This window comes from Hordeum vulgare, chromosome 6H, assembly GCF_904849725.1.
Source record: "Hordeum vulgare subsp. vulgare chromosome 6H, MorexV3_pseudomolecules_assembly, whole genome shotgun sequence".
Classification (NCBI taxonomy): Eukaryota; Viridiplantae; Streptophyta; class Magnoliopsida; order Poales; family Poaceae; genus Hordeum; species Hordeum vulgare.
The window spans coordinates 556,252,393-556,396,571 of record NC_058523.1 but is presented as its reverse complement, the minus strand read 5'-3'; the positions used below and the strand labels follow the sequence as shown (position 1 = coordinate 556,396,571).

At 44.7% G+C, this 144,179-nt stretch overlaps 7 protein-coding genes and 5 pseudogenes across 9 annotated transcripts; 7 read left to right on the top strand and 5 right to left on the bottom strand.

Annotated features, from left to right (window-relative positions):
* Nucleotides 1–1,277: 1,277 nt before the first annotated feature.
* On the top strand, nt 1,278–9,139 carry LOC123405899 (annotated as a pseudogene).
* Nucleotides 9,140–21,595: 12,456 nt separating this feature from the next.
* Nucleotides 21,596–27,929, top strand: LOC123405898 (annotated as a pseudogene).
* On the top strand, nt 27,633–36,375 carry LOC123402939 (disease resistance protein RGA5-like). Of its 2 annotated transcripts, none has more exons than XM_045096910.1 (3): nt 27,633–27,771; nt 28,203–29,032; nt 33,017–34,182. In XM_045096910.1, exons 2-3 carry the CDS (start codon nt 28,221–28,223, stop codon nt 33,165–33,167), a joined length of 963 nt encoding a protein of 320 aa, XP_044952845.1. In that variant the 5' UTR covers nt 27,633–27,771; nt 28,203–28,220; the 3' UTR covers nt 33,168–34,182. The 2 variants fall into 2 exon arrangements, with proteins under 2 accessions (XP_044952845.1, XP_044952844.1); XM_045096909.1 differs by lacking the exon at nt 33,017–34,182 and adding an exon at nt 34,395–36,375 and having other exon boundaries at nt 27,672–27,771.
* Nucleotides 36,376–41,859: 5,484 nt separating this feature from the next.
* Nucleotides 41,860–45,976, top strand: LOC123402940 (subtilisin-like protease SBT3.9). Of its 2 annotated transcripts, XM_045096911.1 has the most exons (10): nt 41,860–41,970; nt 42,065–42,156; nt 42,264–42,361; nt 42,461–42,628; nt 42,783–43,396; nt 43,686–43,744; nt 43,839–44,072; nt 44,191–44,308; nt 44,453–44,624; nt 44,710–45,976. In XM_045096911.1, exons 1-10 carry the CDS (start codon nt 41,890–41,892, stop codon nt 45,276–45,278), a joined length of 2,205 nt encoding a protein of 734 aa, XP_044952846.1. In that variant the 5' UTR covers nt 41,860–41,889; the 3' UTR covers nt 45,279–45,976. The 2 variants fall into 2 exon arrangements, with proteins under 2 accessions (XP_044952846.1, XP_044952847.1); XM_045096912.1 differs by lacking the exon at nt 43,686–43,744 and having other exon boundaries at nt 41,890–41,970; nt 42,783–43,427; nt 43,799–44,072; nt 44,710–45,278.
* A 98-nt stretch (nt 45,977–46,074) lies between these two features.
* On the bottom strand, nt 46,075–52,546 carry LOC123402941 (oligoribonuclease-like). The gene is made up of 9 exons (XM_045096913.1): nt 52,266–52,546; nt 51,695–51,860; nt 50,551–50,661; nt 49,557–49,633; nt 49,004–49,085; nt 48,863–48,918; nt 47,737–47,823; nt 46,868–46,958; nt 46,075–46,594 (listed from the first exon to the last, which is right to left on the bottom strand). The coding sequence occupies exons 2-9, from the start codon at nt 51,816–51,818 to the stop codon at nt 46,473–46,475; spliced, it is 750 nt and encodes a 249-aa protein (XP_044952848.1). The 5' UTR covers nt 51,819–51,860; nt 52,266–52,546; the 3' UTR covers nt 46,075–46,472.
* A 3,419-nt stretch (nt 52,547–55,965) lies between these two features.
* Nucleotides 55,966–57,499, top strand: LOC123402938 (annotated as a pseudogene).
* A 936-nt stretch (nt 57,500–58,435) lies between these two features.
* LOC123405897 lies at nt 58,436–66,405 on the bottom strand (annotated as a pseudogene).
* Nucleotides 66,406–66,734: 329 nt separating this feature from the next.
* On the bottom strand, nt 66,735–72,197 carry LOC123405895 (putative disease resistance protein RGA1). The gene is made up of 5 exons (XM_045099416.1): nt 70,653–72,197; nt 70,292–70,354; nt 68,770–70,241; nt 68,426–68,477; nt 66,735–66,827 (listed from the first exon to the last, which is right to left on the bottom strand). Exons 1-5 carry the CDS (start codon nt 72,195–72,197, stop codon nt 66,735–66,737), a joined length of 3,225 nt encoding a protein of 1,074 aa, XP_044955351.1.
* An 11,485-nt stretch (nt 72,198–83,682) lies between these two features.
* Nucleotides 83,683–86,566, top strand: LOC123404451 (G-type lectin S-receptor-like serine/threonine-protein kinase SD2-5). The gene is made up of 2 exons (XM_045098383.1): nt 83,683–83,946; nt 84,022–86,566. The coding sequence occupies exons 1-2, from the start codon at nt 83,715–83,717 to the stop codon at nt 86,478–86,480; spliced, it is 2,691 nt and encodes an 896-aa protein (XP_044954318.1). The 5' UTR covers nt 83,683–83,714; the 3' UTR covers nt 86,481–86,566.
* Nucleotides 86,567–96,215: 9,649 nt separating this feature from the next.
* On the bottom strand, nt 96,216–103,806 carry LOC123405894 (annotated as a pseudogene).
* A 25,015-nt stretch (nt 103,807–128,821) lies between these two features.
* Nucleotides 128,822–130,775, bottom strand: LOC123405893 (mitochondrial metalloendopeptidase OMA1-like). Its single transcript, XM_045099415.1, has 3 exons — nt 130,017–130,775; nt 129,238–129,389; nt 128,822–129,065 (listed from the first exon to the last, which is right to left on the bottom strand). Exons 1-3 carry the CDS (start codon nt 130,773–130,775, stop codon nt 128,822–128,824), a joined length of 1,155 nt encoding a protein of 384 aa, XP_044955350.1.
* A 3,409-nt stretch (nt 130,776–134,184) lies between these two features.
* Nucleotides 134,185–136,083, top strand: LOC123403968 (cytochrome P450 89A2-like). Its single transcript, XM_045097870.1, has 2 exons — nt 134,185–135,279; nt 135,397–136,083. The coding sequence occupies exons 1-2, from the start codon at nt 134,224–134,226 to the stop codon at nt 135,895–135,897; spliced, it is 1,557 nt and encodes a 518-aa protein (XP_044953805.1). The 5' UTR covers nt 134,185–134,223; the 3' UTR covers nt 135,898–136,083.
* Nucleotides 136,084–144,179: the final 8,096 nt, after the last annotated feature.

Sequence of the window (144,179 nt, the reverse complement as noted above, 5' to 3'; positions counted from 1 at the left end):
TAACCCATCCAAAAGAACTAACCATCCAAGAGATGCTTATTTGGGTTAGAGTTAGGTGAACTCATAAAAAGTTACTTTTTCCTCTACCTCCACCATATCAAATCCTGGTTAAAGGAGTCAAACGATTGGAAAAATGCATTTATTGACAATCTAGCCTTGTCATCCAAACATCTATTTAGTTAGAGTTAGTTCAGGGTTAGTTTTAAAATCTAACTCTAAACTCTAACCGAGTTAAAGTATCCAAACAGGGACTTTATTTATCACGGAAGCATGTGTTGTGCTATTGTCGTGTACTAGTTTTCTCATTGATATGGACAGCACCGAAAGTAGTGAGTATAACAAAACTAAGCGCCACGCCTTTTCCGGTTAAGCATGTGGGCTGCGTCTTTCAGGTCACCGATTAGTGTACTAACTATAGAATATATAAAAGTGTTGGGCTTTCCAAGTCACATATTAGTGTGCTAACTATTGAAAATAAGAGCATGTCTCACGGGTAGGTAAAAACTACTCCCTCATACTTTTTTGAAGAATAGATGTATCTTGATTTATTTTAGTTCTAGATACATACATTTCTATTCATTTTTGTGTCAAGTAATTTCAGACGAAGGGAGTAGTTTTGTGCAAGTGCGCTGGTTTAACGCACTTCCTTTTTGAATCACAGAGCTTTCATAACTCAAATAGGGGTGTTACAATCGAGCTGCTAGCCTCCTGTTTACTAATCCAGGGGCAACGCCTCCTGTTACTAATAGCTCCAGCAGTATGGTAATAACAGTATGGTAAGGTTAACTAAACAAAAAGTTAACGAGGGTACCAACTAAACCCTACTCCCTCCGTTCCTAAATATAAATCCTTTCACTATGGACTACATACCAAGCAAAATGAATAAATCTATACTTTAAAATATGTCGATATACAACTGTATATAGTTTACAGTAAAAAAAATAAAAGGTCTTATATTTTAAAACGGAAGGAGTAGCTAGCTAGCATGAGTTGGCATCTCAATCTCATGTTGGCGTTTATTTTACTGAATGAGCATTGAGCAGACGAATCTTTTGTGGTGAACAACGTGGAGGGGGCGTGCGTTTGAAAAGATCTGGAGTAGCAGTGAGCATCTTAGCTTAGTTTACAATCTCGGGGTAAGAGAAAGTTGTCTTTAACTCTGCAAGTAGAGCAACTTGACCCAAAATTAACTGCTTAATTACAGCTGGCCGATGTAACTATGCTAGTTAGCTTTGCTATAAGGCCGTGAGAGTGCAGCATCACTCAGCTTACATTGTTTCCGCTTTCATACACACAAGCTTACCATTTGAAACCATGGAGGTGGCTCTGGTGAGTGCAGTGACGGGAGCCTTGAAACCCGTCCTGGCAAAGCTGGGCGCTTTGGCTGGCGACGAGTACAAGCGGTTCAAGGGTGTGCGTGGCGATATCGAGTCGCTCACCCGTGAACTTGCCGCAATGGAAGCTTTTCTTCTGAAGATGTCGGAAGAGGAGGACCCTGAAGTTCAGGATAAGGTGTGGATGAATGAGGTTCGGGAGCTCTCATATGATATGGAGGACTCTATTGACGACTTCATGAAAAGTGTTGACAACGGAGATACGAAGCCAGATGGATTTTTGGAGAAGTTGAAGAGCTCATTGGGGAAGTTGGGAAAGATGAAAGCTCGTCGCCGGATCGGCAACGAGATTGCAGATCTAAAGAAGCAGACCATCGAGGTGGCTGCGAGGAATGCAAGGTACAAGGCTCGTGAGGCCTTCTCCAAGGCCAAGAATACAACCGTTGACCCTAGAGCTCTTGCTATCTTTCAGCATGCCTCTGAGCTTGTTGGAATTGATGAACCCAAGGCTGAGGTAATTAAACTGTTGACTGAAGGTGTGTCAACACAAGAGCAAGTGAAACTGGTCTCTATTGTGGGAGCCGGTGGGTTGGGCAAAACAACTCTTGCAAATCAAGTGTATCAAGACCTCAAAGGAAAATTTGACTGTCAGGCCTTCTTATCTGTGTCAAGGAATCCAGACATGATGAATATCCTACGAACTATTCTTAGTGCAGTTAGTGGCCAACTTTATGCCAACACTGAAGCAGGGAGTATACAACAGCTCATCATCCAGATCTCTGATTTCCTGGCAGACAAAAGGTACAGTTTCTAATTTGACTTCTCACCCCCAAGTATATACTTAATAAATTTATTTAGATATTTCACATCGAAATCATCTTGCATTATTGTATAATAAATATTTATTTCCTTATAGGTTTATGTCCATTTTATTTGAGTTGGTACAAAAAGTAATGCTGGAGTACCTAAAAAAAGTAATAGTCAAATATTTGTAGTCAAGTGCATGTTGATGCCAAGTAAATAAAAAAAAGAGAGGACCAAAAACCACATACCATACGAACTTCGTTTGTGATTCATATCCTTCTGCTTACCTATTGTATTAAAAGATCATTAAGACATAGCTACTTCCATCATCCTGCATATGACATAGCCTTAGAGTAAGTATAATAGGCAGCTTATAATCCGCTTTCATATTTTACATCGAAATCATCTTGCATTATTGTATAATTAAAATTTATTTCCTTATAGTTTTATGTCCATTTTTTTGAATTGGTACAAAAAGGAATGTTTAAGTACCTAAAAAAAGTAATGGATTAATGGTCAAATATTTGTAGTCAAGTGCATGTTGATGCGGAGTGAAAAAATAGAGAGAGGACCAAAAACCACAAATCTTAAGATCTTCGTCTGTGATTCATGTCCTTCTGTTTACCTATGGTATTAAAAGATTATTAAGACATAGCTACTTCCATCATCATGCATATGACATAACCTTAGAGCAAGTATAATAGGGAGCTTATTATCCGCTTACATCACACTATTGTCTAATTCAAAGAGAGGGCTCTACCTCTACAAGCGCACCCAGGGTCCACGATGCAAGTGGGCGTTGAGTGTCAGAGTCGATGTGTTGGGTGGCGCCTCGGTCATGGGTGGAGGGGCGAACCAGAGAGCTAAGAACACATCCAACACCTACCGGGAGAGCAAGGGCCTAGCTTTCACGTGTGTGTCACACATTTGGGAACACGAGGAGGCCGGTTGTCGTTCCACTTTTCCTTGAAGACCGACTTCAGTCCAATGGGTCGATGACATCTGGGCAGATTGAAGACAGATCAAGTCCAGTTAGACTTGGTGCATGCCATTTCCTCCATCATCGCTCGCAATGCCGCATGTGCCTCGGCCTCTACAAAGGTCGTCGGTTCTCTTTCAGGCAGCAGGAGCAGCTGCTCTGTTCTGCTGGAGTTAGCCGCGTTGTGCTCGAGCACATCATCCACGCGGCGGTAGCGGTGAACGGCGTCGGGGTCGTCAGCGTCGTCGAACATGGTCCGGACGTAGGGCGGCGGGGTGGCGAATTGTACGTCCAACCATACTGCAGAAGTAGGTGGCGCACCACCCGCGGGCAAATCAGCTGCCCTCGCAACGAAGATGGGTTCCAGGTCAATGGTTTCGCATTGCGCCGTTGGTGCTGACTTTGCTGCCATGGCACCATCTTCCATCGAGCCACCCTATGTCGAGAAATCAACGGTAAAAGTACCGCCCGTGCCCGCTGTCTCGTGCCTCCAGTCCTAGCTTGGTTTCTCGTCGAACACACATTGCGAGACAGCGTGCACCCGGGGCTGCAGGTGTCCTTCACATGGTTGTGATGCCACTTGTCGCTTCTCAACACTATGAATCAGCTTTCAGGAGAGAGGAATTTTACGAAGCGTAAGACTTGTTGTTTTCTATTTACTTTCCCCCTTTTATTGCTTAACAGAGACACTTCATGCCGCAATCCCGGTGCTCCTCTCACGATCGAGCACGCAGTCCACAACTCCTATAAATTTTCCATGGATCCCACTGAACGTGTCTTGCGGGAAACAACTAACTAACCTAACGAAAGAAGTATTGGGTGCAACCGGTGGCAGACGGTCACACGGGTTATCTTCGACCGATTTGGATGGCGAGCTATTAATAGGCTAGGTGTATAGTCATCGTAGCCTATTGCTGGTTTCGTCGGCTGTGACAGTCTTTATTTACTTCCAGATTTGTGTTTATGCTCAGATTGTGAGCTCTTTTCAAACCTGTGACTCTACTCTTGGATTTTATTAATAATACGGATGCACGCATCGATTGATGCAGAAGCCGGGGGCTTTGTTCCTCCTTTTCAAAAAAATTGAAACTGAAAAAAGAGTTGTCGTGAAAACCAGAGCTAGCTTATTGGGCAACACGCCCAACATGCATGGATCTAGGGGGGCTCCCTGTTCTCGTCTACCCTGGGGCTTTTTCCTTAGGCCTCCTCCAGCAATGGCTTGTGAAGGATGTGCGTCAGAGAAGCTTTTTATAGGTTGGGTTGGGTTTTGGGGGGGGGGGGGCTCCGAAGCCACCAGATGGACCCCAGAAGCATCATAGGGTTCCCTGCAATGTTCATTGCAATTGCCTTTAACCATTTTATCGGCTCACTTCTTTTGCTAAGTCTGTTAGCGCAAACCATTTTTTGGAGTGGGTTATCTCATTCTCAGTTTTGGACGGGCCACGCCATGCACATTACCATATGTCTCTTCCACCCTTCTCCTTCAGTGCCCCGCTAGCTCAATCTTCAGAAGGCCTCGGCCGCTGTCCCGACCTCGTGTGATTGTGCGCGTCATCACAATGTAGTCACTCAAACATAAGAAAAATTAGTTTGGAGTTGAGTGGTCCGATAAATCTTTAGTGGGAATCTAAGGAACAAAACTATAGTTCTTGAGTAGAAATGAACCTTTCCATAAAATAGTATGTACTCTTTCTTGATTTTAAATCACAGGATATTTGGATCCACACCTAGCTAGACTCCTTATTTATTTACTTATTTATTTTCATGACCACCTGATCAACAACATATTGTTTTTGTCAACCTCTTGTTTGGTCACACTTTGCTCTTTTCCATGGTAATGACTCATGTTTAACCTGTGTGTATCGCCCAACTCTTCATAATCTGTCAAACTAATTAGCATATACCAATATAGGCACAAGATTGAGTCAACAACATATGCAAGTTTAACACTTGTGTCAACTTTCTTATTTAATTAGGGGTATACATACATATGGTCAGATCAGATCGCATCTGCCCCCCGCGCCGCTCCCTCCCCGGAGCGACACGGGCGGCGGCTCCAGCCCCACAGCCTCTCCCCTTCCGCCTCCTTCTCCCCCTCGCCGTCACCGGTGGCCTCCGGCAGGCATAGCCTGCGCGGAAGCCGGCGGCGACGGTGCGCTCTCTGGCTGCCACTCGTTCGTGGGATGGGGATACGGCGTGTGGTTGGCGGCTGACCGGCGCTTGGCTCTAGGGCGGCGTCCTAGCTCGCGGTGGAGGAGGTCTCCGACGTGTGGCGCATGATCTGGTCGCGGCGGTGGGCACGCCGCTGAGGGCGAGCGGTCATGGTTGTGGCGCCCGTGGGGACCCAATCTGGACCCTCTAACGTTGCGGCCGACGCGGACAGTGGTGCTGGGATGGAGGGAGGCTTGGCTCCCTGCTGCACATCCTGGAGGGGCCCTTGCTGCGTTCCTCCTGCTTGGTGCCGTGGTGGTGCCGGCTGGTGGTTCGGCTGATGGGTTGCGGATCTGGCAGCTCGTTCGGCGAGTTGGGATGGGGTGGTGACCCGCCCTCCCTGCTAAGGTCCTCTGTAGCTGAAGCGTGCGCCGACGGTGGTGGTCATCTCCTCCGTCGAAGGTGGTCGGTCTGAGGCTGGATGGTCAGATCTCGAGATCCGCCATCTAGTTTCGGCTATGAGTCGGGAAGACATAGTTGCCAGTGAAAACCGAGACGATGGCGGCGTTCTGTGTCGTTACCTTGATGAAGGCATCTCGTGTAACTATTGCTCGTGCTGCTCCGGGGGAAACCCTAGGATCTGGTCTTCTAGATCGGACGATGACGGTACTGCGGTGTCGTTTTCTTTCTTGTGAGCATCGTCCGTGGAGCAGAGCTGGAAGACAGAGGCAGGAGGTGGAGCGGCTTCATCTTGCACGGAGCTTTCGGTGGAGATGTCAAGTCATGCCTGACCGACAGGTGTTACGCTGTGTCATGCCTGGTCGGCAGGTACTACGCACAACAGATCTTCCAGAATCTTCGCGTTTGGACTGACGAGCGTGGGGCGGTGGCGTCATTGGGCGCCGTGGTGGCCTCGACGGATGGACGGACTGACAAGGATGATACAGATCTCTCTCCTGAAGATGGGTCAGCGGTCCGATGATCATGGCGGCGTCTAAAATGTGTGCATGTGGTGTACTCTTTAGGTCTGCTGCACCGGCTATGGGTTCCGATACATTATGTGGATGGATCGGTGACGGCTCCGGTTTTATATATGGGGAGTGAGAGCACTCCACATTATCGAGTTTTATATGTGTGAGTGGTGGTTTCGGATGGTTTAATGTATGTTCTTGTTAGATCTATGTTGAATAATTAATAAAGATGACCGTATGCATCGATTGATGCAGAGGCCGGGGGGTTTAACCTCCTTTTCCAATATATATATATATAGACACACACACACACATACACACACACACACATATAGTTGGTATGCTGCCACCATGAACATGTTTATTGTTTTATGTATTTGTCCATCTTATTTGACACTGTTTATATCATTACCACACTGATATCAACAATGTATCCTTGTGCAGGTATTTTGTTGTTCTTGATGATATATGGGACATCGATACATGGCATGCTCTTAAGCTTGCATTTCCTGTGACAAGTTCTGGCAGTATCATAATCACCACTACTCGTATAAATGATGTTGCTGAATCCTGTCGTTCAAGACCATTTAGTGGAGAGATGTATTGCATAAGTCCTCTTGGTATGGTGCACTCTAGGCAGTTATTTTACACAAGATTATTCAACTCCCAAGAAAATTGCCCATCATACCTTAAAGAAGTTTCTGAGCATATTTTGCAAAAATGTGCTGGGTTGCCTTTGGCAATAATTGCTATATCTGGTTTGCTGGATAATATTGAAAAAGCAGAGGGTTGTTGGAAACAAGTTGAAGATTCGATTGGTCGAGCACTTCAAAGAAATCATAGCATTGAAGGAATGATGAAGATACTGTCACTTAGTTACTTTGAATTGCCTGCTCATCTAAGATCTTGTCTGTTATGTTTCAGTATATTCCCTGAAGATTCTATTATTCAGAAGAAAGTTTTGATAAATAGGTGGATTGCTGAAAGATTAATTCATACAGAAGCCGGATATAGTAAAACATATGAGTTTGGTGAAAGGTGTTTTAATGAGCTCATTAATAGGAGTTTGATCCAACCTGGGGAGACAGATAAATTTGATAGGGTCAAGAGTTGTCGACTTCATGACACAATTCTTGATTTCATCATATCCAAATCCATCGAAGAAAACTTTGTTACTTTGGTAGGTGTTCCTAGTTTGACCGTTGGGACACAAAGCAAAGTTCGCCGGCTCTCCCTGCAAGCCAGCAAGCAAAAAGAATTGATAGTGCCAAGAGGCTTGGTGTTGTCTCATGTCCGATCACTTGATGTGTTCGGGGAAACAGTACAAATCCCTTCTATGGATAAGTTCAGGCATTTGCGTTTTCTGGACTTTGAAGGTTGCAGACAGCTGGAGAATCGTCATCTTGAAAATATAGAAAGATTGTTTCAGCTGAGATACCTGAGCCTCCAAAGAGTGACGAAAGTAAGCAAGCTCCCAGAACAAATCGGACGCCTATGGTGCTTAGAGATACTGAATTTAGACGGCACATCTGTTTGTGAGTTACCAGCATCTATTGTCAATCTCAAAAGATTGGTCCACCTATTAATCAATCTCAATGCTACACTTCCTGGTGGAATTTGCAAGCTGCAAGCACTGGAGAAATTGAATGCTGTCACTGTCTATAACCAGTCATTTAATTTCCTGCAAGAACTTGAGCAGCTGCAGAGTCTGAAGGCATTGGCCCTTGATTTTGAGGATTATAGTTCTGCTGACGGAGCGGACGCTGAAAATGAGTCCAAGAAAACTATTATTGTCGCTTCCCTTAAAAGCCTAGGAAACCTTCTCTCTCTAACTGTTTGGGATGGCCCCGAATTAGTAGGGGAATCTCTGTGCCCTATGCCACTTAGCCTCCGGAAGCTTGCGGTCTGGCGTTCAATTATTCCCCATGTTCCAAAGTGGGTGGGCTCCCTTGTTAACCTCCAAAAGTTACGCCTTGAATTGGTCCGAGCTGAGCAGAAAGATTTCTATATCCTTGGAGGCTTACCTGTTCTGCATTATCTGGCTCTGAATATTGAGGAAAGTGAAACTATAAATACTCCTTCAACGGAAGAGCCTAAAGTTACAAGGGTCATAGTCTGTGGTGAAGTTGGATTCCCGTGCTTGAGGATATTTAATTATGATAGCCAGTATGCTGTGATGAATCTGACGTTTGCGGCTGGAGCCATGCCCAAGGTAGATTACCTCAATATAGAATTTCACGCAGATGAAACTGAGACTCTCGGTACTAGCGGTGCTTTTGATCTCGGAATCGAAAATCTCCCCAGCCTCGTAAAAATCAGTTGTGACGTATGCGGGGGTAGCAGTAGAGTTGAGGCTGAAAAGGCCGCCATTCGGGAAGCAGCCAACGCACATCCCAACCGCCCTACTCTATCTTTCAGCTTATAATGCGTTGCCGGAATCGAGGTACAAACTTTTTCTCCCATGAAAGAGCATGTACTTTTAATGCACAAAATGTATATATCTCTCTCATTGCCTCACATGATCGTTCGTCTGTCTTTTTCAGCTCAGGGAACAATTCCAATTAGGCTGCAACTCCAAAGGTTCATCATCACTGCATTTCCGAGATCGAACAATTCATCATTCTCTGCGAGGATGGTTCTTTTTTTTTTTTTTTTTTTGGAAGGAGGAACTGTGAGCATGGATCTGCCTCCATGCTGGTACGTATTTAGTAGTCAAACATATATCTTTATTCTGGTTGCCCATCCTGTATACTCCCAGCATCCCTAGCTAGAGAATTGCTTTCTAGACCGTTCAGATAGAGATACTATATTAGCAAATACAGCATATGTGAGCAGGGGCGGAGCTGCATGGAGCTACACTGTTGCATGGGCAACAGGGTCAAGCAGCTTTTTACAGGTAGTTTAGCACTTGGATCATGCATGTGTATAAGTGCATCAGGCTAAACTAGCAAGGGTGCAACAGGGTAGATGCAGATGCAGCTCCGTCCCTGTATGTGAGGTGCCTGCAGTTTTCTTATCTAATGCGCTTCATCATTGGGATATGGTCCTTCTGTTTCGCGATAATGTGAGAAATTAAGATGACAGGCAAGTAACTGTGCAGTACAAGTGTACACACATTTGCTTGTTGTGAAATAATTGCATGCATTTCCTGAAAGATGGCCTAAACTCAACTAAACTGAACTTTACATAAGCAAATCCTCCTCTATGCATGTGTGTTTGGCCAATGTTTTGGTTCAGGGCCTTAACTGAACTTAACTGGAAACATGAGAAACAACTTTGTGTTCTTCTTCATCCAGATCGCATGAGAAACAACTTCGTGTTCTTCTTCATCCACAGCGCATGAGAAACCGGATCGATTTCAAACACGGAGTAGGCGAAAAAGATGTGGAGACGGGTCATGACGAGCAACAAACAGCAGGGAGGTAGAGAAGAGGCTGCTGTGGAGGAAAATTAGGTCCAAAGGGACCACACCGAACGAAAAAATGCTCGGCTGCACACATTGATAGATTACGACCTGGATAATGAGGTTGATGCATGTGCTCTTCCATGTCCGAAAGAGAAACAAAATGCGCTCTTGTTTTATTCGTTATTATGCACATCGGTCACAAGCAGCTTCGATCATGGATGCATTATATATATCCCTGTTTAGACATTTTCACGCTAATTGCCCCATTTAACAGCTTTAGTCCGGATTACCCTATTTTGTTTGTGACTCGTCCCTTATTAAGGACAAAACAGAGCACCTGCTGTGTTTGTCAAAAACAATAGCAGAAAAGAGCAAACATGGGATGATGAGAGGGTTGACATATGGACTCCATTGTTCAGACTAACTAAACACGACACATCTGACATGATACACGAACTGAGACTAATTAATGGATACAAGCCGTGCCATCGATATCTCGGACGCCCACCCGAGACTAATTAGTCCATCGAACTGAGACTAATTAATGGATATCTGAAATCAATTCAAAGGACACGGTGGCATCGTTGTCTTTTTCTGTCGCTCAACACACATACACACGTCAGGTGGAAGACAAAGTTCAGAGAGGTTGTTTTTGCGCTGCCAAACTTACACAGCTTTTCTGTCTATTCTTTCGCCTCTTATTCAGCTTACAACATCAAATCACGGAAGAGGAGGAGTGCTGCACTAGAAAAAAAAACCTAGCTAACTCCATTGGACCAGTGCGAAACAAGAGGGAAAAAATACAGGGCGCAAGAAAAGCGCAAACTGTGCGTGATATACCATCCTCAATTGCTCATCAACAATACCGTGCACATCTTCATTTTCAAGCATGTGGGATGGATCTTTATGTAATAGTGGGACACTGCTGCCGTTGTCCTGATGAATAGTTTCCTCGCCGGCGGCCACACAAAAGACACGTACACGCACGAACGAACTGCTCGGTCAGGGGAGAAAACAGAGCAGCGGTTCAGCATCAACAGAGGAGTGTTAGAATATAATATGAGTTTAAAGATAGAGATAAGGAATAGATATCAAATAGGTTTAAACCATGTATAACTTGTCATGTACTTCAAGTCTTTAGCGCCCCCATGTATTCTATATATATATTTATATCCCATATGAGGATCAGATCAATACAACAACAAAACATAATATTCAGCCATCCTGTATTTTTCATATTAATCTCCTCTCCCAGGGGCGTGGCACCCAATAAATCAAAGATCAGATTGGTTCCATAGTTTAGATATTGCATCGAATTTCATAATTTTTCAATTTTCGAAATTCTCTAGTTCCGCCAACAGATCCATCCTTTTAGCCACGAGACGGAGCACATGCAGCAAGCGATCCAGGAACTGCATGCATGGCCAGGAGCACACCATCGACCACGACTACATCATCATGATTGGCTACCTCAACATTGACATTAATGGATATGTCTACAACCACTCATCGGCAACAACTCCAGTCAACAGCGCTTGCGTCGTAACTAGCGTCCTCGCCACTCCCGCTATGATTGCGGGAGGGAATAGAGGAGAAGGCAGGAAGGCACCAGAAGGGGACGCAGTCACCGTCCTATGTGTCGCCCCATTAGAGACACAGTTGATGATGGCACAAGCCGCACAACGAAGAGAACGACGAAAGCACAAGACCGAAAGTCCTCTTCTGCCCGCGTGCTCACCTAAGCACGCGTGAACAGTAAAATCAAAAATAATATTAAAGCATTTCAAAAAAATCTGAATTTTTTGTGACAAACATTAACGTTTTTCTCACATGCACGCAAATTTTCATCACCATATGACTTTCGTGGAAAACGCAGCAAAAAAAACAAAATCGATGCTCCAAAACGCTGCAAAAAACTGACCTTTTGGAACATTGTTTTTGTTTTTTCTGCCACATTTTCTAAGAATGTCATCTAGTGATGAAACTTTGCACGCATGTAGGAAAAATATCAAAGTTTCTGACAAAAAAAATCAGATTTTTTTGAAATGTTTTTCAATTTTTTTCGATTTTATTGTTCACGCGTGCTCAGGTGAGCATGGAGGCAGGACAGCCGCGTCCGCACAAGACTTCAAATTCAGTCATAATCGCCCGATTCACTGCCGCTACAACTGAGGAGAGATGTTAGAATATAATATGAGTTTAAAGATATAAACAAAGAGTAGATATCGAATAGGTTTAAACCATATATAACTTGTCTTATACTCCAAGTCTATACCCTTCATGTATTCTATATATACCCGATCAATACGACTACAAAACATAATATTCAGCCATCTCATATTTTCCACAAGGAGTACACACAGGTTTTAGGCAACCGATGCTTTCTTTTTGCGCTGAAATGAGCATACAAATTCACCGAATGTTAGCTGCCATCTACACAGTGAACTGACATACAGCAAGCTGCAGCAGGTTCACACTTGTTCCATCGTGTACATTTACACAAGGGTGACATGGCATAATTCAACCATGCATCAACACATGAACACGATAACATATTAACACTTTTACACAATGACAAAATAAACTACTGACAGGGACTAGACATATTTTAAACCTTCTATCTCCGTGATATTAATATATTATTTTTGTCGAGAAAAGTATTTGAACCTTCTATTATCCGAAAAATACACATTTATTCCCAGCTTGATAGTGCAGCTACAACAGCCAGCCAGGCATGTCTACTTCGCATGTGCACACTCAAAGAAAGACCGCCCAAGGATGGAAGGAATCAATAGTAAATTAAGGTGCCGGCAAAGATACATCGATGATCATCATGAGATCAAAGCATTTGATGCACCATGTTCCTGCCTTCTGTGTTGTAGCACATCACCAGGTCGAACCAATCAAACTTCATTATCTCAGAATTCCTACAAATGTGGATTCCTTGGGAAAATTTCCTATACGATTCCAATGAATTGAATGAGCAATGTAGAGTAAACTCCTAAGGGTTCAAATCACCCACAAATCGTATCAAAATTCTTTGAATCAAAGAGGCCCTTAAAGGGCTTGTGGGTGACTCATAATTTGGTGTCATGTTGCAAATCTTGTGTTTCATTCTCGCACCAAGTATATTAGCATTGACTATTACTTAGTGAGAGAAAGGGTTGCTAAGAACCTTCTTGACATTTGGTTCATTCCTTCTAACGTCATGTTGCAAATGGCTTTACAATAGCCTTACCATAAGAATCTAAAAAGAGTTCAAGAGCAATCTCAAATTATCCAAGTTGTGACCAAGAGAGGTTATTTTAACAATCTCGGAATTCTTTTACTTGTAGATGTACACGATTGGTTACTGGTTAGAGATGAGACCAAATTGCATTCCAAGAAGGCCAAAGGTTTGTTGATAAAGATTGTAACAGACTCAAAGTCTCAAACTATGCAAGCTAGCCTAGGCTAATGCTCCATATTAATAAACAACCACATGACCTCTATGATGATGGGAACACTTCAACCAATCACCAAAATTTCAGTGCCGCTTGCAACTTGGACACGCACAACTGGTGCCTTGACGTATTACCTCTCACTGTGAGAGCGTATACATTCAGCACCAAACCATTGAGGGCGGCCTCACCATCATTCAACCTTTCCACCATCACCATTGCTATGGTAACACGTCCTGTCCCAGCCAAGGGCACCTCGGTGGCCAAAATTCGCCATGCTTGTTGAAGAAGCGGCACATGAAAAAGCTATCACGCCCGGAGATTGTACACGACAAAACTGAAGAAGAGCTCCTTGGACTGTTTTGGTCATTTTCCTTTCGGATAGAGCTACCTCCTAGAGTTGGGTGATATACCTTTGGAGCCTCCAGCGTTTCCCCAATTACCCGGAGACAAAAAATTCTAGGTTATGGACCATGCCCCTTTATGCCAAAAACACATGATGCGCACACACGCGTACACACGTGCATGTCATTATTTATGAAGTATACGATACGATCTTCTCTTCATCGTTAAACATAGTCAAATGTATTTTTGATAAAGGGAACAAATATTTAGGACTAGTTTCTGATGACAACACACGTCAAGCTTACAAAGAAGTTCCTCATAATTATAATCTTCATTTATGAAATATAAGATATGATATTTTAATCAATGTAGAAAATAGTCAAATATGTTTTGAAAAAGGGAACAAAATTTAAGACTAGCTTCTTTCGACAACACTTAGTCTTAAGTGAGAATTAGTATCTCCTAAACTATATAATATCTCGCATGTTGCGGCAGGGACACATGGGAATTTGTTGCAATATATCATTTTAATGATATTTGGTAGTCTTGAATTCGAATATGAGACTAAAGATCAGAACTACATATGATATGTTATATTAGACTAGTACAAATGCCCGTGCGTTGCACCGGGCAAAAGAATACTCTGCACCCTTATACTAAAAGAACACTACACAAAAGTGATTGATTCAATCTCTGAAACCTAGCTATCCAAATCTACCTAGTTGATCTTGTTTATTGATTCGATAACAAGTAGTTGTAGCCTAATTTTCATTCGGTTTCAATGGATTAATTCAAGCAGTATTTTCTGCTTAAAGTAAAGCTATACGATAAAGGTTCTGTTATTTCTCTTATAAATTAAAAATGAAGCATTACTGTACGTCTGAAGAAAATATTTACTTGCAGCTATAAAAGGTTTTGATGTTTTCGAAGTGAAAACTCTATTTTGTACATGTATTTGAAAACAAGGGGAACATAAGTTTCTTGTGAGAATTAGCAGACATTTGCTTGGCAACTTGAACAAAGCTCGGGCTTTGCATATTAAGCTGCACTAATAGTACTAAATATTATAAAACCTGATGCCGAAGAAAAAAGTGCCTAGGCACCAAATGAAAATGAGTTAGTAGATCATCCATGAGAACAGACCAAGTAGTTTCATGGAAGGCAATGCATTGGGTATTATTGACCTTTTAAAACTCTAGTACATACATCTTGGATGTCAAATCATTGTGTACGAACCATAATTTGCTTGCTCCTGACTTCAGAGAAGATAAAGGTGACATAAAACTGATTACCCTGCAATAATTAAAATCAAGACTCATAGGTCCCAACAAATTATGGTGCTAGAAGATAAAAATCCGAAGCAACTGAAATTAGAATGTAAGAACAGATCGTTAGTGTTCATGGATACCTCTTTTGGTCAGTCTAATATGCACACTAATTAAGAAGGGCTTCGTTTATTTCATAATAAAGCATCCTTGGTGAGCCTCGCCTTTTCACCGGTAGGTTGGTAGAGCACAGTTTGGCAGCCAGAGTATACCACCCAAGTCTGATAGTGGCTGATCACACTGTAATAAAAAACAGTAAGTTGGATTTTGACATTAGTAACAATCAAACATTATGTTGTCTAGAAGGGCGACCACCTGTACCTTTAGCCTGCAAACAAGCATCTTGCACTGTCACCTTGTGTTGTCTTGTTTCCAGTGGTGCATATCTACCCCCCTCGCGTCGCTCCCGTGGAGACCGAGGGGGAATCCTAGCGCCGCCACCCCCGCACCCACCTTCCTCCTATCCTCCTCGCCGCCGCCGGGCAAAGCCCAGCTGGCATCGGCAGTGACGGGACTTCTTCTCCCCACTACCGAACGGAACGGCGTGGGCGGTCTTCTCAGCGGGTGGCGGCGCGCTCGTGACAGGGCGGGACGGCGACGGCGGGCTCCCGTGCATGCTCCACGGTTGTTGTGGCCCTGGTGAGTACGTGGTGGCCCGAGCTGGGGCGTTGGCTCTAGCTGGCTCCGCTCCTGATCTTTGCGGTGGGGCAACTCATGGTGGTGGCGCTGGTTGTCGGTCTGGTCGCGTGATACGTCTCAAACGTATCTATAATTTTTGATGGTTTCACGCTGTTATCTTATTTTCTTTGGTTGTTTTATGTACCTCTTATATCTTTTTTGGGACTAACTTATTAATTCAGTGCCAAGTGCCAGTTCCTGTTTTTTCCGTGTTTTTGACTCTTTTCAGATCTGATTTTGGAACGGAGTCCAAACGGAAGAAAAACCCCGAAATGATTTTTTTCCGAACGGACGAAGATCAGGGGGCTTTTGGACCAAGCCAGGTGGGCTCCAGGGAGCCCACAAGCCCCCACTCCGCCACCAGGGGGGAGAGGCTGTGGGCAGGCTTGTGGCCTCCCTGGCCGCCCCCTGACCTAGGTCTTGCGCCTATATATTCCCAAATATTCCGCAAAAAATAAGGGGAGCCTCGAAAATACTTTTTCGCCGCCACAAGCTTCCGTTTCCGCGAGATCTCATCTGGAGACCCTTCCCGGCACCCTGCCGGAGGGGACTTTGGAGGTGGAGGGCTTCTTCATCATCATCATCGCCCCTCCAACGACTCGTGAGTAGTTCACTTCAGACCTACTGGTCCGTAGTTAGTAGCTAGATGGTTTCTTCTCTCTCTTGGATCTTCAATACAAAGTTCTCCATGATCTTCATGGAGATCTATCTGATGTAATCTTCTTTGGCGGTGTGTTTGTCGAGATCCGATGAATTGTGGACTTGTGATCAGATTATCTATGATATATATTTGAGTCTTTGTTGATTTCTTATATGCATGATTTGATATCCTTGTAAGTCTTGGAGGAGGGGGTCCGAAAACTAGCCTAAACTCGGTTTCCCCACACATATGGACTCTAAAAACAGCCTACATGGTAGTATTTCGAAATTACATGGGCCTGGCCCAAAAATAAAGTGACGCAACACCTATAATAGCCCATGGACGAAATTTATGAAGTGACATCTTGTATATTTCGTCCAAGGCTTCATGATTTCCTTATGGTGGCTTCAGAGTCCAAAAATCACCACTGAAAGCTCCTTTGTTCTTTCCCGCGGGCGCACCTTTTCCTCCATGCTTGATCCCGGTCCAATGGTCATCCTCCTTGTCCATGCTAGGTCCTTCATTCATAAGCAAAACAAAAGTATCTAATTTAGGCAGCATCATATGTTCATGAACATTAGAAAGACTTCCAAGAAATGAAAGTACCTGGTACATCAATTGGCGTGCGCGAGCTCTAGTAATTGGTCGAGTAGGTATAACAGTTGTAACAATGGTATCGATGTCCTCATCACAAAGAGGTTGAAACTGTTGATGGAGGCGATAGACAAGAAGCTGAGGCTCGAAGATAGTAGCACCATGATCGAAGAGAGAAAGGTCGCCCTCGAGGAATAGAAGACGAAGATAGCCGCCAATGCGGAGGAGGCCAAGATGTTGACCTTGAATGTGGACTCTTTGAATGGTGACGCAAGAATCATTGTGCAATTTGTCTGAAAGATCAATTGGCGGCAGCGGACGGCGGACGACGAGGACGCGGCGAAGGCAGACTCAGATGCAGAATGTGCCAACGCGACAGTGACTACACCACCTTGATAGGGGAATAGGCAGCTTGGATTGCTGGCCCGACGAGACAGAAATGCACGAATTACCGGACCGACTTTGTTTGGATTCAGGCACGTAAAAACTAAACATACTTGTCTTTTTTGGTTGTAGTCGGACACGCGATTCGATGCCGCTGTAATCCGACGCGTTAATTTAAATTTAAATTCAAATTTACATACAAATATATAAAAGATAACATTGGATGACGGTTTTTCCAATCCGCATCCGCGAACAGCTCCGAAGGTGGAAAGAAACTTACGAGTTAGCATGGAAATGCCCTTACCACGCGTCCAGGTCCCCGTCCACGGAGGTAAAAGTAAATAAACTACAGTGATTAGCCAGGGCCGGCTCTGTGATTTCAAAGGCCCGGTGCGGACTTCATCAATGGGCCCACAGAGAGAAGAATCATATTCGATACATGAACATATACAATTGCTACAAGTTCATAAAACTAATCCTTTTTTATTAAAACATATAAAAATAGCATGCTAACCTTCAGTAATCATGAGAAACAAGACTTATGTGCATTTTTTGGTGCAAAATCATTAATGAGAGTATCAAGATCAATATTATCCAGCATATTATTCTCAATGCAGCACATATACAAACCATTTTGTTTTTCTTGAGACACTGTTGACCTCGAATAATTTTTCACTAGCTTCAGTTTTGAAAAACTGCTTCCAGCTGATGCATAAATTAGGAATAGGTTGATCTGACAATTACCTTTTGAATGATGATCTTGTCGATATGATCCCCAAACTCGGCTCCTCGTTCGGTGCCGCCGTACGGTGCGTCGGTGCCGCCATGCGCCGTCTATCCGTGATCCCCAAACTCAGATCCTGATTCAGTGCTATGCGTCGGTGCCGTCGTGCGTTACCTGTCCGTGCTCCTTGTTTCCTTGTGCGTGTTCGCCGCTTCGTGATTTTTGATTTGATCGAGAAGAATCAGAAGAGGATTTAAGAAACGAAACGGAACTGACCTACCGTGCGGTATATGGGCGTGGCTGACAAGCCTGGTGGTCTCGTGTGTGGCTGCTTGCTGGGCCGGGCTGGATGTGAATTATTCTTGGATTTTTTTTACCTCTACCCCGTAATATGTATATACAACATATATACTATGGGTCCCTATTCAGGCCGGGCCCCGAGCCGTCGCACCTCTTGCACTGGGCCAAAGCCGGCCCTGTGATTAGCTCCACACGGGGTGAAAACAGAGGCTCTGCTAAGTTGGCCCCACGGCCGCTGCTGCTCTGCTCCATCCGGCATGGGTGCAGACCACCTGCACCTGGTCCATCCAAGCCGTGGTTACGCCTCCCTCTTCTGTCTCTCTCTCCTGCCAGACGAGACGAGACGAGTGGAGAGTCTTCGGTCTGCGGCATTGCTGTTGCGTCCCTATCCTCAGGCTTTAAAGCTCTTGTCGCGAGATTTATTATTGGTCTTCAAATTGGCTCAAGATGCATTCCAACAGCCCACCTTCTCTCTTAAATGAAAAGAAGACCAAAAGTAAAGTAAAAAATCGTTGAAAAGATAGCAGAATATTTTTAAGCTTAACACTAATTTCTGTCGTCTTTCTTTGAAACCATCACAGAAGATGTTGAAGAAAAAAATAACGAACTAACGTGATGCGCGAGCGTCAATACGCAATGTAGTTAGATGAGGCCTAAAAATTTTTTTTCTCTTTCTTCACCACACAAAATCCTAGATAAATGAGTCAGATGATTGAAAAAATTATATTTATTGACAATCTAACCCTTTCATCCAAACATCTCTTTGATTAGAGTTAGTTCAGGATTAGTCTACAGTTAGAATCTAACTATAACCTTTAATCGAGTTAGAATATCCAAACAGGGCCATTATCCGTATATCCGACATTTTGATCATTGAATAATATCCCTAGTTACAGTTGGAAAAAATGTGACATATGAAATTCTTGTGACGGACGAAACTGACCAAATCGTTGGGATAAGAAATGTTTCTACATTTATTACTCCATCTATACCTAAATTAGTACTATCTTCGTCCAAGTGCATAGGGCATACGCGTACTTCTTAATTATTAATTTAACTAGCTTTGCATGTTTGCATTTTTAATTAATGTTTACACATGAAAAATAAAATGCAGTACAAAACTGGGCACTATTTACATGAATTGTTCTAGCTTTGCAACCTCCTGCCGAGTTACAATGTCCTAATAATTTTTCATTTCTCAGATTGCCAAAATGTGTCTAGAAAATTTGGTTAGTGCCTATTTTATAAAATTGCAGCACATATTTTCACAAAGTGGATGTTCACTTCAATCAGGCATGGTAGCAATATTCACAGCCAATATGCTTTTTATAGTAAAAGCTCATGAAAAAACTCAGATAGGATTTTTTGGGTGACACTGGGCCCGTAACCCTAGCCGCCGCCTCCATCCACTGAGCCGCCGCCTCCTTCCGTAACCCTAGCCGCCGCCTCCCGTCGCCCCCCCCCTAACTCCCTCCCGTCACCCCCGTGGGCGGCCAGGGGGTAACCCTAGCCGCCGCCGTTGGTCCTCCCTCACTCCTCCTTCATCCTCGCCGCCGGGCGAAGCCTGGACGGGAGGGGCGACGGCGGGGATCCTCTCCCCTTCACGCGACATGGCTGGCACGGGACGGCCGTTTGTGAGGAGGTGCCGGACTAGCGCGCGGTGCGGCGGCGCTGCATGTGGATCCTAGTGACGACGTACGGAGCGCGTCGACTACTGGGGTTCGTTCTTGCGGCGCGGGTGTGGCGGCTGCGAGAGGGGCAAGAGATGGTGGTCGCGTGCGTCGTCGAGTTCGGGTCAGATACTTCTGGATCCGGCGCCCGGACGCCGTCGACGAGCGCAGGGTGGTGGTACTCGTCACTGTTCAGATTGGATCTTCATTGATCCAGATACCCGCGGTGTGCTTCTCTCCTGCGGTTTCCTGGTGTTGCTGGCGTGGCCGCAGATGAAGCTGGTGGAGGAGATTCAGATAAGGGGAAACCCATTGGTCGGCCCTGGCCGGCTACGCCGACGATGATGCTCAAGGGCGCCGTTTTTCTTCCTGGAGACGTCGGTCTAAGTCTGCTCCTCCACTTCCTACTTCACTGCCTCTCTGGTGAAACCCTAACTCCGGTGGGCGGCGGTGGCGTCCTTGACGTCGTGACCTTCCTGAAGGCGAGCCTTGAGGGCTGAGTGGTGGTGGGCACTATGTGGGTCCTAGACAGTTGCTGGTGGTGGGCACTGCTTCGGGGGAAACCCTAAGATTTGACTTTCCAGATCGGACGTTGGCGGTACTGCGGTGTCATTTCTCTCTTGGGAGCATCGTTTGTGGAGTAGCGCTGGATGAAAGAGGCAGGAGATGGAGCGACTTCGTCTGGCTCAAAGATTTGGTGGAACTATCAAGGCATGCCTGCCCGACAGGTGCTATGCTGAGTCATGCCTGGTTGGTAGGTGCTACGCATGACAGTTCTTCTAGAATCTTCGTGTCTGGACGAATGAGCGCAGGGCGGTGGCGCTGTTTGGCGTCGTGGCGGCGTCGATCATCTTGCACGGAGCTTTCGGTGGAGATGTCAAGTCATGCCTGGGCGACAGGTGCGACGATGTGTCATGCCTGGTCGGCAGGTGCTACGCACGACAGATCTTCTAGAATCTTCGCGTCTGGACTGACGAGCCGTGGTGGCGTCGACAGATGGACGGACTGGCAAGGATGATACAAATCTCTCTCCTGAAGATGGGTTAGCGGCCTGATGATGATGACGACATCTAAAACGTGTGCATGTTGTGTAGGCTTTAGGTCTGCTGCACCGGCTGTGGGTTTCGATACGTTATATGGATGTATCGGTGACGACACCGGTTTTAGATATGGGGAGTGAGAGCACACCACATTATCGAGTTTTGTAGGTGTGAGTGGTGGCTTCGGATGGTTTGATGTATGTTTTTGTTAGACCTATGTTGAATTATTAATAAAATGACCGCATGCATCGATTGATGCATAGGTCGGGGTTTGAACCTCCTTTTCCAAAAAAAAACTCGACCCACCACTGTATCCAGTTCAGAAATGCTAACACCTTTCAAAAAGAGATAAATACACTAACAATCATTAAAGTTAAGGCCGAAGCACAATACGGTCACTCGACTTCAGAATACGCTCAATACAGTCATTGAATACGAGTTGTGGTGCTTATACGGTCACTCCTCGTCGTATAGCTCCGTATTCTGTTGAGTTGACCGGTCAAACATCGTTGGAAATTTTCAAAAAGCCCCTCAAATTGTTCTGTCCGTCGCCGGCCACTCGGACTCCTGGCCACCCCGCGCTGCCACTGCCTCGCTGCCTCGTGCGCCTGGCGACCTCGCCGCCTCGTGGTCCCTCTACTCCGCCTGGCGACCTCGCCGCCGCACCCTCCAGCGACCTCGCTGCCTCGTGCGCTCCGCTGCCGCCAACCGCACCGCGCCAATGCCTGGAGCACCGTCCGCACGCAGCCCCACCTAGCCTCGTGGCGGCCGAGTGCCTCAAGCGCGCGGGCACGGCCTGGAGCGCGAGGGATGGCCACGCGGGGCAAGGCGGAGGGCGAGCTCGTACTGCCGCAGCGCGCCGGCGTAGTCGCGCGACTAGAACAGGCGGTTTTCCATCCTCCTTGAGCTCGTGCGCGCGGCGAAGGAGCACACCGGGGTCCACTGGGGTTGGGAACAGACGAGCCGGATTCATGGCTGCGGGGTGAGGCCGAAGGAGTCGAGGGAGTGGCGGGGGAAGTCGTCGTGGTTGTGGGCAGAGGAGGAGGAGGACGATGACATGGAGAAGCGGGAGGAGGCGAGGGAGAGGGACGCCTCGGAATCGGAGCTGTCGCGGAGGAGCGGCGCCACGGAGAGGTCCGATGCGCGACCTCCGTTCCGCTGGAGCTGGATCAACTTAAGGGACCTGGACACCGACGAGCTGGACGCCCTCGACGGGGTCGCCGGCACCGGCGAAGGGGACTGTGGAGGTGACGGCGACGGGCCCTTCTCCTGAAGCATGCCCTTCAGGCCGCGCCCTTGCTGCTGCTGCCCTGCGTCGTGGTGCCCGCCGTACTGCCCTTCCTTTCCTCCTCGCTTCGCTGCGCCGGCCACCGGTAGAGTGGAGTGGAGTGAATTGAGTTGGAGAGGAGATCGAGGCCACGGGTGCGATATATAGGAGGAAGAAGCGGTGACACGTAGGGAGGAGGCGGGGCACGTGGTGGGGGTGGAGGCTTGCACGGGTTACACCGGGCAAGAGGGCTGACACGGCGCGGCGCCTGAGGCAGCCGCTGTGTCGGGAGGATGGATGCGGTGCGTCGTGACATTGAGTTTGTGACAGCGTGCGTGCGAAAGAGAGAGCCAAGGGAGTTACACAGAAAGCAATTGAAAACACATGTAGCTGCAGTCGGGAATAATTTGAGGGGTTTTAAAAAAAAATTGCCAACGATGTTTGACTGGTCAACTCAACAGCTATACAGCAAGGAGTGACCGTATAATCACCACAACTCGTATTCAATGACAGTATTAAGCATATTCTGAAGTTGAATGATCATATTGTGCTTCGACCTTAACTTTAATGACTGCTAGTGTATTAATCTCTTTAAAAAAAACGTTAACACCAGGCCGCACTACGTAGCCGCCAAGCAGAGCGCCAGCCGTGGCCACGACCGTTCATCGGATGTGGTCCCTGCCCGGCTGCCCCCGATGGCCCGAGCCACTGAATCCAGATTCAAGAATTGCCTGGCGTCGGCACATTGCACGACCTAGCCATGTGACACTCTCATGCTCGCTTCGTCTAGCTAGTCTTCCTCGTCAGGCGCGGCCGCGCTCGCATCCGGCAGCCACGACTGCACACATTAGACGTCGGCGGGTGCCATGCTCCACGCCTCCAAGGCTCCATGGCGATGGGGCTCAACGATCTATTTGCTCCAATCAAATTGCTGGAGGCGACCATGGGTTGTGGAGTTTCTAGAAGGAGCGACTGCTTCCTAGCTAGGTTGGCGGGAGCACTGCAGGTGGTGGATCCATGTGATATGAGCCGTTCGATTCAATGGATTTGACGGCTACAAATGTACTTGTTCTACAGGCAGAGTGTGGATAGAGGTAGATTCAAATATTCGAAAAATCGTCTACTATAGTAGTAGAGATAATTATAGTTGAAAAGAATGATTTAGATACAGAGGGAGTAATATCTAAGGTATAGACAGATCGATACTTCATTAACCGCGCGAAAGACAGACCCATACCATGTTATCTTTGCTTCGACGGTTCCTTTAATCTTTTATTTTTAAATAGCTACAATTCATTAATTATTTTTTCTAGACATGCAAGTATGTGACATAGGAGTAAGTAAGTCATGCATGTAAGTCATAAATTACATTATTCTTTTATTACTCTATGCATACAAGCACCACATATTTAGTTCATGCATGTTACTCTTAAATTACTTTTTGCATTAAATTTTGTATTAACACTATATGTATTAGTCGTATGTACGATACACATGTAGTTTACATTTACATTTTTATTAAAAATAACATTCTTTTTACTTTATTTTTTCTTCTTTATACTTTTTATATTTCATTTTTATTTATAAGCTTACATTCGCTTTGCATAAGTTATAGATGTTTTTTAACAACTTTTATGACTCTTTTAACAAATTTTCTGCAGCGCGCCGGGGCATCATCTAGTTAGCTTTAGTAATACCTCCAGCAATTTAACATTCGCACTCGTGTCTGCGAGACGCCCCTTGCTTAACTACACAAGAAGCAACGGGGAAGCAAGGGAAAAGACGGGAGCAAACGAAATAACCACAGTTTTACTCATTGTATCACATGTGCTCGTTCCTGTTTTACGTTACCGTTCTCACTTTACTTTCTTCTTTCTTACCACAAGTCCAGGTCCACGGCCACAGGGACGAGGGTAACCTAAAACACTCCACAGATCGGCTCCACAAGGGGTGAAAACTGAGGCTTTGCCAAGTCGGTCGATGCACCTGGCCTATGGTCACTACCACAAGGTTGGCCGTGTTTTACCGCGTCGTTGGTGTTGTTGGATTCTTATATATTTTTTAGCATCCTCTGTTCGAAAAAATATAAATTGTATTAGTTTTTCGAAATGTATTAAGGTTGACTAAATTTCTGATAAATATATCAATATGCATAATTTCAACTTGACATCATTGGATTAGTCATGAAATGAATTTTCAAATTTAGCTATTTCGTATAGTGAATGTCGATATTTTTGTCTTTGAACTTGGTTAATTTTAAATATATTTGACTTTTAAAATAATAATACACCTTATATTTTGGAACTGAGGGAGTATTTCGTTTGGCGAGTGGGGGAGATGGTGGGGTGTGTTTTATTTTTCTTTATAACGCGGTGTCATGGTGGGTCTAGGCTAGTGTAATTAAGTGTTATCTGCTAATCAACTCATACTTATGAGTGGAAATTCTCTGCATAAATAGTTGCATGCACTATATTGATGTTATAGTGTTATCACATGTTGGCACTTTTCTTACTTGGTGGTGAGACGGTGCGCAAGATTGATACATTTTTATAGGTCGGTTGTTGATGATTTATTTCAAAAATCGTTGACCCGGTCAAAGTCCTGAATCAAGTTCAAAATTAAGACCTCAATTGAATGAAAGAACTCTAAAATTAGAAAGCATACAGAATTAAAATAATTTAATAAGAAAGTTCCTTGAGAAATTGTTGACCCGAGCAACATCGGGTGACCCAATTCCAAATTAAGGACCACAATTAACAGTCTCACCTACTATTACGGTGCATAATGCAATTAGGGAGCATAGTGAATTAAAAGATTTTAATAGGGAGATCCTTGTGAAATTATTGATCGAATCATAATTGGTTGGCCTAGTTCAAAATAGAAGACCTGATTGATTGTGTGGCCTTAAAATTTAAGTAGCAAACTGCAATTTGGGAGTAATGTGAATTAAAATAATTTCATAAGGGAGCTCCTTGAGAAATTGTTGACCCGATCAAAATTGGGTGACACGGTTTCAATTGAAGAACTCAATTGATTGTGAGGCCTTTAAAATTAGAAAGATTTTAATAGAGAGCTGATTGTGAAACTGTTGACCGAGTCAAAATCGGCCTAATTCCAAACTGAAGACCTTATTAATTGCGTGGCCTTAAAATTGAGTGCCATAATGAACTAAAATACTTTAATAAGGGAGCTCCTTGAAAAATCATTAACATGATCAAAATTGGGTGACCTAATTTTAATTGAAGACCTAAATTGATTGTGAGTCCTTTAAAACTAGGGAGCTTAGGGCATGGCCAATGCATAGCCTCAGGGAAATATCCCGTACGCCATGTAGGATCATATGTCAGGAAAAATAGGTTCGGATGAGGAAGCGGGATCATTTGCAGGAAGCGGATGATTGAAGAGAAAAAGTGTGGTTTGGTGTAAAAAGCTGAAAAATTATTTAAGCAAGGTACACTCTTCCTGCCAATGTTACGACGAAGAGTTATCGGTATCTTTCATGCTAAACAAATTAGCAGTGGTTCCAAAGCAGTAAAAGTAAATGTTTACTCCCCCTCCACCAACAAACACACTCCACGACTAGCCGATTCAACGAGTGTCGTCCATACCAACAACAATCCAGGGGAAGATTTGTTAGATTATTTGCGATTTATGATTTCGGGATTGGGAGTCCCTTTTTACCCCTTTCGTGCAAGGACGAGTGAATAAACACTCATCATGAGAATAACCCGCTTAGCATGGAAGATACTGACCACCCCTGTCGCTCCATGAGTTGCCCAGGCACACAAAAACAGATGACCATTTGAAATATTAGATGTGACACATGCAAATTTACTTGGAGCGACATGGTAATACCGCATATAGGTAGATACACTGGACTCGTCTGAAATAACTTTGTTTCAAGAGTTTTGATGCACAAGCAGTATTCCCTGCTTAGTACATGCGAAGGTGAACAAATAGGTTGAGAAGCGACCAGCTAAAGAGCGAAGACGGTCATGTACATGCTTATGATTAATTATCGTTGCATACTAGCATGAGTAGGATATAAACACCACGAACATAAATATCGTGGAGGTTATGTTGGTTTTGATTCAACTACATGCGTGAACATATGACAAGTCGAGCCACTCGAACATTCAGAGGAGGATACCATATCATCATACTACATCACAATCATTTTAATGCATGTTGACATCCAAGATAAATCATTATCCACTGCTAGCTACTTAAGCAGCATGAAAACTATAATCTCTAATTGTTATTGCAAACATGTTTTGTCATAATATGCTAAATCATGGATAATGGTCTAAATATATTTACAAAAACAAAACCAAGTTAATAGTAGTGCAAGAGTGTTGTGGACTAAGCTGAAATCTACAATATGTTATTTAAAAGGATAAGATTAATTAATATGGGCTCAGCAATGTATATGAGAGTCACTCAACATTTTTATCGAGATCTTCCCCTTGGGTAGAACCCAATAAAAGAAAAAGAAGTTTAGAAAAACACACTAAAATATTTTAGGAGTTTTAGTTTTTCTAGAAGAAAGCAAATTAAATAAGGAAAAACTAAAACGAGAAAAACTATTTACGTACACGAGAAAGCTTCCAACAAACAAAGAAGAAAAGAGAATTCTTTTTGAGTTTTCTTTTAATACTACAACTAAATTACGCTAGAAAGAGAAAAACAAAAAGAAGCAAAAAATATTTTTAAATTTTCTACAAATTTTTCAAGCACAAAAGAAGAAGACAAAAATAAATAAATTTAACGTTTTAGGAATTTTCTACAATAGGCCAAACATTGCTTTAAAGTTTATGTTATGTATGCCAAACAATGTATGAAGGGTAATCAAACAACCCAAAACCTTCCCGCACTGCCGTGGTTGGGCCATATGCACGGATTCAAACGTGCCCTGTATCACAATCACATGTGCTCGCTCCTATTTTACGTGTTTTAGAAGTTGTTTGGTTTGGGACTAATTTTATCAAAGGTTATCACAACTAAGATTAGACAAATTTGATTAACTTAGATTCAAACCATATTAGGGTCCCACATCACATACACATAAATAGTATGGCAAAATTTTCTTAGACTTGCCAACTTATAGCGCTCATTTTATAAAACTAACATCAGACAGGTTTGACAATATTTACTCCCTCATTTTGGGATGGAGGGAGTATGTGACAAAGTATGGCATTAGTAGATGTAAAACTAAACAGCCCCTTACTTTCTCAAAGTATGGCATTACTGGGTGTAAAACCAAACAACCCCTTACTTTCTTCTTTCTTATCAAACGGCCGCGGTAACGTAAAACACTCCACTGATGGGTGAAAATCGAGGCTCTGCCAAGTCGGTCGATGCACCTGGTTCACCTCCCTCTTCTGCAGCGGTGCTGTCCCGTCACCTTTAAAGCTGTCGTAATTCAATTATTATGTCCCTCGCATAATTAAATCGAGCTGGGCCAAGATGCCGGCTCATCATCTTGTAGTAGACGAGTATACAGTATTTATTCAATTATTGGCGTCCAAGTGACCCAGTATTAAATTGGCCCAAGATGCGCAGCTAGCCTTCTCTCTCAAATCATCGAAAGAGGAAGCAGACGACGTCGAGCTCACGCGCAGACCAGAGCCAACCTTGTCGGAATCCTTCCCGTTATTGGAATTGGAAGGTCCTCGTCCCACCACCTTCACAAATCACAAGGCGGCATCTCCATCTCCAGGTTAGTTCTTCAAGCCAGATCTTGCTAGCTAGCTTCAGTTGGCATCTCCTCTTTTCAAGGATGCGGCACCATGATTAAGCCTTCATTTTAGAGGTAGTTCCATTCTTTACCTCCTCTCCTCTTTTCGGGTGAAGACAGATTGTGGCGAGCAGATCTAGCTTCAAACGCAGGTCTAGCTACCAGATCTACCCGCCAGAAGGAATGTTGACCAACTTGGTAGCTAGCAACGAGCATCTTAGCTTACTTACCAATTTCCGGATAAGGAAAAACTTGTTTTTAGCTATGCATGTAGAGCGGCTGACACAAGATATATTTTTGTGGTTACTCTGTTTTGCTAAGCTGTAAGCCGAGAGAGAGTACCATCATTCGGTCTAGCTACTCTGTTTTCGCCTTCATATACCCAAAACCAACTGACAAAGCCTACGTCTCAGGTAGCACCACTCGCAACCATGGAGGCGGCTCTGGTGAGTGCAGCGACAGGAGCCTTGAAACCAGTCCTGGAGAAGCTCGGCGCTCTGGCAGGCGATGAGTACAAGCGGTTCAAGGGCGTGCGTGGCGACATCAGGTCGCTTACCCGTGAACTCACTGCCATGGAAGCGTTTCTTCTCAAGATGTCAGAGGATGAGGATCCTGATGTTCAGGATAAGGTGTGGATGAATGAGGTGCGGGAGCTCTCCTATGACATGGAGGACTCCATCGATGACTTCATGCAGAGTGTGGGCAGCGAAGATTCAAAGCCAGATGGCTTCTTGGAGAAGATGAAGAACTCGTTGGGGAAGATGAAGGCTCGCCGCCGGATCGGCAACGAGATCGGTGATCTGAAGAAGCAGATCATCGAGGTGGCTGAGAGGAATGCAAGGTACAAGTCCCGTGAGGCCTTCTCCAAGGCCAAGAATGCAACCGTTGACCCTAGAGCTCTTGCTATCTTTCACCAAGCCTCCGAGCTTGTCGGAATTGATGAACCCAAGGCTGAGGTAATTAAACTGTTGACTGAAGGTGTGTCAACACAAGAACATGTGAAACTGATCTCTATTGTGGGAGCCGGTGGGTTGGGCAAAACAACTCTTGCAAATCAAGTGTATCAAGACCTCAAAGGAAAATTTGAATGTCAGGCCTTCTTATCTGTGTCAAGGAATCCAGACATCATGAATATCCTACGAACTATTCTTAGTGCAGTTAGTGGCCAACTTTATGCCAACACTGAAGCAGGGAGTATACAACAGCTCATCATCCAGATCTCTGATTTCCTGGAACACAAAAGGTACAGTTTCTAATTTGACTTCTCACCCCCAAGTATATACTTAATAAATTTATTTAGATATTTCACATCGAAATCATCTTGCATTATTGTATAATTAAAATTTATTTCCTTATAGTTTTATGTCCATTTTTTTTGAGTTGGTAAAAAAGTAATGTTTAAGTACCTCAAAAAAGTAATGGACTAATGGTCAAATATTTGTAGTCAAGTGCATGTTGATGCCGAGTGAAAAAATAGAGAGAGGACTAAAAACCACAAATCTTAAGATCTTCGTCCGTGATTCATGTCCTTCTGTTTACCTATAGTATTAAAAGATCATTAAGACATAGCTACTTCCATCATCATGCATATGACATGACCTTAGAGCAAGTATAATAGGGAGCTTATAATCCGCTTACATCACACTATTGTCTAATTCAAAGAGAGGGCTCTACCTCTACAAGCGCTCCCAGGGTCCACGATGCAAGTGGGCGTTGAGTGTCAGAGTCGATGTGTTGGGTGGCGTCTCGGTCATGGGTGGAGGGACGAACCAGAGAGCTAAGAACACATCCAACACCCGCCGGCAGAGCAAGGGCCTAGCTTTCACGTGTGTGTCGCACATTCGGGAACACGAGGAGGCGGAGAAGGAGCATGTCAGTAGAGGAGAAGAGTGGGGGCGAGCGCCGCTTGGAGGGGGACAAGGATACGTTTGGATGCAACAATGAAGAGGTGGAAGGTGGCGATGGAGTGGGATGTCGCACGCGGGGTGACACCGTCAACGGGGAGGGCGAAGTAGGATCTACGGTAGAGCATCAAACAGTGAAGATGTCAGCGAACTAGTCACCAGTTCGAACGTACTATACGTCGATGTTGTCGTCGTTGACACGCTGCAACTGAAGTGGTACCGCAGCTCAATGTTCTTGCCCCTGTTGTGGCGCCGTCGACATGGCCGAGCAGTTATCCATTAGCCACCAGAGGCGGATGCCCTGGCACGCGGCTCCTGCTGCAGCGACGTACGTACCCTGCTTCGCATGAAGAAAGTATGACAATCTTCTGCTTGGCAGACTGCCATGACACATGGCTGCCTTCGAGGAAGAAGATGGTGTCGCTGGTGCTCTTGCGATCATGCATCGATGTCCCCGCCTAGGTCTGAGTCACTGTATCCGACGAGCTTTGTGCCATGCGCCTCTTGAGAGTAGCAGCATCCGAGCTGACGCATGCTTGCGATGTACCTCAAGAGCTGTTTCACGACAACCCAGTGCTCACTCGTTGGCGCCTCCATGAATCGGCTGACGTATCCGACGACGTAGGTGATTTTTCGGTGTGTGTGGGTCAAGTAGCAGAGGCTCCCCTCCACGCTTCTGAAGTGTGTGGTGTCCACAGGCTCGCCATCACGCTTCTAGGTGATCTTTAGGGGTGGTTGCATCGGTATGGCCATGAGGTTACAGTCGTCCATGCCAACTTTCTCCATGAGCTTGCCGACATAGAAAGACTATGCGATGACGATCTTCCCCGGCCGCTGATCCACCTCGATGCCGAGGTAGTAACTCAGCAGTCTCGGATCGCTCATCTTGAAGAGTGACATCATCTCCCGCTTGAACTCTATGATAAATGTCGTAGACGTATCCGTGACGATTAGGTCATCCACATACACGCTGGCAAGAAGGCGATCGTCCGCTCTGGTGTATGTATTGTACAAAACGTGCTCAGACGAGCACTTCTTGACACCGAGCCCGTTAAGGCTGTTGTCAAGTTTCGCATACCACGCCCGCGACGCTTGACGCGGTTAGTAGAGCGCCTAGTGCAGCCGGAGCACTTTGTTCTCCATGCTGGAAAGCTCGAAACCTGGAGGCTGCACCACATAAGCCTCCTCCTCAAGTTTGTCGTTGAGAAAGGCAGACTTGACATCAAGATGGTGCACCTCCGAGCCTTCCTACGTAGATACAACGAGTAGTACACGCACGGAGTCCAGGCGGGCCACCGATGCGAACACTTGTTCGAAGTCGATGTCGGCGTGCTGCACGAAGCCCTTCGTCAGGAGGTGAGTCTTGTGCTTGATCACCTCGCCTGTTGTCGTTCCACTTTTCCTTGAAGACCGACTTCAGTCCAATGGGTCGATGACATCTGGGCAGATTGAAGACAGATCAAGTCCAGTTAGACTTGGTGCATGCCATTTCCTCCATCATCGCTCGCCATGCCGCATGGGGCCCGACCTCTACAAAGGTCGCCAGTTCTCTTTCAGGCAGCAGGAGCAGCTGCTCTGTTCTGCTGGAGTTAGCCGCGTCGTGCTCGAGCACATAATCCATGTGGCGGTAGCGGTGAACGACGTCGGGGTCGTCAGCGTCGTCGAACATGGCCCGGTCGTAGGGCGGCGGGGTGGCGAATTGTATGTCCAGCCATACTGCAGAAGTAGGTGGCGCACCACCCGCGGGCGAATCAGCTGCCCTCGCAACGAAGATGGGTTCCAGGGCAGCGGTTTCGCATGGCGCCGTTGGTGCTGACTTTGCTGCCATGGCAACATCTTCCATCGAGCCACCCTATGTCGAGAAATCAACGGTAAAAGTATCGCCCGTGCCTGCTGTCTCGTGCCTCCGGTCCTAGCTCGGTTTCTCGTGGAACACACGTTGCGAGACCCGGGGCTGCAGGTGTCCTTCACATGGTTGTGATGCCACTTGTCGCTTCTCAACACTATGAATCAGCTTTTAGGAGAGAGGAATTTTACGAAGCGTAAGACTTGTTGTTTTTTATTTTCTTCCCCTTTTATTGCTTAACCGAAACAGTTCATGCCGCAATCCCGGTGCTCCTCCCAGGATCGAGCACGCAGTCCACGGCTCCTATAAATTCTCCATGGATCCCACTGAACGTGTCTTGTGGGAAACAACTAACTAACCTGACGAAAGAAGTATTGGTTGCAACCGGTGGCAGACGGTCGCACGGGTTATCTTCGACCGATTTGGATGGCGAGCTATTAATAGGCTAGGTGTATAGTCATCGTAGCCTATTGCTGGTTTCGTCGGCTGTGGCAGTCTTTATTTACTTCTAGATTTGTGTTTATGCTCAGATTGTGAGCTCTTTTCAAACCTATGACTCTACTCTTGGATTTTATTAATAATACAGCTGCACGCATCGATTGACGCAGAAGCCGGGGGCTTTGTTCCTCCTTTTCAAAAAAAAATTGAAACTAAGAAAAAAAGCTGTCGTGAAAACCAGAGCTAGCTTATTGTGCAACACGCCCAACATGCATGGATCTAGGGGGGCTCCCTGTTCTCGTCTACCCTGGGGCTCAGAGAAGCTTTTTATGGGTTGGATTGGGTGTGTGGGGGGGGGGGGCTCCGAAGCCACGAGATGGACCCCAGAAGCATCATAGGGTTCCCTCCAATGTTCATTGCAATTGCCTTAAACCATCTTATCGGCTCACTTCTTTTGCTAAGTCTTTTAGCGCAAACCATTTTTTGGAGTGGGTTATCTCATTCCCGGTTTTGGACGGGCCACGCCATGCACGTTACCATCTGTCTCTTCCACCCTTCTCCTTCAGTGCTCCGCTCAATCTTCAGAAGGCCTCGGCCGCTGTCCCGACCTCGTGTGATTGTGTGCGTCATCACAATGTAGTCGCTCAAACAGAAGAAAAATTAGTTTGGAGTTGATTGGTCCGATAAATCTTTAGTGGGAATATAAGGAACAAAACTATAGTTCTTGAGTAGAAATGAACCTTTCCATAAAATAGTATGTACTTTTTCTTGATTTTAAATCACGGGATATTTGGATCCACACCTAGCTAGACTCCTTATTTATTTTCATGACCACCTGATCAACAACATATTGTTTTTGTCAACCTCTTGTTTGGTCACACTTTGCACTTTTCCGTGGTAATGACTCATGTTTAACCTGTGTGTATCTCCCAACTCTCCATAATCTGTCAAACTAATTAGCATATACCAATATAGGCACAAGATTGAGTCAACAACATATGCAAGTTTAACACTTGTGTCAACTTTCTTATTTAATTAGGGGTATACATACATATGGTCAGATCAGATCGCATCTGCCCCCGCGTCGCTCCATCCCCGGAGCGACACGGGCGGCGGCTCCAGCCCCACAGCCTCTCCCCTTCCGCCTCCTTCTCTCCCTCGCCGTCGCCGGTGGCCTCCGAGAGGCATAGCCTGCACGGAGCCGCCGGCGGCGGGGCGCTCTCTCGCTGCCGCTCGTTCGTGGGATGGGGATACGGCGTGTGGTCGGCGGCTGACCGGCGCTTGGCTCTGGGGCGGCGTCCTGGCTCGCAGTGGAGGAGGTCTCCGACGTGTGGCGCATGATCTGGTCGCGGCGGTGGGAGCGCCGCTGAGGGCGAGCGGTCATGGTTGTGGCGCCCGTGGGGACCGAATCTGGACCCTCTAACGTTGCGGCCGGCGCGGACAGTGGTGCTGGGATGGAGGGAGGCTCGGCTCCCTGCTGCACATCCTGGAGGGGCCTTTGCTGCGTTCCTCCTGCTTGGTGCCGTGGTGGTGCCGGCTGGTGGTTCGGCTGACGGGTTGCGAATCTGGCAGCTCGTTCGGCGAGTTGGGATGGGGTGGCGGCCCGCCCTCCCTGCTAAGGTCCTCTCTGGCTGAAGCGTGCGGCCGGTGGTGGTGGTCATCTCCTCCGTCGAAGGTGGTCGGTCTGAGGCTGGATGGTCAGATCTTGAGATCCGTCATCTAGTTTCGGCTATGAGTCGGGAAGACATAGTTGCCAGTGAGGTGGAGCGGCTTCATCTTGCACGGAGCTTTTGGTGGAGATGTCAAGTCATGCCTGACCGACAGGTGCTACGCTATGTCATGCCTGGTCGGCAGGTGCTACGGACGACAGATCTTCCAGAACCTTCGCGTCTGGACTGACGAGCGTGGGGCGGTGGCGCCGTTGGGCGTCGTGGTGGCCTCGACGGATGGACGGACTGACAAGGATGATACAGATCTCTCTCCTGAAGATGGGTCAGCGGTTCGATGATGATGGCGGGGTCTAAAATGTGTGCATGTGGTGTACTCTTTAGGTCTACTGCACCGGTTGTGGGTTTCGATACATTATGTGGATGGATCGGTGACGGCTCCGATTTTATATATGGAGAGTGAGAGCACTCCACATTATCGAGTTTTGTAGGTGTGAGTGGTGGCTTCAGATGGTTTAATGTATGTTCTTGTTAGATCTATGTTGAATCATAATAAAGATGACCGTATGCATCGATTGATGCAGAGACCGGGGGTTTAACCTCCTTTATATATATATATATATATATATATATATATATAGTTGGTATGTTGCCACCAGGAACATGTTTATTGTTTTATGTATTTGTCTATCTTATTTGACACTGTTTATATCATTACCACACTGATATCAACAATGTATCCTTGTGCAGTTATTTTGTTGTTCTTGATGATATATGGGACATCGATACATGGCATGCTCTTAAGCTTGCATTTCCTGTGACAAGTTCTGGCAGTATCATAATCACCACTACTCGTATAAATGATGTTGCTGAATCCTGTCGTTCAAGACCATTTAGTGGAGAGATGTATTGCATAAGGCCTCTTGGTATGGTGCACTCTAGGCAGTTATTTTACACAAGATTATTCAACTCCGAAGAAAATTGCCCATCATACCTTAAAGAAGTTTCTGAGCATATTTTGCAAAAATGTGCTGGGTTGCCTTTGGCAATAATTGCTATATCTGGTTTGCTGGATAATATTGAAAAGGCAGAGGGTTCTTGGAAACAAGTTAAAGATTCGATTGGTCGAGCACTTCAAAGAAATCCTAGCATTGAAGGAATGATGAAGATACTGTCACTTAGTTACTTTGAATTGCCTGCTCATCTAAGATCTTGTCTGTTATGTTTCAGTATATTCCCTGAAGATTCTATTATTCAGAAGAAAGTTTTGATAAATAGGTGGATTGCTGAAAGATTAATTCATACAGAAGCCGGATATAGTAAAACATATGAGTTTGGAGAAAGGTGTTTTAATGAGCTCATCAATAAGAGTTTGATCCAACCTGGGGAGCCAGATAGATTTGATAGGGTCATGAGTTGTCGACTTCATGACACAATTCTTGATTTCATCATATCCAAATCCATCGAAGAAAACTTTGTTACTTTGGTAGGTGTTCCTAGTTTGATGGTTGGGACACAAAGCAAGGTTCGTCGGCTTTCCCTGCAAGCCGGCAAACAAGAAGAACTGATAGTGCCAAGAGGCTTGGTATTGTCGCATGTCCGATCACTTGATCTGTTCGGGACAGCAGTAAAAATCCCTTCTATGGATAAGTTCAGGCATTTGCGTTTTCTGGACTTTGACGGTTGCAGACAGCTGGAGAACCATCATCTTGAAAATGTTTGCAGATTGTTTCAGCTGAGATACCTGAGCCTCCAAGGAGTGGAGAAAGTAAGCAAGCTCCCAGAACAAATGGGACGCCTATGGTGCTTAGAGGTACTGAATTTAATAGGCACCTCTGTTTGTGAGTTACCAGCATCTATAGTCAATCTCAAGAGATTGGTGCACCTATTAATCAACACCAATGCTACACTTCCTGGTGGAATTTGCAAGCTGCAAGCACTGGAGAAATTGAATGCTGTCACTGTCTATAACCAGTCATTTAATTTCCTGCAAGAACTTGAGCAGCTGCAGAGTCTGAAGGCATTGGCCCTTGATTTTGAGGATTATAGTTCTGCTGACGGAGCGGACGCTGAAAATGAGTCCAAGAAAACTATTATTGTCGCTTCCCTTAAAAGCCTAGGAAACCTTCTCTCTCTAACTGTTTGGGATGGCCCCGAATTAGTAGGGGAATCTCTGTGCCCTATGCCACTTAGCCTCCGGAAGCTTGCGGTCTGGCGTTCAATTATTCCCCATGTTCCAAAGTGGGTGGGCTCCCTTGTTAACCTCCAAAAGTTACGCCTTGAATTGGTCCGAGCTGAGCAGAAAGATTTCTATATCCTTGGAGGCTTACCTGTTCTGCATTATCTGGCTCTGAATATTGAGGAAAGTGAAACTATAAATACTCCTTCAACGGAAGAGCCTAAAGTTACAAGGGTCATAGTCTGTGGTGAAGTTGGATTCCCGTGCTTGAGGATATTTAATTATGATAGCACGTTTGCTGTGATGAATCTGACGTTTGCGGCTGGAGCCATGCCCAAGGTAGATGACCTCTTGATAAAATTTGATGCAGAAAAAACTGAGTCTCTTGGTACTGGCGGTGCTTTTGATCTCGGAATCGAAAATCTCCCCAGCCTCGTAAAAATCAGATGTAGAGTATGGGGGGATGATAGCAGCAGAGTTGAGGCTGAAAAGGTCGCCATTCGGGAAGCAGCCAACGCACATCCCAACCGCCCTACTCTATACCTCCGCTGATAATACGTTGCCGGAATGGAGGTACAAACTTTTTCTCCCATGAAAGAGCATGTACTTCAATCCACAAGATGTATGTATCTCTCTCATTGCCTCACATGATCGTTCGTCTGTCTTTTTCAGCTCAGGGAACAATTCCAATTAGGCTGCAACTCCAAATGTTCATCATCACTGCATTTCCGAGATGGAACGATTCATCATTCTCTGCGAGGATGGATTTGCCTCCCTGCTGGTACGTATTAATTAGTCAAACATATCATGTATACTCCCATCATGCCTAGCCAGAGAAATGCTTTCTAGACCGTTCAGAAAGAGATACTATATTAGGAAATACAGCATATGTGGGGTATATCCTCCTTTTCTAAAAAAAAATATGTGGGGTGCCTGCAGTTTTCTAATCTAATGCGCTGCATCATTGGGTTATGTGCCTTCTGTTTCGTGATAATGTGAGAAATTAACTGTGCAGTACAACTGTACACACATTTGTTTGTTCGTGAATTAATTGCATGTGTTTCCTGAAAGATGGCCTAAACTGAACTAAAATGAACTGTGCATAAATAAATGTTCTGATTCTGGTTCAGGGCCTTAACTGAACTTAACTGAAACATATCGGGTTTCAGGGCCGAGCAGAAGATGTCGTCCATGCATGTTGTGGGAGAATACCAGGCAGAAGGCTTACCTTGACGTGAAGCTCTGAACACAAGAGCTCTCGACACAAGTTGCCAGTTCAGATTCAGAGGATCACGTCATGCTATGCTCATGCTCACCTCTTGCATGACAAAATCATGGTAAATCATGGAAGTTGTGCACACAGACATGAAAACAAGCATATGTAACTCCGGCCCATGCTAATCGACTTTATGTAATTACGTGCAAATTGCAGGAGAAACCGGCCAAGAAGATGCGGAATCGGGTCGCGACGATCCGCCACAAGGAGGCAGAGGAGGAGAGGGCTGCTGCCGTGCAGGCAAGGAGGAAACGATCAGGTGCCGGGAGATGATGGACCCCGTTTAGATATGCTCTTGCTTTATACGTTCTGATCATCTGTGATAAGCTTTGATCATGGATGTATTAATTATGAGATCCAGGAAAGTGAATTTTAATTTTGCCACCGTTTAGATATTTTTAAGCTAGTTAATCAATTCAACAGTTTTATTCCAGATTACCCCGTTTTGTTTGTTAACTCCTCCCTTTTTATAATGAGATGAGAAAACAGAGCACCTGTCAAAAATAACAGCTGATAAGAACAACCATGTGATGATTGGTGGGTGGACATGGACTCGATTATTCAGACTAACTAAACACGACACGTCTGACCCGATACACCAACTGACACCAATTAATGGACTCCCACATCTGAAGTCAAAATTGAAGGACACGGTAGCATCTGAAACACTAGAAAGAAACCTAGCTAACGCCATTGTACTAGACTACTAGTGCCTAAACAAACAAGAATGAAAAAAAAAACAGGCCGCAAGAGAAGTCCAAACTCTGTGTGATATACCATCCTCACCGGCGGCCAGACAAACTGCTTGATCAGGGCAGAAAACAGAGCGGCGTTTCAGCACGAAGAGAGGAACACATAGGTTTCAGGCAACCAATGTCAAAAATAAAATGTTTTCTTTTTGTCCTTTTCAAACTGAGTACCGGCCACACATGCACAACACCCATATTACATGGACAGGGCCAACTCGACTGTTGGTTACACAGCAAACTAACATACAAATTGACTGGATGCTAGCTGCCATCTACACAGTGGACTCGCATACAAATTCACTGAATCCTCGCAAAAGCAATGACGCCTACAACAAGTTGCAGCATGTGCATACTTGCTCCATCATGTGCATTTACACTAGGGTGACATGACGTAATTCAACCATGCATCAACCCATCAACGTGGTAACAAATTAACACTTTTACACAATAACAAGGTTAACTTCTGACAGAGGCTAGATATGTTTTAAGCTTCTATTATCCAAAAAATACACATTTGTTCTCAGCTTGGGCTACGAACTAAAATTCAGTTAAGGGATTAATACACAACCAAATCAGTGACAGTGCTGCTACAACAGCCAGCAAATAGTGTCTACTTTGCATGTGCACACCCGAAGAAAGACCGCCCAAGGACGAAAGAAATCAATAGAAAATTCAGATGCCAGCAAGGATACATCGATGATAGACCGAAGCATTTGATGCGCCAATGTTCCTGCCTCCTGTGTTGTAGCACACCACCGAACCGAACCAATTAAACTTCATTATCTAAGATTTTCTTCGAAATGTGCATTCCTTCGAAAAAATTCCTATATGGTTCAACCCAATCAATCAAATGACCAATGTAGAATGAATTCCTAAGAATTCAAATCCTTCACAAATACTTTAAAATATCTTTGAATCAAAGAGGCCCTTAAGGGGCTTGTGGGTGACTCATAATTTCGTGTGACAACATTGGTGCCACGTTGCATATCTTGTGTTTCATGCTCGCACCAAGTACATCGGCATTGACTATTACATTGTGAGAGAAAGGGTTGCTAAGAACCTTCTTGACATTTCGTTCATTCCTTCCAATGTCATGTTGCGGATGGCTTCACGATAGCCTTACCCTAAGAATCTAAAAAGAGTACCAGCGCAATCTCAATTTATCCAAGTTGTGACTGAGAGAGGTTATTTTAGCATGCTAGATTTTTTTTACTTGTAGATGTACGCGAGTGGTTATTGGTTAGAGATGAAACCAAATTGTGTTACGAGAATACCAAAGGTTTGTTTATCAAGATTGTAACAAACGACCTCTATGGAGGTTGGAACACTACAATCAATCACCAATGTTTACAGTTCCGCTCGCAACTTGGACACTGACAACTGGTGCCTTGTCTTATCACCTCTCACCGTGAGAGCGTTCAGTACCAAACCATTGAGCGTGGCCTCAACATCGTTCAACCTTACCACCATCATCATTGCTAAGATAACACGTCATGTCCTAGCAAAGGTCACCTCTGTGGCCAGAACTTCGTCATGCTTGTTGAAGCGGCAAAACTGAAGAAGGGCTCCTTGGATCATTTTGGTCATCTTTCCTTTCGGATAGAGCTACTTCCTAGAGTCGATGACATGCCTTTGGAGCCTCCAGCCTTTCCCTAATTTCCTCTGGACAAAAAAATGCTAGGTTACGGCGCATGCCACTTTACGCCAAAAACACATGGCATGCGCACACACACACTCACGTGCATGTCTTAAGTTATCAAGTACTCCCTTCGTTTTTATTTACTTCGCATAGCTTTGGTCAAAGTCAAACTTTATAAATTTTTAACAAAGTTTATAGACAAAAATATTAACATATAAACAACAAATCAGTACCATCAGATTCGTTATTCCATACACATCATATAGATTTGTTACGAAAATGTTTACATTGTTTACTATAAACTTGATCAAATTTTACAGAGTTTGACTCCAATCAACTCTAATATGCAGAGTAAATAAAACAGAGAGGGTATGAGATACGACCTTCCTGTCTCTGTTGAAAATATTCAAATATATTTCTGATAAAGGGTAGCTTCTGACAACAACACATCGTCAAGCTTACAAAGAAGTTTCTCATAATAAAAATCTTCATTTATGAAATATAAGATATGATCTTCTAGTCAATCTAGAAAATAGTCAAATATATTTTGAAAAAGGGAACAAAATTTAAGACTAGCTTGTGATGAAAACGCACATCAAGCTTACGAAGTTTGTACGCTGTGTCAATTGTTTATAACCAGTCTTATGTAGGAATTAGTATCTCCTGAACAAGATAATACCTTACACCTCGCGGCAGGAACTCTAGGGAATTGGTTGTAGTATATTACTTTTGCTAAAATTTTGTTGTCTTTGAATTCAAATATGAGACTAAGGATCAGAACTGCATATGATCGGTTGTATTAGATTATTATTTAGTTATAATATATTTCTTAAGTTGTAGTTCTCATGCATGTTGAGAGGAATAAAAGTAGTAGTAGGGTTGATAAAGTGGATGTGTGCATATATATAGTGGGAATTAGCACCCTCCTAGTTATACCATTGGATGTGATGGGAGCGATCTCCATCGGGTCGTGCCTCATCGGAAGAAGTTGCGATGACCGGTATAGCAGAGAGAAAAATAGGCAGAAAAAAAGGTTCACGTGATAAAACGCTTGCAAAGTTTTAAACAGGGTAAATCGTGGTAGAACTTTTGCTAAATGGGGTAAAACGAATGAAATCTCACTAAATGGGGTAATTTATGTCAAAACTATCAAAATACGGGGTAAAAACCGGAATCCACTCAAAAAAAAAAAGTAAATGTGGTAATCTTTTGTGACTGTTATGAAAGTGGTAGTTCAGTGGGGAACAAACTCCAAATATGATAGTTTTTTGTTAAATACTTGCTAAGGTAGATGTCATTTAGTTCTAGCCAAAGGTATGCCTAACTGTCACACACTTGAGGTAGTACTTGCTGATGCATATTGCCAAATTAATGGATTTTGTAGAGATAAGTTTGCAGCACAGTCATGTTTTTTTGTGTGTGCAACAGTGTTTTAGATAGCGGGCTATGCAAAATAGGGACGATCCTTCAAATCCGCAATAACACGTTATAGCCAACTATTAGCAGACTACTGTACATGAGTATCATTTTGTGGCACTCTGCTCAAAAAACAATAGCAAGGCTATAGCTGAGCTATCCACTATAGCTGGCTATTTACAACTATGGGCAACACACGATTTCTGAAGAAGAACAGTCTAAATGGATTACAGCCACTTAAATTGCCATTCTAGAATTTTAGAAGAATCACGTCATAAAATTCACATTACTGAAATGGATGTGAAATGACCGGCGGAATAGTAGGTCAAGATAAATCACAACCTCTGGGCGTGAAGAAAATTCCACTTGGAATGTAAAGCACCGGCCTTTTGTTATCATTCTTGCAAGTGTCCGTGTCTATACCTGTGTGTCCAGGAATCATGCATGTAGTTGCCAGGCTTGAAAATTCATCATCATGTCATGCTCATGCCATTGGTACACGTACGCTAAATGTTTCTATATATTTACATCGACAAGCTTGGAATAACACCACTCTTTGAAGTTTCTCAGTTATTACTTGTAGAGCATTCAACACGTAGGAAAGTTACCGGCAGAACAACCCCGAAAAATTTCACACCGCAAGAGAGTTTTTACTATTTGGAAAGTGTAATTATACATGCTGACATTTACCCCATGCCTGTCATTTTTTCAGGCTTCTTTTCTCTAGTCAGATCCAGATAAGTATTTTTTTTTCTTTTCCTAGTTGACAAATCAAAGCACAATAATGCGAAAGCTTATTTCAATGTCTGAACCTGACCTTTTACCGTTAATTTGTCCCGTGCAATCAAACAACACGTAAACAAGAGAATCCAAGGGTGCTGAATGGATCTTTCGCAACTATTCTTGCACCTCATGCGCTATAAATACATATATACATGCATGCCAAGAGCAGCACAGCAAACACACCAAATCGTACACGATCAAACATGCATTTGAAACCAGCCTTGTGTTCTGCTACGCTGCTTCTGGTGCTCCTGCTTCCCCTTTCTGCGAATGCGTCGAGCAAAGTAAGATTGACACATGAAACTTAATTAAACTTTGCTTGATGTTTTTTTTCTCTCTAGCATGTTCGTGAAACTTATTTGTATTTTGGAATTTCAGCTCTATGTTGTGTATATGGGGGAGAAGCAGCATGATGATCCATCCGTGGTTACCGCGTCACACCATGACGTACTGACCTCTGTTTTTGGAAGGTATTTTGCATGCAGTTCTTGTTGTAGCTTCATAATCTTGTATTATTTTCCTTAAATATAAACGACCTGGTCTTTGGTTCACGGGCGTCTCTTTCTGCAAAGTACAGCAAAAATGAAGCCCTGAAGTCTATAGTATACAGCTATAGGCACGGTTTTTCTGGATTTGCAGCTATGCTAACCGAATCGCAAGCTGAGGTCCTTGCAAGTACGTGATAGTTAACCAACCTAATCCAATTCTTCACACATGCTCTATTTACATGCATCATAATCGATGGAAACCAATTAACATGTCAAACAAATGCAGAATTCCCTCAAGTTCTATCAGTGAAGCCTAACACTTATCACAAAATACAAACAACCCGGAGCTGGGATTTCCTTGGCCTCAACTACTACCAACCACCCTATCGCTCATCCGGTATCCTGCAAAAAGCAAAGTACGGTGAAGATGTCATCATCGGTGTCATCGATTCAGGTATGTTATCGCATCGAAAGACAACTTCTATTTATATGTAGTCGCAACTTAATTAGCATATGGAGATCGATCAAATGGTCCATATACAAAAGTGACTTTGTACTCCTAACCTAAGAGTATGTACTTTCACCCATCATGTACCACATTGTTGTAGGCATATGGCCTGAATCGCGAAGCTTTGATGATAGTGGCTATGGTCGTGTGCCCGCCCGGTGGAAGGGCACATGTGAGACAGGTCCAGGATTCAATGCCACAAACTGCAACAGAAAGATAATCGGCACACGCTGGTACTCCAAAGGTATTGACCCCGAGAATCTCAAGGGGGAGTACATGTCCCCGAGAGATTTGAATGGCCATGGCACACACGTAGCTTCGACCATCGCCGGTAACCATGTGGGGAATGTGAGCTATGAAGGCCTCGGCTTCGGGGCGGCGCGCGGCGGGGCGCCACGCGCTAGGCTGGCCATCTACAAGGTAGCATGGGGCCTCCGTGTGGAAACCGGTGAGGCAGCTATCGTTAAGGCCATTGACGACGCAATACGTGATGGTGTAGACGTTCTGTCGCTCTCACTATCAGGTGGCGGCGAGTCATTCGCGTCACTGCATGCCGTCTTGGGAGGGATTCCCGTCGTGTTCGCAGGCGGAAACCAAGGCCCTGCGCCGCAGACAGTGGCAAATGTCGGGCCATGGGTCACAACGGTTGCCGCCAGCACCATTGATCGATCATTTCCGACTGTATTGTCTCTAGGAAACAAGGAAAAACTCGTGGTACGTACCCCGTATATGCATATAGTATGTAGTCTTCATAATGTTATTGTTTGTTTTGCTAAATCCTGGGCACTGATTTCCTCAGGTTTCAATCAATTTCTAAAAAGTACAACTTTAGTCTGTGAAAAGTGTAGCATGCAAAATGGGCAACATACACATTTCATAATCGACCTAGACTTCAAATACCAGTCTCTGTGACTTAGACGAACCCTAATAGCTAGCTACTGTGAAATTAACAGGTTTAACTTCTTCTTTCTTTTTTGCTGATCAACGTACTAAAAACACGCAGGGGCAATCACTTTACTCCGTAAACATTACCAGCGACTTCGAGGAGCTTACCTTCATCAGGTATACATTAAAACAAATCATAAGTATAATAAACTAATTAACAGATTGATTCAGCTCTGCTTAATTACCGAATGTTTGCTTTCATTTATTCAAGTGACGCTACAACCAATTTCACTGGGAAAATCGTCCTGGTGTACACGACGCCTCAGCCAGCATTTGCCGATGCCTTGAGCCTTATCCGGGACAGTGGCGCCAAGGGCATTGTCATCGCGCAGCACACTACAAACTTACTCGATGGCCTGGCCACATGTAATGACCTTAAGGTCCCTTGCGTGCTGGTGGACTTTGAAGTTGCACGTAGAATTGTCTCTTATTGTACCAACACAAGGTGAGGGTGACTCCTTTATTTTCATTCTACAGTGCCGCTTTGTTTGAAACAGAGTTGAATGTGTAGAGGCCTTGATTTCCTCGTCCAAAAGTTGATCGTCTGTTTCATGGCATGCCAGAAAGCCGGTGATGAAAGTGTCACCGGCTGTGACCTTCGTCGGAGACGAGGTGCCATCACCAAGGGTCGCTGCATTCTCGTCTAGAGGCCCAAGCGCCACATTCCCTGCGCTACTAAAGGTATCTCGCCTTCTTCTCGCGATCCTCTTTTCAAAAAGTCAGTAGAAGTTAAAATAGAAATAACAAGATACTGCACTCTTGGCTAGTTAACATTTCTATTATTTACTGCTTCAAAACTAACATACTGTATATATATTTGAACAGCCTGACGTAGCTGCGCCTGGAGCGAGCATCTTGGCCGCCAAGGGCGACTCCTATGTGTTTTTGTCTGGGACATCCATGGCTTGCCCTCATGTCTCGGCGATCACCGCGCTGCTGAAGGCGGTCCATCCCGATTGGTCCCCTGCCATGATCAAATCTGCCATCATCACCACATGTACAAATTGATACCTTTTCAATTGACCTTGTATTTATGAAAATATATAAGGCCGTTATATATGATAATCTCGGTTTTCTTTCAGCGTCCGTGACCGACCGTTTTGGTGCACCCATCGAAGCAGAGGCAACCCCACGAAAACTGGCTGACCCCTTCGACTTTGGTGGCGGCCACATAGACCCCGACAGGGCCGTCGACCCCGGCCTGGTTTATGACATAGATGCTAAAGAGTTCAGCAAGTTCTCGAACTGCACATATGTAAACACAAAGGAGATGTCATTCGATGATTGTGGGAAGTACATGGGACAATTATACCAGCTCAACCTCCCGTCCATTGCCCTGCCGGAACTCAAAGGCTCAATCACGGTTCAACGTTCCGTCACAAATGTCGGGCCAAAAGAAGCAACCTACCGGGCGGTGGTTGAGGCACCAACCGGGGTGGCAGTGTGCGTGGAGCCATCGGTGATCACATTTACCCAAGGTGGTGGTAGACACGCGACGTTCAAGGTGACCTTCACAGCAAAGAGGAGGGTACAAGGCGGGTACACGTTCGGCAGCTTGACATGGTTAGACGGCAATGCTCACTCGGTGAGAATTCCCATTGCAACTCGCATCGTGATCCAAGACATGATGGCAGTTGCGGACGTATCTTAAATTTTCAAGCATATGTGCATATGTGCTTGAATTTATGTTATTTCAATATAAATAAGATGTCTCAAGTGTTCGGTTTGTACTATTTTTTTTTTACCAAAAGTTGTAACGAGATACTGCAATTATCTTTTACAATATTTTACTACTTGTACACACAACAGTACACATGCGTGCATGTACGCCACTGGTTTGTGAGTTAAGCACATATCGACCTGTGAAAATTTGATTTAACTCAGAAAGGTATCGTGTCAAAAAACTGCAGATGTACGTATTGTCATTGATAACCCGTATTGTCACAACAGGGTTCTCCGGTTCAAAACTACACTAGATGCACATGACTTGGAGGTACAACCATGAACAAAAGTATCACAAAAGGGTTTTGATACGAAATCATCTTATCGAGCTCTACATATAATCATTGGGAACAACATGTTCATAGCAACATCTATTCTCCAACAATCATGATCTTAAACTAATGTCTATTAATTACATAATGTATCCCATACATCACATGTGCCTACAGCGGATACTCACAAGTGATTGTGGGATCATACATAATATTCAACAGAAATTCTCAGTCACAGCGGCAATGAAAATATTCTCTACTGTCTGAATATTACTTCAGCAAACCATATTTATGTTCATAAACTATTATTACCTCTGTCCTAATAAAATTGTCTTAGATTTCTCTAGATACCAATAATATCTAGCACTAAACATGACTAGATACATCTATATCTAGAGAAATTTAAGACAAATTTTTTGAAACAGAGGGAGTATTACTATGAAACATTAAGCATAGCTCCCAAACAAATATTCCCCAGGATTTGCGCTCACAATGTCCCTATGGCATATTTTTGGTGCTTCTCCAAACTTAGACACCCACTAGTAATTAACCAGTATATACCTCCCAACTTGTATCAAATTACAAGACAAGTGCTGCAATACTTCAATTTAGACGACACGATTCATTAATACAGTACAAGTGCTGCATATCAAACCGCACTTGCAAGTTTCAGCTTCAGGTGTGAGAGTGAGAGGAAAGAATATGTCATAGATGGCCTCAAACATAGGAGGAGCTATGAGCGAGGCGAGGACAAGTTGGCAAACTACCTTCCCAATCCTGCGCTACTCATTCGATGCTCAACTTGAGCCAACATGTTCATTACACTCCATCCATGTCGCCTTTGAAAATGGCTACTTTTTAGATTTCTGCGGTTTGAAGATGTTGGCCTTGTAGTATTTCAGCTCGGCGATGCTTTCTTTGATATCGTCCATCGCCCTGTGACTTTTCCCTTTCCTAGGAGTTTGCTTCCTTTCTGCGAACGATGATGACAAATACACAGGGTCAGACCTCCTCTGCTAGTTTACATCAGAAAATGTCTCAAGAGTTAAACTTGTCATGCTTGAGAATGTAAACATGTTAGCACAAGGCTAAGGACTCAGCAATGACCACGACAGCACTACAATTGCTTGCTCAGTGGGTATCATAGATGCGACTTTTTTTTCCGTATTTCCGTAGACTCTAAAAATGTACAACTAAACTGGTGCTTGAATATAACAGGAACATCAAGAATACAAGGTTAGTTTACCTTTAGGGTACCACCGGGTGCACAAAGCCATGATACTGCTCACATCAACAATCACGTGAGAGAAGATGGCTGCAAGCTGTGGCATATACTTCTGCTTAGGAAAAAATAGCAAATATATTATTTATTATCCACCAAAAGCTAAAGGAATACATCGTGTTTAAACTGGAAAAAAGATGTCCTTGTGAAGGAAAAATTAAACACATTGTAATATGTAACAAGGAATAAGCAAATTATTTTGCATGACGATAAACACATTGTAATATGTAACATGGATATCAGTGTAGCAAACTATTATCGAGCACTCTCCCAAATAAGGCAGTTTGATCTAATACTATATAATTCACAACTATATTTTTTTTCTATTGACTTAATGAGCTGATCTATAACAAGCCGAATAAATAATACAAGAAAATCAACTAAATTTATTTCATGAATTGAATTAGACCATTCTTGTGGCAATTTTGAATGAGCCTTTTTCACCCTGAGGGCAAGGAGCCTCCCCCGCATTTGGAAAACCCAAACCGAATTACTTGGATTTTCATGTTTTGAAATGAGAATATTGACCAAACAATCCTGAGATCGCCGACTTTTTTTACTTTACTCAAACAAAAAGCACAAGTTTGAATTAAAAAAAAACAGGATGGAAATTCTAGTTGACAAGAAATATAACTCAGTATCGACAGTTATTCTTTTTACTGAAACTGTTAATCCTGCTGAAGGGTAAAAATATTTTGTAACAGTGACCAGTCGTGCATTCATGGAAAACAAATGTCTTTCCTTAATCCTAGCTGCATGACTATTCCTGTCTGTGTGACAGTACATCAATCCTAGTTACAGCATATCAATCCTAAAAGACATTCTTTACTGACCTTTAGAAATAGTAAATCTACGTAAACTGAATTCCCAGCTATTGATGGAGTGCCTGAACCTACATGCTTCATGAGGAAGTCTAACACCTGCAAATAGGCAACTAGAAACTTCTATTAGAAACCTTTGGCCATTTTCTTTTAGCAAGCCATCAATATGTACTGTTTTACAGTGCATAAATGATTAAAAACTGTATGACATATCATTCTTAGATGTGCAAGGAACTGATGTATCAAGTGGTAAAGCAGAAGCCCTATTCAGAGAAACTTAAGAGCTTGAGATGTGAGAATTACAATAACATTCACGGATATACTGATATAGATCATGCTGTAACATGTACACTTGCAAAACTTGGTGTAGCTTGAACAGTACCAATCAGTTTGTTACTTTTCCTTTGCACAGGATGTATTTGGTCAAATTTTTGCAAGAAACCTTGCAAGCATACAAGTTATAGCATGATATCCATCTAAAACATATAAATTTTTTGCAAAATTTTGGAGTGGAAAAATGTATTTGAAATATAGGTGAAGTGGAGAGTTTTTGCGACATATGCAATATTTTTGCTAAAAGGGGAGGTTTGGGATAGCAGGATTTGTATGTTGGATATATGTATGTGACATCTCACAAGTAACAACTGCAGTGTTACAAAATTGAAAGGGACAACAAGTTCACAATTTGGGGGCATCCACCGGTAATTTCCTAAATAAGAAATAGAATGGCTATTGGCAATTCAACATTTTACAGAAAAATATTTAAAATCAAATGTAGCATACTAGCTTTAATCAAAAATATATTTTTTGTATATTAATAAATAAGAAAGAAAACAATCTATAATGATCAACTCAAATCATGTCAGAACTGTCGATTCTCATGATAATGCCATGGTGTAAGAAGGCAAGTATGTAATGAGTTAAAAGAGCACATGAAAATGAAGTTATGCAAACTGTAGAACTTTTGAATAGCAAATAGCACTCAAAAGGAGTTCTAAAGTAGCAAGAGGTTAAAGTGCAACAGATAGATAAATGATAAGGTTATGGAATCAGTTGCGAATACTGTAACTTCACTACCATGTTTGCAATCAAATTTTCAGAAAAATATGATGATAACCATAAAAATCAGACAACATACCTGTTTCTCCGCGTCACCCTCAGAAATCTCACTCTGTAGTACTCTCTCTGTCAATCCTAAATAAGTTCAGGGGTCATCAGATTTATATTGAGAGAACAACACCCAATAAGAAATGTTATTTGGAAAATAAAGATTATTTACCACTAGATGCATGATGGGTTTTACACCATTCATTCATATTATCTAAGCAAGCTTTGCTCTGACTTATAACCAAGTTAGGACCCTGCAAAATGACAACAATGTTGAAGTTCCCAATGAGATGATGACAGACAACTTATTCTACACTGAGATGCACTATTTCTGCATATTGACATGATAAGTAGAAATCCAGTGTGATTTTGACATTAAATATTTGAGCTATTACAAATATCATATTCTACATGGATCATCAGCATTCCATTTGCCATTAAATACTTCTTATACTCAGGTCTGTGCAAAGGGTGGGTTTGGACTTGTATTGTGAAACAGAGGGAGTACTGTCTAGATCGTCCAGATAAGATATTTTTTTTTCCAAACTACAGTTTATGTAGCACAGCTGCTAGGAACAGAATCAGTAAAAAATCAATATACAGAAAACCAGAGTAATTCAGGGTGTTCTTGAATATTCCTGTAAGCAGAACTAGTTACAAGAACACCATCATATTGTACACGATCTATGTAGAACGAACTAAAGGTATATGATTTCAACAGCCACCTCTATTTGTTTTGTAAGTTTACCATCGGTTACAATGCAAGCTATCTCCAATATCCGATCTTTCAAAATATCCAAACCTACACAATCCAGTATTGAGTGTGCCAATTAGTCATAATTTTATGCATAAGATAAAGGTAACAAAACAAGAATAGATTCCAAAACTAAATTTGATTTATCTATCCATTAAAAAATTATAAAAAATTGAATAAATTCACAGAAGTAGCAACTATAATCAGATCAGAGATCAAGGTATTTAGCAATCATCATCAAACTTCTAGGATAAGAAATGCCCTTCAATGTTTCAGACTAACTCAACAAGTTTGGGGCATTGGAGATAAATAATCCGTAGTTTGTAATTTTGTTCAGTTGAATCCCAGATTATCGTTTTTTGTTAACTAAAGTCATGTATCAGTAATTTAAAATATGTTTGTTTCACCATGAGCCATCTAGTTCGACCATTGACTACTGATTAAACCAGATGTCACTCCATTCTTAGCCACTAGAAGAAAGTAGAGAACCCTTCCCAAAATAAAAGAATGAGAAGCTAACTATCTATGCTAGCCAATGGATTGCATCCGAGTAAAGATAATCTACCAGAAGACAGTGATATATTCCAGAAGGCCTCCTGAACTATCTATGCTAGCCAATGGATTCAACAGATTGGACTATTCACTGTCCTGCTGAAGAACTTCCTACTGGGCTACTGGCTACCAGGCATTGTCCTTCATTAGCAGGTTACAGATAATTGGACTGTGATTCATAAGTGGCCATGTCACAAATTTACATCCCCGGCACTCTGAACTATTATTTCGTAGGTCCAAAATTTTAATAGTCACAAACATACCAAATTCTGTGCAGAAAATTAATTATTCTGAGGCAGAATAAAAAAACACAAATTGTTACGAATAAACAAGTAAATGAAGGTGCAACATCAAAAATAGATTCTCTTATGTATTAATAACATAAAACAAGTTATGGTAATTGAATAATTCACCAGTCATTTCCAAGTCTATCCACACTAAAGGCATCCTGTAACCACCAGATGATGATGCAAGAGCTCCTCCATTACAGCTTACTATTGTTGTGTCATTTTGCACACATTTATCTGCACAGTAAATACAGTTTACAACCCCATTAATGACTATACGGCGAGTAAGAAACAGAAATATTATAGAACATAAACATGTATATCCTTGTCTTCATCAAAGGGTTTTTCAAAAAGCCATATGTACCCTGAAGACGAAATCTAAAGAAAGGGGAAAACCATATCGGACAGATCAAAAATGTGATCAGTATGCTGGTGAATACGCTTAAGCAAAAATGTCACACTACAATCTAGTGAAAACTGTAGGGGTGGCCCAACAACAAACGGAGGTAAAATTGATACACTGCACTGAACAGTGGCGGTATGACCTCTTGCGGCAATGGCAACTCTCCCCGTGTCCCCAGTCATGACGGTAGTTACCTAATTTGTTCCAATTTGGTTTCAGAGCCAACCGCTGCTCCGGCCTCAATGAGCAGCAGGGAGCAGCTGGGCTTTTAATCATGCTATGACTTTACCCATGGCATCGGCATACCGAGGCACGACCCATTGGGTAGTGGCATAACCAGGTGTGGTCATGGCACACAGATTATCGTTCACATTTGCAAATGTTGCAGATGCACACTTAGATGAAATGACCAGGATGGATATTATATCACCGAACCACCCGACAAGCTTCTTTAGAAATGACTAAATGAGCAACAATCCAAAATGTGACATGACAGCCCAAGCAAACATGGATAAATAAATTATAAAACAAAAATATAATACATCTCATCTTTTCAGAATAAACACTCCATGAAATTAACAGAGAATGGCCATAAAACAGAACATCAATTGAGCCCAGGGAGGTAGTATCACATCATAAGGCGGTTATGTTCTTGGCAATAGTAGCTATGCATCAATCTGTTTCATATGAGTTAAAATAGGCCCAGTGAACCCAGGCAAACTACAAAGGAAGTAACTGCTTCAACTGAAATTGCAGGGATAATAATGAGTTATGCATTCAATTCTCCACGCAGAAAAAAAGAGAAGGAACAAAACTGAAGTAATCTAATACTTTGGAGCTACATCCTAGAAGAAACGAAGTACCAACCAGGTTTGCTCGCAGCAGTTTCTTGTACGCTGGTAGAAGATGTTTGGGTCAATTGGCTATCGTTCCCTCCATCATCTTCGGCATCCAGATTAAGAAGCGAGAACATGTTCTCCGGCTTACTCATTTCCCAGTTTCCTTGTGCCTGGTAAAATCCAGGCACCTGTTCCTGTATCAGCCAAACACCCAACTCCTCAATTAAAACGAGCCTTCGTATAGAAGAGAACAAAAAACAGAGAGACAGTAACATAATAAGTACCAATATTCGCTGTAATCCAACCTAGCAGAGCTAGCGTGCCCCGAACAAAAAGGCTAACAGGATTAATGGAAGAAAGTTGATCATCGGTTGCCCCCTAATCGATATTTATGGTGTTTGCTTACTTCTCCGGTTTAATCATTTGCCTCTTCTATCTAATTATAGTACCCGCAATCGCTTTAGTTGACAGCCGCTTACACTCTGTTTCTCTTGTACAGTGCCCATTAAGAGTCCATCGCTCTTACTGCTAGACCTAGTTCAACGACCAAAGCCAAAGCCAAACCGACCTCGATGTCTCCCCAAATCGAAGGAACGAACCTTGTGCGCGGGCGCTGATGGAGGTCCGCCGGAGGAGGAGGGCGAAGGTGCCGCGGGCCGCTGCGGCTGGGGCAGGAGGAGACGCCGGTGGAGGCTGCCCGGCGGGGCGGCGGACGGGCCGCGGGCTGCTGCAGCTGGGGCCGGAGGGGACGCCGGTGGGCGTCGAGCTCGGGCTACCTGGGCCGCGCCTGCGAAGCAGAGGCAGCGGCGGCGGCGGCGGCGGCGGCGAGGGTCGGAGAAGGGGATGGGAGCAAGAGGAGGTCGTCCGAGCAAAACTTTTCCCTTTTTGTTTTTGTTTTTGGAGTAAATAAAATAAAACACATTTTTTTTGTTACTCCTGCTTCCTCTTCACACGTTTTGAGGATTGGTCTCCAAAACTACATGTTTTCTTTTTAAAAACATCCACTCATTTAAAAATTTGCGTACATCAGAAAAATATGTCCCACTATTTAAAAGGAAATGTTATTCGGTCCGAATCCATATTGCTTGTTGCTCGGGCGGATGTATCTAGACATTTTTCAATGCTAAATATATACTATGTTTAAGAGACAAGTAATATGGAACGAAGGAAATAGTATAATTTAATAAATTCTTATTTTAAATATGTTTGCTTGGTTTGACGAGATGGTTAAATCAATCATTATTTGAAAATGTCTGTCGTGTACTAAATAATGTGTTCGTCAAGTATTCTAGAAAATATATACCGTGTCTTTGTAAAAATCTCATGTAAGAAAATAGAAAAATAAAAAATAAAAAATAAAAGGGAAATAAAAAACCAGAAGGAAAAGGAAAAAAAGGATGGAAAAGGTGAAAGAGAAAAGGGAAAGGGAGAACAAACTAAAGGAAAACAATGAAAAACCCAAAACGTTACTTTTGTTACAGATCTGCATCAGTTACTGGTTTTGCTAATATTTCGCTTTTTAAATCTCGTCGCCGCACTCCCCACTCTCCCACTCCACTTCCAATTCTGCATAATAGGATTGTCGAAACATATTGGTCTTCTGCAATAAGATCCACACTATCAATGTAACTGTTACAAACTTTGTAGATGATCTTACACACCGGACTGCTAAATTGGGGGTGCCACATCAAAAGGTCGACATCATGTCATGGTGCCAATACCTCTCCTTTCGCTTAAGCGCAGAGTTGTAAAGTGTTGCTTGCGGCCCCTAATGCATTCTGGTGGCGATCATATCTCCTCGATGATTCTTCAAAAAGAAAAGGGAAAAGGTTATCTTCCACTGGCCGATCCGCATTGATCCATCCGCCGCCCGCTCGTCCGTTGGATCTCGCCTCGATCACGAACCATTTCCTGAAACTGGCTCGTTGTTTCAGAAACTGGGCCGCCGTCCTCCAGATCTCCACCTCCTCCGCACAGCCAAATCTCCACCTCCTCCGCCGCCGGAGAGGTCGTCCACCAGATCTCCCCGATGGCGTTCCGCCGACTCCTCTCGGCCGCAGTGCGCCGCCGCTCCGCCGACTCCTCTCGGCCGTAGTGCGCCGCCGCTCCGCCGCGGCGGACGCCGGCAACCTCGTCGTGGACAGCATCCCGAAGTACCTCGCATGACCTACTTCGGGTACCCCACCGACCGCTCGGCCGCGACGCCGGTCGTCCATCCGGTCGCCGCCAGTCGCCCATGCTGCCCATGAACGTTCCAAATTTTTTTCGCAACTTGACTTTTGTTTGAAAATATTCCTGAAACATGACCTTTGTTGCAAAAAATTCCCCCGTAAAAGTACCTATGTTGTAGAAAGGCGAATAAAAAAAATCTGCAACAAGCAAATTGTTTCCGAAACTCGACCGTTGTTTCAGGAATTAAACGGGTTCAAAGTTTATTTCTTGCAACAAAGCGAAAGTTTATGCAACTCAGCCATCGTTTCAGGAATTATGGAGTGTCTGGCCAGAGCGGATCGGGCGGCTATGCGTAGATCGGACGGCCCTTCAAGTGGCGGATGTTTAGCCTAGTTCCGCTTCTGCCATCCATTACGTGCCCCCTTTTCAACTTTTTTTCTCCATTACGGTTTTCTCAGTTTCCTTTTGTTCTTAGGATGCATCCTTTGAATTTATAATTTATTTTCAAGCATTTAAACAATTGTAAAGAAATTTATTTAAAACAATTTATTCATGTATTTTTTAAAAGTGTTTTAAGCATTTTGAGATAAATGTTCATATAATTTTGTTAAATTAGTGGCATATTTTGTTTTTAAATAATTATTTTGTTTTCAAAATTATTTATTTTTTCCCCAAATGTTATTCTTTTTTTAGGGCTACCCAAATGTTACTCGGTCCGATCCATACTATTCCCCACTCTTTTGTAGCTTCGTTGGCCCTCGAGCAAATTCACCAAACCCACTCAGTTTCGGCCCGCTCGATTGCCTTCCTTCACACCATATTTGGCCAAACGGGCTGGCCCGGCACGGCACGACATGGTCCGTCCAGACATGAATATTAGTCGGGGTGCCTTGCCGGCCCACGTGCGGCGTCTTAAGGCCCAGGCATGGTATGGTTACTAAACAAGCGAATACGTTGGTCCGTTTAGCACGCTAGGATGCATATCTTCAGCATATTGGGCTCACTTTTAAACATATTAAGTTGTATTTTAAGTATATATATATATATATATATATATATATATTAAAAATACATAAAATAAAATAAGGAAAAAGCTTACCTTCAACCGGTTGATCGCGCTCCCTTCATTGATCGGACGGACCAGACCAACCCCACTTCTGCGTGAGCTGCGACCGTTTTTCTGAAACAAAGCAATTGTTTTAGGATCGTCTCCCGCAGCTGAGAGCCCACTTCGTGTTGCTCTCTCTTGCTGCTTGATCTAGGATGGCGACCGTTTTTTCTGAAACAGAGCAATTGTTTCAGGATCGTCTCCCGCAGCTGAGAGCCTGCTTCGCGTTGCTCTCTCTTGCTACTTGATCTAGGATGGCGATCGTTTTTCTGAAACAGAGCGATTGTTTCAGGATTGTCTCTCGCAGCTGAGAGCCCGCTTCGCGTTGCTCTCTCTTGCTGCTTGATCTGTTGCGGTGGCCGGCGTCGACTCCAATAGGTATACATGCTCATCCCTTGCCCCGTCCGCCCCCATCCCCCCACCGAGCGCAGCCGCCTGTAGATCGCCAGCGTGAGTGCAGTCATGTTGGATCTCCGCCGCCAAACGCTTCCCGACGAAGAGAAATTTCTGCAACATGGTCATTGTTTCCGAAATACGACCATTGTTTCAGGAATTGTTTCTGCAACGTGTTCGTTGTTTCAGTATTGTTTTTGCAACATGATCGTTATTTCTACAACACGGTCGTCGTTTCAAGAATTTATGAGTGAGGAGAAGACGAGCGGGACATGACAAGCGATCGATGACTGCCTGCATGTAGATTCAACGGACAGCGAAGTGGTAAATGTATAACGCACATCTATCAATAGACGCCTAACAGTCCTCATAAAATAAACAGACAGTATTATACCTGCCCACGTGCCCAGCCTCCAGCTTGAGGCACAGCTCAAAGTGTGTTCTGTGCTGGCCCGGTCCGTTTATGTCATACCATGTCTGACAATCCATGGCGTGCCGTGCCGTCGTGTTTGTGGGCCGGCCCGAAAAGCACGGCCCGTTTGGATAGGCCTGCTTCACACCACGCAGAACGCAGCCCCAAATCTCACCGCCGCACTCCCCACTCCTTCGCCAATTCCGGCCAAAATCCGGCTGTCCAGCCACCACCATGGCCGCCGGTGTCAGGCAGGTCTTAGACTGGTTCGCCGGAAGCGAGGCCATCCTCAGGGCCGAGCGCGCCGTCCTCTCCGCCAGCACCACCGCGGGCGGCGAGGACCGCATCAGCGCCCTCCACAACCACCTCCTCAGGGACATCGTGTCCCGGCTCCACGCCAGGGACGCCGCCCGCACCGCCGCGCTCGCCTCCCGCTGGCGCCACCTCTGGCGCTCCACGACGCTCGTCTTCCACGACGCCCTGTCCTGCCAGCCCGAGCACGCCGCCGCCGTGGCCCGCGCCCTCGCCGGCCACCCGGGCCCCTTCGCCACCGTCAGCATCAGATACTGCGACTTCCGGTGCCAAAGCCCCGAGCTTGCCGAGTGCCCGCGTCTCCTCGCCGCCAAGGGCGTCCGGGACCTCGTCCTGGTCAACGCGCCCGCCGACCTCGACCACCTCCCCGACGCGCCCGCCGAGGTCCTCAGCTGCGCCCCGCTCCGCCGCCTCTTCCTGGGCTACTTCAGGTTCCCGGACACCGGCGCCGGCCTGCCCGGCAGAGAGGAGGGATTGTTCCGGCGCCTCCGGGAGCTCATCTTGCTCAGCGTCGACATGCCCGACTACGACCACCTCGACCGCCTGCTCGCCCGCAGCCCCGTTCTCGACACCCTCGTCGTCGTCCAAAGCCAAATCTTCCACCACATTCACCTCCGCAGCCAGAGCCTCAAGTGCGCGCTCCTCTGGAGTTACTACGTGCATGAGGTCGCGTTGAAACTTGAAAGCCTGACACGAAGCCGAGCCCGAGCACCGTGGTTCCGAGTGTCAAGATACTGGCGTTGAAGGTGAACTTTTGGTGTCCGCAAGGAGGTCAAGATGCTGGCCAGCTTCCTCAGATGCTTCCCCAACATTGAAATGCTGCACATCGAGGTGACGACACTCACTCACATCCATCCATTCAGCCAGTCGTTGTCGATTTCTCCTTCATATCGTCCTTCATTTCTTAGTCAGGTGAATGATTTGACTACGTTGATCTTTGCAGTCTCTCCTAGCCGATGAACGCACTAGGAAGCACAATGCCAAGTTCTGGCGAGAGCTCCGTCCTATCGAATGTCTCAAGTCGCACGTCACCGAGTTGATCGTCCATGAATTCCGGGGGGACCGAAGCGAGATGGAGTTCCTCAAGTTTGTCGACAGGAGCGCGAACGAGATTTGGTGTTTGCTCGTCAGGACCACCGCAGTGAAATTCGCTTCGACGGATGAGTTCGATGAACTGATGACTAAAATGGAAGATTTTACGCACCGAGGGTGGGTCTGCGATCACTCCATAGTGGTGGTGGGTAGGTGTTAGTGTTCTGAGGTAACATGTACTTCTTGATGCCAGTGCTCTGAGGTAACATGTACAAGCTGGGCAGTAGTCCTGGTAGGAAACAGATTAATGCTTAGCTACTATTGCCAAGAACATGACTGCCTTATGGTGTGATAATATCTCCCTGGGCTCAACTGACGTTCTGTTTTATGGCCATTGACTGTTTCATTTCCTGGAGTGGTTATTCTGAAAAGATGATATGTATTGCGTTACCATTTTGCAATTTATCCATGCTTGCTTGGGTTCAGTGGCGGAGCATGAAACAAAATCAAGAACGGGCCAAGGGCAGGCCAATATCTGGGTCAATTTACGGGTTCAGGTAAACATTGACAAGATAATCTGAGATTACTTCCTTTGATGCTTCTTATTTCTTTCAACGAAATTCAGTAGTATATGTGATGACCTGAGATTATTACAACTGGAGCATGGACAGAAGTCTAAATAAATCTTCAGATACCGAGCCAGAAGTGACATCTCAGAAACATGAGAAGGTCCATTCATGCTTCTATCATCATGTTATGATTCTCGACCGACAGGAGACATGCGAAAAATAATACTCCCTCCGTTCTTAAATATAAGACCTTTTAGAGATTGTCTATAAACTACATACGGATGTACATAGACATATTTTAGAGTATAGATTCCCTCATTTTGCTCCGTATGTAGTCTCCTAGTGAAATCTTTAAAAGGTCTTATATTTTGGAACGGAGGGAGTAGTCATGAAAATAGAAACACAACAAACTCCGTGTTTTATAACATAATAATAAAAATGAAAACAAAAACTGGTAATATTACACTGCAGTAAACAGTAAACAATTCTAGGAAGCATAAAATTCAGTAGCACACTACACACCAGAGCATGCATCTCTCACCCACAAGCAGGCACGCATACAAATAGTTCGAGTCTGGAGAGTACAGATAATAATTAAAACACATACAGAGAAGAGTGAAATAATCCAGCTTCTTTCCAGTTGACGAAAGTAAATGATCACTTGCTTATGGAGTTGAGGCAGCAACAAACAGCTCCATCTTCTTCCTGTCCATGCATGGCATGGCTGGTGCTTAAACTCAGGATCGTTGGGGTGCTTTCGGAGTTCTCTTCTCACTGGGCCTGGGTTGCAGACTTGCAGTCACCATTCAGCTCGACATTCTTCAACTTGGAAAGGTAGAGGAATCGAGGAATGGTCTCCATTTTGGCGAAGGGCCAAACAATCCACTCAAGGTTGGGAACTGTCCCAGTTTCGAAGGTAATGTTAGCTATGACGCTGTCATCAACTACCAAGGACTTGAGGCTCTTGAACTCCTCTTCCTTGAATATGAGCCCGTTTCAGGCATATGAATTGCGCCGAAGCCTGAGGCAACACAGAGCTGCACGTTTGCCAAGGATGCACATATAGTCTTCTGCAACCCTCCTCCTCCCAACCCTAGCCGCCCCTCCCCCTCCCTTCCTCGCCGTCGCGTGAGGCAGCCGCCGGGCAAGCCCGGGGCGCCAAGGATCGTGGCTGCGGGGCCTTGGCTCCCCTGCCTCTGCGAGAGGAACCCCGGATCTAGAGCCGCGGCTCCATGGTCGAGGCACGACAAGCTAGCAGCCGTGTGGACAGTGGATCTAGCGTCCTGGCCGCGCGGGCGGTGGGATCCAGTGGTCGTCGACGGCCGGCGGCGGCTTCTGCGGTGGCCGGTGCACGTGATCTGGCGCATCCCCTCCTCCCCTGTTCGGCGTGCGGGCTAGCCTGGTCGGGTCGCGCTTCCTAGGGTCGCCGGTTCTGTACAGGAGGCGATGCTAGTGGTGGGGATCTAGTTCGGGCGAAATCCCTGGCCGGCCATGGCCGGCCGCATCGACGGCGACGCCTGAGGGCGCCGTTCCCCTCCTTGGAGGCATCGGTATGGACTGATCCCCTCACTTCCCCTCCCCCTAGGTCTCCCGGGCGAAAGCCCTAACTTTGTTGGGCGGCGGCGGCGCTCACGGTGTCATTCCCTTCTTAAAGGTGTCGCTTTGGGAACCTTGGGGCTGGGTGGCGCTTGTGGGTGGTGGGCGACGGCGATGGTGCGGCCCTATCCTAGCATGGATCTGCGTCCATTGTTTGAAGATGGACTCGCGTAGGTGGAGGTCGTCGTTTGGCGTCATGGTGGCGTCGATGGCGGAGGCACCTGTCAAGGCTGGCACGTCAATCTGCTGTGAAGATGAACCGGTGGAAGATGGTGGCGGCAATACATGTGAGTGCGTCAGACCGGTTTATGCCCCGGACCCGGTATGTGGCTCGGTCGGGGCCTCCGGCTTTAGATGTTAGGCTTAGTGAGAGGTCTGGGTATTTGGCCCAGATTGCACCCTTCATCATATGGACAGGAGTAACGGCAGATGTTGTCAACATGACAGATTCAGACATATTGTTGTATTATTTTGTAAGGTCCTCGGAAATAATCAATAAAATAATCGCATGCATCTTCCAAATACGGAGACCGAGGATCATCCTCCTTTTCTAAAAAAAATTATAGTCTTCTGCCAGGTAAGTCATGCTCATTGTTAGCATAGCAACTCCCCATTTTTCAAGTTTAGGAGCCCTCTGCTCCAAATTTCATTCAACATCAACAACTAAATCGGGAAAATCGTACATATTTTATGAAACCATGTGCGATGGCTCGAATCCATAGTCAATCCTACTTTCGATAGGACCGGTTGACAATTGAATCTAATTTTTTCTCATTATTTGATTATCCATAATAGTGCGTAAAGAAAGTCCGGAGGAAGAGTGGCCTTGAGTTTCTCGTCCCTTTGCCTTAGGATTTGTTAATTCTCTTTCTCGATGGGACGGGGAAGGGAATCCGATTGTCGGCTTTTTTTTTCCTCTATTGATGTTCTACGAACAAGAATCTTTTTTTTCCGAATTAAATGGAGAATCCAGGATCTTTTATGTTTTTTACCTTACTATGTCGCTAGATACAAAACAATAAAATAAATATTATATATACAAAAATACAGATTTTGATGAAATTCAACAATGTACTACTCCCTCCGTCTCATAATATAAGACGTTTTTGGACGCTACACTCAATAAAAATGAACAGCACATATATAGCTTTAGCGGTGAACCAAGATAGTACAAGGAAAATCGAATACCACACTACACACCAGAGCATGCAGCTCACACACAGACATGCAGGCACAAATAACAATCCAGGTCTGGAGAGTACAAATAATTAAGCAAACAAACAAATGCACCCAGGAAAGGTGCATGAATTACACAAGACAGATAGAATTCAGATACAATGAGGAGCGAGACTGAAAGATGGTCAGGCACTCCTACAGTCAGCTGCCTCTTTATTCAGGATGATAAATGAGTGGGGCAAACACCGGGCGAAACAAATTTCCAGTTGATGGAGAGTAGTCCATCAGTTGCTCACAGAGATGGAGGCAGCAACCGTAGCTCCATCTTCTTGGTGTCCACGGCCTGGCTTGTGCTTGAAATCAACACTGTCTGGCAGCTCTTCATATACTTGTTTCACTATATCTGGGTCGCAGTCACCATTGAGCTCGAGTTTCTTTAACTTGTCAAGCAAGCGTACTCCAGAAATAGACTCCATTTTGGCGAAGGACCACACAATCGTCTCGAGCCTTGGAGTTGCTGCTGTGTCGAAGGTAATGTTGCTGATGACGTCGTCGGTGACAACGAATGACTTGAGGCTCTTGAACTCTCCATCATTGAATGTGAGCCCGCTTCCGGCATAGGTATTGCGCCGAAGCCTGAGGCAACGCATAGCTGCAAGCTTGCCAAGGATGTGTATATATTCTTCCTCCAGGTAAGTCTCGCTCAATGTTAACTTGGTAAGTTGATCAAGCTCTGCAATCCACAAGAGGAGCCCACTTCTAATGCCACTAATGTTCAGGCTCTGAAGAAGTTTTGGAGGTGAAGCTAATGGAAGAGTATCCTCGGCTTTGGGTGCTTTGTTGATCTGGATTGACAAGGAGCGCAGGCAACCGTGTAATTTTTCAATCTGTTGGAATAGAACACCCAAGCCACCTTTCTCAGCGGAAAGAATCACACCCAGTTTCCTCAGCCGCAACAGATGACCAACATCAGTTAAATCATTAACATTGCCGGGAGCTTCAACATGGGATAGTGTCTCCAATTTTTCCATTCCTTTAATGCCTCTGGGAAGGCGCACGGCCATAATCAAATCCTGAGACCCATCGGAGCTGTTGCGGGAAGACCCTTTTGGGCCAGAAAGCAGATGCTTTAGCACTGGAAGCATGATTGATCTAGTGGTGAAGGCCCGTACCGCTGTCTGCCGGATGTCCAAGGTTTCCAGACACTGCAGCTTCTCGATCTGCTTGGGTAGTTTAGTGATATCTGTGTTCCTGAGGCTCAAATACTTCAGCAGTATTATTTTACAGATGCTCTTCAAATGTTGCTTCTTTAAGCCCCTGCAACCTTCTAGATCCAACATCTTCATAAGCTGCCACTGAGATGACTTTGCCAAGTATGGTAGAAATGCTACAATGCATTGCTATCAGCTGCTTCCACAGAACGGTCCGCACGAGATGGCTGCAATTGCACCCCAGTTCTGCTGTGAACGGGGAGGTGGCGAGCCAAATCGGGCGGTAGGTCCGTGTCCACAAAGTTTACATCTCTAGCAATCCTGTTGATGACTTCACGAACAATGCGATGCAATGTAAAGGTCTTGATCTTTCCCGTGTCACCGATCTCCACAGGTTGAATGAGAGCTCTTGAGAGGAGTGCATCGAAACAGGAATCAGCTTCATCTTCTGCACGATTCTCCCTTGACCTTATCAACCCTTCAGCTATCCATCTTCTACACACGGTTGTTCTCCTAATGGGGTCACTTTCTGGGAAGATGGTTAGGTACAACAAGCAGCTCCTGTACTTGGCAGGCAGGTCATTGTAGGAGATCTTCACCATTTGCTTTCCCACACTTTTGTTTGCGTGCCGACAACCCTTTAAGGTTTCATTGATGTGGTCTAACTGCGTTTTACCTCTTCCAGGGTTTGCATATACAAGTTGTTGGAACATCTTCATTGCAAAGACATCGGGGTGACATAATCGTAAAATACTACCTATATCATATTCACCACCGCAAGAAGAACTAACAAGCTCATTGGTATTACCGTAGAAAGCTAAAAATAGACTTTTTAGTCTGAGGATTTTACAAGTGGACTCTACTAAATCAGGATCCCATGTGGTAATGACTATAGCACTACCACGAGAGCCTTGAGCAGTAACATGTAACAGAGCAGACCTTATGTTATACCACTCTCGACTAGAAACTTCTGCAAGAATGATCAAGGATCGTTTACCTTTGAGGAACCCCTCAAGTTTATTGGTGAGTTGCATGGCCTCATCCTCCTTGTCATCACCCAGTGATGTTTCAGTACTTTTCTCTGCTTCCACCCTGAGCACGTCTTCTTGTTCAGCTGGATGGGGCGCCACTTGGTGTAGTATTTCCTGCAGTAATACGACCACAGAATCCAATTTGATCCTGTTGACCCAGGCTTTGCAACTAAATGAGCTGATTTCCTGCTCATATAGTTTCTTAGCCATAAGAATTGTGAAATCATCATCCCGGATGTACTCATATATATCACTGTATTCAATGTATTCGTATTCATCCCAGATCATCAGGAATATCCTCGGGCGTGATTCCCTGTTTGCCAACTCCTCAACAGCTCCTTCCTCACACTCACACAACACGGACTTGATGGTCTCATCCATGATTTTCTGTTCATAAGTCACTTTGTCATCCGACCACGAACATCTGACAAGAAGAGCGCGTCTCCGAGCATCTTCCTCCTCGGCTTCAGGTCCATCTGGGGCTTGTACATCCTCATTCATGAACATCTCACCTTCTTGGCCAGCAGCCGGTGGCACGGTGATACCGTACCTCAGCTGCTTGTGGCCCACATCATGCGCCTTGACCTTGAGCTCCCGGATCCGTGTTGCAATCTGGTGCCGCTCTGGGATGGTGCGCACATACCTTATGATGGACTATGTACACATGACCGAGACACTCTCCGGTCAATATTCAATAGCGGGACCTGAACGTTCATATTGGATCCTACATATTTTACGAATATCTTATCGATTGAACCTCTATGTCAAGAATTCACACAATCCCGTATATCATTCCCTTTGTCCTTCGGTATGTTACTTGTCTGAGATTCGATCGTCGGTATCGACATACCTATGTCAATCTCGTTACCGGCAAGTCCCTTTACTCGTTCCGTAATACAAGATCACGTGGCTAACTCTTTAGTCACTTTGCTTGCAAGGCTTGTTTGTGATGTTGTATTATCGAGTGGGCCCCGAGATACCTCTCCGTCACACGGAGTGACAAATCTCAGTCTTGATCCATGCTAATTCAATGAAAACCTTCGGAGATACCTGTAGAGCACCTTTATAGTCATCCAGTAACGTTGCGACGTTTGATACACGCAGGGCATTCCTCCGGTGTCAGTGAGTTACATGATCTCATGGTCATAGGAATGTATGACATGCAGAAAACAATAGCAACAAAATGACACGATCATATGCTACGTTTATAGTTCGGGTCTTGTCCATCACATCATTCTCCCAATGATGTGATCTCGTCGTCAAGTGACAACACTTGTCTATGGCTAGGAAACTTTAACCATCCTTGATCAACAAGCTAGTCAACTAAAGGCTCACTAGGGACATTGTTTTGTTTATATATACATGTATTTATGTTTACATTCAATACAATTATAGCATGGATAATAAACGATTATCTTAAAACCGGAAATATAATAATAACTTTTTAGTATTGCCTCTAGGGCATATTTCCAACAGTAATATGCCAAGTGTTTGAAAGAAGGAGTTCAATTTTTCATACTCCCCTCCCCAATCGGATTGGACAACAATGATCTTACTATCAAATTTGTGTTCAACGAGTGCTTGAAAATTGTGAAAGACTTGAAAAACATCAGATCTTTTCTTGAGGAGATAGATCCAAAAGTATTTGTATAGTCATCAATGAAGCTCACATAATAAGTATGTCTAGCAACAGAACTAGGGGCAGGACCCCAAACATCAGAAAAAATGAGCTGCAATGGTTTTGTAGACACACTAGTAGATATGGGATAGGGCAATTGATGACTTTTAACCTTTTGACAAGAATCACAAACTGTTTCAAGATTACGCTCACCAACATAGAGGAGCTTACTTTTCCTAAGCGCTTGTTCTACTAAATGAAAAGATGCATGTCCTAATTAATCGTGCCACCTAGCTGAAGATAGTTTGGTGACACCATAAGCTCTTTTATTGGATCTCCTAAGCCTGGGAATCAACGGGTAAAGCCCTCGAACACATCTACCTCGATAGAGAGTTTTCTTCGTGACCTGATCCTTGATACATGCAAAAAAATAATCTAAGATGGAATTTTAGATGATTTATAACTGAATGACCAACATGCTGAATCCTCATACCTGCTCCATTTGTGGTGTGGATATGTTCTTGTACTTGATACTTCTCCCTCATCATTACATTTTCCAACTCATTGGTGATGTGGTTGGTAGCACCACTGTCGACGTACCAGCTAGTGTCGACTCCATAGGATACTTCTGCTCTATTGGCTACTTTCTCATCTTGAGATGAGTCCTCGTCCTCCTCAAACCTGTACCAACAATCTTTGGCAGAGTGTGCCATCTTGCCGCAGATCTGGCAACAAATTGCAGCAGGACGTGAGTTGTTTTTGGAGCCGTTCCGACGACCCCTTTTATTGTTGGAGGAGGGTCGCCCGATGTTGTCATCGCCGCCGCGAGGGTTAGGGCTGTTCTTACCCTTGTGCCGTGATGAGCCACGGTACGTTGAGGAGCCGCCGCCACGACCACGAGCTGCGTTGGCGGAGGACTTGAAGGCGCCGTCGTTGCCCGAGCCGTGAAAGGGGACTACCCACCGATTAAAATTGCTCATCATGGCAAAAAGATCTTTGAGGGAGACCGGTGCGGTGTGCACGTCGAGAGCGGACACGAGCGGCCGGTACTCCATGTCCAGCCTAGCAAGGATGTAGGATACCAACTCATCATGCTTGATTGGTTTTTGCACGACGACGAGCTCATCACCAAGAGCACGCATGTGCGTGAAGTAAGCCGTCGTCGACTGTTGCCCCTTCTGTGCGTTCGCCAGGGTGATATGCACGTTGTTGATGTGGGCTATGGACTGCAATGAGAACATGTTTGCAAGTGCAGTACAGAGATCATGTGCATGGGCAATCGAAGTTACCTGCACGAGGACCTCTTTTGACAGGTTGTTAAGCAGATATCCGAGTACATGTTGGTCCTCCTTGTCCCAAACCTGATGGAGAGAGTTTCGCGACGCTTCTTCCTTCCCGTCTTTGTCCTTGGTGACGACCATCGGGGCGGGTTCCAGCACGGTTCCATCGGCATAGCCGAAGAACCCCGCACCTCGGAGCTGGGGCGTGATCTGGGCACGCCATAGCACGTAGTTGCTTCGGGTGAGCCTTTCCCTGATCTGACCACTAAGACCGTTCTAGAAGACGCTGGAGGAGGACATGTCGAAGCTCTTGGGTGGAGATTGAAAGATGGATGTAATGGAACATGCTAGGCTCTGTATACCATGTGGAAGATGGCGGTAAGCGTCATGCTCTGTTGGGAGCCGCGCCTTCGTGTTATATTTTTTTAGAAAAGGAGGAAGACCCCCGGGCTCTACATCTGAGCGATGCATGCATCCATTTTATTAATTATTCACAAAAGACCTTACAAAGTAATACATCAGTAAGACTGAAGCCACCTCTAGGCAACATATGTCGCTACTTCTATGCAGTTGATGAAGGGATGCTGATAGTTTGGGCCTAATACCAAACAGACCTCGCAACTAAACCTAACATCTAAGACCTCAGGCCCCAACCAAGCCACCTGTCAGGTATGGGGCACCCACCGGTCCGGCGCACACTGAGAGGTCACCGCCGCCAACTGCCACCAATCCATCTCCAGAACTATACTAACGCATCCACCTTGCCCGGTCTAGCTGCCGCCGACGCCACCACGACGCCAGACAGCGTCGCCCTCCTGCGCGAGTCCATCTTCGCACATCGGACGCCTAATCACCAGGGCGCCACACCATCGAGATCCGTCGCCTTCAATGTGCAGGATGAAGCATCACTCCACCGAAGAAAACATCCACTAGTCCCCCGAGCCCGCGTACACCTCCAAGAATGACGCCCCCAAGGGGGAGACGACACAAGCGCGCCGCCGAGCCTTCGTGTTATATAGCAGGGGCTTATCCCTGATATGCATACAGGTAGTTGAGAGGATTACAACTTGAGATGCAAGAAAGATCTAATGAGAGAATAGAGACGACAACTAGCTATGGCTACAAGATTTAAAGCCTTTTACGATGACAACATGCTCTCTATGTTCCACTTGCCACTGTCTGCTCAAGCTTACCAGGAGCTGCTTTCAGTTCAATCTTTGCTTCAAGATCTAGATATTGACCACCAGGCCTCTGACAGATGGGTATGGGGAAAGGATGCTAAGGCCTACACAGCCAAGAGATACTATACTCATATTCACAGCAGTATTACACCAAACCCTTTACTCAACTGGATCTGGAAGAGCTGTTGTACCATGAAGATTACGATGTTTTCCTGGATGCTCATCATGGACAGACTTAACACCCAAGACATGCTTGAACGGCGTCACTGGAATGTTTCAGACTCCAATCTCTGTGTTCTATGCCATGCTAGAGTCAAGGAAGACAGAGATCACTTATTCTTCAACTGTCTTTTCAGTACCAGGGTCTGGAATTACCTGCAGATCACATGGCAGGGTCCATCCATGTGGAGTGCTACTGTAGCTGCTAAGCGAGACTTCCATAACCCCTTTTTTGCTGAGGTGGTCTTCACTGCATGTTGGAACATCTGGACTGTCAGAAATGCCAAGGTCTTTAACCAGGAGCAGCCAAAGTTCAGAAAATGGAGATCTGGTTTCATCCATGACATTTCCCTGTTAGCTCATAGGATTAAGGCTAGTTTCAGGGATGATCTCTTTAAATGGGTTTCCTTTTTGCCTCCTTGAGGTTTGTAACCTTAGCTTCCCATCCCATTTGTACATTCTAATTTCTTCTTGTACATACTACTCTTATTTATGGGAATAAAAGAAAAAAGGTTGTGGGGGGTTTTCCCTACAGTAGCCGGTCAAAAAAAGCTATGGTTACAAGATTTCCTATAGCCAACAACCATCCGTGACCGGCCCAAGTTACCTCCTCGTGCCAACTAACTCTGATGGTTTAACACGAGGGTGTCCCCTCCTAACAGGCTATTCTTTTTGGGGGAGAGGATCCAAGTCCTCTCATAAGTCGTGTTGTTCTTTGATTGAGTCTGGTTGACGCGTGTGGGTATGAAACGCTGATGTTAGCGGACCCGGAATTGTGTAACAACTGTCGCCTTCCTTGATTTGAAGGTCCGACCGATTCTTGACGAGCAGTTCAGCAATGTCTTCTCTCTCGTAGAGAACGGGATAGTGGAGCGCCGTTTGCCCTTCGTTATCATCTACTACCGTATCGAAATATAAGATGTGCATCTTACACTAAAACGCGTCTAGATACGTGCAGTCCAAAAAACGCTAAAACATCTTATATTTCGATACGGAGGGAGTACATTTTATTTTCTACGGTTTACAGTTAACAAAAGAACTGATGTGAAGAAAGAAAAAAACAGCAATCCACATGGTGCAAGGTACAAGACTAGGTGAACTTGACTACACATCATCAAGGCAACAATAATGCACATTTAGTAAAGTGCAAGATGTCATTGATGTAAACAAACTTATGATTCATTTCCTTGATCATCATGGGCATCGAATGCTGCAAACTTCTTGGTGGAATATATCTGCACAAAGGGCTATGGGGAGTCTCTTTGTCCTCAGGTCTTCCCACGTCCAAGTAATGCAGCTATGGGCTACATGTCACCCTTTCCTTTGAAGAACAAGACATGTTCAGTAAATTAAATTTGACAACAAAAGGACTTGACAAGTGCAACGAAGCAGGAGTAAGGACTCATGCATCTACTAAAGGTTCGCAAGTTTTTTGTAAATGTATGTTACCTTTGCGCAATTAGACAATTCGTCACACGCCCAGTGCTTCCATGCCCACTGGCTTGAAGAACAAAACATAGAACATGGTCAGTACAACAAATATGGCAAAACAAAGGAGATTAAACTAGCGAGTATTTCCCTTGAACTGAACATTGGAACTAAAAAGAAGAAACATGACATACAATACAGTGCATGTAAGATTGTAGGTGTCACCAATAGGTTAGTACAACGTACTTTAACGATGATGATTTAAGTTGAACTATTACTGTCTTATTTTTACTACGTACTATGTAGGGAATTTCGAACAAAAGGGAGGTAAAAGCTGGACACGAAACAAGTATTTGCACAAATACCTTAAGAGGAATCTAGTATTGATCTGCTCTGCTTCTTGTAAGTTTGGACACTTCAATATCAGCACCTTTATTTTTGACACTGCCTTTGCACCACCAATTGAAACTAGGTCTGGAAAATCCGAAATCACCAATTCCTCAAGTGATGCAAGGTTACTGCACCAAATGTGACCTGGAATGGATGTTATACGGTTGCATCCACCCATGTTCAATGCGACGAGGGATGTGAGGTTCTGTAGGCAGCTGGGAACACATGGAGATATATCACCACATCTCGTTAAGCGGAGACTTTGGAGAGATGAAGGCAACACCAGCCCCCTTTGCCAGTTGAGGCTTGGACACACAGTGACCACCAGACGTTTTAGATCAGTAAAACTCACAAACCTTTCACCGGGCAGGGACAATAAATTGCGACAATATTTGACGTTAATTTCCTCAATGGCAGGTAGATAGTTTTGTGATAGGAGGTCATCGAGTGTTGACATGTCACCACATATAACTGATAGGACTCTAAGGGACGAGAATGCGCCAACGCTTCCTGCAATAGATGTAAGATGCCTACATAGAACGCACAACTGCCATAGAGATGGAAGACTCCACGTATCTAGTTGGATGGACGTGACAAAATCACATGACAAATCAAAGTAGGTAAGTGAGCAGCAGTCAATATTGGAAAAGAGACCAGATTCATGCAAACTGAGCTTCTTAAGGGACGATGATACCAATCTTTGGGAGCAGATGTTTGGACACTTGGCCACCTCCACTTCTTCGAGGAAATGCAAATCCCCAAACTTTTCAGTTGGTATTGATTTTAAGATCTTGCAATCTTTAATTCTTATTTTCTTGATGGCTGGTACATACTCTGGATGCAGAAAATGTTCGAGGCTTGATAACATGTAGCACCCATCAATGGTTAGGTCTGTCAGGGACATGAAAATACCAACTTCAGGTATCTTATTTAAGTTTATGCTTTGTGAGAGCATGTGAGATGATATGCTCTCAAATCCAACACAACCTACAAAAGTAAGTGATTTTAAGCTTGGCAACTTTTGTGGCTGAAACCAGCTTGGGAGCGAGACACCGATATAATTCTGGAGGAACAGAGACTTAAGACAGGTAGGAGGTTGCAGAACTTCAAGCAGTTCTCTCTCGTTGTTTATGGAAAAACTGGGGAAGCCTATATAATCATGCTCGCGCATATTCAGTTCCAACCCACCAAGATATTTCTTATTCTTTAGTTCTACTTCTGCTGCTTGATCCTTACTTAGCAAGCGAACATGAGTTATCCCCAAGGAGCCACGAAATTGATTCAGATTCTTCAACCTACTTCCTCTCCACCCATCAGGTGAACCACAAAGATACATACGATACCCATCATAAGATTTTACTTCACGTGATTCAAATTTCCATAAACTGGTCAGCTTACCAAAGTCACTGGGCAAGCTTTCTAGACTGCAGTTCTTGGCATATAAAATCTGCAGATGATAAAGCCAACAAAAGGTTGAAGGGATCCTCTTCAAAAGGCAAGCTCTGGAGATTTCAAAGTACCGAAGATGCTTCCAATTGCCAATACTATCTGGTAACTCATCTGTGGTGGCACAAGAAATCACGCGCATACGCGGAAGTTTGGTACACCATTGTCCCATTACAGAACATGCTTTTTTCCTTAAATCCTTCTTGCAAATAAGGGTGCGCAACTTTGTGTACTTGCATAACCCCAGCAAGCTGGAATGGTCAATGTCACTACTAGGGAGTACATACAGATGACGAACATTCTGGGGAACTTTATCAAAGTCACTCTTACTTCTTAAGATGCAACACTCGTGTTTTGAAACCATTTGTGCCATGTCATGTAACAAGTCATGGATAACATATCTACTGGCGGCTTTTTGAAAGAAGGACCGTGTTACAAGGTCTTCAAAATACTGACAACCAATGTCTTGAATAGGAACACTGCCTTGAGGATCCACAAAGCCTTCTGCTGCCCAAATTTCAGCTAAGCGTGCCTTCTCAAACTTGTAATCTTTGGGATACAGAGCACAAAATGCAAAGCATTTTTTCAAATAGAATGGTAAATACATGAAGCTCAATCGAAGGGCAGGCAAAATGTCAGTCTCCTCTTGTTTCAACTGCCACAGTTCACTCTCAAGTATAGAATTCCAGTGCGATGCTTGAAGGTCCATTCTTAACATGCGCCCCAAAGTTTTGGCAGCCAAAGGAGAACCCTTCAGTTTAGGAAGTATACTTCTACCAATGTGCTCTAACCCAGGATCAATGTTAGAATCATCAGATCCAAATGCGCACCATTTGAAGAAATTCCAAAAGACATCGTCTTTCAGTCCTTCAACTATAATGGGTTCCATTGTGTGCACCCCTTCAGTAACGTTTGGACATCTAGTGGTGACCAACATCATACTTCCCTCTTGGACACTTCTGAAAGGTGCACAAAATCTCTTCCAACACTGCCCATTTTCCTTCAGAGCATCATCCCACATGTCATCAAGGACAATCAATAACCTTTTGTTATTCACACGGTTAAAGAGGGAACGCTGAAGAGAATCCAAATTATCGATTGTTGTCTCTTTTCCGGTACAGGATTCAATCACCTCTTTTGTTAGCCTCTTCACATCAAAGTCATCGGAGACACAAATCCAAACTATGAGGTCAAAGTGAGATTTCACTCGTTGATGGCTGCAAATATGTTGGGCCAAAGTAGTCTTTCCAACACCACCAATTCCAACAATCGGCAAGACGTGGAGACTAAATATTCTTGATTCGTCACTTGCATGGTTGCTTGCTGATTTGCTCGTTGATGCTTTGGCTGAACTAGTTGCCCTCTTGCGTTTTGGAAATGTAGGTACATTGAGAAACCCCAATAGCTGCTTTAGTTCCTTGTCACGACCAAATATTTTCATTTCATTAGGAAAAGATGTGATCTCGGGCCTGACTAATTTGTCAAAGCATAGTGTAACTCCACGTGGCACTGTATTCTCTAGCTGACTTGAAAGATGATTCAACCTCAATTGGACATCATTAAGTCTGTTAAAGCTGCCTTCGATGACTGCATGAAAGAAATCAGTGAAAGGAGATTGGCTTGCATTTCCCTCCAGTTGCATCTTTTTCTCATACCAGCTGAACTCATCAACAAGGTCCTCAGCCTCAGCCACGGCATCCTTGAGATTAGGAAGGAGTTTGCCCACACCATGTTCGTGGCTTCTCCACTCTGCTCTATTAACGAGATCGTACATTGCAGGAAGAGTATCCCTGAGACCTTGTAGGCCACTCTCCAACTGCAACACGTGATCCTGGAGACTTTGCTCCTGTAATCCACTCCATCGGGAGTGCAGAGATGAAATAGCAGACTTGGCCCATTGAAAGAAAGTGACACATTCGTTGATAGCCCCAACGAGCCCAATGGCTGATACGCTCATGGTGGCTGGTATTTGGGCGTTCATTTCTGTCATGCAAGCAAGCAAAATTAGCATCATGGAACTAATTTTTGTAGTCAAATTCTTTAACAAGTCGACTGTTGATATGCCAGATACGTTTGCACCCAAAAAATCCCATCAAAACTAGTTTCAACAGATACTCCAAAAAGTTAAGAGAAACATCATGAAATGAAAATAAAGCTATGAAGTTATAGTAATATGTCTTAGCAATGATTAACAAAGATACTTGTACGTGAACCATACACTGGGATATTCAACTAAAATTTATGCACACATTTTATGAAATGATGAGACTCTGGAAGCAGTACATGAAGGACCAAATTGTCTTAACCACATCATCATAACATAATTTTCAAAGCTAAAATAGATTTCTGGAAGGAACGCATAAGAATAAATGAATCCGTAGAAGATATCAAGGGGCCGTGCTCACCTGAGCTGGATCCAAGCGTCCTGCTTGCCGCCGACGAGAGCAGCAGCAGGAGCGGAGGGGAGCCAAATAACAATCTCTTTGGAAAGATTCAAGCCTCACACTCACAGCTTCTGGGCGGAAGAACCAACCATATGGTAACGGCGGGCTCATAGGTTTGTCCGCCCGCGGAAAAAACGAGGTGAGGTTCTATGATATCATCATGGTACCTTGAGCTTACGATGCTAGCTGCTCTTTCAGTCTTTGTTGCATGGTCCGTCTCGCTCCTTATTGTTGCTGACGGATGTATCCAGGAAAACATGTTCAGCTTGTAAACTACCTACTACTCCCTCCGTTCTTAAATATAAGACCTCATAGAGATTTCATTATAGACTACATAAAGAGCAAAATGAGTGAATCCAGTGGCGGAGACAGCACCCGGCGGGGCTGCTGCCCGGGCTCCCATGGGGCATGTGAATGGAGCTCTAGTAGTGAAACATGGTTTACTTCATAGTTTTTTGGGCAAAATCTAATTAACTTGGCATCATGTATATCTTGCCCAGGCTATAAATTTGAGCTGGCTCCGCCACTGAGTGAATCTATACTTTAAAATATGTCTATATACATCCATATGTAGTCCATATTAGAATGACTATAAAGTCTTATATTTTGAAATAGAGGAGGTAGTATATATCGATCATTTAAACCTCCAACACTACACGGAACGATCTATCCATGTGCGCTGTGAATAATTAGTTATTGTGAAATTTAAATATTATTTTATAGTTTACGCATCCGTTTTTTTTAACGAGGCAAAAGATTTGCCTTCCCTATTAATTAAGAAAATAAATTATTCAGTTAACTAATAAAAAACCGGACAAAAACCAATACAACTCAAACGACACTCAACTGCGACTAGACATCATCCCACAAATGACGGAGAGAAGACGCCATGACTACTATGAGGAGGTGCTTGTGTTGAGGTAAAGGGTCCGTTTAAACCCATAGCCTCCATTCAGAGATCGGAGCACGAAGACTATGTGTCCTCGTGACTTCGCTAGCAACCATGATGGCCCTCAAAACGCGCACCCATCTGCCCTTCGTCGGCAGCGCGTTCACCATGCTCACCCCTCCCTCCTGTGGCTCACCATTCTGGATGCTTGTCGGTGAATCGTTGGAGTATACGACAAGGGGCTTCCCTCTCCGTGCTCTGATACCCCTATCTCGTCCATTGGCCCGTCGGAGATCCGCCTCTAGGACTTCGTGTCCCAGGCTCTCGCTCGCCCATCGCCTTTCCCCCATCACCGCTCATCGTTCGCACACGGGGCACATCCCCATTACCTGCTCCTGCCATGATCAACTAGGGTGGTTTTGCCAGCGCTGTGTTCAGATCTGGAGTGCCCAGAACCACGATGCTTTCCCTCCGCTTCCCTAACACTCCCATGCACGTCTTCCGCTGGTGACATCGCATGTCTCCCATCCCTTGTTGTCAGGAGTGTGTGTTGGCTCGATGGTGGTGCATATCTCCCATCGACGCTGGCGGTGCGTGCATTCTAGGGCAGAAACGTGTTGACCGTGGTCTGGACCGAGCCATGGCCCATCCTACGCTCATGGGCCCGTGTGGCAACCCTAGGCCCACACCAGAGATTGGTGGCCTGGTTGGCCCACCCTTTCACCCATCTTCTGGCCTACCACCTCTCCCGTGCAGATCCAACCTTCCGCACCGTTCGTCTCTCATCGGAGGACCCGCCCTGGTTTCACGCACTCCTGTCCCACTCCGCCCAATGGTATATAACTGGTAGTGGTTTCCTAAGAAAACCCTAATCCTCCCTTCTCTGACGTTGTTTCCCTTCCCATTCCACCTCCATGGATCGCAACCGCTCGACTGGCCACACCGTCAGTAGTGCAGAAAAGCCTAGCTATGGCGTGGCAATAATGGACTTCCTGACGTGGACACCCGACGCCATCAATATGGCGTTAGAACTTAATGGTGGCGTCGGAGATGACGCCGACAGTATTTTCAATACCTATGGCGTTGGACAAAGTTGCATGCCGACATTTTCATATTTAGCTAATTAAAAAAATACATAGCAGTGGAAACTTATTACATATCTGTAGCAGTATAAACATATATACTAATTTTCACCAAAATGTTAGTACTGATGAACTACCTTATTCGCAAACTAAACGTTTCAGCAATTCACAAATGATACTACCAACTTCACGAACTAAAAACATTTCACCAATTGACAAAGGAAACTACCAACTTCACAATGGATAGATCTGCCCCTCTCAACACCTTATCTGGACAAACTTCATCTCATGGACCTTATTCCTATGGATGTGCCCCTCCATGATGTAATGGGCTTTATCCGTCTTCAGTTGAGTCCTCTGGGACTTCAAGACTTGTATGTGTCATGGTAACGATTCCGACAATAGAAAGGGGGTAGGATAAAGGAGCATGATCTATCGAGATGCACATGGGTGACATGGTGGTTTTAGCGAGTTTCGGCCTCTCACAGTGGAGATAACAACACTACGTCTCGTGCTCCGGAGAGGCTTTGTTTTATCTGTCATGGACATGAGTTACATGGTATAGAGAGAGCCAGAGAGCCAGGGAAAGAATGAGCCCGCAGGGGGAGAAGAAGATGGCCCTTAGCTGTGTGGAGGGGGTGGCTTATATAGAGTGCGCCACCCCTTCACCTCTTATGTTACAAGATGGGGCATTGATGTCATAATGTCAGCCCACTACATAACCTCCTCTATGCTTCAACTGCCTTGCCGACTGTTGGTATTTGCATATCCGAGTGAGTCATACGGCCGAGTGGTGGACTGTCATCCGAGTGGATCCGTATCGAGTGGATTAGATGTTGTCGCGATCAAGCCAGGATTTCCCTTGTAGTCCTAATAATGAGGCGCCCTTTCCCTTTGGTAGGACATATAGGTCAGGCCTATGACCCTACCCTAGGGTTGTATCCCCGTCATTAGTCCCCGAATGGATCAGGGTCAGAGTGGTGAAGGTGTCGATGTAAATCTTGTAGCAGCAGACCGAACTTGAACGTGCTACAGGGCCTTACAGAATTGTTCGTCGATTGAAGTATCCATCATTCGCCCTAATCGATTCCGCTGAGTAGTACGTCCGAGTGAACTTGAGAATTGAAGTAGATCCTTACAGAATTGTGCGTCGATTGAAGTCTCCATCATCCGTCCTAATCGATTCCGCTCAGTAGTACGTCTGAGTGAACTTGAGAATTGAAGTAGATCCGAGTGACGAACAGGATCTTGAGACTCTGACTGATTGCTTGTAATGCCCCAAAGTGTAACTTGCCATATTTGGAACCTTCATGTGTGGGTCCATGATGTCATTGCCTTGTGAGTTATATGCATGTGTTATTTCATGTGATCATACCTTGTCTCCCCTTTGCATTCATGCATCCATATCATTCATGCCTTCATTGTGTTTGTTGTTGTTGTGGATCCTTGGATGTGGTATGTGCTGTTGATGTGCCATGTGATGATGAAGTGGTGTTTGAGAATTGGGTTGCAACTATGTTAGCTTTCAACTAGGTTTCAAAACCCCCCTTCTCTATTTTCTCATGCTCAAGTTTTACTTGCTCTAACCCTGGTTCAAAAATGTTTACATTTTAGAGTGTTTTGTGGTGGATGTGGTGCTAGGCCTAATGTGTTTTGAAACTATGTTTGAGAGGGGTGTTTATTCACAAAACAAATTATTTAATTCTGTTTTGTAAATATTTAAGTGCCCCAAAAATCCTCTTTGCATTTTATTTATTTGGGGCATAATTCCCTTATGCCCAGGGAGATGTTGTTTTATATTTAGGTTCATAGGTTTTCCCTAGGAGTTTATTTGTTTGCTGGCCTTGTTTTAAATAGAAAAACCCAGTGGGTTTTTCCTTTCTTACCTGGCGCCTCCGAGTGGGCCTCCTCCTCCTCGCAGGCCTAGTAACCTCCTCGCACGACATCCCTCTCCTGTTGACGCCGTCTTCCTCTTCCCCCTCCTTTCCGTCAGACTTTCAGAGAAAGCGAGACAGAGAGGTCGACGCCGTGGCTCACGGACGTCGAAGCGACCTCCCTCGCCCCCTATTTATTCCTTGGCGTCCGGGTTGTGTGCTAGGGTTCCTCCAAGTGTCGCCACCTCCTTTCCCTTCTTCCTCCTCCCTCTCCCTCGTTAACAAAAGGTAGGCGAGCTCCTCCTCCGCCATGGCCGATCCTTGATGAGCTCGTCACCATCGACAGCGCGTTCCTCCTTCCTCTCCAAGCAGTCCAGGAGCACGCGGGACCTCAGGGGAGCCCGTTCCCGTAGCTGATCGAAGACGAACGCCCCTGCTTCCACTACTTCGACGAGGACCCCTTTTGCTCCGACGACCACCTCCGCAACGGCTTCTTCTTCGACGTCTCCTTCTTCCCCTCCGACAGGCATGACCTCCTCGTCCAGTGGGTGAGCAGAAGCACTCCTCCCCCTTCCCCCTGTCGCAGATCGCGCGTAGAGCCGTAGCAGCGCCACTGTGTTTCTCTCTGTCGCCGGCGCCGCCGCGTGCTCGTGGAGCAGTAGTGGTAGTGCGTCTCACGCCGTGTTTAGTGGTGGATTGGAACCGTGAGAGTCCCCTCTTCCTTCCAGCAACGAGCCCGTGTCCAATTTGTAGAGGATCACCGGCGGTGTTCCTCCCCTGTTCCGGCCACCGTCGGGCTATAGCAGATCTAGAGGGGGTTGCTCAAAAGAGCAAAGCCCCTCTCTCTGTTAACAATCGAACGCGCAACACAGTGGTAGGTGGGGTTTTGCAGATCGACAGGTCGTGGGTTCGAAACCCAGTGGCACCCCTTTTGCTTATTTGTTTTCTGTGACACAGTAGCAACAGAGTGAAGCATATCTTGCTTCTTCTCCCCTATTTGTTGAGCCAAGAGGTGCAGCGCAGTGGTAGAGTTGTTTGTGCTGTGCACATGAGGGCATGTGTTCGAATCCCCTCTGTCCCCCTTATTATTTTTATTTCTTTTTGTGTTGCTTGTTGATGTTTCAATCTAGCTGCTTCATATCTTGCTTGAGCAGCAAGTTGAGGTGATCATACCTCATATCCAGTAGGTTTGCAAGTTTGTTTATTTTGCTAGTGTGTTGGTAGGTGTATGTCCATGTGTTGATGTAGATGTGAGTATGTATGTGGTGTGTGTGTATGTGTGCTTGTGCATTGTGCACTAGTGCATGTGCTGTCCCCCTTATTATTTTTATTTCTTTTTGTGTTGCTTGTTGATGTTTCAATCTAGCTGCTTCATATCTTGCTTGAGCAGCAAGTTGAGGTGATCATACCTCATATCGAGTAGGTTTGCAAGTTTGTTTATTTTGCTAGTGTGTTGGTAGGTGTATGTCCATGTGTTGATGTAGATGTGAGTATGTATGTGGTGTGTGTGTATGTGTGCTTGTGCATTGTGCACTAGTGCATGTGTAGGAGTAGTGTGTTATTGTGGTTGCAAGCACACCCATGTGTGTGTGTGTGTTTGTGTGGATGGCCTTGTGAGAGTGAACTCATAAGCATGTGAAGTTGTGTATGTGTTAGAAATAGCATGTGTAGGTGCTAGTGTGTGCATGCTTGTTTGTATGTGAGTGTGTATGGTGATCGGTTGTGGCACACATACATGAGGTCCATCCCTCATGTTCACCTTTGGAGTTGTGAGTGTGTGCAAGTGCATGTGTAGGTGATGAACTAGTGAGTATCACATATGATATGGCACTATTTATGACTATGTGATTCCATGTAGTTTTTCCTTTCAACTTTGTGCCTACATGTTGTATGCAAGTACCTAGGTATTATATATGTTTTTGGGGTAGAATCATCCCAGGAATCCATTGGTGAAATCAGATTTCCCTTTGGAACACTTTCTGGAAATGCCATTTTTCTGTTTTGATCTATGTTTAGAGCTTGGTGCCATGTGGTGTGATGAGCCTAAGAGGATGATTCCTTGATGTGGCAGTAGTGGCTGAAATCCTCTACAGCATGGTGGTTTTGTTTCATGCTTAAGAGTTTATATGTGCAAGTTGTGTCTTGTCAAAGTAGGCATGTGGCTGAAATTGACAGCTTGGTGAAAATCTATGATTTTCACTAAGTCTCAGAAACTGTTGTTATTTTCTTCCCTTGTAGTTGTGGTTGCAAAAGTTCATGTGTTGGGAATCAGCCCTTGCAATCAACTAAAGAGTTGGAGATTTTATGTTTGTCTAGCTCTCTGTTAATTTTCATGCACTTTCACTTCCTGTAGATATTGTTTTGGAGGCTGTCAAAATGCTTCAGAGCATAAACAGCTGGTGAGAATCTGAGATTTTCACTAAGTCCCTGAAATCTGTTATTTTTATGCAAGTTAGCACCTGTAGATCTTTCTGTGTGTAACTCCTTTGTATTATCTTCTTGCTCATGCTTGTAGAGCTTTTGAATAGCTTTTGCCACATATCTTGTTTGGCACATTTGGGTGGTTGTAGGTGCTTTGCATGTTGCTCTCAAACTGCTATGATGCTGTTTAGGACAGAATGCATAGTTTTGTTGTTTTAAAGCTTGTGAGTGCATAGTTGGTGGTGTGGTGAGTTTCTTTGCACCACCCCACCTATACTTGTTTGTTTGATCATGTGGCAACCTGGGAATACCAGAAGTGTGCCATTGGAGTGTGCTTGTGGTGGATTTGATCCGTAGAACTCCATATTTTGTTTCGTAGTTTTCGGTTGATCTATAGCTCCGTTCTCAACATTCTTTATATGTTTTTGCATCTTTTCTCGTGATGCACCTGTTCATGTCATCTTCATGCATGTCAAGATAGCTTAGAGTGAAGTTCTGTCCAGAAGTTTGTCTTTTCTTCTCATGCATATGCAAGTGACTAGATTAGAGATGCATGCTTCATTCTCATCTCATGCATCATGTGTTTGTTGCATCATGTTGTGTTGTTGTTCATTGGCTGTTGTTTTTATATTGGGTAGCACCGGGATCGGAGAGCGAGTACGTGGATTCGGGAGAGTACGTGCAGGACGAACAAGAGTAGTTCCAAGTTGAAGACATCACAGGCAAGATGATCGTGACCTTGATACCGTATCTAGCTTTGTTATGCATAGATTCACGTTTCCTTCGATTATGCTCGCTGCCTACCACCTGATATAATTGCCTCCTAATATTGCCATGAAACCCAAACACCTTCCCCTCCTAACTAATGTTGTTTGGCTAAGTAGGCATGCTCAGCTTCTAATGTTAGCGTTGCTAGTTGCAGGTGTCAGCTGTCTCATGTGATAACATGAGTTTTGATATCATTATGTTTTAAACTGCTATTTAATTAATGCACCTATATACTTGGTAAATGACGAAAGGCCTAGCCCTTTGCCGGGTGATTTGTTCCGTTATTGCCGCCTTAGTTTCCGGCTACAGGTGTTTGATTCCATAACTGATCGTTCCTAACACGTTCGGGGTTGTTATGGGGACCCCCTTGATAAATCGTGTAGTGCTAAGACTTGTCCAGCAGGACCCAACATTGGTTTTAATTTGCTAACCACCTAATAATAATTTGCATAGGGAATAGCTACCCCGAGGATTTAATCAACAACCCGGGCCAGTGCTCCTCATGAGTGTTGGTCCCACCTGAGCGATGTCCGGGCCCCCCTGGTCACCCAGAGGTTTAGCCATCTCGATGTCTAGCTCATCCGTCGTGTTCTGAGACTGAGATACCCGACTCTTATCGGGGTCGTCGACACGACGGGAGGTCCTGCTAGTCTTGTCTTACCTTAGCGATATATCTTGCGTATAGGAATCCCGGTGAAGCTTTGGTTCTCCCCAGAGTTGAGGTTTTCCTCTAAGGAATCGACGAGATCACGAGATTCGTGATAGAGGATTACTTTGCGGCCCGTGACCGTTTTTGATGGACTAGTTGGAGCACCCATGCAGGGTTTAATCTTCCGAAAAGCCGTGCCCACGGTTATGTGGCAACTTGGATTATTTGTTAACACCCGGTGATAGATAACATGAATTAACTCTAATAAAACTGACAACCGTGTGCGTAACCGTGAATGTCCCCTTCGAAGACCTCTCTTCGATCGGGAACACGGTGGGGTTATGTTTGACGTAGGTAGGCGTTCAGGATCACTTAGTGATCACCTAGTCTTCGACCGCTCGCGTAGACCACCACATTTATAACTTGTTGTACATAAGTTATCCACCATAAATGCTTAGGATGCTGCAACCTAAACACTGAACCTTCCTCACCTAATAACTTGACTAGTTTCGGTACCAAGGTCATAGATTGTTGAGTCCCCGTGGCTCACAGATTACTTCAACACCCCAACAGGTACAGGTACGCCCGACACAGGTGATCCAGATGGCACGCAGCTGGCGTGGCAATACGATGAGGAGAACGACCGCCTGTACGTGAACTATCCAGAAGACTGAGGCGTGGTCGTGATCGCAAGCATGCGGGATAGCATAGCCTTTTCTTATATTATGTAGTCCATAGCGGAACTACCTTGTTTGAATAAATGCATGGATGTAAACTCTGATATTATCTATGTGAGATGGCAAATGATTCCCTATTTGTCATTCTTTAATTATGCATGTGCTATGTTTATCTTGCTTGCGAAACGCATAGATGCGCTTCTTTCCATTTTGGGGCATCACCCCCTAAATAGGAAAGGAACGCATCTTAGTCGTTACATTGTTGGTAGTCGGTTGGAGTCTGTTGAATCTGTTGAACTTGAATGTTGTTGCTGGACCTGACCAAGCAGAATGTTTCTTTTTGTATTTCTCTTCCAGTGGGGGCACGCTCAGTGCACCCACTGGGTGTAGTCCCCGAGCCTCTGTCGGACTAGATGAGTCCGGCAGAGGGTTTAAGTCTTCAGTGCTCGTCATGTTGAATGTTTGTTGAATCTGCATTATATGATTTCTGGATCAAAGTTGTTGATGACGTGGCTGAACTTGTTGGAGAGGCCACGCAGCATGTTGGAGATGAGGCCGCGGTCAGTGACTGCCATGTTGCAGTCGCTGAGGGTGTCGGCCAGGGTTTGAAGACGGGTGAAATAGTCCATGATGGAGAGGTATTCCTGACGAAGGCTGTGGAATTCCTCGAGAGCAATGAGACCGCGTTGGTTGCGGTTGTCAAGAAAGAGGCTGGAGATGGCCGTCCAGAGGGTGAGGGCATTGAGTCGGTTCTGGGGAACCATACCTTGGAGCTCTGCGGAGATCGTGGCGTAGAGCCAACACACGATGCAGTGGTCGACCTGAGTCCAAGCGACATCGTGGTGGCATTTGTTGGCATCGACTGTGCCGTCGATGTGATTGTAGATGCCATATGACATGAACAAAGAATAGAGGAAAGAGCTCCAGAGGTTGAAGTTGGGGTGGGGAAGGAGTGAGAGTGACAGGGATCTGACCATGGATGTTAAGCGTGAGGATGGTGCTGAGAGGGATGGCGAGAAGGCTGGCCGGCGAGGCAGCAAACGGGTTGCTGTCGCTCGAGCCGGCAGAGGCCAGATCGGAGAAATCCATCGGAGCAGGCGGAAGCGAGAAAGGTGGATCGAAGATGGACTAGATATCTGATACCATGTAGAGTGAACAAACGAAGAATGGAGCAATCACACTGTATTCATTCACAAAGAGTTACATATATACAGTACAAGTCATATCGTGCGCACACCCACTAACTAACTAACCACGTCCCTATAAGCAAGCTGCATGCGGTCAGATAGGGGGGAGGAACGCATGCAGGTAGTTACAGAGGGACTAGATCACGTCAGAGTTGGTTCAGCTGCATGTGCGGGAGCATCGCTCCAACAAATATGTGCCACTAGTGTATGTGGAGTCCCTTTAGTCCCGATTCGTGACACAACCGGAACTAAAAATGTGTGTTGAGAGGGGGGGGGGGGAGGGGTGCTTTAATCCCAATTGCTTTGTCCCGGTTGCACAACCGAGGCTAAAGACCCTTACAAACCGGGGCTAAAACTCTGTTTTCTACTAGTGTGTACTTCAATGATACTTAAGACCCTGCACCCATTCTCCTTGGTTCGAGAGGGTGACCAATCACATTTGAGGGATTTAAAACTTTTTTAGAGGTCTGCTAGCTGGTGGTTATTTCCACAAATCAAAACAAAAAATCTCCTCAAATATGACTTTTGAGCGATCTGCGAGAGATGCTCTGAGCTATCTATCATTAGCCATCAGGCTTCGACCACGTACAACATATATAAGTTTATATACTTCACACTTTCCACAAGTTTTATTTTTCAGTTGAATATACTTTGCCCAGGCAAGGACAACTTGCTAGAGAAGTTTTTTTTTGGTGTTGCATTAACAGCTAGCGACTTTTTAAAAGAAAAAAAATTAAGAGCTACGATGCATTTCAAATTGGACGAAATCATTATTCTGATCTTCTTAACGATCTTTGTCACAAACTGAATTCAACATGAAAATATTTCACAACCAGGCCCTTTTGGCAACACCATAGCCCGTGGCGTTACAGTCCAACATATAAACGCCGAGCTAGATAGCGTTTCTATCATTGCCCACTGCCAGGCCAAGCATGCGCACGTGACAGGTCAGAAACACCGAACTAGATCCCGTTTCTAGAAACGCAGCTGACACTAGCGTTTCTCTATAGAGCAGCAACGCCAAATGCCTATGTTGTTTTGAAACGTCAAGGCCTTTGGCGTTGCTGCCCTACGTACATAGAAACGTCAGGGTCAGTGACGTTTTCAGAAACAGGATCAAGTTCGTCGTTTCTGGCCTGACACGTATGCTTGTTCGGCCTGGCACTGGATAAAGGCAAAAACACTATTTACCTCGGTGTTTCTATGTGACAGTAACGTCACGGCTTATGGCGTTTTTAAAATGATCAGGTCGTGAAATATTTTCATATCGAATTCATTTTGTGACAAAGATTACTGAAAAGGTCAAAAAATTGATTTCAGAACCAAGATATATTTGCTTTCAAACTTCAATCTAGCTGTGTGGCTGATGCGGTGATGACATATACTAACAGGCATGCTCCTCGATCTCAACCACTCTGAATAGTTTTGCCAAGTGCGGCACCCATCATGCGTCCAAGCCTAACCAGAATGAGCGGTAAACCAAATGACTAATCCACTGAGCTTGAAAAATAAAAATTATGACCAACCCCACCGAGACTTGTTGACAACGTACACTGCACGGTCGAGAGCAAATACGTTGGCGCCTTGGGACTGGTTACCCAGACCATCCTATCTCCGAAAATCTAATCCCAGAGCTACTCCAAGTCCTTCGGTGAGGCCGGCCATCTCTCTGGCGATCACGTCTTCCCCGTTGACGGGCGGCTCAATATCATCAGGTACGGCGGCGGTGCAATCTTTGTTACTCGCTACTGGGTTCTTCCTTGTGCTAACATTTTCTTAATTAATTACAGTTTCCGCCATGGATCCTGCAGTTCTCTTCTTCCTCGGGCTTGCAGCTAGAGCACCGTTGTTACTCCTGGCGGCACAGACCTTGGGGGGCTATTCCATGGCAAAACCATCAACAATTTGGATCAACAACGATGGTTTCTTTGAAAGTCACAACCGCTACAGCCGTGACATCGTCGCCATAGCACAATCACAAGCTCACTCTGGCATTGCATCTTATATTGCCGCAGGGTTCTTTTGTGTCTCCTCTTCCATGTTCCCGTGCGAGAAGTTCCTCTTTGCGGTATCCATTGCGGCACCCATCGACACCATCAGCAGCATTCATAGTTCGCAGATAGTCTGGTCGGCGAACCAGGCTTGCCCTGTCAGGGAGAATGCCACCCTTGAGTTTACATCGGGTGGAAATTTGGTCCTCCGTGATGCTGACGGTAGCCACGTCTGGTCAAGCAATAGCTCCGACCGATCTGTAGCTCGGATGGTGATAACCAAGTTTGGCAATCTGGTGTTGATTAATCACATGAATGCAATTGTGTGGCAATCATTTGATCATCCTACAGACACATTGCTCCTTGGGCAGTCGCTTGTCAAAGGTATGAGGCTCACAGCAAACACTTCTGCAACAAATACTATCTCGAGAGGGACTCAGTTATATATCACTGTACTCACAGATGGATTATATGCTTATGTTGGATCCACGCCACCACAACTCTACTTTTCATATAGTTATTTGTCTCTGGTTGACCACATGAAAGAAAATGATCCAGAGAAGGTTACGTTCATGAATGGAAACCTCAGCATGTCAAATATGAATGGTACTATTTCATTGCCAGCAGCAAAATCCACCCAGTACTTGAGATTAGATCCAGATGGACACATGAGGCTGTATGAGTATGAATTGTATGATGAAAAATGGAGTGTCGTGCATGATGTAATGCAAATCAATGATTGTGCTTACCCAACAGTCTGCGGGGAATATGGTATATGTACGAGGGGACAATGTGGTTGTCCTGTTGATAATAATTCAAGTTCAAGGTACTTTAAGCTGGTGGATGAATGGACGCCAAACCTCGGTTGTGCACCGATAACTGCAATATCTTGTCAAGAAATAGAAAACCATCAATTATTGACCATTCCCAACATTTCTTACTTCGATCAAAACCCCACAATTGTGAATGCAACAAGCATCGATGACTGTAAGCAAGCCTGCTTGAAGAACTGCTCATGCATGGCCGTTCTGTTCAGAGAAGGAGAATGTGTGTGGGTAACGAAGGTCTTCTCCTTGCAATCAGTACAACCTACAAATGCTCTTTACAACTCCTCGGCTTACCTCAAGGTGCAACTTAGCCCGTCCAGAGAAAACAAAATGAAGGCGCTGTTAAGTGCTACACTTGGTGCCATTACTGCTCTAATATTAATTTTCATTCTTGTCACTCTTTACCAACAAAGGAGGAGAAAGCATGAAGACAAAGACGAGGAATTTGATCTCAATCAATTATCTGGAATGCCGACGAGGTTTTCTCTTGAGACATTAAGGGAATGCACAGAAGGATTCAGTAAGAAGCTTGGAGAAGGTGGGTTTGGGTCAGTTTTCGAAGGGAAATTAGGTGAAATAAGAGTTGCAGTGAAACGTTTGGAAGGTGCTAGACAAGGAAAGAAAGAATTTTTGGCAGAGGTCGAGACTATTGGCACCATCGAACACATCAATATTGTCAGCCTGATTGGGTTTTGTGTTGAGAAGTCTGAGAGGCTTCTGGTTTACGAATATATGTCAAGAGGATCGCTTGATAAGTGGATTTTTAATTCCCATAACAATGCCCCTCTTGATTGGTCCACTCGGTGTAGGATAATTATGGATATTGCCAAGGGCCTATGCTATCTTCACGAGGCATGTAGGCAAAAAATTGCTCATTTGGACATCAAGCCACAAAATATTCTCCTCGATGAAAACTTTAATGCCAAAGTGGCTGATTTTGGACTATGTAAGTTAATAAATAGAGACCAAAGCAAGGTAGTGACTGTGATGAGAGGAACACCTGGATATCTAGCACCCGAATGGTTGACGTCGCGGATTACTGAAAAAGTTGATGTCTATAGCTTTGGAGTTGTTATCATGGAAATAGTAAGTGGAAGAAAAAATATTGACAACTCTCAACCTGAGGAGGATGTTCAGCTTATAAATCTATTGCGAGAAAAGGCTAAGAACGAGCAATTTATTGATTTGATTGACACACATAGTGGTGATATGATTTCATTCCAGGAGGAAGTGGTTCAAATGATGAAGCTCGCAATATGGTGCCTGCAACATGATAGCATTCAAAGGCCATCAATGTCAATCGTGGTTAAGGTATTGGAAGGTACTAATGGCATTGAAACTTTTGATGCAAATTCACTCTTGTTTGTTCAAGATAATCCATCAACATACTCAATTCCATCTCAAGCATCCATATTATCTGGCCCAAGGTGAAACAAGTGGATAACGAGGAGAAGAAATTCAAAGTATGCAGTTTTGCTTTTGTATCCTATCCTATTTGTACTATGGACTATGTTTGAAATGGCACCAAAAAGACTTTTGAGGCAATACATATAATTGATTGTTTGGTGAACTTGTACCTCATGGTCTTGTACCTTCAAAAATGACAAAATCGGCAACCTTAATGAACAATTACATGGCGGTTCATTCTTCAACAGGCTTGTTCGGCGTACGAGAACATCAAGCCTTACTCATGCAAGTTGCAACCCCTCCTAGACCTACCATATGATACTGTGGGGGTGGTATAGCATCTAATACCTCCGTCCCTAAATATAAGACATTTTGCAGATTCTGCTATGGACTACATACATAGCAAAATGAGTGAATTTACATTTCAAAATATGTCTATATACATTCGTATGTAATCCATAGTGGAATCTCTAGAAGGTCATATATTTAGGAACGCAAGGAGTAGTACATGAACAAAGCGGCATAAGTAATTACAATAGAATAATAGTGAACAATAATGAAATAAATGGTTAGTTTCATTTACTGAAAGTCATGTCAATTGTTCATCACAATTACAGATATCAAAGAGATGGTTTTCATTCATCGAGCAATAACTTGCATTTAACAAGGCCAAGGGGCAAGGGAAGAAACTCATTACTGATCAGTTACATTTAGAGGAAATATGAAGCCTCTATTGATTCTTTGCAAAAGTATCAAGTTGATATTCCACAATAGAGTTTCAGTAAATGAACTGGGAAGCAGAAGAAACTCTTCACTGAACATGTACATGAGTACATGATGGAATTGGAAAAGAGAAACTGAAGTTATGACCCCCTTCACGATGTACATAAATGTGCCATGCGTGAGCTATATATGCCGCGTAATGTTTGAATAAAGAACATTCACTTTTTATGATTGCAGAATTTATTCTTGGGCGCACCGTCCGGAGAGAGTTGACAGTTCGGCTAATGTCCGGAGAGAGTTGACAGTTCGGCTAATAAGATTAAACATTTCAGGATCAACATCCATTCGGTCCATCCTGCAAGTGGGCCATCATTCAACAAGTTAACGCGCTCCAGCTTCCTACTGGCAATAAGTAAGGTCTTGCTTTTCCATGATGACAACATATGGTGGTGCACTCAACAAGTGGGAGATATTTAATCATGACAATACACATAATCAATTTGGCCAATTGGCCAAAAAAAAAAAAAGCAACCCTAAAGCGAATTCTCTCGCGCGTCAATCAAACCATCCTTTACCCATGCGGTTGTCAACGTCAGGTCCACAATTGCTACATAAAATGTAATCACAAGCACTTGCCAAAATTGACGCATCTGACAATTTTTTCACTGTTAACAAAACCTCGCAGGTTCGTAGACAGCTTATCAAACCTGTCTTTGATGAAAATATCTAGTAGATATCACATTATGGTGACATGTCCACGGGAACTAACAAGACAAGTAAGGACAACTTGCTACTAGAAGCATATTTCTTGTTTCGCGATGCCTCTCTAACTAAATCTAGGCATCTCTCGGGCCAGGCCAGGTTTCGGGCCAGGCCGGGTTTCGGGCCGGGCTCTTAAAAGCCGATGCTGCAATGTGAAGCCCGAGCCCGGGAAAAGCCCAACAATGTTTTAGATTTTAAAGCCCGAGCCCGGCCCAGCTGAAAAGCCCGAAGCCCGGCTGCATATATATTCCAACAAACAGCAGCACATATACGCATGAAATCTTCACAAAATAGCACCATAAATTCTTCAAAGATAGCAAAAGACAAGTCTGTTACATCATTGCATAACAACAGCATAGGTAGTCCGTTACAAAATACATAATAGCAAGTCCATACTCCATATTCCATAACATAGTCCGACAAGTTCATTACATAACATCATATCAAATATGAAAGACACAACCTGATGACTATTTTGACAGATTTGACTCCATCTCTTCTTTGTTCCATCAAGCTATAACAACTCAATCATTTTACTGAAACAAAGCAAGAGAGAAATGGTATGAACTAACAAGATATAAACCGAAGGTGGAAATGATATAAGTGAATAACAAAGTAAGAAAGAAAGAATGAGCACAAACTAAATCTGAAGATAACTCCTCCACATGAGAACTTTAAGGTCCCCCTCCCGTAGTGCTCATTTCTACAAAGCAAACAACACTACAATCAATGATAGCATGAGTAACCGTGATGTCAAATATGCAACAAAGCACACAAGATTGTATCTTCATTATGAGACATCTTCCAACGATACCAATCTTGGAGACACATTAAAGCCTCAATGGTTTTAGGCTTAAGTGAAGCTCGGTTAGGTGTTATAACTTTCCGGCTCATGCTAAAGGCCTGCTCCGAAGCAACACTAGAAATGGGGACAGCAAGAACATCCTGAGCCATTGATGCAAGTTGAGGATATTGCATAGACGAGTTGCTCCAAAATTCCAAGACATCCAACTCGTCATTCAATTTTCTAGGTGTTTCTTCCAAGTAAAGATCCAATTGAGACCTCTCTACATTTGGTCGTTGAGATTGTATGTAATTCTCATAGTCATTGAACATATCAACACCATCTCCCCTATTTCCCCAGCTGTTTGTACCACCATCTGATGGTGTTTCACTAACAGCAACACCACTATATTCAACAAACAAATTCACCAATGTTTTCTTAAATTCACCAAGCAATTGTAGCCCCATCATACAGTGGATTCAGCTTTTTAAACCATATTATCCTTTCGTTCAGTCTCCAATAATCATCAACATAATGACAAGTAATACAAATATAACTAAACTTTGTCACCTCGGATTTCCAATTGTCCGTAGTGAAGCTAACTCTACCAAGGCTATTGGTGATGATTTCTCTCAATTCAGCCCTCTCCCTTTCAAACATTGCCAGGATATCCTTTCTAATTGTGTACCGACTAACAACCTTAAATTGAGGACAAGCTGCACCCATCATTTTTTTGAACCCTTGTTCTTCTATCACAGTAAATGCATGCGACCCCCCAACTAGAAGCATAGCGACCGTAGCCCTAATAGTTTCCATATCCAACTTTGTGTTCCTAACTGAATGTGAGCCATCCGCATTCTTTTCAGTTTTCAGAAAATAGCTGTTCACTTCATTTGTATTATGTGGATGCACATTTGCAGTATGCCTTAACAAATAGGATGTTCCATTTTTTGAATGAGCTCTAAGTATGTCATGAAAAATATTGCACTGAACCAATACTACATCCGGATCAGGTTGTTCAACCAAAGTAAAGTTATTCCATGCTTTTGACCTTAATTTTGGTGCAGGATCAACCTTTCATTCTGGTGGTGGTGGCGGTGGCGGTGGCGGCTGACTTGCTTCAGCTTCATCGACTAGCTCATTAGTTTTTGCATGGCGTCTGCGTCCAGCTGGAGCCTCTTGGTTCAACCTTGTACGCTTCCCGCGAGTGTGAGACAAGGGCGGACCTACATTGAGGTGAGTGGGGGCCAGGCCCCCACTCAAAATTTAAAATTCTAGTAATATTTGCTTGTGCTTTTTGAAAAATATGCTAAATTTCTTTGAATTTTGAACGAATATGCCCCCACTCGAATACTTTGCCCCCAGTCAAAATACTTTCTAGGTCCGCCACTAGTGTGAGATGCCGTAGTAGCAGCTGATGGGGCAGCCTGGCGACATGGAGGAGCAGCCACAACGATCTGGTCCGCCCTTGCACTTGTAGCAGTATTCTCCTCTTCAACGTTAGGATCATAATGTTGAGATGAGCTTGTAGAGTAGAAGCAAGATGGCACATTCGCCACACCTGATGATATTGAGCAGGAATCAATGTTGAAGATGTTATCACCAAACTAGATGACCGGCCAGACTCACCGAGGGACTTGGAGTTGTTCTCGGATTGGATTTTCAGTGGTAGGGTTGTCTGGCTAGCAAGTCCCAAAACGCCACACAGCCAGTAGATGTGCCCTTGACGCTTGTGCCTGTCCAGTTTCCATGCTAGTTGCTCGAGACCATGGAGTGTACGTCGTTAGCAAGTCTCAGTGGGTTGGTCATTTGGTTTATGTTCACTGTTGTTAGGCTTTGGAAGCATGATGGGTTCTGCATTTCGCAAAAGTATTCATATGACCAAACTGGAAAAGAAAACCTGTTATATGCCATCAGTCACAGATGCGTAAAGTTTGAAGGCATATATAAAGTTTGGTTAGTTAGAGTCTCTTATGTGCTTTAAAATAATAACGGTCAAGGCTTAAATAAATACGAAATAAAACAAGCGTTTAATTAGTCAAATACAAAATTTAAAATAATTAGGCTCATCTATGTGCACCAACAACTTATTATAAGCAAGATAAACAACTAATCGATAGCAAGATATATAACATGAAACAATATGACTATCACAGAATAAAGTGCAAAAGTAAAAGGTTCGGGTAAGAGATAACCAAGACACAAGGAGACGATGATTTATCCCGAAGTTCACACATTAGCGGATACTAATCTTCGTTTGAAACGGTGTGGAGGTACAATGCTTTCGAAAAAGCCACTAGGGCCACCGTAATCTCCTCGCGTCCTCGCACAATACAAGATATCATGATTCCACTAATGATGCCCACGATGCGTTATGGTGCCCACGATGTATCGCGCAAGCTATATTCCCCTGACATTGCATACATGGACTTGGTTTGACTACCTACAGGCACAGAAGGCCGCTTGAACACAAACAGCCAGGTCCCCTTGGAAACCAACCATGGGGCCAGGCCATTGGAGAACACGAAAGATACTGGTTTGCCCTACTTCATTCATCCGCAGACCGCAGTTGTTCAGCAATTCAGAGGTTTACACACACACACAAGAGATAAAAAGCAAAAAAGGACAAGTCAGTTGACATATCTGAACAAGCTGTGGGATCCTGGCTTGGTCTCCTTCCGTGCCCTGCCAAGCATCGCAGAGGCCTCGGACAGGCTTCCAGGCATCCGGGAGTAGGCAATCAACGCTTCCTCCTAGACTTCCGTGATGTTGGCTTGGCGCGGCGGCCGGGTGCTCCCTCTGCCGCGGCCATGCCTCGATCAATTCTGTCCAGGCCGCTCATGAGGACCTCATAGTACCATTCATCCTCACATGCACGACGCGCTTGGCCAAAGAGCTTATCATGTACTTCCTTCGTTCTAAAATTCTTATCTTAAATTTGTGTATATATGAATGTATCTAGTCACGTTTTAGTATTTTGATACATCTATTTCTAGACAAATCTAAGACAAAAAATTTAGGACGAAAGGAGTAGCACGGAGTGCATGCATTGCTGGCACGTGTCGACCTGTGGACTGTGGTTCGCCGCGGCAGTGCATCTGGCACTGCAGCGGCTTGGTTGTCCAGCGTGGCATGACGTGTAGCCTTGGTATCTCACTCACCCCAGGTGGATCATCACCTAAAAAAAATCGAAGTCTTAAGGTCTTGCAGTTTGTATGTACATATGGCAGCTAAAGTTGCAAGATCAGGATTCTGCAGTAGCAATGGATGGAAGATAACCGTTACCTTGACGGCATGGCAGCAGAGCATCCCTGTGTGCTCAAATTGCTTGCACACGCACATGAACGCCTCACCGTCTTCTCTAACATTGACCTCATATTCCACCCTAGACCATTTCTCCCTGGTTTCACTGCTGGGAAGTCGTGCTATGTGTTGGGTTTAGTCCCACATCAGTTGTGTTGGGTTTAGTCCCACCGTAATCCTTTGCCCTGCCAAGGACATGCCTTGCACCATCTGTGTGTGGTGGACGGCGGTACCTCCAACACGGCTTCCTGATTGCCTCACAGCGATCTACAGGATCGATTTTAAACAAAACAAGTTAGATGGCTGCGCTGCTGAAAAGTACTATTGGGTAGGGAAATGGGTGTACGAAAGTAATCTTACCGGTCAGTATAGTTCGGGGGTATTTTCCACCCATTAACTGGAAGAATTCACTCAACACCCCACTACAGGAAAAAACTTATAAGCCGAGTGCCCGAAACACTCGGCTTACGACGGATTACACTCGGCTTATATATAAGCCGGGTGTTTTCCCCGGCTTATAACACACGCCTTACTAAGGACCGGCTTATCCAATGTAAGCCGAGAGCAACAGTTAAACTACTCGGCTTACATATAAGCCGAGTGCACCCGCGTAACCCGAGTGCCAACGGACACACGATTTACACATAACGGCAACGTGGTTCTAACGCAAGCCCCGTGACGGTTCATATAAGCCGAGGGCCTACCGCCACACGGTTTACATATAAGTCGAGGGCCTACCGTCACACGGTTTATATATAAGCCGAGGGTCGAGACCGGGCGCACGGGTTACATATAAACCGAGCGTCAAATCTGACACACGGGTTATATATAGGCCGGGTGCTATTATCTGGGACACACGACTTATAGCCCCCAGCGCCTGGGACAAACGGCCTATAAGCCGGGTGCTGTTATCTGGGACACACGGCTTATAGCCCCCAGCGCCTGGGACAAACAGGCTATAAGCCGGGTGCTGTTATCTGGGACACACGGCTTATAGCCCCCAGCGTCTGGGACAAACAGGCTATAAGCCGGGTGCCAGAGCCTGAGGCACACGGCTTACAGACAGTACCAACAGCAATATATTACATATCCAATAGATCACAACAATATATTACATATCCAATAGATCAAAACAATATATTACATATCCAATAGAACACAACAACAATATAATTTCACAAAAACATGCGTACGCGTACATATGCAACAAGAACACAAATGCAATGGTCATGCATACATATCCAATATATTATAAGTTCACAACAATAACAATCCGATGATGAGTTCCAAGTCCACACACGCATACATATCCAATACAGTTCCACAAAAGCACACATACATATTCAAGGAGGGATCACAACAACATGCATACATATGCAAGAAGAGTTCACAAACGAAAGCATGAGGTCAACCTACAATATGCAATGAACTTCCACCACAACATGTATGCCCACCGTCGACGGTATCCGTGATCGATGCAAACCTATAAGTTCAATAGCACACGCATGAGTTTCCAAAATTAAACATGAACATATAAGTTTCAATAAACATGAACATATAAGTTTCAACTTGAAGATAAGGCACAAGAGTCAATAAACATGAACATATAAGTTTCAATTTGAGGTCAAACCTATAAGTTCAATAGCACACGCATGGGCTCTACTAGCAGCAATGCAAAGTTCTGAGTTGAGAGGCACAACCAACGACAAGACACAAGCATGAATAATGTACAAGCATAGACAAGTACCTCGAGTGATCATTGTGGCATGGAGGTCAAAGCATCTTCAGCCGCAGTGCGTGTCATTGGGCTTGCTTGCGTAGGTGTAGATCCAGCAACCACAAAGTCATTGAAGTGTTCTCCTGACTATGGATAGTTCAAGCATGATAGTAAGATGGTAAGAGGATTTAAGAATGATGGTAAGATGCATGGTTGAAAAGTTGAAGACTTACAAGGCTGAATGTAGGAAGAGGCGGAACAGGAGGAAGATCCAGCAAAGTTGAACACTGCATGTTATTACTGAACCGAGCAAACGTCTCCTGCAGGGCTGCCTGTTGTTTAGCCATGAATTCCTGCTGCTGAATTAGGGTTTGCTGCATTTTCATGGCTTGCTCTTGTTGAAGTAGGGCATTGGCCTGAGCTTCCTGTCGTAGCCTGCTTTCTTCCTCTAGGCGGACCTACAATATGCCAGCACAACAAGTTCACCATCGTTGCAATGCAAAGATAAAATCAGAAGGAAGATCAGTGAAGTAAAACATACATGGAACTGATGCAGCATGTCCATCCCAGGTTGTGGGCGACGCTCAATAGCAGGACCTGAGCTCGATGTGGTAGCACGAAGGTGGGCGAGTTTTGGAATGTTCTTCTTACGAATGGAACCGTCACCAACATATAACCGGCCACGCTTCTTGCCTTCTCCCGACTTGAGGGAAACCATAACGTCAATGTCTTGTGAGGCCGGATCAGAGTCGGGCCCGTTGCACTCCTTGAACTTCCCACTATATGCATTAATCCTAAAGCCAGCCCCTAGGTTGACCCACCCTCCTTCCGGTTTCTTTGACTTACGTGAGAGACATAATCCCGTGAAGGTATTGAGAAGCTCTTCACCCTCACCTCTCTCCCTATTCTGCAATAGAAGCAATAATATCCATAAGGGCACAAGTTGAGAAGTTCATAAGCCAAATGATATTATTACCTTCTTCTGCACGTAAGCATGGAGGTTGAGGTTGCCTTGAAGGTGTACCGGACCACCCATCAAGGCACGCCGCTCCGAAGCCGCTGTGTGTGTGGCCCTCCACTCCGGGTTTATCCACCTAGATATGATTTGCTGGTAGCAAGGAATCTTGTTGTTGCACCACGGAGGAACCGCCTGAAACATGTCAAATGAAACTAAGTTGTTTTAATCCAGGCAACTAAGTTGTTTTAATCCAGGCAATCACAGCTAAATGAAAACTACCTTCATGTACATGGAACGGGTGAGATGCACTCTACGGGCTAGCGCCTTTGGGAGAAGCATCTTGCGTTCATAGGCGAAATACTTCACCACGGAATTGACACGAGCATGGTAAGGCATGTCTTGGACAACCTTCTTGGCAATCTCCTCCACAATATCATTAGCTTCATCCTCCATACCCTCAACGCAAGTAAAGAAGTCCTACGAAAGTACATCAATTCGCATAAAACAGTTAACGATGCAATGATTTTGAATATTGCTAAAGAAATAACTATGAAAACTGACTAAGAATTTTACCCAATGCTCCCAAGACCAAGCTGGCTCCTCCTCACCGTCTCCTATGGAAACCAGGCCAGAGTAATGATGCCTGCAAAGACAGCCAATGATGGTGCTTGGCTGGCGTGGCAGGATTGTGGAAAACGAAGCCAGCCTACACATCATCGGGCTGTCCGTGGAAAACGCTGGACAATTCGAAAGAGTTACGGTTATAAATATGCAAAGAGTTGCATATTTATAAATAATGTAACTTTTTCGAACGGGAGACGCATAGGTAATGCGACTAGCTAGCTACATGATTTACATATATATAAATCCTTTGAGGCAAATTATTCTTACCCTCGAAGTGTGCTCGGCAATGGTTGTCCCTCCAGCAAAAAGCCTTGCCACGACCCTTCCAATGTCAAATTGATGTGTGTCCTACAATAAAGTGAAAACTAGAATCAAACATAATTCACATGCACAAACCAAAACACAACATATTCTACAGTTCCTTAATAAGTCGTTCTTCGTTTATTTGCCACCCGACATGTTTGATAATTATCCATGTTCCTCGTGTTATATCATCCATAGTTACTATTACTTCAAAATTAAACTAACCCAAGAAATTATTAGCAAGACCAAATTCCAAATGGCTTTCTTTGATGTAATTCTCAAACAAATCAGATTTTCTGTTGTTTTCTGTTGCACCACCTTTCAAACACCTTTCTCAAACTATAATGTAAGAATCTACAACCTTTCAAACATTTCAGGTTGTTTTCTATTGCACCACCAACAAACAAATGAATCTCTGATTTTAAATCACCTAAAACTTGACACCACTTCATAGCATATCTGCATATCCACCTTAGCTACATAGATACATGCACCACCTAAAATGAACCTTCCACCTCAAATAATGCTAGGAGGAGCACCTTGCTGCTGGAGGAAAATCTTCTAGCACCTTGCTGCTGGAGGAGCCTAGTTTGTGAGCACCTTGCTGCTGGAGGAGCCACGTCTATCTGCAAAAACAGAAACACCCAGTCAGAGAGATAAGAGAGAGAGATATAGGGGGAGAGAGAGACTTACCAGTGCAGGGGCCGGTGGAGGGGGCCGGTGGAGGGGCCGGTGGAGGGGCTGGAGGGGGCTGGTGGAGGGGCCGGTGGAGGGGCTGGTGGAGGGGGCTGGTGGAGGGGGCGGTGGAGGGGCCCGTGGAGGCGGCCGGTGGAGGGGGCGGTGGATGGGGCCGGTGAAGGGGCGGTGGAGGGGGCCGGCGATGGAGGGGGCCGGCGGTGGAGGGCCGGCACAGGGGCGGTGGAGGGCCGGGGCGATGGAGGGCCGGCGCGGGGGCGATGGAGGGCCGGCGGTGGAGGGCTGGTGGAGGGGGCGGTGGAGGGCCGGCGCAGGGGCGGTGGAGGGCCGGCGGTGGAGGGCTGGTGGAGGGGGCCGGCGCAGGGGCGGTGAAGGGGGCGGTGCGGTGGGGAGCAGTGGTGGGATCTGCTGCGCGAGGTGGAGGGGAGATTTGAAAAAAAACCCAGAAAGCACGGTCTATTTTGGAGAAAGCGCGCCTGATATTTGGCCAACTCCCGCGTTTTCTGTATATGGAGTAAGCCGAGTGCCCTATGACAAGTACACACGGCTTACACATGAAAATATGTTCATGTGTGTGCAAATTCGTGTTTAACTTTTATTTTGAATATCCGTGTTTAACTTCCATGACATTCATCTGGTATGGTATTTAATTACTTCAAATTCACATCATAGTTTTTTTATTGACATGACGAGGAAATACCTAGAGCAATACTGTAAGGTTTTTAGATTACTATTAAGGCATTACGTATAGTGCCAAATTTTATTTCTTTTACATACTTCAAGAAAATAAAAATGTTGGTTGCACTAAATCTAATCTTGAAACTTTGGCAGGAATAAAATCGGTTTCTTTATGGCTCTGAACCATATGATGTCCTGAGGGTATGCCTTGTGCAGTCGTGGGAGGGGCAGCCCCATTCCTCAGGATCAGGCACGACGTCATCACATGCCCCTTGTAGGGTGTCGTAAAAGTTTGGACGCGGTCTGGGCGGGGCTTACCCGAGGCCGCTTGTAAACTTCACCATCTACGAGGTATTCTCTTGGTATCGAGAGGGAACGTGCCACGTTTGTGAAGGAAGTGTTGGTCATGTTGCTCCGTTGGCATCGAAACTCCTCGTGCTCTCAGAGGAGGCCATCGAATGACACGTGTCAGGCCCGTGCATTTTTCTGACCCGACTACAATATTTGAGACATTTATTGCAATTCTAGGGTTTCAGTGTCGGAAATTGCAGATCTGCAAGGCGACACATGAAATCATGCCCAGAAGAAGCATGGAAAATCCTATGTGATGTATTTGTGACATGGGCATGCTTTGTGCAGGCGTGGGAGGGGCAGCCCCAGCCATCGGGGGTACGAAATCACTTGGGTGACATGCCTCACCAAACCGTTTGAAGCCTCGGAAAAGGGATCAGGCACGACGTCATCACATGCCCCTTGTAGGGTGTCGTAAAAGTTTGGACGCGGTCTGGGTGGGGCTTACCCGAGGCCGCTTGTAAAATGCACCATCTTCGAGGTATTCTCTTGGTATCGAGAGGGAACGTGTCACGTTTGTGAAGGAAGTGTTGGTCATGTTGCTCCGTTGGCATCGAAACTCCTCGTGCTCTCAGAGGAGGCCATCGAATGCCACGTGTCAGGCCCGTGCATTTTTCTGACCCGACTACAATATTTGAGACATTTATTGCAATTCTACGGTTTCAGTGTCGGAAATTGCAGATCTGCAAGGCGACACATGAAATCATGCCCAGAAGAAGCATGGAAAATCCTATGTGATGTATTTGTGAAATGGGCATGCCTTGTGCAGGCGTGGGAGGGGCAGCCCCAGCCATCGGGGGTACGAAATCACTTGGGTGACATGCCTCACCAAACCGTTTGAAGCCTCGGAAAAGGGTCGGATGCCAGGCATCATCACATGCCCCTTGTAGGGTGTCGTAAAAGTTTGGACACGGTCTGGGCGGGGCTTACCCGAGGCCGCTTGTAAACTGCACCATCTTCGAGGTATTCTCTTGGTATCGAGAGGGAACGTGTCACGTTTGTGAAGGAAGTGTTGGTCATGTTGCTCCGTTGGCATCGAAACTCCTCGTGCTCTCAGAGGAGGCCATCGAATGACACGTGTCAGGCCCGTGCATTTTTCTGACCCGACTACAATATTTGAGACATTTATTGCAAATCTAGGGTTTCAGTGTCGGAAATTGCAGATCTGCAAGGCGACACATGAAATCATGCCCAGAAGAAGCATGGAAAATCCTATGTGATGTATTTGTGAAATGGGCATGCCTTGTGCAGGCGTGGGAGGGGCAGCCCCAGCCATCGGGGGTACGAAATCACTTGAGTGACATGCCTCACCAAACCGTTTGAAGCCTCGGAAAAGGGTCGGATGCCAGGCATCATCACATGCCCCTTGTAGGGTGTCGTAAAAGTTTGGACGCGGTCTGGGCGGGGCTTACCCGAGGCCGCTTGTAAACTGCACCATCTTCGAGGTATTCTCTTGGTATCGAGAGGGAACGTGTCACGTTTGTGAAGGAAATGTTGGTCATGTTGCTCCGTTGGCATCGAAACTCCTCGTGCTCTCAGAGGAGGCCATCGAATGACACGTGTCAGGCCCGTGCATTTTTCTGACCCGACTACAATATTTGAGACATTTATTGCAATTCTAGGGTTTCAGTGTCGGAAATTGCAGATCTGCAAGGCGACACATGAAATCATGCCTAGAAGAAGCATGGAAAATCCTATGTGATGTATTTGTGAAATGGGCATGCCTTGTGCAGGCGTGGGAGGGGCAGCCCCAGCCATCGGGGGTACGAAATCACTTGGGTGACATGCCTCACCAAACCGTTTGAAGCCTCGGAAAAGGGTCGGATGCCAGGCATCATCACATGCCCCTTGTAGGGTGTCGTAAAAGTTTGGACGCGGTCTGGGCGGGGCTTACCCGAGGCCGCTTGTAAACTGCACCATCTTCGAGGTATTCTCTTGGTATCGAGAGGGAACGTGTCACGTTTGTGAAGGAAGTGTTGGTCATGTTGCTCCGTTGGCATCGAAACTCCTCGTGCTCTCAGAGGAGGCCATCGAATGACACGTGTCAGGCCCGTGCATTTTTCTGACCCGACTACAATATTTGAGACATTTATTACAATTCTACGATTTCAGTGTCGGAAATTGCAGATCTGCAAGGCGACACATGAAATCATGCCCAGAAGAAGCATGGAAAATCCTATGTGATGTATTTTTGAAATGGGCATGCCTTGTGCAGGCGTGGGAGGGGCAGCCCCAGCCATCGGGGGTACGAAATCACTTGGGTGACATGCCTCACCAAACCGTTTGAAGCCTCGGAAAAGGGTCGGATGCCAGGCATCATCACATGCCCCTTGTAGGGTGTCGTAAAAGTTTGGACGCGGTCTAGGTGGGGCTTACCCGAGGCCGCTTGTAAACTGCACCATCTTCGAGGTATTCTCTTGGTATCGAGAGGGAACGTGTCACGTTTGTGAAGGAAGTGTTGGTCATGTTGCTCCGTTGGCATCGAAACTCCTCGTGCTCTCAGAGGAGGCCATCGAATGACACGTGTCAGGCCCGTGCATTTTTCTGACCCGACTACAATATTTGAGACATTTATTGCAATTCTACGGTTTCAGTGTCGGAAATTGCAGATCTGCAAGGCGACACATGAAATCATGCCCAGAAGAAGCATGGAAAATCCTATGTGATGTATTTGTGACATGGGTATGCCTTGTGCAGGCGTGGGAGGGGCAACCCCAACCATCGGGGGTACGAAATCACTTGGGTGACATGCCTCATCAAACCGTTTGAAGCCTCGGAAAATGATACGATGCCAGAAATCCTTAGGATCAGGCACGACGTCATCACATGCCCCTTGTAGGGTGTCATAAAAGTTTGGGCACGTTCCGGGTGGGCTCACAACTATTTGAGACATTTAGTGCATTTCTAGGGTTTTGGTGATCTTTCTACCCCCCCTCACACGGTCTATAGCCGACATGAGAGACATTCCTGTGGTAAAATGAATAAATAAATAACATTCAGGGATTAAAGATAAATACACGGGAAATCACTTTAGAACTTTTTTAAATTTGAAAATCTATAAAAAATAAACCGAGTGCTTTCTTCATATAAATGTGTAAGCCGTGTTCACTTACCAAGCACACGGCGTATACTATGTGTAAACCGTGTGTTCTTGTCAAGCACACGGCTTATAGTGTTTCTAAGCCGTGTGTACTTGTCAAGCACACGGCTTATAGTTCAAGCCGTGACGGCGCCGTCAAACACCGTTGTTGTAGACACGTGGCACATACCTTTACCGGGTGACACGCTATAAACCGAGTGCTTTCTTCATATATACCGTGTGAAAACTGTAAGCCGAGAGCTTTTTCTGGACACTCGGCTTATATGATAGCATAAGCCGAGTGCGTTGTTTTTACCGGGTGTTTTTTCTTGTGTACACGGCTTATATTCAAATAAGCCGAGTACCCGAAAAAAAGAACACGATTTATAGCTTGCCACACGGTAAAACGGAATTTTCCTGTAGTGCCCATTTGAAGCTCTCTGTTTTCTTGTTTATCATCAGCACGCCACCAAGCACTATGGTCTCGAAGTTGTTGTTGACTCCAACAAAAAGACCGAACGGTGTTCCATACACGTCCGATCTGTAGGTTGTGTCAAAGATAATCACATCACCAAAGTATTGGTACTGAATCCTCTGGCCGCTGGTCCTAGAGTAGTGGCTGTTGGCGCCGCCTCCTTGCCGGCGCCGCTTCTTCTTCTACCTACACGCAACTCTTACTCCTCATGAATAAAGACACACACTGTCAAGGAACTCACACGCACACACACATGTACCAGGGAGGCACAAGGATTTGCCGAGGCACTCTTTCCTGACACCCAACGCAAAGGCTACATTATGTTTTTCCCACTAACTAACCGATGCATGCATTTGACTTGAGCTAAACACAAAATACTATTGTAGCTTGCATGCACACACATGAACACGTCCCTATGTGTCCACACTGCCGCAGCTACTGCTACATGCATTACTTACAAACAAATATGCAGATACATCATGACAAGAGTAGTGCTAACAGTGGCCTTATTACTCTGCAGTTACTATCAACCTGCAAACCAGTATAATCAAATGTTGGATCCTTTGCTTTGATCCTAGCAAAGGTTTCCATGGTCTTTCTGAGATCCTCGGACAGCAAATCCTTCGCTTCATTATCAGCAACGTGTGGCACATTGTTTTCCCATAGTTGGCGAATCAAGTCCCTTGTGTTCTTGTTGATACTACTGTGAGACTGCCAGGATGACCTCTGCGCACACATCTTAGAAAGTGGATGGTTATGCCCAACTTGATGTTGCACACACACCATCTACCGTGTCTGGATCTCAGCAAAAGAACCGATGCCGTGCATTCACATCGACGAAATGAGTTGATGTCGTCCTTACTTGGTTTCCCCTGTAGAACATAACATTTTCCAAGCATTGGTACTGGGTTGAGATCAACAACACAAAAAACATAAGTAGTACCTTAACTACAAGGGGAGGATGAGTGCCAGGGCCGGGCCGGCAAAATATGAGGCCCTATGCGAAACTAAAAAAAAGGAGGCCCTATCTTACTTAAAAAACGAACAATCAAGAAAATATAATGTATGTGATATAATGTCTTACATAACAATGTGATATATAATTAATCATACATGTTCAACTCCCGGTTTCATAACATTTGTTTGAACAACCTCATTCTTGTAGTATTCTTTGAAATGAAATCGTCAATGATATCCTCGTAATCAATCTTCCCCAACCACTCTCAAGTGCTATTTTGGTCAAATCATTGAGTCTTTGTTGTGTTGTAATAGTATGCATATGGGACTTCGATAGCTTTAATTTAGAAAAGTTTAGATTTATCGATGAAACTATCACAGAAATGGTTAACGGAACTTTGACTCAACGAACAAACCATTGGCATCAATATGAAATTTATAAGATTTTTAAAATCAATTATGTTCTCTTTCATTTCTTTTGCGCTTCTGAACGAGGCTGATATTTTCTCATGATTACTCAAATATTTTTTATTGAAACACAAGATACATAAGATGACTAAAATAAAATTGAAATTATATGTCAGCAGATGTTAATTTGAAATTTCGCGTCAATATCTGGCAATTGAACAAACAGTCTAACTCACCTAGTCGTGTGTTATGTCTGATTAAACAGGTATACTGTAATCTTTAATCAAGGAGCCAAGCATGCAGGAACCTATCTTTCCAATTATCCGTGCAAAAAGTTAATTAGGAAATAAAAAATAGAAGAATAGGAGTAAAATTAGAAGTACAAGCCAGCCATATTCCTCTCTTACTCTATGAGAACCCGAGATGACGAAAGGGATAATTGATGGATGGGAAGTTGCGAAATAATGGGGACTTCACTGTAACGTTCAGTTTCCAAGAGAATGTGAGAACCCATCCTATATGTAGAGTGATTTGGGTAGTAGTAGTCGGAAGGAAGGAACAAACATGTGCATCACATGAAATCAGCGGCTAGGAGGAGCAACGAAAGTGACGAGACCGCAATAGTGGAACCACTGTTTTTCTTTTTAAGGATTTAATGGAATCACAGTTAAAATGCAGGCTAGCAGCGCACCGGCCTGGGACGCTCGAGGCCTGCCTGAGCCTGGCTCACGCCACCGGAGTTAGTGGGCAGCGGCCCAGCTCCTTGCGCGGTCCAACCCTTATTTCAGAAAATATATATGCATAGGCATGCAAAAAATTCAAGGCCCCCAAATATATGGGCCCTGTGCGGGCTGCACATCCAGCACAACTATGGGCCCGGCCCTGATGAGCGCAATACCTCACACGCGCAAACAAATTGCTGTATGCATTTAGTTCCATGAGGATCCACACTACTCGGTCCATAGCTGACTCCGAACCCAGATTCCCAGGAATATATGTTGTAGAATTCATAGGCCTCGTCAAGAGAAACAAAGACAGTCCCCACGGTTGGACTGACAACAGCCTCAGTTTCCCTCTCCGCAAACCCTGCAATCGCCTTCTCCAGTGCCCTTACACGATACAGAGAAGCAGATCCATGTTCATCTCCCAGCCGCATCCTACAAAATTTAGTTTCAGAAACTATTCACATACAGAAAGATGGGCAGCAAGTTGATGAATGGGAGTACAATTTTTGCACCAGCCGGCACACAACAGAGCATCCATCTGAATATAACATTCACAAAGTAGTGAAGCATCCATATCCATATGTTTCTCGTATCTGAATTTCAATATCGGGACTACAATTAGCAAATGTAAAACTGTAGCATAGCAACACAACCAGGCTTGGAATGGATTAGGTCGCAATCATCCAGATGCAGCCAACCTCCACGGTCCCCAACAGGGACACACTCAGAAGAAGAAAACTGAACAGCAGAGGACCGCCAAGCGCCATGGGCGAGCGGGTGCGGCGCCTCCTTCTCCTTCTCCTTCATCTCGACCCTGTACAAACGAAACGAACCGCCTGCGGTTAACTACTTGGCGGGCCGCGCCGGAGCGCCGGAGTTGAACAAGGAAGTGGTAGGAGAATGGATATGTATACCGGCTGCTCCTTCCCCGGCGGCGTGACCTCCGCGGCCGTCTCTGTCGCCGGCGGCCGTTGGGATTTACGTTGCAGGAAGAAGAATATATATTTCTTTTTATGGCTTGAGTGAATCACACTTTGCACCACGTAGGCTCTCGATTTTCTTTGACCGTCACTTCATCCGTCCTATCTTTCCCTAATCTCTCCGTCCGTCGTGGTTGTTTTGTAGAAAACTCTTTGAAGTTTTCCGAAATCAACCCGTAGTCCGGATTTAAGTGAGAAACAATAAAGATCTTAAGTAATGATTATTAGGTTAAGACGTGTTGTATGGTTTGCTTCCGTTGCAACGCACGGACTCTTTTGTTATAATAATAAAGAAGCTACCGCTTCTGTCGTCCGTTGCGGACTTTGCCCCTAGACTTCGCAGGAATTACGCCCCTATGCCACCGGTGAGTGGAAAAAACGATTTGTTTTCCTCTTTTTTTGAAGTCAGGCGTTCGTCCATTCGCCATTTAAAATAATACCTGAACAAATCACAGTTCCACGCGCATCCCACTGGTCTGAGTCATGCTCTTTCATCCGGGATACCTGAGTTCGATCCCTGTTGCTGCCTTTCTTAAATTATTATTTTTGCTTTTTAATTTCAGTATCTCCTTTACCTCTTTTTTTTTCTGGATTGTATTACATTTCAGGTTTTGGTGTCTAAAAATTTCAGTACAAAACAAAATCTGACAGTATATGCCATTTAGAGGAGTATTGCTGTCAACATAAACTTTTTGTTTTGTCCCTCAAGTTTTCCTGTTTTCTTCTAGATTTGAATATGTTGTTGGTAGTTTGCATTCATAGATTTTTCGTAGCAACTGACAGAATATATTATTATCAAATCCATAACTATACCATAATAGTAAATTCCACCAAGAGCTCGGGCGAGCAGACTGTCACCGGGTCACATATCCTCATTTTTCTCCATCAAGTTTCATTGGATGAAAATGTAGACGTTGCAATATTTAGATTTATTGTGTGTGTCGACTCTAGATAATTCGCTGATTCAAGAAAAATATTTTTAAAATGTTCACATTTTAAGAATATATATTTGCAAATAGTCTAAAATGTTCATGAATGCAAAAAATATATTCCTGATTTTAGAAAATGTTCGCGAACTTGAATTTTTATCACAATTTCAAATATTTTTCAAAAATATGATTTCACAAAAATGAAAGTGATAATGTATTTCGGTGATGTAGCAAAATATGGTTATCGCCGTTGAAAATTATGATGTTTTTTCTTCCGTTGCAACGCACGGGCCATTCTGCTAGTACTATAAAAACGTTTTCCATACTACGTACTAGTATCATATAAAAAACTTATTATATATTATCATATTTTTAATTGACTAACACATACATGAACAAATTCACTGTTCTAACCCACATTCTATAAATAATTCATAAAATGAACTCGTCCCGAAAATATTTCATGATCTAACCCTTTTTGAAACGCCATAAGCCATGGCGTTGCTGTCCTATTATGCAACGCCAGTCAACTATGACGTTGCTGTCCTACAGTGAAACACCGGTCGTGTGTTGCGTTTATTCCTCCTTACAACACCAGTTTAATTTTGGGTTGCTGCCCCACAGTAAAAACGCCAATAGATCTGGCATTGTTGTCTGAGTTGGAGCAGTGGGCATGTGAGGTCGGGAACTCGGGATCACTGCCTTGTAACTGTGGCTGCACGGGGTCGCTGTATTTCACAGAGGCTAGACGGATGTGACAGGAGCTGTATCTATCTGTGTTTGCATATGAAAATATCTCCTCTCTCTCTCACTAGTCAATTACTCAACCTCTCTAGCATCCTGTCCACGACAAGCAGGACAGGTTCTTGTTGGAATGTGACAGTGCCCCCGCTGGTCATGCAGGACAGGTCCTTGTTTAAGTGTGACAACAGAGAAAAGAGGAGACATCCAGACATGCATGGCCCTGCGTGCCCTCCTTAAATGCTAACTAGCTCACACACACACTCGGGGGCAGGCAGGCTAGCTACGTACTACTACCTCCGTCTTGCGTGCCATTGGCCCTGTTTGGATCCATACGCTAGAGTTAGTTTGAGCTAGTTGGGGCTCAAATAGCACTAAAGTATTCAAACATGAGGATTAGATTGGAGCTAGTTGTATCTAACTCATCCAAAAAAACTCGTCCACCCAAGTGATGCTAATTGGAGCTAGTTTTTATGGGACCTGCTAAAAAGTCACTTTTCTCTCTCTATCCACTAGGTAATAGGTGTTAATTGGAGCTAGTTCTGAAGGGACCCACTAAAAAAATCACTTTCTTCTCTCCATCAAGTACAACTATTGTCAACCTAACCCTATCATCCAAACACCTTTTTGGCTAGAGTTAGTTTAGAGTTAGTCATGAGCTAGAAATTAACTCTAACCTCTAGCTAAGTTAGAGTATCCAAACAAGGCCATTAATGGCATTGCATTGCGCACTCTCTCAGGCGTGGGGCAGCCACATGTGGCTGTGATAGAGTACGTCATGGGGACATGTCGTCAGCCGGCCGGGGCAAAATTGACAAAAATGACCCCGGGGGAAAGAACTCAGAGAGTGACCCCTCGGGGAAAATATGTCACCCGGCTGACCCTTTTGTGTGGCGTCCGACACCTAGGCGCCACAGGTCACTGTGTGACGCCTAGACGTTCGGCGCCACACCCCCGATCACCTGGCAGAGAGGGCCCACCCCCCAGGCCGTGTGACGCCTAAGCCTCAGGCGTCACACATTGTAATGTGTGGCGCCGAACGCTTAGGCGCCACACATTGACTTAAACAGGCACGGGCCAGCCCCCCTCCCCACCTCCTCCTCATTCCCCTCCCCCAGCCCCCTCTCTCAGCCACGGGCCCCTCTTCAAATCCTTCTCCAAATCACCAAATCTGAAGGTTTGGACCGGACATTTGTTGTCCAATCACTCCCCTAAGGTAATCCCCACCTCTCCCCTCATTCTCATCCAAAGAGTGTTTTTTTTTGCAAATTTGAAGAAACCCTAGTTTTTCATGAAATGTGCGATGTATATGATATTGTTGTATTTGTTTGTATGTTATGATAAGGGGTATGATGGTGTTAGGATTAGGGTTGTTTGGATGTTTGCATTATGGTTGTTTTAGGGTTAGGCTAGGGTTAGGGATGTTTGGTTCTGTTAGTTTTATGATGGGTGTTAGGGTTATGGATGTTTGGAAGTTAGTAAGTAGATATTGTAGTTGTATGATTGCTTATAAAAAAAGTTCTATGTTTTGTTGTTTAGAGATGGGAAGAACATGTGTTTATGTTCATCACGTGGACAAGGATGCCTTTTTAAAAGGCAATATTGATACAGACCCAGATGAGCTTGACATGGTGTTCGATTTGTGTCCTAGCTATGGTGAATTGTTGGAACAAGTCCGAAAGGATTTGAATTGGATGGACCCTAGTGATGTAGTTGAGTTTGATGGTAGGCATAATGTGGGATTCGGAATGCACATTCGTTGGAAGACCATGCGTGTCAACTCCGAACAACGTTGGCTTGCATACAAGGATACGGTGGCCGAATCACTAGACAAGGCTCTAGAGTTATTTGCCATCAAAACAAATGTTCCTAACTTGTTGGATTTGAACCGGGTTGCCTCTTCGATTGTTGAAGCTATTCCTGCACCCATCAACGAAGAGGCCAACATTGAACCTCTTTCTTGTGTCGATGAGGCCAACGAAGAGGTCAACATTGAACATGAACCATTGGTAGAGGCTAATGATGAGCACGATGATGATGAGAATGATGGTAATGTTCTTCATGACAACAATCTTGGTGATTTGGACAAATATAATTTGCAAGAGACAATGGACCATTCTATTCCGTACTCACGTGGCTATGCCTCTGAGTCTGACGATGAGGGTCCCGATGAAGAAGTTGATGAGGAAGGGTTCACGGCAAAGGAGGCTAAAGCTTTCACGAAGGTATTAAAGCGTGATCACCGGACACCATTGTTCGAGGATCTTAGCCTTGCGAATGAAGCCGTGGTTGACGGAGCCGAAGGCATATTGTTTGGAGAGTTAGGCCACCTTCTCATCGGGACACACATGGGAAGAATATTATTTTGCCGGGGTCAAAGTTCGAAACATTCTTTGAACTGAAGATGTGGTTGGATGAATATTCTGTTACGCATTATAGGCCACACAAAGTTGTTCATTCAAACATGAAGCTGCGTTACACGGTTGCATGTGAGGATAGAGGGTGTCCTTGGATTGTCCGTGCAAGACCATGGAAAGGAGGGCCAGGATGGAACATTGTCAGTTGTATGCCTCACATGTGTCGAGGCAAGAGGGTCGATGGTGCCCTTTCGTCGCAAAGCCATAAACAACTCACCTCCGAGTTCATCGCTTATAGGCTTTCCAACTCCATCTCCTCTCTTCCTACAATGAGCATAAAAAGCGTACAAGACCTTGTGAAAGCCCTCTTTCACTACGAGGTGAAATATGGTAAGGCATGGAAAGCAAAGCAAGCCGCATTCAAGATGTTGTATGGTGATTGGGAGCAAGCATACAACCGCATACCTAGGTTGTTGGGAGATATTGCCCACGCTAACCGGGGCATGGTTCATGTGGTCGAGCCGTATGGGGAGAAAACAAGGATTCTCAATGGAAATAGGGTCCGCGTATTTGGCCGTGCATTTTGGGCATTTGAGCAATGTGTGAGGGCTTTTCAGCACTGTCGTCCTGTCATCTCCATCGATGGCACGTTTTTGACCGGACAATTCAAGGGCACTTTGTTGGTTGCAATAGCAAGTGATGCCAATAACCAGTTGATGCCTTTGGCTTTTGCTTTGGTTGAGGCAGAGAACAATGTTAACTGGGAATGGTTCTTGCATATTTTGAGAACCAAAGTATTACCGTTTGAGAGGAAAATATGTGTCATATCGGATCGCCATCAAGGCATACTTAACGCGGTTGACATTGTCATTCCCGGCCATGCTCCTTTGCATCATCGATGGTGCATGAGGCATTTATGTGCAAACTTCTACCGGGCATGTGGTAGCAAGGAGTTGGCGGATGATCTTCAAGATTGTTGTCAAGCATTTTCGGACAAACGATTTGCAAGATTGTACAACGCTTTGCTTGTAAGCAAAAAACTTGATGCAGGTGGGCTTGAGTTTCTCAACAGGCACATTGAACTTCGGGCCAAGTGGGCACGAGCTTATGACGAAGATGGCCAAAGATATGGTCAAATGACAAGTAACATGGCAGAATGCTTCAACCGGGTGCTGAAGGGTGTCTGTGCGTTGCCGATGACGGCAATAGTTCAATACACATTCGACAAGTTGAGAGCATACTTTCTAAAGTACTCGCAAGAAACAGATGATCAGATTGCAGGAGAGAACAAGAAAAAGTACAAGTACCAGTTTCCACCAAAGGTTGACAAATGGATGGTATTTCAATCACGGAAGGCTGACTCCCAAACGGCTACCCTGTACAACAGCGAGGATTGGACATACCAAGTGAATGAGCCCGGAGGAACGACAAACGATGGCCAGCAACACGGAAACAGGGCGTTCAAGGTATCTTTATCCTTGTGTGATTGCTCTTGAGGGAGGCCAAGGTTGCTTCATCTCGCATGCTCGCATTTGTACACGGCAGCTCGTAGTAGGAATGTGGACGTCAACCATCCACTAACCGTGAGGGAGTGCGAGTTCTCGATCATGACCACGAAGCATACATGGGCTCCTAGATTTGAACCATACTTTGACCAATCACAATGACCGGAGTATCATGGAGTACAACTATGGCCCGACCCAGAGTGGAAGGTTGTGAAACTGGGAAGACGAAAGACAAAGCGTTTTAGAGGAGACATGGATGGATGGGGCCATGGTGGTGGCAGAGAAATGGGGAACAACCAATTCCAAGAGCCTACTGAGAGATCACATTGTGGAGAGTGCGGTGTAACAGGGCACAACACAAGAAGGTGTACGAAGCGAAAGAAGAAGTCCAAAAACAATGATTCCAGGTCAAGCCAACCAAGTCCTAGCCAACCAAGTCCTAGCCAACCAAGTCCTAGCCAACCAAGTTCAAGCCAACAAGGGACGGGTCAAGGAAGCACGAGCCAACAAGGGACGGGTCAAGCAAGCACAACCCAACAAGTTCCTACTCAACATGTTCCTAGCCGACTTGGGCTTACTAGAGGACATGGTGCTAGAGGCAGTGGTGGTGCTAGAGGGAGGGGTGGTGCTAGAGGCAGGGGTGGGATAGGTCGTGGTGGTGCTAGAGGAAGGGGTGGGATAGGTGGTGGTGGTGCTAGAGGCAGTGGTGGGATATGTGGTGGACTTACTAGGATTGGTATGCGTGGATACCTACGAGGACCATTTCCGTATGTCACATATTTGACTTATCTTTATCATGTTGTTTTTCATGCTCCTTTGTGTGTTATTTTACTAACTATGAGCTTTGATGCATGTTTTGTAGGTATGGCCGCTTCTCAACCCAACAAGGCAAAAGCGGAGTGGGGGGAGGAGAAGGATGCAGCCAGTGAGGAGCAGCGGTTGATGGAGAGGGCTGCAAAGAAGTTGAGAGAAACAGAGTAACAGAGAACTTGGCTACTCTTTTGATGAGTAATGATCATCCTTATCTTAGTTTCACTTTGTTTCTCATTTCATCAAGACTATGTTTCTCATTTCATCAAGACTATGTTGATGAGGATATGTCTTGCACTTTGTTTCTCATTTCATCAAGACTATGTTTCTCATTTCATCTAGACTATGTTGATGAGTAATGTTCATCCTTATCTTAGTCTTCTCAAGTGCTTTGCCATGACTCACACACATTATTTTGGTTGAGCCTATCTTAAGATTACAAACAAAGTAAGATACAACGTGCTGATACAACTTGCTGAAATTAAGATACAACTTGGTGAAATTAAGATACAACTTGCTGATACAACTTCCTGAAATGAAGATACAACTTGCTGAAATTAAGATACAACTTGCTCATACAACTTCGTGAAATCTACTGAGTCCAACGTGGATATTTTCCTTTTCCATCATTGGCTTCTTCTGCTGCCTTGGCCGCACGAGCTCTTTCTCTCTTTCTCTCCCTCTCAGTTTCACGGGCTTGTTCCCGCTATCTGTAAACCTCCTCCAGCCGTAGTTTCTCTTCTTGGTTTTTCCTTATCATCTCATCAAGAAAAGCCATGTGCTCCACACAGTACTCTTCCCACTCTTTCTTCTGCGCTGCTTTCTCCTCTGCTTCAGCCTTCTCGCGGCGCTTTTCCAAGTCCCAGCTAACCCATGCACGGCGACCTCTTTCACGAATCTCGGTCACCGCCCAGTCCGGCATTTCCGTGTCAATCCAACGATAGTACATGCAGAGAGGAGGAGGAGACTACCGGATGGATCAGATTCAAGTAAACAATAATATCAAGTAAACAATAATCTGATGACTTGAGCATACCGGAGGCCTGATGTACGCCGAAATAGATTCGGGTGGATCAGATTCATAATTGGCGCACATGAAAAACTTCATGCCCAACCAATCTGAAAAATCCTCCACCTCCTTCACCTTGCAAAGATCACCGCACCAACATCGAACTGCTTCCACCCCCCGAGGCAAACTCGCACTCTTCATTTTCTTAGGCCTGATGCTTTGATCCGAGCAAGGCAAACTCATATTGACTAAAGCGGTGGTAGTGTTCTCAAGTGAAGCTGGATGACGGAGGAAGGCAGTCCAATGCCTCCTTTTATAGACCGGAAAGGAGACGTCGAAAATTTGTCGGGAACGAAGGAGGGAAAGGTGGCGGGAAAGGAGACGTGGAAATATTGGCGGGAACGGAGGAGGGAAAGGTGGCGGGAAAAAGACATGGAAATATTGGCGGGAACGGAGGAGGGAAAGGTGGCGGGAAAGGGTGTGCTCAAAATTTGGGTGGGATCGGAGGAGGGAAAGGTGGCGGGAAAGGGTGTGCTCAAAATTTGGGGGGAACGGAGGAGGGAAAGGTGGCGGGAAAGAGTGTGCTCAAAGGTTCCAGCAGGTTTTCACATGTGTGGCGCCTAAGGCTTAGGCGTTGCACATGTGTGGCGCCTAAGGCTTAGGCGCCACACATGTGAAAACCTGCTGGAAGCTGAATTTTGACAGCAATATAGCATTTTAACAACATATATTTTGACAGAAATTTAAAACATATGTGAAACACCAACAAATGCAAATGATTGTTCACAAGTGCAACACCAACACCAACAACACAAGTTCACAACTCCTAATGGTTCACAACACAAGTGCAACACCAAGTAAATGGTTCACAACTCCAAATGGTTCACAACAAAAGTAAAATGGTTCACAACACAAGTGCAACACCAACAAGTGCAAATGATTGAAAACTCCAAATGGCTCTGGTTCACATCTTGGCGCCTCGTCCCCTCTTAGAAACTAGCTTCTTTCTTCTCGAAACTACAAATTGCTCCGGGTCATCCGACTCATCGTCATCGTCATCCTCATCCTCATCGTCCATGCTTCTCATCCTTGACAAACGAGAGCCCCCGTCGACCGGGTTCTTTCCTTTCGCATAATCATCCGGTGAGTACCGCCTAAATTCCTTCCTAGGCTTCAACATGTAAGCGGAGCGTTGGAAAGCCTTCAACACCATCCCGTCCGCAACCTAATACATATGAAGGTTGAAAGTTCAAAGTTGAAGGTTGAAAGTTGAAGGTTGAAAGTGCACAATGTTTTATGGCTATGTCATACCACAGGAGTGTCAACATCATCCTCTACAGTATTTCTTTGGGTATTAGCTGCCGAGGTAATGTCACCATCGTCCATACGAGCGCCCGAAGAAGCTGAATCATCTAGAGTATTTCTTTGGGATGAACCGGATCTCGAAGGTGAAACATATTCAGGGTCACGACAACCTAAAATGTTGGATAGGCGCCGCAACTTCTTGCCTTGTTCCTGTTAGATTCAAATATAAATGACATATATAAGGTACCGCATGTTGCATTCGTGGACAAAATAATAATAATGACACAACACCTTTATGAAAAGACGAAGTGCAGATTCTCCCTTTTTTTCCTCCAGGTGTCTTCTCTAGAATATCTTCGGACTCATCAGCTTGTTTCTTGACCTCTTTGCGCTATGATCACAAGACAATGACATGCAAGTGAATAGGTGTACTAGCATTCATACTTAACATAGGTGAGCACACTTACCACAAAGTTCGGGACAGGGGCGAAGGAAGTTTGGTACCCTTCGCGAATTAACTTGTTGTAATCGCCTTGGGAAAGTGCATCATACTCAGTGGGTTCTTCCAATATGTCCTCCTCGTAAGCCGGCGGACAAATCTCGACACGAGTACTCTCCTGAAACCATCTTAGGTAGTTGTTGAACGCAAGCGGACAATGCTGGCGGTGCTGGGTTTGTTGCGCACTCGAAGCTGCCTGCACACTTTGCTCGAACATAATGACATAGTTCTTATGATGCTTATGCCAATCCTTGATCTTTCGCTGCCTCCTCCTATCCAACCTGCTTTTAACAAAACCCATCAGAAGCTCGCTCAACACTAAAAACAAAACTCATCAGTACTTCTTTATTGTGCATGATTTTGTTACCTGTGAAGTTGTGTGTCCGTGTCCACCCACTCCGGCGGGTGTGGCTGAAACAACCCAAATTGATGCATCACACGATGCGGGAGATGAAACTCAACCGCCCAATTGCATATAAGGGGACAACGCATTAGCCAAGGATGTTTTTCCTGCAGGCATAGTGGATTGAGTCAAACGTGTGTGCATCACCAAAGTTTGGCCCGGCACCATATGGCTGCCATTCCACCTACAACACAACATAAAAGGCACAATTCATTTTACTCACAACATAAAAGCTGGAAGTCAACTCTGAAACCATCTTACCTGCTTGGGGGTAAGCGAATACATCTCGTTGGTGTGTTGCTTGTACAATAGGTTCACTTCGCTTGCCACCTACGATACCAAGTCCCACTTGTAAGCCCATGTAGGAAGCCGTATAGGGTTGCCGTGGTCATCCCAGGTATTCCACTTTGAGCTTTTAGGGCGTCCAACAGGTAGGCGTTCCCAGCTCCATACTGAAAGTAGAGCATACAACCACCAACTCCACCGTCCTTTGTGGTCCTGCGACAACCATCGTCCAACTACAAGTAACAACAAACATGCATCAGTTTAGCAGAAAAAGATAACAGAGAGTACTTAATATTAACAATTTATTACCTGCCGATACAAGTAAGCCAGTGCGGCCGAGCCCCAACTGAACTTGTTGTCGAAAACAGTCAACACCTTCAGCCACATCCATGGAGCATTCTTGCCAGTGCCGTCAGCAAAGATAGTCCTAGGGATGACGTACCACATGTACACGCGAGCATACCTCTGGATCACCTCGTCATCTACGTCCTCAGGACAATGAGCAAAGTTCGCGGCAATCCAAGTGAAAGGAGCGCCGACCGGGACTCTATCTTTCTTCCCTCCATCTTCTACCTCCGGCTCCTGCGGCGACATACCAATAAGGGCCTCCATTTGTTGCCACCATCCCTCGAAATCAGTGCTCATACAAAGAGGCTTCCCCTCGATCGGAAGTGTGGTGATCATGGAAACATCTTCAAGAGTAACTGTCATCTCTCCGGTCCGGAGGTGAAAACTATGTGTCTCCGGCCTCCAACGATCAATAAGTGCTGTGACTGCCGCAGCGTTCAGATTCGGCGTTGACCGACTCACAAGGTGAATGAATGGAAGGAGTCCTGTCATCTCGATGTATGGGGTGTACCGCTCATCGTACTGCATTATAGACGATGCCCCATAAGACCGGATCTTCAAGGGCGTAAGCTCCTGCAAACAGATAGGAGTAAGTGATATCATTACATTTTCAAGTGCTTATTAAATACATGATTTTTTTTATCATATGATCTACTTACCATTTTCTTCTCCGACATGAAATAGGCCCGGTGTTCAACGTCATAAACATCATTCAGAAGCCACACCATCCTACAAATCACAAAAAAATACTCATATTCAAAAAATTACTCATCTACTAATCCACTCATCTACATATTATTCAAATCCTAAGAACTCATATGAATCTACTCATATCCTAACTACTCAAATCCTAAGAACTCATATGAATCTACTCATATCCTAACTACTCAAATCCTAAGAACTCATACGAATGTACTCATATCCTAACTACTAAAATCCTAAGAACTAATATCCTAACTACTCATATCAATCTAGTCATATACTAACTATTAATACTAACTACTAATATGAATCTACTCATATCCTAACCACTCAAATCCTAAGAACTCATATCCTAACTAGTCAAATCCTAAGAACTCATATCCTAACTACTCAAATCAATCTACTCAACAAAAACCTATTCCACTTGGATAGAAGGATGGGAAACGGAAGAGATTACCTAGTAGCCAACCTTGGGGGATCAATCCAAGGAAGAAATCACCAGATCTGAAGGAGATGGTGGAGGGGATTAGGGATTGGAAGAGAGCCAGCCGCCGCCGTTCATGTTTCTGTTTGAATGAGGGAGGGGAATGGGGAGGGGGTGGGGAGGAGGGCTGGCCCGTGGCTGTATAAGTCATTGTGTGGCGCCTAAGCGTTCGGCGCCACACATTACAATGTGTGACGCCTGAGGCTTAGGCGTCACACGACCTGGGGGGTGGGCCCTTTCTGCCAGGTGGTCGGGGGGGTGTGGCGCCGAACGGCTAGGCGTCACACAGTACAGTGTGGCGCCTAGGTGTCGGGTGCCACACAAAAGGGTCAGTCGGGTGACATATTTTTCCCGAGGGGTCACTCTGTGAGTTCTTTTCCCCCAGGGGTCATTTTTGTCAATTTTGCCGTCGGACGGGCTGTGCAGTGCTGCAGGTGCATACTATCGATGCTGCACCACGCACATACGTAGGTGTACGTTGCTTGCACGTTTTACCTTGGTGTGACTGATTGACCAGTTGGGCGAAGAGCTCGAGGTAAAAACGCCATGGTTCATGGCGTTTGTCGTCTGGGCAGCAATGCCAACGTCATTGGTGTTTCTATGTGGGCTACAACGCTGGCTAGTTCGGTGTTTGAATGTGGAGCAAAAACGCTATGGTGGACTGACGTTTCTACATGCAGCAGCAACGTCATGGATTCTGGCGTTTCTAAAAGGATCAGATCGTGAAATATTTTCAGATCGAATTCACTTTGTGATATACTTTACAAAAAAGTCAGAACAGTGGTTTTATCCCACATACATGATTTATAATTTTGACATATTAACTATCGTTCACAATAAATACTACTCCCTCTGTAAACTAATATAAGAGCATTTAGATTAGTAAAGTAGTGTTCTAAATGTTTTATATTAGTTTACAGAGAGAGTACTAAACTTCCGTGCGTCTAAAATACCTAATTTTATTATATAACTTAATTAAACATGTCATGCAAAATACACAGTTCAACTAAATTTGTACAGTCAAGTGAGCGTAGCTCAGATGGTTAGATTATTTGTGATGGAACCAGTGCTTTGAATTTATTTTTAATTGTTCGGCGATGCTTTTAGTCTTTTCAGCAATGCTCGTTCAGTGTGAGCTGTCTACGACGAGGCGTTTACCGTAACTTTGTTATTTTAAGATGTTATGTCGGCTCAATATCTTAAAATGTGCATGTGGATAGGGTGTGTGTGCGAACCTGCATTCATAGAATTCAATCTATATGCACTTATTTGAGCATATGCGATTGGACTATGTTAAAACGAACTAAATTTATAGTAAATGTGATTAAATTTCTGTACAGAGGGAGTACATACTAATGAGAACTACGAATTAATTGTTTCATTTAGGGGGCATTGCCTTTCTTTCCTTTTTTGTTTCATGAAAATCTTTTAGATATGAGTAAAAGGGACAGGAACAAAACCATAAACTTTAATAAAACAATTACCACTAATATGAACTGCAAATATTTACTATTTTGTGTGTCTACATCGTTGCGAAGAGTTATAATGTTTGTTGCGATGGAAAGAGAATTTGATTGAAGTTTACAAAATGCATCCTTGCGTATTTATTAGTTCATTTGAGGATACGAAGACCCTAGCAAGGTCCGATATGCTTTGGGAAAAGAAAAAGCTAGCAAAAAAGTTCATTGATTCTCAAAAGTTTGCTATGCACAAATTTCCACCTAGGATTTTCATTGCTGGGAATTCATTAGATTAGATCAATATAATTGAAAAAAATCACCAGTAAGCCCACTTTTTAGGTTTGCCCCAGGCCTCGGCCCTGTGACCGGTGACCAAGCTGCGTCGTAATGGAATATGAATCCTTTATATTTTAGTAGTAAAAAAGGAAATTCATCTGCAGATGTAATCCTTGTCAAAAGAGAAACTAATCCAATTTAGTTTGTAAGCACTAGTTGCTTCTAGCTCGTACTCTGAACATGGAAGTGCTAAAATAATCTTCATTCTATGGATTCTATGGATGTGTGTATTCAATTTTCATTCGCCAGGTTCTAAAAATAGACTACGACTTAGTTCCTAAGGCATATAATGTCCATATATTCATCGTTGATACAACATCACATCTTGCGTCCAGCGGCATCCGTATTAATTAGGCTATGAATCAGGATACGAGGTTATTGGATACTCGCCGGCAACGTGAGGCTATGGATTAGGAGACAAGGTTAATAGATACTCGTGCATGAAATTGAAATAAGGTGGTGTCTAATACTTCCTCCGTCCGAAATTACTAATTACAAAATGGATAGAAATGAATGTCTCTAGAACTAAATTATATCTAGATACAACCATTTTTTCGACAAGTATTTTCGGACGAAGGAGATATATGTGAATTAGTTCGTAAGATAATTGAATCAAGGATGTCAGTTGATCTCCCGTCGATCAGGCGGTGGTGACGGCAGCGACGGAGAATGCAAGTTGTGGTACAACACAGAGGTGGTGGTGACGGCAGCGACGGAGAATGCAAGTTGTGGTACAACACAGAGGTTGTGGAAAATTGCATTCGATTAGCTCCAGCCTCCAGATGATGTATATATGTGTCTATACTGTGACCAGTGTGTTTCATTCACTGAAAATTAACTACGTCTGGTAGATTTACGGTGAAATCAATGTACACTGATCTGATTAATTTTGAAACACTTTCGAGATCTTTACGTATTTGAAAGATCAAGGTGCTTTTCAGAATTAAGATTTTCATGTGGTTTATATACAAGGGGTTGTGTTAACTAAAGAAAACTTGATAAGACGATGATGGATAGACAATCCTAAGTGTTGCTATTATGATCAAAATGAAACAGTGAAACACCTCTTTCCTGATTGTCCTTTGGCTAAACTTTTATGACGCACTCTACATATAGCTTTTAACATTACTCAACGAGCAAGAAATAACACACTATTTGGCACGTGGCTCAACGGTGTGAATGTAACTATGGCGAATTACATTAGAATTAGAATAAGTGCACTATTTTGGGCTATATGGAACACGAGAAATGATCTGATTTTTAATGGCAAAAGTATTCACAATTTTTTTTGTAGATTATTTATAGAGCTACAACTTAGATCCATACGTGGTCATTACTTAGCCATGTGGACTCCAGGAAGCTTATGGGTACTAGGTGCAACTGGTGGGAGACGGTAGCATGGGCTATCTTCAACCAGTTTGGATGACGAGCTACTAATAGGCTAGGTGTATAGCTAATTTTTTTTAATATTGTATTTTTTATTCTTTTTGAAAAATAATGCACAGATTCAAAAAAATTCAAAAATAAGCCTGCCTCGGCTTAGGCGTGGCCGATAGGGACTAATCGGCCTAGCCAAGACCAATTAGTCCCAGTCGGCCTTGGCTAGGCCGACAGGCGTGTCAACCTGCCAATTGGTGGATGACAGGGACTAATTGGCCTTGGCTAGGCCAATTAGTTCCTGTCGTCCTAGCCAAGACCAATAAGTCCCTGCCAGGACTAATTGGTCTTGGCTAAGCCAATAGGTGCATTTCCCGCCCATATTCCCCCAATCGGCCACGCCATTTCGTTCCCTCCTCCGTTGCCGCCAATATTTCCACGTCTCCATTCCCGCCAAAATTTTCGCACCACCTTTCCCGCCAAATTTTGCCCGTTTCTATTCCCGCCACCTTTCCCGCCAACTTTTTACCCTCTTATTTCCCGTCAAATTTTTCCCGCCTCATTTCCCTCCTCGTTTTCCCGCCATCTTCCTGGTCATCTAAGTCTATAAAAGGAGGCATTGAACTGCCTTCCTCCATCATCCAACCTCACTTGAGAACACTAGCACTGCCTTCCTCCATCATCCAGTCAATATAAGTTTGCCTTGCTCGGATCAGAGCATCAGGCCTAAGAAAATGCAGAGAGCGAGTTTGCCTCGGGGTGTGGAAGCAGTTCGATGTTGGTGCGGTGATCTCTGCAAGATGAAGGAGGTGATGGATTTTTCAGATTGGTTGGGCATGAAGTTTTTCATGTGCGCCAATTATGAATCTGATCCGCCCGAATCTATTTCTGCGTACATCAGGCCTCCGGTATGCCCAAGTTATCCAGAGTAAATATGTTGTTGATATTATTGTTTACTTGATATTTATATATATATTTTATAGTCTCCTCCTCCTCTCTGCATGTACTATCGTTGGATTGACATGGAAATGTCGAACTGGGCGGTGACCAAGATTCGTGAAAGAGGTTGGCGTGCAAGGCTAGCTTGGACTTGGAAGAGCGCCGCGAGAAGGGTGAAGCAGAGGAGAAAGCAGCGCAGAAGAAAGAGTGGGAAGAGTACTGTGTGGAGCAGAGGGCTTTTATTGATGAGATGAAAAGTAAAAAACCAAGAAGAGAAACTTTGGTTGGAGGAGGTTTACAGACAGCGGGAACAGGCCCATGAAGCTGAGAGGGAGAGAAAGAGAGAAGGGTTCGTGCGGCCAAGGCAGCAGAAGAAGCCGGTGATGAGAAAGGAAAATATCCACGCTGGACTCAGTAGATTTATTTTAATTTCAGCAAGTTGTATCTTAATTTCAGCAAGTTGTGTCAGCACGTTGTATCTTAATTTCAGCAAATTGTATTTTAATTCGGGCAAGGTGTATCTTACTTTGTCTGTAATCTCAAGTTATTGATAGTATATGTGTTATTCACGAAGAACCAACTGAGCATATTTTCCTGCCATTTCCTATAAGTCTCTCTTTCCCGCCATATTTTCCTGCCTATAGCTTTCCCGCCATTTTGTTCCCGCCTTGCTTTCCCGCCATTTATTTCCCGCCTCGCTTTCCCGCCATTTATTTCCCGCCATTAGGTTTTCGCCTCGCTCTTCGGCACCTATAAAACCCTCTCCATAGCAAGGTTGGTAAGGAGTGTGCTCAGAATGTCTCATTATCCTTTCGATCGTAGTTTTCACACTGGTATGTCCGAGTGTCTTCTATGCTTGGCTAGCAATTTCAAGATAGACAATAGAATAGTTTCATGGGACGAACTCATCAGTAGTGACACGCTACTGAATGAGGTTGCTCATGCATTAGCTAGGAAGGGGTGGCCTGCAAGGACATATGAGGAGATTCGGAAGGAACTTCTACGATTGAATGAAAGATGGAAGAAGAAAGACGAGCACATACGCGGTGGAGGTGGAGTAAAACATCCTTTTTTATGGATCGACGATAGCGAGGGCAGCATCAACGAGTGCCAAGAGTACCGCTTCGTCGAAGGGCCAGAGCTCTGCATCATCGAAGGACGACGACGACTTTATGTAGTTTTTGTATGAACTCTGCATCTTAATGTATCTTATTTCATGTATCTTATTTTATGTATCTCCGAAATCTTACTTTGTTTGTAATCTCAAGTTATTGGTAGTATATGTGTTATCCACGATGAACCAACTGAGCATAGAAATAGATAGGAATATGTCTCTTAGATAAAATACACATAAGTCTCATAGATAAAATACACATAAGTCTCATACATAAAATACACATAAGTCTCTTACATAAAATACACATAAGTCTGAAGTGATACATATAAGGGCAAAGAGTCTGCTTCACTCACGACGTCTCGGTTGGCGCTCTGGGGGTGTGGGAGTGTACTCCATCCCCACCTATGGGGGGCCCTAATGTTACGAGGAGAAATCTCGGATCCACCCTCGTCATACTGTGTATCCTGTGTGGGCCACGGTGGAGGAGTCGAAAACATGTCCAACCACATGTTTTGCTGCGATGGTGGCTCTTCTGGTTCACTCCCTAACCCGGATCCGGACACTGACACATCATGATATGCAGGAGGGACCATACATGTTGGATGTGGATGAAACATGAAACCAGGAGTTGGATTGTGATGTTGCGGAGTTGGCTGAAACATGAAGCTGGATGACGAAGCGTGGTGCTGTGGCTGATGCCACGCCGAACTGCCAGGCTGGTCATGTGGGGGTGGATGTGGCGTCGGTTCCACTCCTTGTAGACGTGGACGCGGCTGATGTCGATGCACGGAGTGACGCGGCACCGGCGTAGGTTGCGGCTGGTCATGCACAACATCCGAAGTGTGCGTGCACGTGATAGCTTTATAGATATCTCTTTTCCTCTGCTCGAGCCTCTTGACCCATGGTTGAATCTGAGACCGAGGTACCATAAGAGGTGCAGATGACAATTGTCAATCAAAGTTCATCACGTTAGTATGAAGACTGTATGCCAACTCATCCTGAAATTGTCATTAAGAATAATAAGTACCGATGATGAAGCAAGTAACAACAACTTAAATGACGTAAAGAGAATAAATATTACCGCATACTGCCTGGAGCCATAAGTATCATACGTCGGGTACGTATCAGACGTATGCAGGCCCGGAATCTTATCTGTATTGGAGTGCTGAACAATGCGTAATCGTGTTCCTCTCATGTACCCCTCCAAATATGCATTGTATGCAGCGAGATCAAATGTTTGTTGTTCATGCCACCTACGTTCAGTGGCAGTTTCTCATTCTAAAACGTACTCTTCAAGCCTTTGTAGCCACTGAGCCCGTGTCCTATTTGTTCCCTTCCTTGTCATCCTGTAATTTATGATGATGTTTAACCATAGGCCATAGAGAAACAAAATGTAATATATAGTTAGTATAACATATATGTGGACTACTACTGAAAGCAGGTTCTCTGTGTTGGGCGGAGGAGTCAGCTGCCGAAGACCGAACTGTCTCATAATGCGCTGTTGCGCCATCTCCTCAACAAAGTCATCCAGTAACCCCGATCTCTCGTTCATAGCACAGAAATACCACCGGGATATCTAGAAATTCTGGCTGATTCCGTGTACGGTTGGCAAATAACTCCCGTGTACGTAGCAAACTGCTCATTTAGTGCAGTGTAGGCTTGCCTAGTCTGTTCACTAGCATGCCGTCTCTGCGCAAGACATAAGTTAGTTTCAACCATAGTGTAAACTAAGAAGGTGGATAACATTATACCAGGGGACATACCTTGCGACGCGTCCAACACAGGCCGAAAGTTGGCAAGTCGATGTCATCACCATCAAGCATGTTGCCCACATGATAACTGTGGTCCACATCTATGTTTGGTCGTCCAATAGAGAATCTCTCCCAGGACCACAGTTGTAAAAACAGCGGGCAACCAAGAATGGCCGACTTGGCCGTGGAAAGCTGACAACCGTTGCACATACCTCGGTATGTAGCAGCTAATACCGCAGATCCCCAACTCCTCGGTGTGATCTGTTCAGCCGACTCAGCAGTCGCGATTTCAAGTGCAATGGGGATGTAACGCGCACTCAAAGTAGTGACATGGTTCTCTGTGAACATGACCTTCCCGAGAAGCCACAGTAGGTACGCCTCCAGGCTACGAGTAATCTATATAGTACTCAAAGGGACTTGTGAATAACCTGAAAATCTCTCGATCTGCAATCATGTAAGGAGAAAGGGACTTGTGAATAACCTGGAAATATCATAACTTGAAGCATTTACTTTTGAAAGATATGCGAGGTAGGGACTAACCCTGAAATGTTGTAACCAGTCATACTTAGGTCCGTGCGCCTCTGACGCCAGTACTGGAGCCCCATCATATATATTGAAGAAACGTGCTGCCAAAGTTCGTTGCCAATCTGGCGGGTCCTCCAACAGTCCTATCGCATTTCCCGCCAACAGAAGTCCGAGCAACATTGAGACATCTTCCAGAGTAGGAGCCATCTCACCCCATCTGAAGTGGAACGTGTGGGTCTCAGGCCTCCATCGGTCCACTAAGCAAGTGAGCAAAGAAGAGTCAATGCTGAGGTGCCTCGACGTCTCAGTGGCCTCAACTAGACGTGCGAACGGTAAAAGCCCGGCCCATTTGAGTCTGCATATCCACCAATCATAAAATTTATGTTACTTACAATGCATATTTAATACAATGATTAAAGTTTAAGATAAAAACATTTACCTTTCAACCCACAGCGGATGTATACTCCAGTCCACCTTAGCAGTACGAGTGACTAGTGGTACGAGCTTCTGCTCAGTTAATAGCGAAGCACGATGCTTACTATCAACGTTCGGATTAAGAAGATGCATTCCCTCCATTGCTATACAATACAAAACGTAGTGCAACACATAGTATAAAATTAAAACATAGTGTTAATACAAACTAAAAACATAGTGGTAGTCCAAACTTAAAACATAGTGATAGTACAAACTTAAAACGTAGTGCTAGTCCAAACTTAAAACATAATGCTAGTGAAAACTTAAATGTAGTGCTATTACATAAATTTTAAACTCTTCCTCCTCCTCTTGCCCTCCCTCTTCCTCCTCTTCTTCCTCGGCTGCCTCGTCCACGCCTAGTGCCCCTTGCAGTGACGAAGGTGGGACAATCACGATCCCTATGCCCAAATTCATTACATAGAATGCATTGTACGGTGCGCCAGCCGGCCTGAGATTCATCCATGTCATTCCAGATGCGTTGACTCTGCCGCCTCCCTCTACTTGTACACATATGCGCAGGATGTGGAATGTATCGCCTTTGAGCAGGCTCGACAATGTTGAAGTTACCCATTGATCGGAAACCCATCAACTCACCTGTCCAGGTATTGAGGACAACCTCTTTCAGAAAATACGGTGACACAAAAGAGATTGCGTCAAGACCTATGAGCCCGCAAGCAGCAAGTACATGCGAGCAAGGTAGGTGAAGCAAATTTGGTTTGTTGCATGTGCATTCGCACGTTGGCCACAATTCATTTCAAATTTTCACCTCGTGTGTTCTCATCTCAGTTGCACATCCGAATTTGTTGTTAGCTAAGCGAACCTCGAACCTTCGCTCTAGATTTTCAATGGCGACAACACTGTGTGACCGGGCTTTCTTCATCTTTTCATCCATGTACTTCATAACCCTTTTCATGGTAACGTGTGTTCGGATTGTTTGTCATATGCTCCGCAGCAATTTGACGTCTTTCCCTGAAATACTTCACTGTGCTATAGAAAATGCCCTCAACGATCGCTATAAGTGGCAAAGCTCTGTTTCCTCTGAGGACAAAATTATATGTTTTAGCCAGGTTGGTAGTCATGACACCGTACTTGGCTCCATGTGTGTCATGCAACAGAGACCACCTCTCCAATGGCTCATGCTCTATCCACTGATCAAAGGTTTTAATCGTCCTCGCTAGCCTTCTCCTTCTACCAGGAGGGTCAAATTCTGGCAAGTCACAAAGCCCAACCGGCTCTTCCTCCACGGTAGCAGATCCAGTTGCTAATTGTGCAACTACTGCTTCAACATGTGCCCTGACAACAGCATCTCTTGCAGCTCCCCTGTCCCTAACATGTCTCTGTGTGCAAACATTTAGTCTGTTACGTATCAACTCATATTTCCATTGTTGGTTCTGCTTGCATAGTTTCTTGAATAGATTCATGAGGTTCTTATTTCTAAACTGCGAGAAGAAATTTGCCCCTAGATGGCGCATGCACCAACGACTCTGAATGTCCTGCCAAGGAGTTTGTTCACCGGGAGCAGGTTTTGACAATGTCTTGATCGCGCTGAGTATACCTGCATGCCTATCATGAAGGATGCACACATTCTGCTTATCTTGCACAACAACTATTTTCAACTGTCTGAAGAACCATGTCCAACTCTCGATGTTCTCACTCTCCACAAAAGCAAATGCAAGTGGGACGACTTGATTTTGCCCATCTTGACCTATGGCTGTGAGGATCTGACCATTGTACTTGCCAGTGAGAAATGTGCCATCAACACATATCACCGGTCGATAATGTCTGAAAGCTTCGATGCAGGCACCGAAAGAGAAGAACAACCGATGCAACACCCTAACCGTTGGGAACTCTGGCAGGTACAACTCTTGGATGTCAACATACGTGCCAGGATTCCGGTTCTGCAGTGTCTGCACGAGTCGAACAACAGAGTCATATGCATCAAAATATGAACCAAATCTGGTCTCTAGTGCCTTCTGCTTAGCCCTCCAAGCCTTGCCATATGATATGTTGTACTTTAACCTGACGAAGACTTTTTTCTGGATAGCCTTCACTTCCATCGCCTTGCACTCCACAATCTCGCTGTAAAGCAAGCGAGCAATCACAGTGGAAGTAAGGTTGGGATGATCTTGAGGGATGCATGGAATAACACAGTTATGACTAACTAGGTCACTTATGACCCAGCTTGTCTCGTACTTAGAGAGATATCCATGCACCCTTGCGGGACAACCCTGATTTCTGCAAACCATTGTCAACTTATCCGGACAAGAAACTTGAGCTACAAATACCCTTTGAGTGGACATTGCCCAATTAAGGATGGCATCCTTCAGAGCTTGTTTGTTCGGGTAGAGGGCACCTGTTGCAATGTTGTTCTGGTGATACTGCCAGGCAGAATCATGACCGTCGTTCACCAACATTGCAGATGAGAAATCCTGATTCCATCATGCAGGAATAGGCACTTCATGTGTGTGCTCTTCTCCATCTAATTCGGCGGATTCATCGGAAATATCACCCGCTATATCTTCTTCATGCATCTCATTTTGCATGTGCCCATATATCTCGTCGGCATCCGCCTCACCGCTGAGATAATCATCTGCATCTCCCCCTTCTGCCTGACTACTCTGGCCTGCTTCGTAAACATCATCCCCAGCATGGGACGCATGAATTGTCTGTGAATCATGCATCCCTACACTGCTCTCACCATATTCATAGCTACGTTCCACTTCAGGTTCAGTCACCGGCTTTAGCACGGGGAGCAGTAAGGCCACGGGATGACATCCCCTACGCTCGCAAGACTGTAACAAGCGCACCCACTGGTCGTCCCGCTCTATATGCTTCAAATACCAGAAAATATTAGCACTGGACCAGGTCCATAATGCATGAACACCGACGGTGTGTGTTTCAGTATTGAACCCTAAACATCGCGCAAGACATTCTGTCAACTGACTAACAGACCATGTTTTAGGGGAGGACACCTGCACCTTTGTGTACTGAAATTCACTAAGATTAGCTCCCATCTCATTTGTTTGAACGGTACCAGGACCATAGTGCAAACATAACGTCACTAAATCAGACATCTCTGCTGACCTAACATATTATTCAACAAGGAAAAAAATTAGAAGAACGACAAACCGAAATATATTTTCCAAATCTATCGGAGAACCTAAAAATAATTAAACTACTTCATTCACTAAACTAAATTTATACTAATTTACCGGACCACCTAAAACTAGTTAAACAACTAAATTTATACTAATCTACCGGACCACCTAAAACTAGTTAAACAACTAAATTTATACTAATCTACTCGAGCACCTAAAAGTTTATAAACTACTTAATACACTAATCTACACAAAAATTACCCTTGAAGCGTGCGCAGAAACGACGAACGACTCTTGACGAACACCGAGAATAATCACGAACGAGCAACCGCCACCACCACCTCCAACTCCACCAAAACAACCAACTTCACCCACACCACCACCACCACCACCACCACTACAACCTCCACCTCAACCTCCACCACCACCACCACTACAACCTCCACCTCAACCTCCACCACCACCACCAAAAATAGCTTCAAAACAAGCACCACAAACTACCCCATCGCGAGTGAGACGGATAGTTTGGATGCCCTCCTCCTTACACAATAAAAGTACGGTTCAAAACGTGGAAATGGAAGACTTTTTGTGGGGGGGGAGAAGGAAGGAGGAGAAAGAGAGAAAGGAGATAAGGTACAATGGGAGAAGGGAGAAGGAAGAAAGAGGAAGGAGGAAGAAGGAGAGGGGGAAGGGGCTGGCTCGGGCTGGCTCGTGGCCACTAATCGGCCACGGCTAGGCTGATAGCCTTATCGGCTTCGCCCAGGCCGACAGGTAGAGCCGACTGGGCAATCGCCGTGGCCTGGCCACTAGTCGGCCGCCACTAATCGGCCGGGCCTAGGCCAACTGCTTCCCGTCGGCCGCGCCAGAGCTCATAGCCTCCAATCGGCTTCGCCAGGGCTGAGGCAGGCTTATTTTTGAAAATTTTCGAATCTGTGCATTATTTTTCAAAAAGAATAAAAAAATGCAATATTAAAAAAATTAGCACATGTATAGGCATCATAGTCTATTTGTTTGTTTTCGCCGGATGTGGCAGTTATTTTCCACTTGTAAGCGGTTTTATCCAAGTTTTGATCTGTACTTCAGAACTTAAGATTATGTTTGCTTTTTTTCTTAATAAAATGGCTAAATGCATCGATTGATGCAGAGGTCGGCGGCTTGATCCTCCTTTTACAAAAAAGGGATAAAGCCTTACTGCTCATATAATTTCTGTGTTAAAAAACAATTGCTCATATAATTTTAAGGAAAACTCTTACCTCCTACTGGCCGGTCTGTGCAACTGTCCCGCCGGCTCGATGGCCGTTGATATTGTGTTGATCTAACGGGCGAGATTGTGTTGACGCCCGTTGGAGCCGCGGCCGTTTCCTGAAACATACGGTTTGTTTGAGGACAACATTCCTGCAGCTAGAAGCACTCATCCCCGCAGCAGCGTGTGCTCGCGGGGCCGGAAAGGCGACGACGAAACCCACCGTCGTGACGACGACGACATCTTCCAGGGTGGCAACGGCCGACAACAATCCAGCTCGCGGTGGAAAGCCCCCCGGCGGTGCTTGGAGTTGAGAAAGATGGTCGCGCCCGTTCTCCAAGCAGGGGTCCTCGGTGAGCTCAGATCCCATCATCTGGCGCGAGATGTGGTGTGCCATGGAGGTCCCCACGCCAGTGGTGGCTGATTTTGCGGTGGTTGTGGGCGGCGCCGCGCTGGCGCAGGTCTATTTGGATCGGAACAAAGCGCTGGTTTCTGCAACTCGATCGTTGTTTCAGGAATTAATGAGGGGGGAGGCGACCGAGCTGTGTACCAGGAGATCAATCATACAACTACGTGCGGGTAGATCGAACGACCATTGAGGTGGCAGACGTACCGCGCGGATCATCCGCTGGACGTGTAGGCAGTCCCCTAACCTCAATTGTTTTAAGATAATATAAATGTTTGGACAAAAAGAAAAGGGTCAATCATATCACAAGTGTGTGAACTTGTCTAAAAAAGTCACTTTGATGCTCATAGTGATATTTAATTGTTTCTTTAGAGAAAAAATTGAGAGGCTTTATCGTGAGAAAAGTAAAATTCCTATAGGGTTTTTGCAAAAAAAACCATGGCACAAGCCCTCGCCCAGATCATCTAGTCACTAACATTGGATCCCACGCCATGTTGGCGCGCCTCATCATTACTCTGTGTATATACAAACGTGATTAGCACTATAGATGAATGCACAAGCCAAGTTTTATCAACGGTTTAATTAATCTATGCCACAAGTTTTAGCATCAAATTAACTTTTCTCGCCAAGTTCACACACCTTTGATGTAATTGACTCAAAAGAAAAGCTTTACAAGTTTTTAAAAAGGGGTGTACGAAAGCAAATGCTTGCATTGATAAAAGATGAAAGTAATCATAAATCAATTTCTTCTTTTTCTGGCTCTTGCTTCTGTATATAACGCCATCGCTTTGTCCATGACCTTGGCATCCAATAAAAGCTGCGTTCTTTTCTTGCTGCAAGGATGAGTAGAGATGTACTCTTTCAACGATGATGAATTCCCACCGACCTTTCCTAGCTTCTCGTAGACGGCAGGGGCTATGCGTGGATCAAAACCAGCGGCAGCAAGCAGCAGGATTCCAATGTGATCCGCCTCTATCTCCATCCTACATAGCTGCATATATTAGGCAACATATGTATCGATCATGCATGTAGAACAACTTCTACTTACGAGGAAATAGTTGTAAATAGTCAGCATGAATGATATGAGATGAGAAATTAGTATATGCAGAAGAAGGTAGCTAGCTAGCTAGCAGAGGCAGGTTGGTATATACTTACTTTCGTGAGAAAGGCAGCCTGAGGAGGTATTCGGTGAGATTATCAATCAGCTTTGGCGCATCGATAAAGATCTGGAGGAAAACCGCGAGCATCAAAATCCACATGTTCTTGGTGAGCCCCTCTGCGGCGTGCCTTGCAACGGCGTGCGCAACCTAGAAACAAAATTAAACAAGAGGTGCAACAGGCAGCCCATTAAGTTAGAACAGAATCCGCCGTACGATATATATATATATATATATATATATATACTATATATATATATATATATATATATATATATATATATATATATATATATATATATATATATATATATACACACACACACACACACACATATAGAAAGTCTATTCATCATCCAGGATGCAGAATAAGTTATTCTTCATCCAAGATAATTTTACGGTTGTTTTATAAATAAATTACATTAAAATACAAATAGTTATATTTATATTGATTCATTACATATAGGGTCGCGTTATTCGTCACCCTGGATGAGGAATAGTTATTCATCACCCCCTCTATTTCCACATCAATACACCGTAATTTTACGTCTCGTAAATTTTAATATAATCTCATATGTAAAAATAGATCGTAAGAAAGTACATAGTCACCGTAAATATAAGACTTTTTAAAGATTCTATTACGAACTACATACGAATAAAGATTCATTCATTTTGCTACGTATCTAGTCTATAATAAAATATTTAAAAGGTCTTGTATTTAAGAAAGGAGGGAGTATAAGAAAAGATTAGAAAAACACCCAAAGTAAGGTAAGGTACCTCGTGCCCTAGCACCGTGGCGATCTCAGCGTCGGTGTTAAACTTTTGGAGCAGTCCGGTGTAGACTATGATCTTGCCACCGGGCATGCACATGGCGTTCACTTGCTTGTTGTCGACGAGGATGACCTCCCACTTGAACCCGTCGAGATGCTTGGTCATCGGCTGTGGAGCCGGGCACGGCGGCGCGTTGCCGACCCATGTTTCGAGGTGCTTATCGTCGCCTTGGCCGGTGGCAAGGGTGCGGCATGCGGCGCGGATGATCTTGGTGGCAACGGCATTGACACGGACGTAGTCAGGGTGGGACTGAGGGAGGACCTTGTCTCCCAGCTTCTTCTTCTCGTCGTCGAACTGCGATTCGCCGAGCGTGAGCTCTCCGTTGTGCGTGAGGACGACGAAGTGGCGGCGGTTGGTGTAGGGCACGGTCTCGAAGGTGCCGTAGCAGATGGTGGCCACCCCGCCGCCGACGATGACGACCCCCGCGAGACCGATTTGGAATTTCACGGAGGAGGGACTTCTCGGTCGCCTGGAGGAGTAGCACCGTGGGCGTGGGAGCGACGGCTGCGGTTGTCGACGGACGAGAGAGTCGGAGTCACGGCGGAAGAAGCGGCCAAGGCCGGGCGGTTGCGGGGCCTCGTGAGATCGCCGCGTTAACGGCGAGTGGTAGCAGCGGCTGGCGGTCGGCGGCGGCGGAACAGGCGTTCGGACGGCCGGCTTGGACCGGAGCAGCGCGGGGCGCAGATTCCTGAGCAAGGCGCTCATCTTCTCTCAGTTAGATTGGATCCGTGTCGTAATATCGTCTACGTCGATTTGACAGGTTGCCGTGATGATTTATTAGGGTTGCGCCGATACGTGTAGCCATGTCTCCATCGGTCTCGTTCAAGTCTGCCATCGCCGTTACCTTGTCATCTCATCCATGGCTTGCTTATTACTCCCTCGGTTCCTAAATACTCCTATAAGTCTTTCTAGAGATTCTACTAGTAACTATATACGGATGTATATAGACATATTTTAGAGTGTAGATTCATTCATTTTGCTTCGTATGTAGACTCCTAATAAAATCTTTTAAAAGACTTATATTTAGGAACGGAGGGAGTATTAGGTTTTATTTAATGTGGTAGTACATGAATCCGAGGGTTATAGGGTCTCCTCCTCCGATTCTAGTACCAACAGAGGAATAGAAATTTCAACCAAAAATCTGAAATTCCTTGATCGGTGTCAAAATATTCGTAGCCTTGGAATTTTGAGAAGTAATTTCAGCCCAAATTCAAATTCATTTAAATTAAGTGCTTTCAATAGATGGAATCCCCCCAAAAATAAATCTCTGAAATTTCAAATGTTAGGTGAGGTTCGATTTTTTTTCTAACTTGATTTTTCAACCTTCACTATGGCAAAAATGTTATATGCTGAGTGCACCGCAGTTTGCCGAGTTCTTTTCCTATGGCTCCACGTCCATGACGACGGTGATCGACGATTTTGTTTTGGGAGGGTTAATCCCTCTTGGGCCGGTAGTTGATTTTGACGATGAGATACAAATTATGAATAATGACTTGACACAGAGGGATGGTTGTGCAGTGGCGATGGTCACATCACATGTAACTACTGAGAATTAGGAAAAGTGGTGGCGAGCAAGCGCCTGACGAGGCGGGGCTTGATGCGGCACCTGACATCGTCCGCAGCATGGGACGAGTGGCGCCAGACGGACCTGGATACCCCGACTCAATGGGCCCGACAGTTACTATTGAAGAATCCTGTGTCCATGTGATGTCATAAGATTGTTGGAGCGGATATGATTATTGTTGTAGTTTGCTCACCACACACCAAATTGCTTTGGGATTTTTTCTCGTCTACACGTAGTTTTGGTTTTATATGACTTTACTACTTGCTGGTGTGTTCTCGTATGTCGTGTGAGTTAGTGTTTGTTGCGTGCATCCCAGCTATACAGAGGCCAGATGTATGCTTATTGTGTTAGTATGTACTCTACCAAGGGAGTATCTTGTTGATGCTTTATTTTAAGCCAATAAATTCACTTTTTATCAAAATCAACGGTTCAAACGTCTGTCTGGAAAATCAACGGTTTGAAAGTCTACCTCACAATGGATATGTCCCCCATCATGACACATTCGAAGATTAATTAATTCATCATTTATTGGAGTGGACGACTCAAGTGGCTCTTCAGAAAGATGCAGGTTTGCAAACCAACCTATGATTAGATCATTAGAGGGGCAGTGGTATCCCCAGCTCATCAGGGTTCAAGTCCTGGTGCTTACATTATTTCTGGATTTATTTCAGGATTTCCGGCGATACGTTTTCAGTGGGAGGAGACGTTTCCGTCGACGACGAAGCGCCTACGATGACTTCGTAAATATTAAATGACATGCCGGCCTAGTCTCTCGAACGTGCTCGTAGGGGTAGGGTATGCGTGTGTGCATTCATAGGGGTGAGGGTATGTGCGTGTATATGAGCTCTTGCATCTGTATTGTGTTAAAAAAAAGATGCAGGTTTGGTCTTCTTCAATTTGTTTGACGTGAGTCTGAGAGGAATATGAAGTCTTATTATTTTCGGATTTATGAAGTCTTGGAGAAATACGAAATTGTTTCACATTAGTCGAGTCTAGGGCACAACCCAACCACACGCACCTTTTCCCTGCTCTCGCCTCGCCTCCCAAGGAAATCTCCAAGCCCCAAATATATATATATATATATATATATATATATATATATATATATATATATATATATATATATATATATATATATAAATCTCCAAGCCCTAGTACCTTCCCTGACATGGCGCCAGGTCGCAACGACCGACCACAGCGCTCCTCCCCTCCTCCACTTCCGATGCCGTCCGGCCGCTGCCAGACCGGCCAGAGCGCTCCTCCCCTCATGTCCTCTCCGACCTCAGCGGCGATCCGTATGCGCCTTTTTTATGCAGTTAATGTCTTTTCTCCATGTAAATCATGTCTTCTCCTGTTCTATTGAATGAAATCAAACTTAATCTGACAGGGTTCACGACTCTGACTCCAGACGCCCCGAGGAAGATCCACAAAACCCTGGGCCATCCCCAACGCAATACACTGGGGAAGATCAACAAACGCCCACTACAGACCCTGTGACCCTCCCCAGCCGACGATCTGCTGAACAAAGCTCTTGTTGCCCAAAATCTGCAGCGGGGTCAAAGCAGGTATGCACTTTTTGTCCGAGCTATTTCGCATACATACTCTTCGATTTAATAGATACTACATACAACATACAAAACACAAGTGGTGGTAACTACCACCGATGGTAGATATATATTTGAACCTTTTCGTACCTCATACATATAATATATTAGTTGATGCTTCGCTCTTTGCTGCGGGAACATCGTTAAAAAATGATAAATAGTTGTTATAAAAAGATCTAATATTAATGGAAAGCAAATGTAAGCTTAAAAGGAATAAAATACAAAGCGTATAAAAAGAGAGTGAAAATCATAGTTCAATTGTAATTTCCAACAAAATATGGAGGATGAACTCTAACGAAAAAACTAATGATTAATATACATGAATTGATGATGTGACACCATTGCATGCGCAGAGTAATGCAAAGGATGTTATTTATGTCTTGCATGCATACTTACTTATGTGTCATGGTTGCATGGCTAGAAAAAATAGGTAGTGTATTATAGGTATTTTGGAATAGAAATATGGAGGATGAACTCTAATACAAAAGAGTACTTATGATTAATATGCATGAATTGATGATGTGGCACCATTACATGCAGAGTAATGCAAAGGATGTTATTTATGTCTTGCATGCATACTCACTTATGTGTCATAGTTACATGGCTAGAAAAATTAGATAATGGGTTATAGCTATTTCGGAATAGAGGATACCAACAGTTGCACTACAAGCCCCACATTAAGCATAGCTATGCATTTCCAAGAATATCTTTGTGATAGTCACATGCAATTTTTCTACTTCCACTATATATCCATGGCTAGAGCTATCAGCGTGATTGTCGTGGTCATATTTAATTCTGAACTCCCGTACAAAAGAGTGACAGAGGATGTACATACACGTATCTGTTGGTGACTGAACCATATCACTCACCGAAAATGATACGCTACCAATCGATTGACACTACTATAAAAAGTAAGATGAAGAAGCAGAGCACCGCCATGCCACTCACCGAAGGTAGCTTGGGCATCTCGAGGTTGTGGTTGGCAATGGAGGACTGGGTGTACTATTCCCTCTCCATCACCCTGTCCCTTGTAGTATTCTCCTCCCTCTGCAAGGCCAAGTGCAAGGCGCCGTCGACGACGTCCCTCCCGCCTGGCCCGACCTCGCTGACGGCTTTCGGCCCGCTGCTGCTGCTCGCCTGGACAAGCGTCAACATCGAGTCCGTGGTCCGGGTCGCACGCTCATGGTACGGCCCCGTCTTCACGCTCTACCTCCTCCCATCCTTCCCCGTCGTCTTCGTCGCCGACCGTGCCGTGGCGCACCGCGTCCTCGTGCAGCGCGGCTCCGCCTTCGCCGACCGACCTCCGGCCAACCTCGCCACCCGCATCTTCTCCAGCAACCAGCACAACATCACGACCGCCGCGTACGGCCCGCTGTGGCGCGCGCTCCGGCAAAACCTCACCGGCCGCGCGCTCCACCCGTCGAGCATCCCGCGGTACGCCGCCGCCCGCCGCCGCGCCGCCTCGGGCCTCGTCGACGGCATCGCACGGCAGATGCGAAGCGAAGCAGGGGTCGTGGTCATCGAGCCGCTCCTGCATGAGGCTGTTTTCCACGTGCTCGCCTGCATGTGCTTCGGCCAGGGGCTCGACGCCGCCGCCATCGCCGCAGTCACGTCGTTGCAGAGGGAGCTACTCAAGGAGGCAGTGGGGTTCCAGGTGTTCGGGTCGAGCCCCAAGGTCACCAAGCTCCTCTTCTGGCGACGGTACCGGAGGATGCTGTGCATACGGCGGCGGCAGGAGGAGGTGTTCATCCCGCTGATCCGAGCTTGCCATGCGCGGTGCAACACCACCTCCGGCGATAAGAGCTTTGAAATGGATTGCTACGTGGACTCCCTCATCGGCCTCCTGATCCCGGAACAAGATGGCAGCAGCAGCAGCAGGTACCTGACGGACGGTGAGATCGTCGCCCTGTGCACGGAATTCTTGTCCGGGCCCATCGACTCTACTGTCAACGTGTTGCAGTGGGCCATGGCGAACCTCGTCGCACGCCCGGAGATCCAAGCAAAGCTCCGGACAGAAATACACAATATCACCGACGGCCAGGTCTAGAAACAGGCTTTCGCCCCGCTTTATAGATAAAGCAAACATTACAGCAAAAATAAATCAAATAAATTTTATGCAAATTCAATAGATAGGTTTGAATTTTTCATTTAATTACAGGTTCAGGAGGAGGAGCGCCTGCCGCGGATGCCGTACCTCCGGGCGGTGGTCCTGGAGTCGCTGAGGCGGCACCCACCGGCGCGCTTCATCATGCCGCACGCGGCGGTCGGGGAGGACGGCGCGGCGCTGGACGGCTTCACGGTGCCGAAAGAGGTGTCGGTGAACTTCACGGTGGGCGACATGGCCATGGACAGGACGGTGTGGCCGGACCCCACACGGTTCCGACCGGAACGGTTCCTGCCCGGCGGCGAGGGGGAGGACCTGGACCTCACGGGGAGCAAGGAGATCAAAATGATGCCGTTCGGTGCCGGCCGCCGGATGTGCCCTGGCATCGACGTTTCACTGCTGCACGTCAACCTCCTTTTGGCCACCATGGTCACGGCGTTCCAGTGGAGCGAGGTGCCCGGCGAGCCGGTGGACTTCACTGACAAGCTCGAGCTCACCATGGTCATGAAGCGCCCACTCCATGCCAAGGTCGTGCCATGCCATGCTACAAGCTAGCAGCTCTCAATCGATCGTCGTCCATCATTGTCCCATCGGAGTAACTGCATGCAATATAAGTACGGTATGCTGCTACCTAGCTTGATCTATCAGCTCTATGGAGTTTAATAACTTCAAGATATAAATAGTTGTATCCAAATAAAATGTTACGCTGAATTGAGCACCACTGTTTTTCTTTAGTTTGTCCTGCACACCACCTGTGTTTCCAATAAAGTATGCCATATGTACCGTAATAGATCAAAGTCATGTTTGAATTAGCAAGAGCAAATCGTGAATGTTGCCTTGCACGAGCTTTATGCATGTGTGTTGGAGCAAATTAAAGCTTTATCGATGGTGATCCGGAGAAGGTTCTTCAATGCAGATCGAGCCCTCCCGATCTTAAGGTTTGTTGACATTGTCTATGTATGAGAACGGGAAAAATTGAAGTTGTGGAGGGAGGGCGAGAAGACATGGTTATCTCTTATCTGGTACTCCACGTAGAGTGAGTGCGTTGGAGCAAACTTTTTCGGTGATTTTCTTTCAGACTCCATGTCTAGTATTCAACAGATAGATGAACCTTAAGCGTATGATTTTATGGGTTCGGTGAAATATAGACATGGCCGGAACACTTTCCGATCAATAATCAACATCGGAGCCGTGGACACCCATATTGACCCCCTATACCCACATGAATAAAATATTTGAGCGAACCTCCAGTTGCCGTGTGCTATTCCTTTTACTTTGCGATATGTTACAAACACCCCAGGTGAGACATGTCGGCATCCCCGTGAATCAACACTTGTCCACTATGCCAGTTACCTCGTTACCGATTTTGTTCTCTTTTCTCGTTTCCGTGTTTCGACATCCCTACGATCAAATCGAAATGTGTCTGGCCAGACGATTATGGACATCGTAACACCGAGAGGGCCCAAAGAATATATCTCCATCGTCGGAGGAGCAAATCTCAATCTCGAGCTACCAAGTTTCTTGTCATACTTTTACAAGAACCCGTAAGCAGGCGTAATAGCCACCCGGTTACAGATGACGTTTAACAAACCCCAAAATTCACGAAGCAAGTACTAAGGAACTCGATACTCTCATGGTCTAAGGAATTATGTTTATTATTCCACACGTGCATATGAGTCTTCCTCCGGGCCTCGTGGTTATTGTAGACCCAAGAACCATAGCAGTTGTAGCATGAAACATAAACATAGTTATGAACATTGAAATAAACAATAACATTTATTATTGCCTCTGGGGCATATCTCCTACATGTACAACATGGCTCGGCTGCCAAGGAAAGCTTACGATCATAATAAAAATTTACGTTTGTCTCATCTGCCTGATAGGTTCGTCTTAGTGAGCTACTATGATGGAGGGGTTTTATTATGTGGTGCTCAACAAATTCCAATTAAAAGGGATTTACAGAGGCAGAGCCAGCAAATTATGACGGAGGGGTTTTATTATGCGGTGGGGTGGATGCTAGGACACGAGGCCGACCTTAGTCCTTATAATCATGAAGCACAACAGTGGATGGAGCCTAAAGTGCGGTTGCCGAAGACAACGAAGCTTGATTAGATTGTTTCAACCTTGCAACATTAAGAAATGCATATGTGATGAGAAGGATGACAAAGTGACACTATTGGTGACAGGACGTCGTCTTTCAGGACGATGAAGAAGGCATTCATGAAAATCAGGGGCGAAGAATTTATTGGCCTCACATATCACCCGCGACACAAACTTCTGTCAGCATCACACTCACACGTCCAACTGTAAGCAAGGACACGTTCAATGGAAGGAAATGTCCCCCTCAACAACGAGACCCCTTTAATAACTTCGTTAATTTTATGATTATACTATGTCGGTTTAGTTTTTCGAAGATGTTTATAAGGACGTATGGACGATATTACCCTGTTGAGAAGAAAAACACAACAGGATATGGAATAAACAATTGGTACGTGCAACACGCCCAATTAAGGCGTGGCCGACCTGGCGGATCAGAGGAATGCGAACAAGATCGCACCGGATCAGGGAAGAACAGCGACGCACAGGGACTTCATTAGCGCAGGGGCCATGCGGATTACTTATTAAACACCGTCTAATCCCAACCACACCCACCCCAAGGAAATCTCCAAGCCCCAAATATATACTCAAGCCCTGGACCCTCCCCAGCCGATGATCTGCTGAACAAAGCTTTTCATCCCAGCTATTTCTGCCATTACGCGTCGCTGAAATCATCACATAGCTAGTGTGAATGAAAAAAGAAAACCACAAGGTATTAGTTTTTGCTGCAAATAATTTACAATGAGCAACGCAACGTCAATTCTTGATCAGGTACATTCCTCACTGTAAAACTGTGCATAGCTGCTACCTACCATCATTCATCAATTAATGGACATGAGGTTAATTTTAATAACACTGTGTGCATAGCTAGCTACCATCGTTCATCAATTGACGTGGGTGTAGATAAGATTATTTGTATCTTTGTAAGTTGCTTGTCCTTTCTTCTTTCTTTACTCTATGATAAGATTATTTCTATCCTGATCGCGGTGAACCATTTCAGAATTTACAGGAAGTTGAGCAAGCTATTGACTCGTATCATGTGTTGGGCGACAAAACTTCTAAAGCAAATCAACTTTCTTAAATTTCTATTTCTGTGTGTCTGTGTGTGTTATTGGCTTCTCGCTTAGATAACGAGGCTACATTAATTTTAAAATTTTGGGAATTTCTTAAAGCTAAGGGAATATTTTCTGTTACTGTTGTAGAAAAGTTGAAATAGTAAGCAGGTCTGAAGTTTATAATTAAGCATGTGAGGCAGTACAGTTTCGTTTTGCCTTTTGTTGCTTATTACTACCACGAGTTGTATCATTAGCAGTACTCTGTATGTAAACTAGGTGCATGGATGGACTTTCATCTCATGAGAGGTCAGTGCAGTATGCCTTACACTGGCCTCATGATGGCACAAGGAGAAATTCTGCAGAAGCCTTTGCTGCCATGACGACCCGCCACCCTGTCCGGGAAATTGTTAAAGCTCTACTTGACAAGTACAATGAAGACAATGGTCGCTTGGGGGTATATGCTCTCTACCTCCCCCACCCTCTCTTTACTTTCTTGTTTGCATGCAATCCAGTGCCATCATATTCGTGTCCATACTACGTACTCAATTTTAGGATCTTGCATATGAACTAGAGAAAATACTGAGATATAAACCATGTTTTGACGGGGCCAATAGCTCAGATGCGACATGTTTACATCTAATTGAAAGCAGTGCGACATCTTTCGATGAAATAGCTCTCGTGCGACGGTTTGAAGGGAAAAAATAGCTCACGGCCACACATGCGTTAAAACCTTAGTCAACTAGTCCAATTTGCGTTAAGTCATGTCTTACCTAATTTGGATCCAAATTAATTAGCACCGCATCCCGTGAAACTGCCCGACCAGAACTGTCCGAAACTGCCCGCGCTCCATTCTTCAGCTCCGGCGGCGGCTATGGCGGAGGAGCCCTCTTTCTCGGCGGCGGCGGAGCCCCCTTTCGGCGGCGGCGGCCATGGTGGTGAGTGAATTCAATACTCTAGTCCCAATCCCCTCCGCCTTGTAGATCTGAGCTCTCTGTTTTGCTTGGTGAAATCGATAGAAGGTGAGAGGGGGCGGCGCGGTGAGAGGAGCCCGTGGTCAGGTCGAGAAGGAGCCGCCAGATTCAGCTTCGAACAGGTAATGCGCCTCCCTTCCGCCCATTTGTGAGTGCGATTGAAGGCACTCTTTGCTCTGTCTCACACTGCCCGCCTATAACAGAGGGGATGCTGCTGAAACCTTCAAATTTGCAATCAATTTCTTTTCATCGACGGCAAAATTAGTTGATGGTAGCATTCAGAACATCCAGAGAGACACAATTGTGAAATGGGAGATTGATTGTGCAGAAATTGATCCCAATGAGCTACAGTCGATGGAAAAGAAGGCAGTGAGGAAATTGGTGGAGAAAATTGGGGAAACTGTGCTTTGGGGTCTAGAGCAAGAGGTTTCACTATTGCGGTATGATGATTTCAAAGGAGAGTATGTCAGAATTGAAGATGGTGAAGATATTGTCGATGAAATCGATAGGCAAGAGGGTTGGGCAAGCCTCAGGGCTGAATTTTTTGCTGAGCTCGTTGATCTGAATATTGACTTGAAGGTGGGTTATGTGTCGTCACACTTGGCTATGCAGAAGGCAGATGATGATTGGGCTTCATAGAGGCATATCGTTCCCATTATTACCGATGGGGCTAATGCACATGCAGAAGAGGGAAATGTTGCTATTATTGATTGGGATGCAGTTGAGTTGGAGGAGCCTACTGATTTGGTCATTGCACCAATTGCTGACACTGAGATGGCCAAACTATTTGGCATTCCAGTCGATGACAGAGATGAGGAGGAGAGGGATGAAGCTAATACAAGTGATAATGATGACAGAGAATTGAGTGAATATGTAGATGAACAGTTGATGAAATATGATGCAGATGATGTAGATGATGCACATGATGAAGAGCTGGTGCATGCATGTGTATGACAAGGAAAACCCTGTCATTCGAGTGGGGAAGTTGTGGCCAAACATGGATGAGTTCAGGTTGTCTTTCAAGACTTATGCAGTCAGACATCAGTTTGATGCCAAGACAGTTTGGACTAATAGAAAGAAGTTTTATGCTAAGTGCAGAGGTTCTGATGGTAGTGGTAGGAGGGCTTGCAGGGGGTACATATCTGCTAGACTGCAGCCTGATGGAAGTACTGTCAGGGTTAACCAAATCCCTTATAAACATACTTGTCTGACAAGTTCACAGAAAAAATCAAACATGACATCACAGATTTGGGTTGCAGAAAATATAACTCCAATTTTGGCCAAAACACCCAACACTACTGCAAAAAGACTCCAAGTAGACTTGGAAAAGTTGTACCCCATTAAATTGCATTATACCACAGTGTGGAAGTCTAAACAAAGGGCAATGAAGAATTTGTATGATGATTGGGCAAACACATTTAGGCTGCTTTTCAATTTCAAAGCAGAGGTGGAGAAAAGGTCACATGGCAGTGTTGTCGAGATAGATACTGAGGTATCAGAGGACGGCAAGGTTTATTTCTCCAAATTATTTATGGCTTTAAAGCCTTGCATCGATGGCTTCAAAGCAAGATGTCGTCCATATTTGAGCATAGACTCATCATTTTTGACAGGCAAGTGGAATGGTCAGTTGGTAGCATGTAATGCTCTAGATGGACATAACTGGATGTCTCAAATTGCTATTGGCTTGTTTCAGTTAGAGACAGAGGCTTCATGGACATGGTTCATGATGTAGTTGAAAAGATGCTTAGGGCCAGTGTCGCCTTTGGCAATACACACAGATGCATGCAAAGGTCTAGAAAATGCAGTTAAAAATGTGTTCCCACATGCTGAGCAAAGGGAGTGCTTCGGCCATTTGTGGGTGAATTTGATCAAAAAAATCATAGGAGATGAATTTGGGAGAATGTGGCCAGCAGCAAGATCTTACACTAAACAGACACATTCATATCATCTTAGTAAGGTAATGGCAACATGTGAGGAGTTTGTGGTACATGGTTGAACACCTACCAATCTTTATTATGGTACAGGTCAGGATTCAACACTGCCATCAAGTGTGACCATATCAACAATAATTTGGCAGAAAATTTCAACAACAAGGTGAAGCAGCTAAAAGAGTTGCATGTGCATGACATGGTTGATCAAATCAGGATCATGCTCATGCGGCTGTGGGAATTGAGAAAAAATATTGCTGATTGTCTGCAAGGTGATAAACTTCCAGCATTACGGTGCAACAATCACCCTTGCTTTAGTTTGCCACAATCACCCTATATTTGTATTCACCATATGATATGTGTTTTGCTTGGAGCGTCTTGTATGATATGGGTCTTTGCTTTTTAGTTTGCCACAATCACCCTTGCAGGACACATCTATTGAGAGAGACACGCTGAATCATGAATTTATTAGAATACTCTATGTGATTCACTTATATCTTTTGAGCTAGGCAATGTTGCTCTAGTACTTCATTTATATCTTTTTAGAGCACATTGGTGTTTTATTTTATAGAAATTATTGAACTCTCGTACCTCACTTATATTATTTTGAGAGTCTTTAAACAACATGGTAATTGGTTTAGGTTATGAATTTAGTCCTAATATAATGGGCATCCAAGAGGGATATAATAAAAACTTTCATATTAAGTGCATTGAATACGATGAGAAGTTTGATTCCTTGCTTATAGTTTTGAGATATGAAGATGGTAACATGAGAGTCATGTTAGTGAGTAATTGTGAATCGGAAGAAATACTTGTGCTAAAGTTTGTGATTCCCGTAGCATGCACGTATTGTGAACCATTATATAATGAAGCCGGAGCATGATTTGTTTAATGATTATCAACCTTTGTGTGGAGGTCGGCATCGCGCGATGGTTAACTCCTACCAACCCTTCCCCTAGGAGCATGCATCTAATACTTTGCTTTGATAACTAATACGCTTTTGCAATAGGTATGTGAGTTCTTTATGACTAATGTTGAGTCCATGAATTATACGCACTCTCACCCTTCCACCTTTACTAGCCTCTCTAGTACCGCGCAACTTTCGTCGGTGCATTAAACCCACCTTCCTCAAAACAGCCACCATATACTTCCCTCAAAACAACCACTATATCTACCTATTATGGCATTTCCATAGCCATTCCGAGATATATTGCCATGCAACTCCACCGTTCCATTTTTTATGACACGCACCATCACTTCCATATTGCTTATAGAGTCATATTTTGTTCTAGATATTGAGTTGTAAGTAAATAAAAGTGTGAAGATTTGCATTATTAGAGCATTGTCCCATGGGAGAAAAGGATGATGGAAGATGTGACTCCCCCACAAGTTGGGATGAGTCTCGAGACTTTACAAAAGAAAGAGGCCAGCGAAGACCAAGAAAAAAAATAAAAGAGGCCAAAGATGCCCACCAAAAAATGAGAGAAAGAGAGAAGGAACAATGCTACTATATTTTTTCATACTTGTGCTTCAAAGTAGCACCATGTTCTTCATAGAGAGTCTCCTATATTGTCACTTTCATATAACTAGTGGAATTTTTCATCTTATGCAGAACCATTTAGTTTTCTTTTTTGAGCTTCCATACACTTATAGCTCTAGTGTATTTGTTGCATGGCAATCCCTACTGACTCACATTCATATCTACTGATGGGCATCTACATAGCCCGTTTGTTAGAGCATATATCTCCATATGTGGTTTTGGTAATTGATGACAATTCCTATGGACTAATGGTTGCCTTAAGTTATATTTATAGGATTTGTCCATAGGCACTTCTTGAAGTCCATCTGTTGGGTTCAAGGAGTTTATATGATGACCAAGATGGTATTCAAGGTATTATCCAAAGAATGGTCATAGAGACACTAGGTTGATCAAGATCTCAGACAAAGAGTAAATCAAGATGATCAACACACAAAGCGTATAAGATGTACCGAGAGGGATCAAGTGATCCCATGGTATGGTAAGCATTGTCCATTACGTGTTTGTGTACTAACTCATGGTCTTTGTGAGACTCCTATGTGGGGGTTAGGTGTGCTTCCATGGGCTTGCGTCAAAAGGAAGATCTCATACAACTCATGAAGGATGACGTCAAGTGGTGATCGTCATCAAGATTGTGGTGTGCAAGTTCAAGTGGATCGGCACGAATATATCATTGAAACAATTGTTAATGATCATGTGTTGATAAGGACAAGCTCATGTGCTAACCAGGACAAGATCAAGATAAGCATTCCTGAGCACTACATGCTTGATTCTTGTGGATGTTCACATGGTGGTCAAATGAAGATGAATACATAAGCTAGGCTTTCCACATTGTGTATGGGAGAGCTGCTTGAAGACTTCATCATGTCTTGCTTTCAACTTGAGCCAAGAAGGAACAACAACATCAAGCTCAAGTGAAAGGGCTAACTCAAAGGTATCAATTCCTTTGACGTTAGTGGTGCGGAGTGATGATCAGCGAATAAAAGTATACACTCAAGTATGGATCATCTGTTGAGTTACGTCGCATGGGAAACAAAAAATTTCCTACGCGCACGAAGACCTATCATGGTGATGTCCATCTACGAGAGGGGATGTGTGATCTACGTACCCTTGTAGATCGTACAGCAGATGCGTTAGTGAACGCGGTTGATGTAGTGGAACGTCCTCACGTCCCTCGATCCGCCCCGCGAACCGTCCCGCGATCAGTCCCACGATCTAGTGCCGAACGGACGGCACCTCCGCGTTCAGC

Coding starts and splice junctions, on each gene's coding strand:
- LOC123405895 (XM_045099416.1), bottom strand. CDS start 72,197: ATGAGCGTATCAGCCATTGGGCTCGTTGGGGCTATCAACGAATGTGTC. Junction 68,478..68,769: donor AATACTAGATTCCTCTTAAG/GTATTTGTGCAA, acceptor TTGTTCTTCAAG/CCAGTGGGCATGGAAGCACT. Junction 66,828..68,425: donor AATTGTCTAATTGCGCAAAG/GTAACATACATT, acceptor CCCATCTGTCAG/AGGCCTGGTGGTCAATATCT.
- LOC123402941 (XM_045096913.1), bottom strand. CDS start 51,818: ATGAGTAAGCCGGAGAACATGTTCTCGCTTCTTAATCTGGATGCCGAA. Junction 49,086..49,556: donor AACTTACAAAACAAATAGAG/GTGGCTGTTGAA, acceptor GTCATTTTGCAG/GGTCCTAACTTGGTTATAAG. Junction 47,824..48,862: donor AGGGTGACGCGGAGAAACAG/GTATGTTGTCTG, acceptor GCCTATTTGCAG/GTGTTAGACTTCCTCATGAA.
- LOC123403968 (XM_045097870.1), top strand. CDS start 134,224: ATGGAGGACTGGGTGTACTATTCCCTCTCCATCACCCTGTCCCTTGTA. Junction 135,280..135,396: donor ACAATATCACCGACGGCCAG/GTCTAGAAACAG, acceptor ATTTAATTACAG/GTTCAGGAGGAGGAGCGCCT.
- LOC123402939 (XM_045096909.1), top strand. CDS start 28,221: ATGGAGGCGGCTCTGGTGAGTGCAGCGACAGGAGCCTTGAAACCAGTC. Junction 29,033..34,394: donor GATTTCCTGGAACACAAAAG/GTACAGTTTCTA, acceptor ATCCTTGTGCAG/TTATTTTGTTGTTCTTGATG.
- LOC123404451 (XM_045098383.1), top strand. CDS start 83,715: ATGACTAATCCACTGAGCTTGAAAAATAAAAATTATGACCAACCCCAC. Junction 83,947..84,021: donor GGGCGGCTCAATATCATCAG/GTACGGCGGCGG, acceptor AATTAATTACAG/TTTCCGCCATGGATCCTGCA.
- LOC123405893 (XM_045099415.1), bottom strand. CDS start 130,775: ATGAGCGCCTTGCTCAGGAATCTGCGCCCCGCGCTGCTCCGGTCCAAG. Junction 129,390..130,016: donor CCACGGTGCTAGGGCACGAG/GTACCTTACCTT, acceptor TTTTGTTTCTAG/GTTGCGCACGCCGTTGCAAG. Junction 129,066..129,237: donor AGGCTGCCTTTCTCACGAAA/GTAAGTATATAC, acceptor GCAGCTATGTAG/GATGGAGATAGAGGCGGATC.
- LOC123402940 (XM_045096912.1), top strand. CDS start 41,890: ATGCATTTGAAACCAGCCTTGTGTTCTGCTACGCTGCTTCTGGTGCTC. Junction 43,428..43,798: donor GTATATGCATATAGTATGTA/GTCTTCATAATG, acceptor AGATTGATTCAG/CTCTGCTTAATTACCGAATG. Junction 44,073..44,190: donor TCTTATTGTACCAACACAAG/GTGAGGGTGACT, acceptor ATGGCATGCCAG/AAAGCCGGTGATGAAAGTGT.